The 144179-nt window shown below is 40.1% G+C and overlaps 1 protein-coding gene across 9 annotated transcripts; it reads right to left on the reverse strand.

The window, feature by feature from the left end:
• Nucleotides 1–7557: 7557 nt before the first annotated feature.
• Nucleotides 7558–120219, reverse strand: LOC140469377 (nucleus accumbens-associated protein 2-like). 9 transcript variants are annotated; one of them, XM_072565829.1, is made up of 9 exons: nucleotides 120087–120219; nucleotides 106884–106958; nucleotides 103272–103363; nucleotides 87404–87510; nucleotides 55117–56028; nucleotides 32053–32229; nucleotides 22641–22746; nucleotides 22427–22524; nucleotides 7558–18217 (listed from the first exon to the last, which is right to left on the reverse strand). In XM_072565829.1, the coding sequence occupies exons 5-9, from the start codon at nucleotides 55970–55972 to the stop codon at nucleotides 17724–17726; spliced, it is 1731 nt and encodes a 576-aa protein (XP_072421930.1). In that variant the 5' UTR covers nucleotides 55973–56028; nucleotides 87404–87510; nucleotides 103272–103363; nucleotides 106884–106958; nucleotides 120087–120219; the 3' UTR covers nucleotides 7558–17723. The 9 variants fall into 9 exon arrangements, with proteins under 9 accessions (XP_072421930.1, XP_072421934.1, XP_072421935.1 ...); XM_072565833.1 differs by having other exon boundaries at nucleotides 120162–120214; XM_072565834.1 differs by lacking the exon at nucleotides 120087–120219 and adding an exon at nucleotides 107303–107447.
• Nucleotides 120220–144179: the final 23960 nt, after the last annotated feature.

The raw sequence follows: 144179 nt of genomic DNA on the forward strand, positions 1-144179 counted from the left end.
GAATGGATTTCCATACAAATAAGATTTTGATGTTGAGGTTCCATTGGCTCCACCATGATGAAAACAGTCTTATCCAGAGCTACAATTTTAGTGCAGCTCAATTTTGATGGGAGTTAATTTCTTTCTGCCCAACAGTTCATTGATAATCTTGACCCCTTCTAACATTTACTTACAAACTAATTTGAAACTGCCTAACAAACTAATGTAAGAGTATACTTCAGCAAATTTTCTTTAGACCACCGTGATGAGACAAGTTGCATTTTAACAATTTGGGCTGGCTAGCCTCAAATTCCAGTCACTTGCTCTTTGCACATAACAGGAAGTGTACAAGTCAGTATCTGAAGTATTGATTCAGGGTTTAGCTGCTGCCACTCTGAAATGTCACACGCAAATCATTGCTCTGGCATATCCTTTTTGGGTGCAGCTCATTTTGTATCGTCAGCTTTCACAGTTTTTATTCCACAAATTTAAAGTTTGCATGTTATCTTTAAAGTTTAGTTTGCATTTTCCATCACAAACCCTTTCCCTCGTTGCCTTAACTGAAAGCAAACATTAAGAGACTTCCACTGCATGTTGTTGTCATTTTCTTCAGCTTTGCACAGGACTGCAGGCACACAGAACTCAGTGTCAAACCTGCTAACTGGTGGCTACAAGACTCTGAAAGTCACAAAACTATATAAAACATGTACCAAACAAGCAGCATCTCTTCATCCAAAGCAGATTTTGAACTCTTCCCAAAGAGCAGGGTCTTTCCTATTCCCACAAGGACTGTAGTTTGAGTGACATTTGTAGTCTGTGAATTGCAGTTTGCCTGTTGAGACTGCCCACTGGAAACTCTTGGTGCAGGCAGAGGAGTGTGTGCCTGGTCAGCCATATCAATATAGGCACTTTCAGCCAAAGCTGCTATTGTTGAAGGAAATTCAAACTCTTGAATTCTAGAATCAGGTTGAGATTCCCCACAGTCTTGTACACAATTATCTTGTTGGAAGTTTTCTTACTTACCATCTAATGGGTGGCATGGTGGCAAGCACTGCTGCCTCACAGCGCCAGAGACCCGGGTTCAATTCCCACCTCAGGCGACTGTGTGGAGTTTGCACGTTCTCGTGTCTGCGTGGGTTCCCTCCGGGTGCTCCGGTTTCCTCCCACAGTCCAAAGGTGTGCAGGTCAGTTGAATTGGCCATGTTAAATTGCCCGTAGTGTTAGGTAAGGGGTAAATGTAGGGGCTATGGGTGGGTTGCGCTTCGGCGGGGCGGTGTGGACTTATTGGACCGAAGGGCCTGTTTCCACACTAAGTAATGTAATCTGATCTAAAATGAAGGCATAGCTCGAGACAAAATGGAGGAGGTTGCATCTCAGCAGTTGCTACACACATTAATCCATTTGAAAATAATTTTATGATTGCAATGTCATTTAATTAGCAGAGTTCCAACTTCAGCCAGATTATTTCTTTGGATACTTCGTGCAGGCAAATAGATGTGACATTGTTATCAATATGGAACTGCCTATGTGGGATCCTGTTACTCAGCAATTTATGACATAAGTGGTCATTTAGACAATCATGTCCGCGCCATCCCTCAGCAGGGCAATCCAGTGGGTCCTACTCCTCTGATCAACTCCCACTCTCTTATGAGTTTATTTCCAAGTGCCCTTTCATGGTCATACTACCCTCTTCCGGTAGATTATAAGTGAAGTAATGGAAGAATGTACAGATTCATTATAGTCTACCAAGCCAAGAGGCTAATCAAGGTCACAATGAACCAAACTGATGAGATAAGCTTTAAACTTCAGAATGTATTTAGCATTGTAAATGTACAAACATCAAGTTTTCAGACATCAAAATAGGTGGGAAGGCAAGCAGTCTTCAGAGGAATATGGAAAAGTCAAGTCAATGGGCAAAGACTTGGTGGATGGAATGTAATGTGGGAGAATGCGAGGTTGTGCGCTTTGGCAGTAAGAATAGAAGGGTTGAATATTGTTTATATGGAGAAAGACTACAAAATTCTTCAACTCAGTGGGGTTTGGGAGGTCTAGTACAGTAAGCTCAAAACTAACATTCAAGTTCAGCAGGCAAGAGGGAAGGGCAATTAGAAACTTAGTCTTTATTTCAAAGGGAATGAAGTATCGAAAAAAGGAAGATCTTGCTAAAACTATACAAGGCATGAGTCAGACCACAGCTGGATACTGAGAAAAGGGAACCAAAACTGTTCAAAGAGAAAGGCATACTGGTGTTGGAAGCACTCCAAAGAAGGTTCACTAGGTCAGGGTATGGAGAGAGGTTTCTTAAGGGCAAGAGTCTAGGACCAGTAGGAATAATCTCAGAAGGAGGAGTCACACATGAAGATAGAAAGGAGGTGGATTTTTCTGAGATGGAGAAATTGTTGAATTTCCCCTCACCGGAGTGGGCTGTCAAGCTGGATCAGTAAATATAATTAAAGCTGAAATCAGACCGATTTTTAATTAGTCAGGGAATGAAGGGTCATAGGGATTAAGACTGGAAAGTGGAGTTGAGGATTACCAAATAAGGCCAGTGAATGATGAAACAGACTTGATGGGCCAATTGGCCCACTTCTGCTCCTACTTTTTATGGACACCGAGTTTCAGGAAATTATAGCACAGCACAGTGATGACTCATTAACTGTAAAACAGTTGTTGCTCAAATTGTAACTAATTACTTCGTCCTCTGGGAGAGAAGTACAGTTTGTTCACTTTCTGTTGCTTTAGGTGTTTGCAAATAAGACAGGATATTTCACATTGCCTGACAGCTTACCTGTGAGAGTTGGTTCACCATTGAACAATGATAAGATGCTGGCCTGTACTGGGCATTTAGGAAAGACGAGCAGTTAGTTACAGGGAGTTCTAAGATGCAATGAGGCTTAGGGAGTTGTGTGGCCAACAGTGATCAGAAAAACTGAATGGTATTACATACCCAAGGTGTCAACCCTGCCACCTTTATGCCATGAGCAACATGGGTTTCCTCTTACGCTGCTAGCGAAGAGCAATCCCAGGCAGCCAATACTTTTCTAGGTCTGCCCCAAGGATACCTGTCTATTGCGGGATATCCGGACAGTGATGAGTTCTTCTAGCAATAGCAAGTGGCAGAACCCAACTGGCTTCAGATGAGAAGGGCGCCAAGAGGAGTGGGATAGGTTGTTAATGAAGTGAGTCAAGATTAGAGTGGTGCTGGAAATGCACAGCAGGTCAGGCAGCATCAGAGGAGCAGGAAGATCAACGTTTCGGGCAGGAGCACTTAATCAGGAATGTTATTGAGGCGAGTTTGGAGTGAAACCTCAAAAAGATTCACCAAGCATCAGGAGAGAGGCAACTTTATGACATTTGATGAAAATGACAGGCTTTGCAAGACACAAGTTTGTCATTCTAACTGGCTTGCATCCTGACCTAGGTGGTGGTCAGGAATCTCCATTCTGATTTGAAGCTATCAGGCAAGGACAGGACAAAGCTCATCTCTGCTGTACACATTAGCTGAATATCCTATTAAAATTTGTCATCTAGTCTCAGGAACAATTAACCTCTTGTATATTTAAATACACATATACGTTTTTTTTTAAAATCCAATACTTACCAAACTAAGCCCCATGAAAAACTAGTGGTGACCTTCATATTTAGAAAAGAAAACATTCCCAGTGTACATAGACTCTTTCTTATTCCAGGTCTGCTGTTGGTATCTTAATTAGCACCAAATTTCAGTCATTTGTCACGTTTGCTGACCCAGACTGACGCCCTGTCTGAGCGCATCTATTTCAAAGTTATCATCCTAATTTCCAAATCTCTCCATGAACTCTCACCTCCCTTGCTGAAACTTCTTTCCACCTTACAACCCACCAAGATCATTGCATTTCTCCAAATCTGGCCTACTGGATGCCCCTACACCATTGGTCGTTAGCTGCCTAGGGTCAAGCAAACAAACTCTCTCCCCATCTTGCCCTGCCATTAAGAGGGCCCTTCAGACCCTCTTCATAACGAGTGTTCTGTCACTTGTCTTAATATTTCTACACATGGCTGAGTGTTAAATATGGCTTATTAACATTGTTTAAAAAAAACTACATAAACACAAAGTGTTATTGTCCGAGTAAGCATCAGTTATGACCAATTTTGAATCAACATCAAACTTCTTTGGAAGTTATTTCTATATTGTGCAGTTGTACACCTCAGTCAAATCACTGGAAGCAGGATTTTTTTCAAAAACTCAAAGCAGAAATAGAATATGCTAGGAGATCCACAACAGGTCAGTTAGCTTTTGAAAGTGATTGATGCATCAACATTTGAGAAGGACTGAAGTTCCATATAAAGCAATCTTTTATTACAGACTTACTGACCTATTTCCAGTACTCCTTTTCCTTTAAAGCTTTTCCCATTTATCCAGTAAACAAACCAGGCCAGAAAGGAAAATCTCCTATTGGTTGGGAAGGTGGTAGGAATATTGTAACGGGCCTCAGCATTTTTACACAACGGACAGAAATTCTCATCAATTATAATACGGTTTGTTTCCAAACACAAGAGGGGAAAAGAACATGCCTACAAGAATGATAGGGGCAGAAACCCTAACAGCATTTTAGTATATTTCCGATAAAAGCAAGATACTGCTAATGCTGGAGATCTGAAATAAAAACAGGGAGTACTGGAGAAACTCAGCAGGTCAAGCTGCATGGTAGAGAACCAGGATGTTGCTGGGACCTAGAGGATTTGAGAAGTCAACTTTCAGGCTATAAAATCATGAGAGGTATAGGTCCATGCTGTATGGCTCCATATTTCAATGTGCATTTGTGATGCCAAGGCATTCAAGGCTTTGGGTCCAAGGTGCTGGAAAATTGTATTAGAATCATTAGGTGTTTTTGACTGGTGTGGAGTCGATTGGCTGAAGGTCTTTTTTTGTGTGTTGTAGACCTCTATGATTGTTCTGAGGTCATGAAAGAAATCGAATGTTACATTCTAGTTCATTATTGTCATTCATCTGCTTTTATGCCTCAGTAACAATGGTTAGCCAATCCACTGGTAGCGTCATGAAATGTTTAGCTACACAGCGGTTATAACATTGAATACAGAATCATAGAATTTTACAGGAAAGTGAAAGCCATTCAGTCCATTGTCGTCTGTACTGGCTCCCAAGAGTTACCCAATTAGCCCAACCTCCGTTGCCCTCAATTACTTTAAAATCAATATCCAGAATTCTTTTGAAACCTATGAAATTCACCTCCACCACTCTCCCAGGCAGCACATTTCAAATCATAACAACTCTGAATAAAGAAATTTTTGTCATCCCACCCCTAGGTCTCATGCTGACAATCTTGAAATGGTGACCCCCGAGTGACATACCAACTAGTGGAAACAGGATATCTTTCTTTCACTATCAAAAATTATTCATAATTTTGAACACCTTAGAAAGATCACCTTAACCTTCTCTCAAAGGAGAATAAGCACCATTTATAATTTTTCCTTATGTCTAAAATCCTTCATTCCCAGTATCATTCTGGTAAATAACCTTTGAACTCTGTCCTGGCACATTACCATCCTTCCTTTAATAAGGTGCCCAGAACTGAACACAACACTCCTAATATAGTCTGACCAATGATTTGGAGGGGTGTTGCATTACTCTCTTGCTTTTACATTTTATGCCTCTATTTATAAACCCAAGAATCCTATGAGCAAGCTTTCTTAATAATTGTTGCAATTTCCTGGTCACTTTGAGAATTATACACTTGAACTTTCGAGATCCCCCTGTGCTTGGTACTCCTCTCAAAATTGTATTATTGAGCCTGTATTGTTTCGCCATGTTTCTTCTACCATAAATGCATTATCTCTTATTTCTCTGCATTGAATTTCATCTCCCAGATGTTTACCCATTTGGCCAATTTATCAATAACACTGAAGTCACTCAGCTTCCTCACAATTCTCCCTAGCTTAATATCATCTGCAAATTTGAACATTTTACCCTCAGCATCCACCTCCAAATCATTTACGCATAGAGGAAAAAGCAAAGGTTCCAACACTGACCCCTGAGGAATACCACTTTCAAATTGTTTCCAGTCTGAGAAATGCCCGTCAATACCTACCCTCTGATCCCTACCTTTGTCTGAAAGGGATAAATCTAGTTTTTAAGGCATCAACAGCCAAAAATTGAAACCCAAAGTTAAATTCTGCAACTGTTAATGACTCTATTCAATTGGAAATGTACAAATATTAACAAAGATGGGTGTCTGCAATTAAATGCATAAACCATTTGTGTTTAAGTTATTTATTCAGGTTATTGAAGATCAGGTTAGGAACAGCAACCAAATTGCAATTATTACCTACCAGTAATTACTAATGATCCATTAACTTCCTTAGGCTCCAACCAGACATATGTCAATCTCTCTCAAAAATGTTACCCCAGCACATCAAACCTGTGACCTTGGGTCTGAAAAACATCTTTCAAAAGCAACAAACCCAGCATTTATTGTCCATTACATATCATCCTTCTGAAGGATGATGCTGCGTGCCAGTTTCTTCGACCACTGCAGATCACAGGCTATAAAGGGAAGGAACTCCAAATGTTTGATCTAGTGATGGAAATGTATTACCATTTCTTCCTAAGGTCAGAGTGATACATGGGGGTGTACAAACAGGAGGTCGTTCAGACCCTCAGTCTTATGGTTGACCTGTGGCTTAATTCCACATGCCCGCCTTTCGTCCAAATCCCTTTATAGCTTTGCTTCAATAAAAAAAATCTCAGATTTAAAATTAACTGAAAAAGCATCCTCTGCCATTTGTGGAATGAAGTTCCAAAGATCTATCAGCGTAAGTAGAAGTGCTTCCTAACATTTCTCCTGAATGGTAAAAACAACAACTGCAGATGCTGGAAACCAGAGTCTAGAGTAGAGTGGTGCTGGAAAAGCACAGCAGGTCAGGCAGCATCTGAGGAGCAGGAAAATTGACGTTTCGGGCAAAAGCCCTTCATCAGGAAGAGGCAGGTGCAAAATGGAATGGTCTGGTCAATATTCTCAGACTATGCCACTTAGTTCTAGATCATTAACTAGTAGAAACAGTTTATCTTTATGTAACCTGTCTTTTCCTGTTAATATCTTTGAAATCTTCAATCAGATCACCCCTGAACCTTCTAAACTGTTGAGAAAACAGGCAAAAGTACCATACTTTCTCCTTATAACAACCTCTCAAGTCCAGGTAATATTCCTGTCACATTGTGCTGTACTCCCTCCAAGGCCAACATGCTCTTCTCAAGGTGGGATGCATGATCAGAAGGAAGTTTACAGGTGGCAATGCAGCCAAGCATCTGGTGCCCTATGCCAGAGGTTGAGAAATCACAAGGTTATCACAGAAACCTTCCAGTCGCTGCTGTGCATCTTGTCACTGGTACACACTGCACTCATAATGGGCCAGTGATAGAGTGAGTCAAAGCTTAAGGTGCTGCATGGGGTGCCAATCAAGAGGCCAGTCTTCCTGGACTGTGTCAAGTTTCTTGGGTGCAGTAATAAGAAATCCAGTAATAGAAAGTTGCACACATCGGAAAAAACACTGAACAAACTAAAAGCACGACAGCAGACATTAAACAGTACAAGTGTGTTACTTTTATTGAACACATTATATCTTGGCCAAGTCTAGAAACAGTCCCAGAATTTAACAGTCATCTTGCTGGAGGTAACAGTCCCAACAGTGCCATTTTCAGTAAGGCAGCTCTACCAATACAATCTTTCATAGAACTCAAAGGTGCAAATGTGTTGAAATGGCTCATAGACATTTTACAGCGTCATTTAAAAATAAAAACTCACATTTTTTATGAACCTGCAGAAGGTCAGGTTAATCTCAACAAATTCTCATTTTTGCATACTGACTGCCCTTTCCATCTGTAGCCTGACAGAAGGGTTCAGGAACACAAAACATTCTTTCAAATCTTGAAAAATTTGTTAAGACAAGTTCGAGGTCTTACGTTTATTTTGGTGCAGAATGGTTTCTGCAGTGGTATCACAGTTAAAGTGTGATTTTGTGTTTGGTTGCTCTGCTTTACAGACGTGAAAAAGGCAAGGGAGAACAAAAGGAAAAGAATGAGCATTAGTGCTTTGAGTACTCGACAGACAAATTTCTATCAAAATGGAATGACTTTCCTTGTACAGAGCCGACTTACTTGCAATTAAACAGTGCTTTTCATGGTTGCACGATGTCCCAAAATGCTTTACAGCCAAGTACTTTTGAACTCTAGCTGCCACAAAACAGAAAGGACTTTGGTTTAACATCTTATCCAAAAGATGGCATCCCTGCCTGGCACAGAGTATCAAAGGTGACGAGTAACTTTGGAATACAAAAGTTGGGTGCAAAGTGTTAGATTAATTTTCTGTGGTATTGCTCAGTGAGTTTGGTAGAGGAGGGGGCAGCAAGAACATGCAAAGAACACATACAAATGCTCTAAAAGCAAGTCTGTGCAAGACATTCAGAGAAGTACACTTTTAATTGATTTCTGAAAAAAATTAATTTTGTTTTTGCTGGTGTAATGAATATGCTTTCCTATAGATTCATTACTATGGACCTGTAGAGTAGTTTGTAATTACATGAAAAAAACAAGTTAATTAATTGTTGATGCTTTTCCAATTAAACACTGTTAGATTACGGAGATGGACTAAAACACAGGAATTAGAACTTATGGACTTATAATAAAATGTTCTGATTGCATATGGGGACATTTGACAGAAGTCTTTGCATTTAAAGACTTCAACTTTGCCTTAAACCAAATAATGACAAGATTGCAAATGGTCAGTTTTGCCTTTAACAATCTTTTGTGAATCTTCAAGCATTGTGAGGTAATTCAGCTCTCAAGATTTTTTTTTTTAAAGAGACAGAACATTACTTGCTTTCTGAAAATATTTATTTTACATAATGCTCTTTCTCCCATTGCTCACCCTGGGAGATCATATAGGTGAGGAAGGCTGGATGCTTGGTCTAAACCAAGTTAGGACCTCAGGAATAAAAGTTTAGTTAACGTTAGTGGTCCTGGCTTCAGGCTGTGGACGTCAACAGGCAGAGAGATAAATAAATCAGCCAGAATGCCTTCTGCAATGCATTGTCCAACAAGGCAATGGCACAAATGGCTATACTATAGGTAGGATCAAGGACTGGATTGAGGCCTTTATACCTACATTGACCAGCATTCGATGTTCAGTCTCATATTGAAAGAAGCGCTGCATGGGAAGATACATAATTGTTACAAACATGGAAAAGAATTGCACTTTGGCAGGAATAAACTGCCTGGATGATCAGGAAGAAGAGGAAGAAATAAAATAAATTTACAAGAATAAAGTGATTCAACAGCAAACCAACCAAACATTACAAAATCTTAAACTGTAATTGCATTTCACAACATTTCTTGTGCTAACCATACCAGGTCCTGTTTATTCAGCAGGTCTAGAGAGATTTCTTCACTTTGTTCCTCTCTTGCGAATTCCCCTGTTCATTTGAGAACAGGGTCTCAAGCAGATTCAGGGTTATAATTTCAAGCTTCCATACCAAGATGGTACAACTCTTGGAACAGTTTTAACAAACCCCTTCATTCCGCCACTACAGACAGGGAACACCAATTATTTTCTTACGTCTACAGTACTGACAAAATTTGCAAATCAATAACATTTGAGATTCTCATTCTAGAATTCAAAAGCATTTCTACGCTGCATTTTTAAAATAATAAAATGTTAAAATAATCACCGCACAAAAAAAATGTTCGAGAGAAGAACGTTTCACACATTAGTGATTAATGTTTGAGAGCAAAATGCAAAGACTGCTGCCTGCAAGCATCCACAGTAGGGATTCCAACAGTGAGGAACAAGGTCAAAACCAGTGAATGAAAATCAGCAGGCCAGGTTACAGATTTAAGAGAGGGAAAAAGATAATTACAAATTCTTGTAAAAACAGACTTCACCATCTTTAGAGTTCCTTAAAGTTGAGTCAATCACTAATCACAAGTTTGCATTCGCAATGTTGGCAACTATTCTTACCTGCCAGTAAGAACATAACTACCGCCAGTTGGAAAATGAAGAATGCAGGGAGGCAACAGACTCCAGATTTTACTGGTTAGCATTATCCAGAATTGCTGGTATACATAGAAGTTTTTAGAACACAATGGTTTTAAAATTAATATCTAACATGTATACAGGGGACTTCATTAACAATTAGTTATCTTAATTTTGTGATTTCAAAATAAGAAATGTACTTGATTAAACATGGGAGTATATGGCATTCATCTTGATGCTGAGCAAAAGAGAAGCCTATAAATAATGTGCACAGATTGGCACCTCTTCAGACAAAGGAGGGATCTGGTAAGTGATTAAAATCATTAGACAAGAACATAACATGTCTCACAACTGCACGCAAAAAAAGGAACTCTTTGCACACGGGAAAATTTGTCACAACCACAGAATCACCAGTTGTAAATTTGACTTAGAAATCAGAAAATAGGGGGACAGGTTGGGGATCTTACACATATTAAAACCTGCAGTTCTGTTATAACTTGTGAACATACCTTGACAACATATGCTCAATGGTCTGGTTATCTGACCATTAGATGCTTCAATAACTCAGACAATTCACACCCCATTTTCCAACCCCTGATATCCTCTAAAGTCTGCAGGAATTGTCAAAATGTTCATTTTAGCTTCTTCTGCTCAATCCTTTCATTCAGGAATTTTTTAAAGCTTTGAAGCTCATCATTTTACATTTGTCCCTGATTACTGTAATCTTTAACTAGTGCAATTCGCTCTCACACTACACTTGACTGAAGAGCATTTTGACAAATAATTATTTAAGTTCTTCTCAAAGTTTAAGGATTCAAGAGCCTTTTAAAACCCGCTTGTCAAAAGTAAAGGATGCTAAGTTTACAACTGCAGCTACCACAGTTCAAATGGTTGCTTTTCATAATCAGTATATTGATACCGTTCCTATAAATGCTTATGTGAAGGTTGACATTACAAAACTACTCCAGAACAATAGCCTGGAATATTTAAAAATCAGAAACTGTAATTTAATATTTAACCACAACTTATCATTCAAGTTTGCCAAATTCTTCTAGTTGTGTTTTTAACATTTTGAAATGATTATATATACTGATTATGTGTCAACTGACTGCACTCAACACAGAAGCACTGCTTGCCTTCAAAGTTTGTTACAGTTTTTTGGGCACGCGGTAAATTTGTTATTTTGGGTGGCATGGACTGCCATCTTTTTAACATCTCAATCAGGCCATATACTAACGATTCAACAAAACATAGGTCTGCTTGCCTTGACCAGGAGGTATTTTCATAAAGTAATCTTGTCAAGAGGTTAGTTCACAACTTAACTGAATGTTTCTCAAATGGATTCTAGGATAATTAAGCCTGAAAGGGGCAATGAGAGCGCCAAAATAATCTCAGCACAAAGGCAGCCACAACGAACTAAAAACAAGTCTCTTCTACAGCAGTTTGTCTTTTCCAGAACTCCGATTGGGGTCAATACTTTTGTTATCACTGCATTTTTCTGTAGTGAAATTCCTCAAAATAAAACTAAAATCCTTTTGAAGCAAAAAGATTAACAATCTTTTAACAAATTAGTGTCTACAAATATGAAAATCAGTTGATCCTATGGCTAGCCAATTAACATTTTACAGTGTTTAAGGTAAGGTGCTAGTCAGCCTCGTGCTCCCATGGTTAACACAGAGCTTATTAAGAAATAATTTTAATTTGTAGTTACTGGAACTTGCATTGGAGATATTTAAATGCAAATGACTTGCTCCTGCAATTGAAAGTTATCCCTTTACCATTGCATTGGATGTCATGGTTTGCAAATACCAAGCACTAAAACATCACATTTTTGTTTAAAATTCAGTTTCTGTACTTGTGGCAACTTTGAAGGGAGTATAACCATATTTTGCTTCATTTCTTCAATATTCAATTCCCAACAAATTGCAACTTCTGACAATATGGTGGTTTCAGAGGGACCAGGCTGCCCTCATCTGGTCAGCAATGCCACTGTCTGAAACATGCCTTGCTATGCTGGGATAGTGATGTGCACTGGCCTGCAGAATGCTGAAGAGAATGCATGGAAACCAAAAGAGACATTACTGGAACACTTAAATAGGACTGCAAGAGGGGTATCAGTATAGAACGGAAGGAATGTGCTATCATTTTGTTATTGTCATTACTGAATTGCTTTTTTGGGGGTTGGTGGGGAGAAAGAAGAGATCAACAAATAGAAACATAAAAATAGAGTTGAAAACATGCTAGTCAGTAAAGAAATTCAATTAGGTAAAAGCCGAACATCCTCAGCCCAGAAATTGAGTGCAGTTAATGTACACAGTTCCCTCTGGTTTATCCAATCTAAATTACTTAGTTTGGATGGAAGGTCAGTATCAATTATAATGAAGGAAGACATCTGTATTCATTCACAGACTTTTCAGCAAAATATTTTAAGGCTTATAAACAGTGCTCTTAGTACACATCCATATCACAATCGTCAAATCGAAATATTTTTGGTAGTCAGACAAAATTCTGCTGCGGTGATTCACAAGATGAACATCAAATTGCTTCAAAATCAAAGGAGAACCAAAGTACTGGACAACACAATTGAACTAGCAACATGACAAGAAATTGTCAATGCATTCCTGTTTCCTCAGCTCCCAGACTGAACACACTGGGGAAGAGAAGTGAACGCAAGGCTGCAGTAACTTCTGAAACAATAGAAGGCGGATGAAAAAACCTAGAGCCGAATTTTTAAAATCGGTGCCTATTAAGACACAAGCCCCAAGCCCCAAACCCCTGTCCACAATCTGGAAGAATAACAAATTCAGCAAGGTCTTTCTTAAGCCAAGAACAACTCGTTGTATTTTCCAAGAAAGTTCTGAGTGACGAGACAAGATTCTCACTAGGTAAATGTTAAGATGCCTATTAATGGGGAACAGAGCTTGCTTCACCATCTTTAACTATGTCCTTAATAAACAGCTCACCACCATACAACCTGCCATGAGGAAACTAAATGGCTAGGATTCTGGATAAGTTTAAGAGGGCAGCTGGTGACCAGCTCGCTGGTTGCTCCTCCATCTAACCAGTTTGGATACCTGACACCAGCATTTCAGGGTTTGCTCAATGGGCAATAGCTGCTCACATCTCACCTAGAGATATCCAATGCCTGTTACACCCAGATTTACAGTACATTTCTCCATTTTAAAGTTGCACTGTGGGGTGCACCAGCAAAGACCAGCAAAGCAAGGAAAAGCACCAAGCTCTCAGGCTGGACGAGAGGCATGAATTGAAGAGGGGACAAGGGGACAGGGTGTGTGTTCACACGTATGGGTGGAGATGTCAGAATCACTGGATGTAGACTGACAAGATTAAAAACAGCAAGATAAAACAGAACATGGAAGTTCAAAAGTGGGAGGTACCTAATGACCAGGCTGAACCCGGTAGTGAGGGCATACATCATGAGGTGACTTTGCTGCCATCACTTCCCAATTAGCAGAAATGACCTGCAACTGGAAGATGCTAAAGACAATGCCTAGGCTGGGCAGAGCCTGTGTCAACTTGATAGGCAGAGGGCAGACTTCACTAGAGCTTGGTGGAAGGCCACTGAAGGGATAATCGTATCAATTATGCTCTTGCACATTGCAGCTTCATATCATTTACAATCATATCACTGTGCATGTGATTTGCATGGATTGCACATATGTTGCAAACTCTGGTCACAAGCAATGCCCACCATATCACTGAAATGTCTGTGCCTCTTCAAGGCCCAATGAAGGAAATTGCAACTGACTTAGAGGCTGACATGGGACAATGAAAACCAACAATTCTTGTGCAACTTAAGGGAGCTGTGTGGCAGTTAATTGAATCCCTCACAACCTGCACTGAGTATCATGACATGACATAACTTCCATAGTTGATGGGGGCTGCAATAGGAAGTATTCAGAGGTCAGAGGTCTCCCAATTATATTGCTATGTATTTGTCACTCAGCCAATGGAGTTCCTCTACCAAGCAAACATCTATCTCAAAGAGCCGTGACAACTTGAAATATGGCCCTCCTCATCCATGCACTGTGTTGGTCCTTTGTTTGGAGAAATGCAGGCAGCCATCATTTGCAGGGTATGCCAGCATTAACTCTTGTCAGAGCTAAGAACCTAATTTGTTCCTTACGTTGATAACGCAGATCAGTGCCAGCAACTGATGAACTCAGCCACAGATGGTATGCTTGTCACAATGGCTATCTTGCTACGACGGCCAAAGACAGATTGGTGCAACATCCATCCCATGAGCAACAGCAAGCCACAGCAGAGGGTGATGAGCCTTCATCACAGGAAGATGTCTCAGCTGCAGGACCCTGTAAGATGCACTGGGAACACAAGAGGGCTGGTATCTTTCATCCTCAAAGCCATTTCCTTGGAATGAGTGAGTTACAGCGTCAACATAGACTGCGCGCATCCCAGGATACTGACTGAATTGTGTTACCTACTGGAACAGGACCTGAAACGTGAAGGAGTGGGTTGTGGTGGGAACTGTCCTCTCTTGGTAGCTGTGAAGAATGACAACTGCAGTGAACTTCTACGCGACTGGTTTCTTCCAAAAAGCCACAGGAGTCCGGTTTATATTTGCTCCATTGATCATTTCTGGATACATTTGTACGTGAACAAGACAATTATGCAAGATTGGTCTGGTTCATTTTCTTGCCGCCATAACAATATCAGTACTAAAGCACAGGCAGGAGCTGGCAACACAGTTGACCTACCCCATGTGCAGACACCATTGACTACACACATATTGCACTGAAAGGGCCATTTCACAACATGGTGGATTTCATCAATAGGAAGGGGTTCTATTCCATTAACCGTCAAGTGATCAGTAATCACCATTACCTGTTCTTGAAGTGCACCCAATACCCTGGGAGCAGCCATGACTGTAATAGTTTCATGTTCTTGCTGTGTTTGATAGTCCAGATAACTTACAAGCCTGATTTTTGGGTTACCCATTCAAGCATGACTAACACCACCTCAGTGGAACACCTCCAATGATGCAGAGCACAGTTAAAATCCCACCCATGCTTCAATGAGGGACATGGTGGCCAGGGCTGCTGATAACACATTTCCGCTGCTGGGACAAGCTTTAAGTTGGCCGGGGGGGGGCATGCTGCATCATCCCAGCATGCTGCACTATGCAAATTTAGAGGAAGAAATCTAGACATGTGATTAATGCTGAGGAGCTGGGAAATGGAAGCTGTTTTTTTTAAAAGGAGAATAAGGACATCGAGAAGGTGGAAGCTCACCTCATGCATGACAGAGGTCAGCTGCACCAAGCTCTATAAGCCAGATAGGATTTGACTGAGACTCCGGTTCTAGGAGTCAAGGGCTAAGTGAATCTAATAATCATTGACTAAAATAGTTGTTGGTCAATATGGAAGCAATTCATTTGTATTTTGGGGGTAAAATGCTGCCTGTTTTTTTTTCCCGTTTGATTCTGTTGATTGCAAATGCAAGATAAACTTTGGCACTGTTTGAATGATGCTGTCAATGTAATGGTCCAATACTGGACAATGAAGAGATGCTAATTTCAGTGGGCTTTTGGGGACACAGTAGCAGTGACTTTGACAGGGCAGTAAGATGGGATGTTGCTAAGAACAAGCAAGTTGTGTGGCCCGAGTCAACAAAGTAGAGTTGTATGTGCAAGTATCAGCCGGATGTCATAAACAGCATAGGTTTGCAGCTGGGCAAGGATAGCTCCATTGTGCCAATACTTGACTGGGTGTTTGGCCAGGATTGTAAGATGGCACCGTGGATGCCAGTCTATTTCAGGATATCTGGACAGTACCAAGTTCTGCTGCAACAAGTGGTGGAGCCAGCATCAGGCATGAGGCGGGATGGATAGTTAATGAGGTAGGTTTGGGACAACAGCACAAGTCAATGCATTAGAACCTGCAGACAGAAATTCTCCAGGAAACTCCATGAAGTTGACAATTGGTCATAAAAACACAAATTAGTCTTGTTATAATGGGCAGTTTTTTTTATATAAAGGAAACAATACTGACTTCATGTCGGAAAAGGTAATGAATCTACTACACAAAGTGATAGGGGAGAAAATAAATTTATACATTCTATCATTTTATTCAGTAAGCATCACATGAATTGGAAAGAGATAGGATAACCATAGGACAATTTACCAATGGCATAAGAGTCAGCATTCTGAAGGCGCATTTCAGACAATGATATCACTGTTGTTATTCACTCTAAGGAAGTGTTCCTATTTTAGTAATGCAGATAGAAGTCTAGTTACTGTTTAATCAACTTGGCAACTCCTCTTCAAAAATAAAAAGTAGGAAAATATTAACTATATTAGAGGACGCACAATTGACCAAAATGTTTTGATAACCTTCTAGCATGTACGATAAAGTGCATCGTTACAGTGTATCTCAAAATGTTCAAGTTGCAAAGGTTACATGGCCAAGCTGTCGAATGGCACTTTAGACTTCTATTTAAAAATGACTTAGATCGGTCAAGGGAATGATCAGTTTGGTCAGAAGAAAAACAAAAATATTTTCTGCAAAGTGCATTTAGCTAACAGTCTTATTAACAGCACTGTTTTTATACCAGTGCTGCTCAAACAAAGTAGGAACTATTTGGAAAATTCACATACTAGTGAACAAATCTGTATTATACATAAATACTGTTAAGTCACTTAAATACTATGGGTACTCTTTTACACATTCACAAAAATAATCAGCTCAAATAGGATGGGATTTTTCTTTCCAAACAGGGAATAAATCAAATATCTAAGGCACATGGTTTTGCGTGTTTACAATCTATGAAATATTTTATGATAATCTACATCTTAAGCATGATCAGTCTAGTCACAGCATGCAAACACCCTTGGTCACGCATTCTTCACTCAATTTAAGATTCTGATTGGACCTTTCTTCCCCCCCCCCGCCCACCACATTAAACACTTCTTACTTCATCAAACCCAGGGAGGTTTAAAGTCCAAGCTGCTTTCCTGAAATTGCTGCCCTCTGACCTGTAAAATGCCCAAAACATTCCCAGTAAACATGAGCAGAATACTTCCATGACTTCTTACCAGCTGAATAACAAATGCTTGTGTCATAATCATTTATGACATCAGTTCGTATATATATTTATATGTCTGGAAAAAAATGTCATATTATGCTAAATACCAAATTCTAGCTAGATAAGCGATCACACACTGGAGCAGTTTACTTGGCCTTGGCGATATGAGAAGAGTGTTGATGTCCAGACTGATAACGATGAGAACTTTTTTTTTCCCCTCTAAGAACTATACACTTTCCAATCTTATTTTTCACCCAGTTAGTGTGTTTTGCTATGTGTAAGTCAGTTCCATTTTAGGAGTCTGTTAATGGACCAACAGTGCTCAAATGATCTGGATACCATTTACCAGCTTGAAAGGCAACTTTCAAATTACCGCAGTTGCTCCTTGTTTGGGCCTTTCAAAGGGCAGAGAGACTGCAAATTCTGTTGTCTTTTGGTTAAGACAAAGTTGAACTGGGAAGATCTGTTTCAGTGTTATAAAGGCGTCTTCATTTCTTCACGGCATACCGTATACAGGTGGGATAAAAGTTATGTCTTCAGGCAACGGGTACAGGTCAGTGGCTTAATAACACTGCCAAATGTTGAGAGGGTTAGTATGCATGCAAGCCATTTCAAATAACAAGATGCGTTTCCTTCTGACCACAGTGGAAATCTTCACAAGGTCCCTGCATATGTTCCATCCAGTTTCCGCATGGGTGTTTCAGATCTATTATTAGAGGAAGTGTCCTCTTGGTCAAAAGTGTGGACTGTGTTGGGTGTGTCTGGGGGCAAAACATTAGTGCCAGCAGCTTCTCTTATTACTGACTCCATCATTTCATTCTGTTCACATGACTGCTCAGATTTGGGGGACTCTACGTCTATGCTTACAGGGTTTGCTCTTTCTCCGAGTACAGTCCCAGAATCATTCCTCTTCTCAGCTTGACTACTTTGCTCAAATGTTGACCCAGTTCCATAGAGCTCCGGGTCCAAGCTGCTTCCACCACTTGCATCTCCGATAACAGTGCGATATACTTCCATTCCATCAGGCAGCATGGATTTGATCTTGGGAAGCCAACGCTTGCGAACCCGTCGAGCATTAGTGCACATGTCAGCAGCAATCACATTCATCTCACTTTCTTTGAAGTTGGGAGCAAAGTTCTGACAATATACTGTAAAAACAGATTAAAGCAAAAATTAAACACTGAGCAAAATAGTAGTCTATTAGCAAATTCCACCACAGAGAATCTGTTGCATTTAACAAAACATTAAACACTAAAACTCACAGGGATCAAAAGTTATGATTAAATAATCAATGTCATCGCATGATTTACACAAGTGATGAAACTGCTTCAATTCTTGTAAAAACACAAAGAAGAATTTTAATTTGTATCATAGTTTTTGCAACCTCAAAGCATTCCAAGGTTTCCCAGTGAAGTATATTTCAAAATGCAGTTTTCAAACTGCTAAAGTGTAGGAAATGCAGCAGTCGATTTGCACACAACAGAATGCTACAAATAGAAATATTGCAAAAATCAGAATCTGTTTAAATGATGTTGGTTCATGAAAAAAATATTGTTCACGACACTGGAGAGAATATCTATGAAATAGTGGCATGTCCACCGGGAAAGGAAGATAGAAGTCTCAACTATGTCACTTGACAGATGACCACTTAAACAGTGCAGCATTCCCTCAGTATTGTTACATTACCACTTAAGATTCTGGTCAAACTTATGAAGGAGGATTTGAACTCAACCTTCTAACAGAGGAACTAATGTTATCAGCAGGTAAAATTTCAATTTAAAAACGCTTCGATAGCATACAAACATGCAAAATAGATGAAATAAAATTATTTGAGCCTTCGAGCTTGCTTCACCTTTTAGTTAGATCTTGACTTATCTGTTTGTATTTTGAATTATACATTCCCATCTGCCTTTAATAACCATTGATTTCCCTACCTAACTAGAATCCATCTACCCCTACCTTAAAAACATTTAATGGCCCTATTTCCATTGCCTTTTGTGGCACAGATTTCGAAGACCATACCATCTTTAGAGAAAAGAAGTCCCATCTCAGTCCTAAAAGGACGACACCCAAGTTTAAAACAATGCTTCCTAATTATCAACCGATTCAAAAGAAACTTCCTATCCACTTCTGCGCTATCAAGACCCATTCAGAATATTAGACACTTCAATCAAGTCAGCCTCACTCTTCTAAATTCCAGTGGAAACAAGCATAGCCTGTCCAACCTATTCTCATCAGACAACTCACTCATTCCAGATGTCAGTCTAGTAAATCTCTTGAGCCCCCTATGAATTTATATTGTTCCTGAGATAATTTCAATTCCTTTCATAACAAAAGGAAAGCATCTCAATAGCCTTCTTGAATTGTACTGTACCTGACATTTTGTGAATCACACATTAGAACATACAAATCTCTCTACACCTCAATTTTTCAGTTGCTTCCCTTTATGGAATCCTCTGCTGTTTTAGTCTCCTGCCAAAGAGAACAACTTAACATTTTCCCACATTATATTCCATCATAAAGCTAAGACCTTGCATTGATATAATACTTTTCATGAAAATCTCTTCACAGCTGACACAGTAATGTTTGAAATGCAGTCACTATTATAATATAGGAAAGGAGGCAGCTAATTTGTGCATAAGCAAACTCCCACAGTGTTGAGATAGTGATCGCGGTACAATGGTATACATGGGTCAGGACACCAGAGACAACTTGCGCTCTTCTTCAAAATATTGTCATGAGGTTTTTTGCAATCACCCAATCAGACAGACTGATACTGAATTTAATATCTCAGCTGAAAGAAGGAACCTCTAACAGTGCAATGTGCCATCACCACTTCACTGGAGCATTTGCCTTGACGTTTGTGCTCAAGCCCTAGAGTGGGATTACTGTAACACAGAACGTTGTAGCTCAGATGTGACAGTGTTAGGAATTAAGCTTCAGCTGACACACAAGATCAAAACATAGGTATTGACCAAAATGTTTCAAAGATTTCCATTCTTAGGTGCAGGCACAAAGGCACCACGTGGAGATACAGCCACAACTGTTCATTTTCCATGGGTTGGAGATAAAGGACATAAGTCTACAAATAGGGCCAAACTATTCATTAGAGAAGTTAGAAAGTACTTCTACACACAAAAGGGAGAGGGAGGTTTGGAATTCTTTTCCACAAATGGCAGTTGATGCTCAGTTGTTAATTTTAAATCAGACATTTATATCTGTTAATACCTTTGCTTAACAGAAATGAGCCAAAGGCAGGTATTTTGATTGGAGCTTGGATCAGACATGATCTCACTGAATGCTAGAACAGGTTCAAGGGGTTAAATGGCCTACTCCTGTTTCCTATCATTGTAATACACATAGCCAGATACATTAGCAAGAAGCTTCCAATTACTTTTAGGCCTGTGCATTTCCTTATCCTGCATGCTATTGTACATCTCTTTGACTCTATATAACTCTATTCCAGCTGCTTTGCAATGCAGAATTTGCCAGCTGAGCATTCTGACCTCACTGCAGCAATAGAATTAATGACAGAACTAGAAGCATTCACTACTGGCTAAATAGTTATACTATGATTCAGGAGAGTTATGATTTTGTTTAAAACAAAATCACAAATTGTGTTCATTGGGAATTGGTCCATTGCAATATTTCATTCCCAAGCTCCTTTTTAAGTGACTTTCTCCCAGTTCTCCAACTCGGTGGTTCACAGTCGTTCCTTGTTTGTTACCTTTTTTCACTTTCAAATCTGAACAATCCAGATTCAGGGACTTAGATATGAAAAGTTGAGCCTACAAATACATCATTGGCTTAAAAAAGTATACATGTGATGATGTGACAATGCACCAAGTCAGTTCTATACATTTATGTTCTGAGCGTCTGCATATTAGAATTCAACAAACCTGCAGACACCACTGTTGCAAACAGTTTTAAAAAGAAGTGGCACATACAAGGCAATCCTTAAGTAGGATTCTAAAACCCAAAAGCTAAAGCAGGGAGCTTTCTAATATTTGCCAGGAGGGAAAATAGCAATCTTGCTACTTCTCTTCTGTTTCAGAAAGCATTCAAGCCTTACTTTGGATAATTTGGTGGAAGTGACTTTGGTTTTGTTCAGCATAAAATTTGCTTTCCCATTAATAGCTCACTTAGATATTTTCGATGATAACCACAATACACATGCAAGAATTACCGCCATTTTAGTCAGCCCACTGTCCTGCCAAATTCCCATCTCTTACTCACCATAAACTCAGCTCATTCAAAAATCTGTTACCCACATCCTAACCAGATCAATCCAAAATCCTATTTTTCAATCACTATTATCAAATCCTGCCTGGCCATCATTGGATTCATGGCTCCAGTCTCTTCAAATCTAAAACCATTAGTCTAATGTTCAAAATTCTCCAAAGACTTTACCCTTCCTAGTCACTGCAATCTTTAGAGTTATAAATTGTTCTCCAAATTCTTCCATTGCGATTCTTTAATTTGTCATGGGGTGTGGACATCGCTGGCCAGGCCAGCATTCTTTGCTCACTCCTAATTACCCAGGAGGCAGCAGTGACAAACTGCCTTCATGTACTGATACAGTCTGTGGAGTGCAGGGACAGGGAGGGAGTTCCAGGATTTGGAGCCAATGACTATGAAGAAATGGTAATATATTTTATAGTCACGATGGTGTGTGGTTTGCAGAGGAACATGGAGTGGTGATGCACCCATGCATCTCTAGCACTTGCCCTTCTTGAGGTAGGGATCACTGGTTTGGAAGATGCTGTCAAGGGAGTTATTGTCAGTTACAGTTTATTACAAAAAAGGTAAGGGAAGTAATTGCTAGACTACAAATCCAGAGGCCTAGATTAATGCTCCAGAGGATAAATTCATATTCCACTACAAAAGCTGGGGGAATTTTAAGTCAACTGATAAAATCTGGAATTGAAAGCTGGTCTCAGTAATGGCCACCATGAAAAGGCTCAACCATCATTAAAACCAAATCGACTTCACTAATCTAATTTAGGAAAGGAAGTCTGCCATCCTTCTCTGGTCTGACCCACACGTGACTTCATAGCAACAGAATGGATTCTTAACTGCCCCTCTGAAATAGTCTGGCAAGCCACATGTTTAAAAGGGCAATCAGGAATGGGAAATAGTTAGCAATGCCAACATGCCTTGAAAGAACTAAAAAGAATTTAATTGTGATCGAATTGGGGTTTTCTACTGAGAAGAGGAAAGCAGAGTAACAATAATCCGTAAAAATCTTCACATCAAATATATCTGCAAAATTCTAACACAAACAGTACATACATTCTTACCAATTATTCCACAATTTCACAGTTCACCTTTGATAAGATAAATCATTTCCAACTCACATTTCACTGCATTCAAGACTCTGCTATCCAGAGGCTTTCTGCTGGGGTCACTTGTGGAGGAACGGATCCCTGTGCCGCAACTATTTGCCAAAGTGTTGCTGTAGAGTTAATGGAAGACATCATTATTCTTGGTAGATCCACAGTTCATTGATTGTACAAAACAGAAGACTTAAACCCAAGATAAACAGTACATGGTCAAGCAGTGGTCACTCACCGGTCAAAGAATGAGGCAAGCAGGCGACGGAGGAGGACCTTGTGCTTAACCCCTGCACAGAGGTGGCAGTTCATCAGCTGACCTCGTGTGATATAAACTCCTGAACCTGGACAGAAATAGCAAAATTACTCAATTTGTGCTTTACACACACTTGTGCTATATTGCCTTCAAAATGAATTATAAACATATAGTTTACCATTTAGTTGACTATCCTCAACCGCTTCAGGTGGCTACTCAAGGAAAAATTGGAACTGCCTTCATTAAAAAGGATGATAAGCCAGTGTACATTTAATAACCAAAAGCTCTGTATAATGGACTACACTACAACTTTTTTGCAGGGCCATGTGCTGTTATTATTGGATATAGTCAGAATTAAGTTAGCATACTCCGTTCAAATTAAACATCAGGTCAAGTCACGGGGTGACGATGCCAGCAATAGAAAACACTTCTTTATAAAAAGGGAAATTGCATTTACTTGTACATTCTACTTCAAACCAATACATTAGGAGAATCAGATTTTCCATGTTTTAGCTGTTTACTAGAACTTTCTTCAAAATATATCATTAGTTAATCCTAAATATGCAAGTTTTATAATTTTATAGTCATCTCTCTATTAGGACTCAAAAATCATTAATTTTATTTAAAGTGAGCTTCATGTCTACGGAAACATGCAAAATTCAATGTTATTTAGGAATTAGAATAAATGATGATTTTTTTTAAAAGGAAATGGTGTTTACGTTGTAATTTTTTGTCTGGCACAGAATTCATCACAATCACTGGCGGGACTGGTGAGACATAGAAACCAAGGTTTGAATAATTAGGGCACACAAGTCATGAATAAATTTAATTTACATAAAATGCATTATGCATTAGAAACACTTGCATTTGTTCCACTGACGAGCTTTGTATCACCACTAGTTATGCAACAGTGTTAAGGACAGATTGGAAGAATGTAGCATATTTCCAATTTTGCACATTGTTGCAGAATCCTTAATAAAAATTATTACTCAGTAGTAATTGATTTTCATGCGCAGAGTCTATGCATATTTAAGTGAATCCATGTAATGTACACTATTTAGAAAATTTGTAGTCAGAGTTTCTTTTTAAAAAGGTGGTTACATTCATAATGCTGCCTTTATATTTTACTCTCAATATCATAATAGTCCCACATCCCCTTATCTTATACAGCTCTTCAGAGCATGATCTTAAGTACAGAGTAGACATACTTTAAATTTAATCATAAAATGACAATTCTTATTCCTCTATCGGTTTTGGGTCAGTATGCTTGTAAAACGACATTCAGAATTGCTCAATATTTTAGTAAGAGCCCATTAAAAAAACTCCAGCCTCAGGATGAGGGCATAGCTGCCAGCACCAAAATCTGTTACCCTTAACTAATGGTGAATCCACTTCAGCTGCAGTTTGAGAGATGGTAGTACTCCTATTGGTGTTGTTCAGGAGTGTGTTTCAGAAAATGTTGCAACAGCAACAGTAAATACAACTCCAAGGTCAGGATAGGTGTCCGATTTGGACAGAAACTTGACAATAGTGTATGGGGGAGATCATCTGAAGCCTTCTTGACGTCAGAGTTCATGGCTTGGGAAGTGCTACCTAAGAAATCTTGGCATTTTGTAGCAGTACATTCTGCAGACAGCGTAAACTGCAGCTCTGGTACACTAATGGTGTGTAGAATGGAAGAACTGCTGATTAAGTGGGTTGACTTTTGCCCGTGATAGTGTTGAGTTTCAAGTGTTGCTGCAATTGCACCCATTCAGACTATTCTATCACATCTTCCATCCACGTTGACATAGATTTTAATTTTTCTGTAACAATCTTTGGTATTGCACATCATCAAATTACATGGGAATTAGTTAGCACAGACAGAGATGGTTGATTTGCAAAGCAGCGTGAGGCACCGGGTTCAATTTCTGTACTCCACCTTCTCCTCCCTGACCTATCACCTTCATCCCCTCCCCCACTCATCCATTGTACTCTATGCTACTTTCTCCCCACCCCCACCCTCCTCTAGCTGATCTCTCCAGGCTTCAGGCTCACTGCCTTTATTCCTGATGAAGGGCTTTTGCCCGAAACATCGATTTCGAAGCTCCTTGGATGCTGCCTGAACTGCTGTGCTGTTCCAGCACCACTAATCCAGAATCTGGTTTCCAGCATCTGCAGTCATTGTTTTTACCTCAATTTCTGTACTGGCTGAGGTGACCTTGAGGGACTCTTTCTAAACCTTCCCCAAGGCATGACGACCCTCAGATTAAACCATCAGCTGTCTCTCTCTGAAACTACAGCCCTGTAGTCCAGTGGGACTATGACAACTTTACCATTACTAAATTACTTCTGAAAATCTAATCAAAGTATATCCACCGGATTCCCTATATCCATAGCATATTACCTCCTAGAATTGGACAGTAATTAGCCAAGAGCTAAAGATTTGCATCACACCTTGAAAAAAAAGTGTGCCTCAACAGCTGAGAGAAAATTGCAGAAGCATAATTTTATTCTCAATGACAGAGCAACAATACATTTGACCACTGAGAAGCCCTCAGCTACACACATCATTGCACACCTTCATGAGCTACCCCATGGAACGAAGGATCAAGATGTACAAAAACAATGACAAGTAGGAGAGTGAATGCAAAATGAAACACAATTTGAAATTATTTCTGTACCCTGAACATCATGCTGGAAAGCAAAGAATCCCTTATGATATCCAACCATTTGTTGTGATCAACTCAAAAAGGATCTATCATTGCTAAGCCCACTTTGCAAATCATTCTTCATTGCACACAAAACATCTCAGAAAAAGAACAAAAGTTAATGACAATATCCTAATGACAAGAGAAGACATCCACCATACTTAAGTGGTTATGTTATAAAGTAAACTACTCGGCAACAAATTTTTGATCTTGTTGTATACAACTGAATGCATTGCTAAATTAATGCAAAAGTTTACATAGGAAATGCTGCTCCTGGTGAAGGTGAATGCTTAAGTATGCTTAGGTTTGTTTACATATTTGAAACCAAACCAGTGAAACACGCTATGCCTCTCCATTACTAAGAAGGGGAGGCATGTAGTGTTCTGAAAATTGTATTGTGTATTTTGTTTGCTTACGGCCACCCTACAAAAGTACCAAAAGGGAATTTTGTAGAAGAAAGAGAGCTCTATGTTTAATAGCACATGCAATAGTGATTCTGAACATTCCTTACTCTGGATTAAAAAGAAAAGCAAAAGGTATCACAGATTGGCATTACAAAATAAAGTTAAGACCACAATTAGATCAGCCACAATCTTATTGAATGGTAGAGCAGGTTCAAGGGTTCTTCCCCTAACTCATTTGGTACTGCTTCTTTCTAAGAACTTTACAAGCATTGCCACTTGAAATAACATGGTGCAGGTCCAGTTGGGAATTTAATGTTACCCAATTTTAACCGCAATAAACAATGGATGACATTTCTAAATCAAGCAAGAGGTATTAAAATCTTAAACTAATGACATTTTCAAGATATTGACCCCAAAACTACTTGATTATACTGCTTTGTACATAGTTGTCACTTTAAGAACAACATCTTGCAATTATGCTGCTCATTTAACAAGGTAATGTTGTCTTTGGTTCTTTTTCCAGAAGTGTCATAAACACAGAGTTGCCAAGAGGTCTGGCTTGGATGGGTTTTAGGTCAATTTGATTATAACTAACATTCTACCTCAGGCAAAAGGCTTTCAAGTAAAAAAAACACTTGTCCAACGAAAGGGGAGTGGCCAGTTCTCCCAGCTCAACTTTTCTCTGGTTTGGTTTTAGCAAGCAGTCAGTTATGAAGCTGCTGGACCCAAAGACGTAGGTCCATGCTGATCCTCCCTCTTTCTGACATCTCTCCTGTAAGAACCTGTGTTGGATTTTTCTTTTTTTTTGAAAAAAAAGAGGTGTTCATAGGGATTGTTGCAATTATTTGGAACAGCATCATTAAGTTGGGATTATCTATTGGGTTTTCAGATAGAATAACTTAACCTATGTTCTGTTCTCTTTTGTGTTTTATTCGGTAATCTTACAAATAAGTTCCGTTTTGTTCAAACCTAAGTGGTTGGCCAGCTGCATCACTCCTGGAATATCCATTCTCCACCTGCTTAAAATAACTAGCCAAGTTAGGGTCCGGGCTACTTTCTTGAAATGTTTTGGAGGGGGTCTGGCCTGTAACATGATCTGGATTACACAATATAATTTACCACTGGACAAATCTGAACTATAATACATCGTGTAATAACATCCAAACTCAAACACTTAAATGCAGTAATCCAAATATATTAGAGAAGCATCATGCAGTACTGTAGAAGGAAAAGGGCATAAGGAATTATAATAGTGAAGTCCGTGAGACTGCATCTGTCAAGATGTGCCAGATAAACACAATGAAAAAGGTGAGACTGGGAAGTAATAGTATATCTTTCAAACATTAATTGCACTGGAGGAATCTTTATTTAACAAGCTCTTTAGTGCTCTCATTAAAGGTTTGGCATAATCTCAAAACTGTTTCTAACTAAATTTTTGACTTTTGTTTAAAAATAAAAGATTTAATTGAGCTCAAAAGCAAAATCAAAAGAAACATATTTTAGCAACTGACAATGCAGACATACACTTTGGTGTGAATACTAAACAAGTGTATTGCACAGGTTTATAACTCAGCTCAGCCATTCACTGGAAGTAGTTACTGGAAGTTGTGTACCACCCACTTGGAGAAATGAGAAGTCTCCTGAATCATTTGCTGGCCAAAAGGTAGGGGTACAAAGAAAACTAAACTGTTTGACAATTAAAGCAAACGTTTTTAAGATTATTTATCCTTTGAAAACTTTCTATCTGCAAACGTCAGTAGTTATTTACTTTGACATAACAATCTTACATTGAAACTACAATGACAGTATGTTAAAGTGGATATCATCTTCAAAACATATTGCAGATATTTAGGAAATGTAAGTGACTGGAATCATTTATAAAGTAAATATAGAATAAATGTGCCAAGGCCGTGCATAAGAACATTAGGCAAAATCACTGAGTCACAAAAGGAGAAATAAAGGCAAAATAGTAGCTTACAATTAATGAATTTTTTAAAAAAGCCAAGACGCACAGGTGTTCAGGAAGAGAATCCAGAATTTACGGCAGGTTTTCCCAAAGTGAGGGTTGGGACTCCAAGTGAATTTTAGGGTCCCAAGTTCCAAGGCAGCAATGGTCACCACGCAATTTTGATTTAATTACAAAAGCTGCACTCTTACTCTAAACAGACACCCATTCTCACTGCCCAAAACAGGGTCATGTTGGGAAATAGATTAAACAGCATTGGCCTAGATGACCTCAGAGGCTAAATACACAGCTGTCAAGCAGAGCCATGAAATTTGGGGTACAGCAAAATGTAAGAATTGAAGCGAAAGGTGCCAGAAAACTGGAGGTTGGCTAACGTGCTGCTGTAAGGAAACGCCAGGGTAGTATAGACCGGTGAGCCTGATATCACCGGTGGGTAATTTGTTAGAGGGAATGATGAGGGACAGGATTTACATACATTTGGAAAGACAAGAACTGATTAGGATTGAGTATATGGGAAATTGTGTCTCGCTAAATTGATCAAGTTTTCTTTTGAAATAATGATGATTGATGAAGGCAGAGCAATGGACACTGCCTATATGTACTTCACACGGTAAACTAGCTAGCAAGGTTAGATCACAGTGAATACACTGACAGCTAGCCATTTGGATACAAAATTGCCTCAGAGGTAGAAGACTCAGGGTGGTAGTGGTGGTGGCGGTGGTGGCGAAGGGTTGCTTTTCAGACTGGAGGCCTGTGATTAGCAGTGTGCCACAAGGATTGATGCTGGATCCACTGTTTTTTGTCCTTTATATAAATGACTTGGATGTGAACATAGACAACATGGTCAGAAGGTTTGCAGATGACACAAAAAGTGGTGGTGAAGTGGACAGCAAAGGTGATTACTTCAAAACAATAGGATGTTGGCCAGATGGGAAAATGGGCCAAGAGTGGCAGAAAGAGTTGAATTTAGATAACTGTGAGGTACTGCATTTGGTAACGCAAATTAGGGCAGGACTTTCACAATTAATGTCAAGGCCCTGGCAAGCTTGGGGTGCAGATTCATTGTTCTTTGAAAGTGAATTTACAGGTAGACAGAACTGAAGAAAACATTTGGTATGCTTGCCTTTATTGTTCAATGCATTAAGTACGAGTTGGGAGATCATGTTGTGGTCACTTCTGGAATACGGTGTTCAATTCTGGTCTCCCTGCTATAGGAAAGATGTGAAACTTGGAAGGGTTCAGAAAAGATTTACAAAGGATATCGCCAAAGTTGGAGGGTTTGAGCTAAAGGGAGAGAATGAATTGGCTGGGGCTGTTTTCCTTGGAATGTTGGAGACAGAGGGATGACCTTATATAAGTTTATAAAATCAAGATGGCTATGAATAGGTTGAATTGTCAAGGTCTTTTCACCCAGGTGCAGAAGTCCAAAACTAGAGGGCATAGGTTTAAGGTGAGAAGAGGAAAAACTTAAAAGGGACCTAAGGGGCAACCTTTTCACAAAATGGAGGCGGCTGGTACAATTACAACATTTAAAAGGCATCTGGATGGGTACATGAATAGGAAGGGTTTAAACATATACAGCTGAAAGTTACTAAGAAGGAGCAAAAAGGGATTTGAACACTTAGGTGAGAAGGTTTTCTACTTGGAGATAAACAAATTAGAAGACATTAAATAGGCAAGCAGACAGATAATGATGGAATGCAAATGGAGAACGACCAATGTTGCAGGATTACACCATGCACAGAGACAGGCCAGTAAGTTATAGCATGAAAGGGCCAATTGTTCGAAAAACTATCAAATTCTGTTGGACACAAAAACATAACGTGAGCATTTAAAATGCCACAAATCCAATTCGTTGTTAGAATTGCTAACTGAAAAGATAATCAATCATTGTGGTTCAAAACCTGATGGATGTTCTCTTGGTCTGTTTATGCTATGAACTGCATTGGCTCCACTGACATAGTATATATACAGATTTGAACAAAAAGGTACGGAAGACAAAACAAGATTGTTCAAATGAAATGGTATTTAACGAAACATCTAATAGATTGAAGCAGTTTAAACCTACTGCTGTTGTTTAGACATTAAAAAAACATTGAGCATGTGCTTAAAAGCTACAAGCCAAAAGGTAGCAGACAGAAAAGGTGGTCAGAAAAGACTAGCTCACTAATCAAGCCTGTCCCATTTAGTTCTAATGCAATAAAGAACAATGACTCAAGACTATTCTTGTTAAATAGTTCCAAATAGTACAAAATTTAACATGCATCTTTTTCTTGGTAGTTGGTTAGCACATGAATAGCTCTATCTTTCACTGGATTTTAGAAATGTGCTCTAGTCCAGAATTTAAACTAGGTCAACCAAAGATGCAGTGCCAAATGATGAATCACCACAAGGACAGACCTGTAAACCTATAGCACAAATGCACAGTCGATCAATGAGCATTGATCAACGATTCATTCATACCCTCCATCCATTCACTGAATCTGTTTATAGGTTCAACTCTCCAACTTCATTCTCTTCTCCACTGGACTGTAAGCATTTCTGTCCAGTCCCAGTATTTCCCAGCTGCCCTTAAAAACAGAATTTGCCAGGATTTCCACTTCTCAGCCCTCTTGCTAATATAGATTATAATGAGGTTCCATCCATCATAGGCAAAGAGTAAATATATTTAAAAACAAGCACAATGAATTAAAATGAGGCATCAAAAAAGCATGCACTCGACTCAATAGTTTACTCAAAATCATTACAAAGAATTCTTCTGAAGGAATGAGTTAGGAGGCCCAATCTATTATTCCTGTTCGTTCAGACCACAAGACCTACGAAACAGGAACAAGGGTATGCAGTTTGGTCCCTTAAGCCTCCTCTGCTGTTCAATAGAATCTTGGTTGATTTGAATTTCCTTGCATCCACTTTCCTGCATTTTCCCCATAATTCAAGATTCCCTTCCTGGTCAAAAATCTATCTCAACCTTATATGTATGCACAAGAACTCTGCCTTCACAGCTCTGTGGCATGGAGACCCAAAGGCATTCAACTCAGAAGTAATTGGTCCTCACTTGTCTTAAATGGGCACCCCTTTATTCTGAGGCTATACCCACTGGTCCTCGACTCTCCCACAAGGGGAGATACCCAGTCAGCATTTAGCCTCTCAAGCCCCTTAAAGATCCTAAATATCTCAATGGGATTACCTCTCATTTTTCTAAACCCCAGCAAGCAATGTCTCAACCTACTTAGCCCTTGCTTATTAGGCTATCCCACCACATTGAGTACCATCCTCATTAAACATCTCTGAACTGCCTTCAATGAAATGATACTTTAAGTAAGCGGGTCAAATCTGCTATCAGTACACCAAATGTGGTCTCATCATTACCTTGTACATTGCAGTAAGACTTCACTACTCTTATACTCAAACCCCCCAAAGTGCCAACACTCCATTCCCTTTCCTGATTAGCTGCTGCACATATGCTAACTTTGTGGTTTGTGTACAAGTATCCCAAAATCCCCTGGCTGATGCAGCCTTCTGCAAGTTTTTTCATTTTAAATAATATTCTGTTCATTTGTTCTCCTTCCAAAATGAACTTCACATTTTCCTATATTATACTATATTTGCCAAATTTTTGTCCACTTACTTAACCTATCAATACTCTCTGTAAGCCACGTGCACCCCCCTCACAACCTGTCCTTCCACCTATCTTAGTGTCATCTGCAAATTTGGTGACAGCACATTCACTTCATTCCACCAAGTGAATATTATCTATTGTAAACAGTTGTATTCCCTGTGGAACCCCACTGGTCACAGGTCGCCCACCTGATAAAGTACCCTAATCCCCACTCACTGTTTCCTACCCATTAGCAATTCTCTAGCCATGCCAAAAGAAACTTCCAACACTGAGGGCTCTTATCTTATGACAACCTTCTGTGAGGTACCTTGGTGAATGCCTTCTGGAAGTCAAACAAAAAATCTACTTGTTTCACTCTATTCACTCAGACTTCCTCAAAACAAAAACTTGTAAGCTAGTTAGACATGAATTTCCTTTCATGAAAGCATGCTGACTCTGCTTAAGTTATGATTTTCTAAATGTTTTGCAAATACTTCTTTAACAATGGATTCTAATACGTTTCTACAATAATGTTAGGCTTATTGTAATATAGTCACCCACTTTTTGCCTTCACCCTTTTTGAATGGGATGGGGTGTCAAATCAGTAGTTTTCCAATCTTTTGGTACTTCTGCAGAAACTGATGGTTTTTTGGAAAATTATAACAAATGCTTCAGTAATTCACTGAGCCATGGACCTTTCACAAGTAATTAATCAAGATTATTAAATTATGTTTACCTGAGACAAGTTCAAGCTTCTCACCAGGATCACCCTCAGAGTATAGCTTCGGGTGACACCTGTAGCCAATCTGACTGATGAGACTAGCAGGGAGTGCAACCAAATCACGGCGAACAAGCACACAGGAGCGATTCTCTACGGTCATGTGATTTGCCAACTGCCCAACCTTCTCTTGAGCTAAGACAAAAAAAATTTTTAGAAAGATTAATTGTTAATTTTAATTACAGTTGATGTATCATAACACAGATGTGGCAATCAATTTAACAAAATTGGAGTAATTGAAGAGAAAGAAACATAGGTTAGTGTGCTGCCACCTTACAATGCAAAACAAGGATAGATTTTAAACAGCTCAATAAAAACAAGCAGCTGTTTCTTCTCAACAAAATGCTTTAACTGGAAATATATAGTCAAATCTGTGTATAAATATGACTAATGTTCAGTCAAAGGTTTGTCATCTTAGTATGATGTTAGCAATCATTAAGCAGCTTCAAATCATTCATCACCTCCTGTGATTCACAAGGAACTTCTTTATGATAAAGCTGAAAGTCTAACCAGCAATTGCTCTGAAGTACTTCAAAACTTGTTAAAACTGACTCTTTTAACCCCTGTTCAAATAATTAAAAATAAATCTGTCAAAAGCAATTAGTTAGTTTCAGTAAAAAACCTGAATATTCATAGTCCAGGGATTTACTAAAGACTATATTGTGCTGCTTTTTCATGAAATTATTCTGTATGAAATATTTTCAAAACTTGCAAATACATATAATTCTATAATGCAGCAACAGACAATACATCTGGCTCATCAGGTTTCACCAACTCTTGGAAAACATACAAATCAGTCCTACTCCCTCCTCACCCCCACTCTTGTCCCATATCCTATCAACTTTTTCTTCTGATTCAATTCCTCCCCAACTGCTACTATTGCAATTAACCCATCACCTCATCAGGCAGAGTGTACTACTGTAAAATAAGGATAACAGAGTAGTCATAGAGATGAACAGCACAGAAACATGTTTCAGTCCAACCCGTCCATGCCGACCAAATATCCCAACTTGATCCAGTCCCACCTGCCAGCACCTGGCCCATATCCCTCCAAACCCTTCCCATTCATATACCCATCCAGATGCCTTTTAAATGTTGCAATTGTGCCAGCCTCCACTACTTCCTCTGGCAGCCTATATTCAGCTTCACGCACCATCCTCTGTGGGAAAAAGTTGCCCCTTAGGTCTCTTTTATATCTTTCCCTCTCATCCTAAACCCAAGCCCTCTAGTTCTGGACTCCCCCATCCCAGGGAAAAGACCTTGTCTATTTATCCTATCCATGTCCCTCATTATTTTATAAACCTCTATAAAAGGTCACCCCATAGCTTCCAACTCTCCAGGGAAAACAGCCCCAGCCTATTCAACCTCTCCCTATAGCTCAAATCCTCCAAGCCTGGCAGTATCCTTTTAAATCCTTTCTGAACCCTTTCAAGTTTCACAACATCCTTCTGATAGGAAAGGGACCAGAATTGTACGCAATATTCCAAAAGTGGCCTAACAACATGACCTCCCAACTCCTGTACTCAATACTCTGACCAATAAAAGGACGCATACCAAACGCCTTCTTCACTATCCTATCTACCTGCGACTCCACTTTCAAGGAGCTATGAACCTGCACTCCAAGGTCTCTTTGTTCAGCAACACTCCCTAGGACCTTACCATTAAATCCTGCTCTGATTTGCTTTCCCAAAACGCACCACCTTGCATTTATCCAAATTAAACTCCACCTGTCACTCCTCAGCCCATCCTGTTGTAATCAGAGGTAACCCATCTTCGCTGTCCACTACACTTTCAATTTTGGTGTCATCTGCAAACTTACTAACTATACCTCTTAAGCTCACATCCAAATCATTTATATAAATGATGAAAAGTAGTGGACCCAGCACTGATCCTTGTGGCACTCCACTGGTCACAGGCCTCCAGGCTGAGAAACAACCCTCTTGTCTTCCTTTGAGCCAGTTCTGTATCCAAATGGCTAGTTCTTCCTGTATTCCGTGAGATCTAACCTTGCTAACTCGTCTCCCATCGGGAACCTTGTTGAATGCCTTACTGAAATCTACACAGATCACATCCACTGCTCTGCACTCATCAATCCTCTTTGTCCTTCAAAAAAACTTGGGAAGCAGGAACCATTGATTTGTATACTGTCATTTATCAAACAATATCGCAAACTCAATTACCTGGCAGATTTTAAAAGACCATTGGCTGATGTGTTAAACTACCTGATAATAAAGAGATTTTCACAGGATAAGAGGTCGCTTGTCCAAACGTTTCTGTGAAAGCTCGACAGCAGAGTAATTCAAACCCAATTCGACCAGGTTATGCGCGCTCCATAGCCTATATCTTCCTGTTTCAAAAGCATTCCTTGCAAGATGTCACAGTCACTCACTCATACTCCTTGAAAAACATTCCATGCTTCAGCAATCAATTGCTTAAGGAAAGTCATCTCATCACTGACTCCTCAGAAAATTTCACTAATAAATTTGCACGTATAGAATAATTTTACTGCATTAAATATACTAAGCTATTTTACAAACATTTTATCCAACAGAAGGATCGAGCCACACAGGGAGATACAAGGACAAGGAACAAAAAAAAACTTAACTCTGACTAATCCTTGAGGAATATCTTAAGATGAAAAAGGGAAGGTAGGAACGGATGCAAAGAAAAGAACTCCAGAGCTTATGGCTAGATAGCTGAAGGCCACCAATGTGGAATGCAAGAATCCAGGATGCACAAGAGGTCAGATTTGAAGGAGTCAGATACCTCAGAAGTTTGCTTGCCTGCAAGGATTTACAAAAAAGACAGACAGGAAAGAGGAACACCACTGAGGGATCTGAAGTCATGGCTGAGAATTATAAATTTGAGGTAATGCTAGATTGGCAGCCTATGCAGATCAGGAAAGACAAGGATGAAGCATGTACAAGAGAGTGAGTTAGAATATGGACAGCAGAAGCTTGGATGACCTGAAGTTTAAGAATGAAAAATGGGAGATTAGCTAAAGAGAGCATTAGACTGGTCAGGTCTGTTGATAAAAGCACATGCGATGGCTTCAGCAGCAGAAACAGGTAATAACACAGATTTACCAGGTGACAAATAGTTGAAAGCTCAGCTCAAGTCAAATAGAACTTTAAGGCTGCAAACAGGAGAATCTAAAGTTCCCCCTGACATGGTCTAGCAAACCATTCAGAGAGGGCAACGAGAGATGGGACTTGAACACCAGGCTTGGCAGTGAAACCCAAAACAAGGGAATAAATTTAATTGAACTGATTGGATGATACTGAGTGAACATTTTTGCCCTAATATCTCTCCAAGTCTTCATAATGCTAGAATCTGAAACAAACCAAAGAATGTTATCCTTATTTTTCTCAATAGAGTAATGATAAACGGCTCCATTTCGGAATGGCAGGCAGTGACCAGTGGGGTACCGCAGGGATCGGTGTTGGGATCGCAGCTTTTTACAATATATATTAATGATATAGAAGATGGTATTAGTAATAACATTAGCAAATTTGCTGATGATACGAAGCTGGGTGGCAGGGTGAAATGTGAGAAGGATGTTAGGAGATTACAAGGTGACCTGGACAGGTTAGGTGAGTGGTCAGATGCATGGCAGATGCAGTTTAATGTGGATAAATGTATGGTTATCCACTTTGGTGGCAAGAACAGGAAGGCAGATTACTACCTAAATGGAATCAATTTAGGTAAAGGGGCAGTACAAAGAGATCTGGGTGTTCATGTACACCAGTCAATGAAGGCAAGCATGCAGGTACAGCAGGTGGTGAAGGCGGCTAATAGCATGCTGGCCTTTAAAACAAGAGGGATTGAGTATAGAAGCAAAGAGGCTCTTCTGCAGCTGTACAGGGCCCTGGTGAGACCACACCTGGAGTACTGTGTGCAGTTCTGGTCTCCAAATTTGAGGAAAGACATTCTGGCTATTGAGGGAGTGCAGCGTAGGTTTACGAGGTCAATTCCTGGAATGGCGGGACTACCTTACACTGAAAGACTGGAACGACTGGGCTTGTATATCCTGGAGTTTAGAAGACCGAGAGGGAATCTGATGGAGGGGATCTGGAGGCAGGAAACATGTTTCCTCTGATGGGTGAGTGCCAAACCAGAGGACACAGCTTAAAAATATGGGGTAGACCATTTAGGACAGAGATGAGGAGAAACTTCTTCACCCAGAGAACGGTGGCCGTGTGGAATGCAGAGATGACTCGCAACTGAAACGTCACTCCCCTGAGGGCAGTGGAGGCCCAGTCTCTGGATTCATTTAAGAAAGAGTTGGATAGAGCTCTCAAGGATAGTGGAATCAAGGTTTATAGAGATGAGGCAGGAACAGGATACTGATTAAGGATGATCAGCCATGATCATATTGAATGGTGGTGCAGACTTGAAGGGCAGAATGGCCTACTTCTGTACCTATTGTCTAATAATAGCAAGAGCTCAAGTAATATGCTTAAACCACCAGTTTTGCACACCACTTCATATGATCACCTAAAGCTCTTCAAAACGATTATTTCCCATTAATGACCAATTTGGACTATTCTTCCTTGTCACAGCAAACTACACAAATACTTTTTGAGTCAACTGTAAGAGTCATGGACAAGCAGAGATGACTCGCAACTGAAACGTCACAAAAGATAGAGTGGAAACACTTGGAGGAACACAAATCTGGCACTTGATGGCACAGCATTTAATACACTAGTGTAAAACAAAAAAGATTCCCAGTGCCACAACATCCTCATTAATAGGTAGATCATTGACGGACAAGGTTAACAGTGGTGAATACTTTCCTGAGAAGGAACACTCTCCACAACTGGTGTATACCTTCTGAAGTCTAGTGTGAGACACCAAAAGATATCAGAGAGAATGAAGAATTAGAAATCAATTGGAAAACTCTGAGATATATAAAATGCTTAGCAAATATAAAACAGAAAATAGAAATAAGTATCATGCTGAATATAAGACTGATTTCCATTATTAAAGTGATGATCAAGTCTATTTAGCCAAGTGATTTCCCTTGCTTATGTAAAGCTTTTTATTTTCAGCACTTAAGTTAAATATTCTGATCAATTTTGTAATTTATTTTTGTATTAAAATCAACAAAATTAAAACTGATGAAACAATCCTACACTTATTGTGCTGAGATTTCTTTTGCAATACTGATGAATGCCTATGATTTGAAACAGGAAGTATGCCATACCAAAACTATAGTCTCTGAATAACCTGACCAACCAAGATACTTTTGAGTATGTTTAATTTAGCTTTCATTTTCAGTTGATGGCTCTTTTATCTAAATACAGCTAGGGTGAGCTATTGGAGGTATTTAAATTTATGATGCAGTTCGATAGGGTAGACAGAGAAAACAACAAGGGGATATAAAAAGGAGAAACGCCATCACCCATGGAGCAGTTAGAATGTGAAATTTGTTGCATGGAGAAGCTTTGTCAAATAGCACAGATGCATTTAAGAGGAAGCTGTATATGAATGGAAGGTTATGTTGATCGGGTTAGAATAAATAGAGTGGGAACAGGTTCATATGGAGCCTAAATACTAATACAATCTACTTGTGTCAAATGGCCCGTTTCCATGCAGTAAAATATAAGCAACTGCAATGGAGTGTCACTTTAAAAAAACAGAGGAACTTTCACCCAAAATCTCGAGTGATAATTTAAAAATAACTATCAGTTAGAAGCTTTCAATGGAAGAATTTGAATACAGATTACATGTTCCCTCTATGCCATGGCATTTGTTTTTTGGCTAGGTCACATAACAGCAGTTTTAAACAGGAGGTTTTAATATCTAGTCATGGTATTTGAATTAAAATGTTATCAGGTAGCTGTTCTTTAATGCCTCTCAAAGATTTAGGTCACTTTTTGTTTTTTTCCATTCAAGGCTAAAAACAGGAACTTCATCCAAATAATGTTATTCTGGACTTACGCACAAGAGGAAGATCCTTTTCATGGCCACCTTGTCAAAACCATTCTGGATCCATTTCAAACAAGTCAGGTCTCACTCTTCTAAACTCCAGTGGAAATGATCTCAGTCTGTTCAATCTTTCCTCACAAGACAAACAATTCATTCCAGGTATCAATCTAGGAAACCTCCCATCCACTGCATCCAGCACATTTCTATCCTTCCTTAAATAAGGAAACTAAAATTGCATGCAGCATTAGAGATATAGTCTCATCAACATCCTGTATAACTGAAGCATAACACCATTACTTTTATATTCAACACAGTCTCTAGTAATAAAAGAGACACCCCGTTTGCCTTCTGTATTGCACCTGCATATCAATGTTTAGTGACTTATGCCAGAGCACACACATACCTCTGAAATCTGCAATTAGAGTCAGAGAGCGGTACAGCTTAAAACAGACCCTTCTTCCAACTCGTCCATGCCAACCAGATATTCTAAATAAAATCTACTGCAACTTGCCAGCATTTGGCCCATACCCCTTTAAATCCTTCCTATTCATATACCCATCCAGATGCCTTTTAAACATTGCTGACCATTTTTACTCTCCCACATGGTCACTGCTTTGTCTCTCCTCTTCCTTTTTAAAGTGTTGTTGTTTTGATCTTTACTTTTCCAAAGTTCCAAACAATGCAACAGCTTATAAAACAGAAATTACTGCTCTTAGAATGAGAAATTAGCTCCAGCACTAAAATACCTAAAAAAAAACCCAGCTCTGACAGCCACAACTTTTTCCTGTTCTCCATCTGGGATTACCCAGAATCCTGCTGTTTTCCATTTAAATTATACCCTTTTTCATTCCTTTCTGCCAAAGAGAACAACTTCACGTTTTCTCATAATATTTCAGCTGAGATTTCTCTAGTCACTTAACCTGCCTATATCTATCTGCAACTTGCTTATGGCTTCTTCACAAGAGATTTGCAAACCCATCTTGGTCCATGCAAATTTAGCTTCTATGCCTTCCCTCCCTTGATCCAAGTCAAACCATTCTGTCAAGACAATTTCATTTTCACTTTCACCCAATGCAGAACAATTAAGCAGGAATTTTAAATCTTTCAAAAATACTCAAGCTCCAAATATCACATTTATCAATTGTGGTCTCCATCAAATAATTAGCCAATACATTTCCATTCTACAAGTCAAACTGATGATTGTAGACAATTACTATTATTTGATTATTGGTGTATTTTGGGGTTAAAATAGCTATACCGTCCCCACTACCCTCTGTCTCAAGTATGTTACGAAGGTGTGGGCGTACTGTACATTTAAGAAAGTTAAAGCTAGCAGACTACCTGACAGCACCAATTGTTCTGAACAAAATATAATGTAACCTTTTGGTCCAGCAGCTGGTTGCCTGAAGACAAAAACAACAAATTCGAATTAGGCCAATCAGTTTAATTTATATCCCGAAAAAAAAAGTAGCAAACTCCAAACAAGTTTGAATTGCGTATACTGACAATATTAAAAGCCAATGACACAATCCGATGCTTTGGGGGTATAAGACCAGGAAAAACTGAACAGTTGGGAGAGAACTGCCAAGCCAACAGCATGTACAGACTGCCCGAAAAATAGCTCTCGTAAAAGGTACCTTTATCGATCAGTGACCTGTGAAACAGAAATCCCAAAAAGGAGAAAAGAAAACAGAGGAAGGTTATAAAGAGAAAATTCGACAGCAAGCTAGTTTTGAAAGTTGAATTTTGGTAAATCTTAATCAAGGATTTTATTGGACTAGTGTCATAGAAGCGCAAGATAAAAGATAGGTTAGAGAAAGGAGTTGTAAATAGTTGCTAATTATTCTCTGTTATACTTTGAGAAAAAAAGCGACCTTTAAGCCTTGGGCAATAGTTATTAGCCTCTCAAATTTTCATAGATTACCATACGGGGTAAATCTGGTGTGTTGCTGGTTTAAATTAGTAGGGGGAGGTGATTTAACCCAGTGTTGTAACAAGTACATTTGCATTAGGCTTTGAGTGGAACTAACCAGGAGTTATTGGTGTTAAAATATCATCTCTGGCATTGAGGATTTTACACTAAGTGCAACATTGCTGCTTACAAAATGCAAGTACTTTCTCGTAACACAATCTGAGAATATTTGAGAATAGCCTAATGTACGGAAGCACTAATCATTCTGAAATATATTCCTTTCAGCACAGATATCAATAACAAATTCTTAGGCATGGAAAGCAAACTTCTTGATTTCTTCCTGTTGCAAAGATCAAGGTGATCTACATTAAAGCAGACTACAGTACCAAAACAAATTGGGCAAGACAGGGGTTTTCAAACTATAGCTCTGCAGATTCTGCAAATCTCAATTTAAGTTCATGATTCATTCAAATTGTATGATAGAAAAACTATTGGCATATAAATGAGCTTCTTGAACAGTTGTACCGAATGATAGGGGTTCATCATTAATTACAGTACAATGAGGTTAAGTGAATTTAAGATCACTAAATTGCTTCAATCAAGAATCTGAGGCCTGCAGTTTGACACTCCTATAAAATACACCAGGCATGGATTTGAAAAGATGCAGCAAAATGTAAACAATTCTTTTTTCAAATTTCAATAACATTATTCTTTTGCCTGAAGTTAAGTTCTTCAAATATTAACTCATGACTTTGCATATTCTTGTGTCTACTAAAATCAACAGGAACTAATTTCATACAACAATTGTACATCAAAATTTGATTAGCTTAAATCTTAAAACCGTGATATTAAGGCAACTTGTGAATTCTTAGAAATCACATTTTATTTTATTTAGTGCAGAGACCTGAGCAACCCTCAAACTATGTATAAGCAGATTCCACATTTTTCTTTAAGTGGAACATTCTGAAGAAACCTTCTCAGATTACTTTTATACAATGCAAAAACAAATTGAGATTTTATCACTCTATTAGTCCATTTAAAATGGCTAATAGTGCAGAGGGTATCTATGATAATATTTCAAAACTCGAATCCCCCAACACAAAAAAAAGGTCTTACATTCTGATAACTAAAGTTTCTAACCTGCCCTGGTTGTGCAGTTTTGCAATCTCTTAAGTGACCAAGTTCAAAATCTTCCCTGTATAACATAAGTTAAAACTAAAACTACCATTTTTAAACTCTAAAATAAAGTTAACATTTTAAATCTCAAATGAGTTTCTTTTAAAGGACACAGGGGTGGGGGTGGGCACTGGGGAATTGAACCATCACTATAAAGTGAATGGAAATGGTTTGGCAAGCTTCTTTGCTGTGTAAAAGAAACCGAATCTTCGCATTGATTTTCAGTTTTTAAAGTTACTCTCTATTCCATGCAGTTACTTTTATGCAATTATAAACCAACATACAACTTTTATGCAAATCAATCAATACTGAGTAAGTGGCTTATTAATGTTTTGAAGGAATGCTGAGGTTCATTAGAACTCTCCCAGAGTGAATAAATCAATTAACAACTTGCATATACACTATATATAAAATTTATTTTATTTATTTTATATATAAATAAAATTGGTTTTATATAAAACAAATTAAATTATATATGTAATTTCTTTTATATATTTTTTTCATGTAACAAAGTTTAGTCAAAAAAGTTTCAAAAGGAAGAGGGTGTCGGAGAGACTTAGAGGTCTACCAACTGAAGAACAGCTGCGAATACTGCAGTGGTTAAAAGTTAGGGCACAAGAGGCGTATACCAATAGTTGGATGAGTTTTGACAAAATATACTCTTTTTGCTCGGGTCGAATATCTAAATGTAGTGGCAAGAGAACAAGCACCACCCAAAAATAAAAAAATTAGACTGTCCAACGGGATGACTACTAATACAGGGCCTTTTGTTGTGCAATAATCGTTCTGGCAATTAACTCAGAACACAAAATATTTGCAATGTGAATAATGGTAATTCTACAAAATAACACCACAGTTCTTGTGGTGCTGTGGTAGTACTCCCATCTCTGGTAGGATTTCTGGGATGAAGTCCCACCTTCCCTAGATGTTATAACATATTGAACAGGCTATTAAAATAACTACAAAATTACTCTAAATCCTTAAAAATAAGGCAAAATTTTCTTAGTCATGGCATGGTTGTTAAACTGGTTATGAAGTATAATGCAATGCTAAAGCAGCTGATTGGCTCCAATGAGTTGTCAAGTAGTAAGCAAAGCAGGTGGTTTATCAATGCGATTCACAAGAGGAAATCCCATCAAGATGAACCGCGTGACATTTAAAGAGACTTGTGGCATAAACAGAGATTTAACTAGCTCTATGAAACAAAGTTAAATAGATCAGAACATTTCATTTAGTGGATCATTGGGCGCACAAAGGAATAAAAACAGAGGTCAAGTAGAAACATCAGCTTTGACCTTTAAATGGAGCAATTGACCTGCAGTTAGTTCTAATTCAGAAAAGACAGTTACCTATGCTCACACTAAAAACACAGCATGAAAGAATGAAGCACAAAATAACTTCAAGATTAAGTACAGATTTATTCAAAACTGTTTTAGAATCCAGATACTAAAGTCTATTCAATTTAAAAAACATTTGGATTGATGGTAGTGTCCAGTCACCCAGTTAATGAGGCAATATCTATGCAGAACTATGATATTAATTGCTTGAAAGCACGTAAAACAAATGGTCTCACTAATACATCTAATGAAATAAAGTGGGGATGTGACAGTTAGAATCGTAATCATTTACAGCATTCGTAGAGGCCTTTCAGCCCATCAAACTAATGCCAGTAATTTGAAATACTATCTTGCTGTCCCAATTTCTCCATTCATTCCCACAGCCTGGCAAGCTTATTTCCTTCAAACACCTGATTTCCTTTAAAAAGATTTTTGATTTCTGCTTCTACCATCCTTGTGGACAGCAAGTACCATTCAAACTCATTGCATAAAAAAGTTCTCCTTCACACTTCCCCTGCATGACTTGCCCAAAGTATTAAATCTGTGTCACCCGTACTCTACCATAAGCTAATGGGAAGAGATTTTCCATTTACTTGGGTGCAAAAGTGTCTAGCTGGAACTTAATCAGAGGTTTATGTAGGTTGAGCATAACTGCCTTATTTTTGTACTCCACAATCAGGAATATGAAGCACAGGATTCAGTATGCTTTACTGTGTTCGGGCTCACTTTAAAACTGAGCTATTGTACTTTATCTCCCAAATTTTTCTGCCAAGATACATTACTTCACCTGATGAAGGAGCAGCACTCTGAAAGCTTATGATTTCAAATAAACCTGTCAGATTATAACCTAGCGTTGTGTGGCTTCTGACTTTGTCCACTCCAGTCCAACACTGGCACCTCCACAAAAGATACATCACCACTGTACATATCTTATTAATTAAACTGCTCACACACTGACATCAGTAGCAAGCAAGTTGTTGGAAGGAATCCTGAGGGACAGGATTGCATGTATTTGGAAAGGCAAAAACTGATTAGGGATAATCAAAATGGTTTTATGCATGGGAAAAACTCACTAAAGTTGATTGAGTTTTTTGAAGTAATGAGGGGGATTGATGAGGACAGAGTGGTAGACATGACCTATATGGACTTCAGTAAGGTATTCAACAAGGTTCCTCATGGTAGACTGGTGAGGAAGCCTTCACTGTTTAACTCTATTCCAAATTTGGTATCATCTGCAAATTTTGAACTTTTGGCTGCCAAAATCCAAGTCATTCATATACAAGTATAGCAAAAGAAAATACTGACACACACAAATCCTAAGGGAACACTACTAATGAAGTCTGAAAAACATTCTGCCATTAGGCCTATTTTTCATCCAGTTGGATAATGATTCTTCCATTCTATAAGCCTCAACTTTGTTCACCAATCTTGCATGTGGTTTTTACTCATACTTACTTGAATTCCACACTGACAGTACCCACCACGTGCCTTTCATCAGCCTTTGTGAATTTATCAGCAAAATGACCACTTCCATCCAGAAGTTAAGGGAAAGAGATACATGAAAACACTGCTCCAAATTCCTATCGAAGTCACTCATTAATCCGATTTGGAAATATCACTCGGTCAAAGTTCTGGAACTCCCTCTCTAACAGCATTATGGGTGTACCTACAGAACATGAACCACAGCATTTCAAGGTGGCAGCTCACTGCCACCTTCTCATGAGGCAACTCGGCATGGTCAATAAATAAATAATGGGCCGAGCCAGCGATGTCAGCATCCCTTGAATTTAGAAGAAACAAAATCTGCCCTTTTCAAACTCTCTTAATTAACTGAAGCCTCGTAAGTATATAACGAATTCTTTTATCTGAAACTCCCTCCGTCAAACACATCCTGATTATGGATTTCAAAAACTTACCCAATAATGATGTTAAATTTACCAGTTTATTACGTGGAACAAACTTAAACAACAAAGTGGTACAGCAGCAGAAAGCATGATTCAATAACAAATCTTGTGTTTCAAAAAAGACAAACTAGAGACCAGCAAATATTGTTAACACAGAAATTCAGGTTGTGGTAATTCCAAACACAATTTTTAATACAGAACTGCTCCATCACCTTTATAATGTAAATGCCTTGATAATACAACCTTGAAGTTTATCACAACCCACCTTTTAATTGATGAAAAGTCTGGTGAGCCCACTGTATTAACAAGGGCCCAGAATTAGCTGGGAAAATCATATTACTGGACCATGTGAGAAATAGAAACTTCTCATCGAACCCCCCTGCAATACAAGGTTACTGCATTTTTTTGCCACAATTATGAAGTAAATTCATTCCAATAGGTTAGAGCTCCTAACTCATTGCATAAAGACCCTGATACTGGCAGTGAGTTTTATAACTCTTGTCAAACCTGGCAGTCCAGAGAGGGGACAAATGAGATTGTGCTGTCCATCTCCTGCACGTGAACTGCTCGGAGAATTTCTCTTATTTTGAAAACTGTTATTTCCTTTCCTTTTTGCTTTCTTCTTCTCAATCCAATCTTTATATGCATCCCCAATTCTCTTTCCATATCAAATTGGAATTGAATTGACCCTACCTCCTCTGTCATTTATTTCTAAAGCCTCAAATCCCATTGTTGAGATGAACAGAGCGCCTGCCGTTTTGGCCTCTCCTAATGCATTTCTAATCATTTGTGGTGCAAACAGAAGACTAAAGTTGATTCTTGAGGATGCCGGTCTCAAGTAAATTCTCATCAGTATATAAACATTTTTAAAATAGGCTGTCAGGAGAGTATAAAAATGTTCTTTTGGTTTCTAAGAAACTACTGAATTATTTTTTCACAATCATATTGGAGATTGACTTTAATTCAGATAGGATTATACAATGGTGCTGGGATTACAACACTGCACTATCCTATTGAAAGATTATGACCAACACATTCACATCCAATACTCTATTCTCAGCAGTAAGTCTTGCATCCAGCATATCTTTCTACAATTCAAGCAGCAGGAATGTACTGTCATGCATCTGAGGCAGAAAGCACCAACACAGGAGGTGGGCACACCACACCTTGGAGTTATGCAGACAAATGAGGAATGGGATTTAAGAGATGCAGGAAAATAATACAGGAGTACACCAATGAATTATGGGGAGGACAACTGTTCCTCACAGGAACGCAGTCAGAGTCACGTCAACCGCAGCTGAATAAAAGAGCAGTACGAATAGGGGACTTCTTTGGAAAACTGGTGGAGAAGGAAATATATCAGATTTTTGAGGCATTGGGACCTGTACGAGATGGATACACCATTTTTTTAGTTGGACAAGAGTTAACATCCTTGCAAGGAGGTTTGCAAGCTTTGTTGGGGAAAGGTTGAAACTGGATTGGCAGGGGACGAGAATCTAAGATGAGCTCAGATTCAAGGGAAGCTAAATTTGTAAAAGGAGGTGTAGTAAGGAAATAAACTATAGGGCTATTTTGAATTTAATCATCTTGTGCAAGTAGAAAGGGAAAACGAATAACTTAGACGTAAAGGAGCCTTTGGGAAATAGCGACCAAAATAAAATACAATTTCACATTGTTGAATGAACGAACTATGCATTCAAACAAAGGAAACCACAAGTGTTGAGGAGCACATTAGCTACAATGGATCAGGAAAAACACACTAAAAGATTTAATGGTAGATAGGTAATGGCAAGTATTTAAAAATAAACTACAAGGTCTACAACACATACATTCCACTAAGGCACAAACACCCAAGAGAAAGGCAAAACAATTGTAGTTAACAAAGTATGATAAATATTGCATGAGATCAAAGGAAGTGGCTTACAAGAATGTCAGACTGAGGGAGGTTTGGGAGCAACTTAAGACCCAGCAAAGGAAGATCAAAAAACCTGGTAAAGGAAAAAATAAAAGAATTTGAATGCAAACTAATAAGGTGGTCTCCAAAAGCTAACAACATGAAAGGCAAAGATTACCATGAACAAATGCGGGCCCATTACAGGAGAATTTATATCGGAGAAATGAAACAAATCACTTTGAAGGAATCCTTTCCTTCAAAGAGACGTGCTCCAAAGTTTCAAAGTTTAAAAAAAAGGTCAGACTATGTTCAAATAATATTGAATTAAACGCTACCTTTTTGAAACGGAAGAGATTTATTTTGTTGAAAAAGAATTGTGGGGCTATGGAACGCATGCATTAAGTTACGATTAAAAACAACTCCTTGTCATTTTTTGAGATTAAGTTAAAGGAAGTGGTTGAAGCTAAAGGGGCAGTGAGATGGGAAGGTATGGTAAGGAGCACTAATTGCTGAGAGAATAAGTATCAACTGATTGGGCTGAACAACAGATTTCATGTATAATCTCCATGCAATTTTCATGCAACCAAAGGGATGAAAGCTTAAATATATTTATAGATTGTGTTGGGCAAATTGTATTTTAGCCAAGAACTTAATCCAAACAAAGAAACTGCATTTTAAGGTGCAGAACATGTATTTAGCTAGGAAATCCCACAGATGGCTTGTGAATATTACAATATTCAGAAGAAACTTCTCTTTCACTGATTTATTATAAAAGTCAGCATTAGAGGTTTACCAATAGCTTTACATTAATGACTGATTACAGAACTAGCAACAGTGTACTACCACAAAGGAAACTAAAAACTGTATCTATTTCATGCTTAATGTGTGTTGAACGGTCTTGGTATTATTATTTAATAAAGTTTGGGAATAAATGGCAAATTGACTTTTGGGTATGAAGTCACAAGTACTTTGACAGGTGCAATACTGAAGTTGTATGGGGGACTGAATGGAACAATACAGAGAAAGCATTTGAAATCTTTAACATTTCTCATTTACAATACAACTTTGGGCACAGAAGCTTTGTACAGATCCACCAGATTGACAGACAACACCAACTATAAGCGAGGCTTGTGAGATCTGCATCCAATATGGCTTTGACAGACTAACACACTAAGTCAAATGAATTAGTAGGGACTAGAGAAGCCAATTATTTAATACAAATATAGATTATAGCACACTGAATAAAACGTGAACGCTATCATCTTTGAATACCAAGGATAAAACAGATCTGAATTGAACATGCCTAATCACTGAAACAACCAAAGAAAGCTATGCTTACACATACAGAAGCTCTACACAGAGCACAATTGGGTACTGTCTATTCTGCTCACAGATATAAGAATGACTACTGAATCCTGGAAATGGTACAGAACAGAGTCATAGCATTCACCCCAATTTATAAGGAAGCTGAACATCTAAGGATTATATTAAAAATTTAAGCTTCTAGTCTCAAATCAGTTGACAGGATTTTAAAGATCAAGTAGAGAAAAGGCGAAAGCAGTAACACAATTTTGAATGAACACACAACAGGTTCAAAAGTATTGAAAGGTAAACTTTAAGACTGATAACAGAAGGGCTCATCCGGTGCAGTGTCAGTATCCTTAACACTGGATCAGGAGACCCAGGTTCAAGTCCAACCTATTATAAGTGTGCAATAATATCTCTGAACAGGTTGATTAGAAAATAAAGAAAAAAAACTTAACAGCTGGAATAGATAATCAACATTGAACAGAAAAGACAAAACAATTAAATTATTCCAAAAAAATGCTACTGATTCTGCAACGGCAATTAGGGATAGTCAATATATGCTGATTGAGCTAGCAGTGACACCCAAATCTGATGAACAAATGAAAAGCTGGAAACATTATCTATACAGTAGATTAACCTTCAGTGAAGATAATATCAACCTGGAGAATTTCAAGCAACCTATAAGCCATTAAAAGGGTGCCTATTCTGATTAGATCACAGAGTATGGTGAGCAGTTCTAGATACATCTCAGCAAAAATATATAGGTCTTGGAATGTACAGCATAGATTTAACAGAATGAGCCCTGGGCTCCAAGGGTTGATTTGGATGGGAAGCTATATACAAACCAGGAATGTATTTACCAAGTTTTGGAAACTTAAGTGGTGATTTGATTTAAGTGGAACAGATAGAGAGTAGGCACAGAGACTAAATGTGCTGGTTGAGGAGTCTAGGCCTGAGTTGTGAGACATCTTCACAGCAAGACTTTTAGAATACACTCCTGCAAACAAAAGCTGGTGAAAACTTAGAATTCTCTTTAGATAATGCAAGTTGATACTAGATAACATGTCAAATGGGATATTAATAGATTTCTATTATCCAAAAGACATTAAGGAACATGGAGCAATGGCAGGAAATGGCATTTGATTGTTGATTAGTCATGACCTCATTGAATACTGGTACAGAAGCAAGGGCTGAACTGGTCTATTCCTAGTCCTGTTCCTTGGTTTGCAAACATTTTTCCTCTAATGCTTGAGGTACTCAGTCACAATATCCCTTAAAACCTGACACTTTCGACTGCAGAACTTACTTTTCTAAATGTTTTTCAATTCATTTCTTTACTTTAGAGATCAATCTTAAGCTTCTAGACCCTTTTTTGCAACCCAGATCTTACATTTTCGTTATGGTCAAAGTTGAAAACATTCGATGTATTGTCTGCTCAGTGCATTATACAGTTCAGAAAAACTTCTGTGGGGTAACTATGACTGTCAATAAATCCATCTTCTCCAAGACAATTGGGTTTGGCCAATAAATGCTAGCCTCGTCATCAATGCCAACATCCAGAGGAAGAATTAATATAATTTGACCATTGTTTTGGTCTAAAGAATGAACATTAATAGTAATCTGTTAATCCTAGATTCCTTTCCAAATCTCCTTTGGCAAATTTAACACTTTTTTAAAAAGCATTGACCAATGTTACATTTAATTTTGTTCAATAATATAGTACACAGAATTTACAACATAACAGACAAACCGGCCTAACTGGTTGATGCCGGTGCACCTGCTCCAAGTCTTCTCCCACCCTACTTTAGCAAATCCAAACAACATTTTGTCATCATTCATTTGAAGCATATGGACTTCACTGGTGGGGCCAGCATTTATTGCCGATCCTTAAAGATTCAAGGGTGGAGGAGCTGCCTTCTTGAACCGTTGTAGTTACTCCAACAAAAGCTGCTAAGGATAAATTTCAGGAATTTGATCCAGCAACACTGGAAGAATGGCAATATACAGTGTTTTCAAGGCAACATGATGGATGGCATAGGGAAGAACCTGGGAGGTGTGGTGTTCTCTTACCTGCTGCCTTAGATGTTTTTTCCAGGTAAATATTTAGCTACATTCTTGATTTCCTTTGCCCATGCTCAGTATGGCTATCAAATTTAACTGAATAGTTAATTTAGAAAAGCTCATAAAATACAAAACACTACAGTTAAAAAACACCAAATCCTTGTTTGCGATTGTTGAGGAGATGTTTAGCTCAGGTTGTAAGTTTGCTCACTGAGTCCGCAGGTTTGTTTTCAGACACTTTGTCACCATGCGAGGTAATATCATCATCAGTGAGCCACCGGTGAAGCGCTGGTGTTCTGTTCCGCTTTCTATTTGTGTGCCTTGGTCTCTTAAGGCAGGTGATGTCATTTCTGCTTTTTTTTCCCTCAGAAGTTGGTAAATGGGGTCCAAGTCGATGTGTTTATTGGTGAAGTTCTGGTTTGAATATCAGGCCTCTAGGAATTCCCATGTGTGTCTCTGTTTGGCCTGACTTAGTATAAATGTGTTGTCCCAGTCGAAGCGATGTAAGTAAGGATACTAATGACAGTGGTCATGTCTTCTGGTGGCTAGTTGGTGTTTGTGTATCCTGGTGGCTAGTTTTCTGCCTGTTTGTCCGACAGTGTTTGTTACAGTCCTTGCGGGATATTTTGTAAATGACATTCATTTTGCTGGTTGTTGGTATGGGGTCCTTTAAGTTCATCAATTGCTGTTTCAGTGGGTTGGTAGGTTTGTGGGCTACCACGATGCCAAGAGGTCAGAGTAGTTTGGTAGTCATTTCCGAGAGGTCTTTGATGTATGGTAGTGTGGCTGGAGTTTCTGGACATGTTGTCTACTTGTTTGGGTTTGTTGTTTAAGAAATCGGTGGATTATGTTTCAGGTACCCATTCTTCTCAAATACGCTGTATACATATTTTTCTTCTGCCGCTCATTGTTCCTGGGTGCTGCAGTGTGCTGTGACTCGATTAAATAATGTCCTGATACAGCTCAGTTTGTGGGTGTTGAGATGATTGCTTCTAAGTATCTGGTCTGTGTGTTGCTTTTCTGTAGACCCTGGCCTGCAGTTCTCCATTAACTTTTCGTTCCACTGGTGATATCTAAGAAGGGGAGTCTGTTATTTCTCTCTTCCTCTTGTGAAATATATGCCAGTAAGGATTTTGTTAATGATATTGTAGGTTTCAACCAATTTGTTCCGTTGTGTGATGGCAAAAGTGTCATCCACGTAGCGATCCATCGGGTTGGATCATGGGGAGGGCTGTTCTTTAGAGTCTCTGCATTACTGCTTCTGCTAAAAAACAGATGTTCTGTTGATTTGTTTGTAGATTTTGTCATTGAAGGTGAAGTGGGAAGTGAGGCACAGGCCTACTAACTTGAAGATGTTGGCCAATTTGATGAAGTTGGTGCTGTCTGGTGTGTGTCCTTGGTTTGTCTAGTAGTGCGGTCAGTGTTTCTTTGGCCAGACTGATGTTGATTAATGTGAATAAGGTTGTTAAGTCAAAGGAGATCATTATTTTGTCCTCTATCTTGATGGATGTGATGATATTCTTGGGTGGAGTGGATGGAGTGGCATGAGTCTTCTACTAGGTTAGCGATTTTTGAGAAGATTTCTAACTCGAGTTGATGATAAGTATATAAGTTAGCTCGCTGAACTGGAAGGTTTATTTTCAGACTTTGTTACCATACAAGGTAATGTCATCAGTGAGAGTCTCTGGTGAAGTGCTGGTGACATGTCCGCCTCTCTATTTATAGGTCTTGGTTTCTTAAGGTGGGTGATGTCATTTCCAGTTCCCCCCCCCCCCCCCCCCCCCAAGGAAAAGTAGCTGGGATCTAAATCCACGTGTTTATTGTTGGAGTGCTGGTTAGAATGCCATGCCTCTAAGAATTCTCGTGCGTGTCTTTGTTTCGCCTGTCCTAGGATATGTATGCTGTCCCAGTCAAAGTGGTGTCCGTTGTATGTGTAGAAACTAGTGATAGTGGGTCATGTCTTTTAGTGGCTAGTTGGTGTTCATATATCCTGGTGGCAAGTTTCCTGGTAGTTCGTCCAATGTAGCTTTTTTCTTAAACAGTTCTTAGGTATCGTGTAAATGACATTAGTTTTACTGGAAGTATCTTATGGATCCTTTAGATTCATTAGTCACCATGAGGTCAAAGGGTCTGAGAAATCTAGAAGTCATTTCTGATACGTCTTTGATGTAACATAATGCGGCAATAGTTTTCGCTTGCGTTGTCTCCTTGTTTGGGTCAGTTTGAGGAATTGGCGGATTGGATACCCATTTTTCTTGAAAACATCGTACTAGGTATTTCAATTTTCGGTGGAGTTCCTTTGCTAGTCTCTAAGTCAATGTGCTGAGGACTGAGACTTTAGGTCTCAGGGAGGCCTCTGGTTTGTTTGCCTTAGGTACTCCATAGAAGCAGGGTGTGTTAGATCCATCAGGTTTAATTTTTTGGAGATCTATCATGTTAATTTCACCGGACTTATGAAGCTCCTTCAACCAAGCTGTGATACGGTTTTCTAGCTGTGGAGTCTGGTCTATCGCCATCTTTTGGTAAGTGTCAGTATCTGCAAGCAGTGAGTGCACCTTTTCAATGTATTGTGTTCGGTTTAGGATGACAGTCATGCACCCTTTGTCTGCAGGTAGGATTAGAAGCTTTGTCTTTTGAGTCCTTCTTGGGCTTTCCTCTCCTGTGTGTTGAAGGCATTCCCTTCCTTCTTCCAGCTGGGTATTGGTGCAACTGTCTGTCTTATGGTCTGCTGGGTTTCTTCTGCGAGTCCATTATCTTTCAGGATTGATTCTAATGCTGCTAAGTCCTTTTTGTCCACATCTCTAACTGTAGTTTATCCCTCTTACTCGGATAGCTTTTTCCATGTCGGTTAGTGGTCAGTCGATATGTTTTTAATACAAGCTTCTGAATTGTCTGTGTTGTTCTTTTGTGAGCTTGTTCAGTTCTTCTTGTAGGGATAGTTTTTTTTCTTTTTCTTGGTCTGCCATTGTTTGATGCTGACGCTTCGTTCATTCATGGGTGTATAAAGTTTTTTGGCAGCAATTTCCAGATTGTATTTGTGGAGTCGGTTGTGGGTATCGTTAATCATTTCTCTCAGCATTCTGCAGCTGTTCTATTCTGATATTCTTCTGGCTTGTGGGGTGTTGAGCCGGGGTTTGTACTGGAGACATTTTGGTAATACTGGTTTCCTGAGGCATTCATGTAAGAAATGCAGTTGTTCACAGGTGGTGCTCAGTCGGATGACGTAACCTCTGTCTCCTTTGATGTAACGGCCCTATTCACATCAATTAACATCAGCCTGACCAAAGACGAAGCAAGGACACAAATACCAGACATCATCAACTTTATCAGCAAGGACAACATCCTCAAGCTAGTAGACCTGTGCCTCACTACCCACTTCACCTTCAACGACAAGATCGACAAACAAATCAAATCAACAGAACATCCATGGGATCACCAAGATCAAGCTTCTGAGCAAAAGCAGTAATGCAGAGACTTGAGCGAACAGCCCTCCCCACGATCCAATTCAAACTTTTGGTCTACTAAGTGGATGACACCTCACAAAATGGAACAAATTAAAAGGAAACCTACAATATCATTAACATCCTTACTGGCATAAAGTTCACAAAAGAGAAGACGACTCCCCATCAGAGATGTCACACTGGAACAGTTAATGGAGAACTGCAGACTTGCATCTACAAGAAAGCAACACACATAGACCAGATACTTAACTTCAGAAGCAGAAGAAACGGAGCTGCATCAGTACATTATTTAAACAGGCCACTACACACTGCAGCACCCAGGAAGTACAAGAAAAAGAAAAATACCTATACAGTGCATTTGAGAAGAACAGGTATCCAATAAACACAGTCTGCTGATTTATGAACAAACCCAAACAAATAGACAACAACCCAGAAACTCTAGCCATACTACCAAAAAAAAAGACCTCTCGGAGATGACTACCAGACTACTTAGAACCCTTGGCATCATGGAAGCCCTACTAATACACTGAAACAGCTTCTGATGAACATAAAAAAGGACCCTATACTAACAACCAGCAAAACAGATGTAATTTACAAATTACCATGCAAGGACTGTGACAAACACAACATCAGATAGATGGGCAGAATGCACTAGCCACCAGGGTACATGAACTCTAACCAGCCACCAAAAGATATGACCCACTATCACTAGCATCCTTACATCCAGATTGAGGAGGACACCACTTCGACTGGGACAACACATCCATCCTAGGACAGGCTAAACAGAGACATGCACGGAAATTCCTAGAGGCCTGGCATTCAAACCGGAACCCCATTAATAAACACATCGAATTGGACCCCATTTACCAACGTCTGAGGGAAAAACAAAGCAGAAATGATATCACCCACCTTAAGAGACCAAGACACACACAAACAGAAAGCAAGACAGAATACCAGTGCTTCACCAGAGGTTCACTGAAGTTACCTAGCACGGTAACGAAACGTCTGAAAAAAAAAACCTGCCAGCTCAGCGAGCAAACTTACAACCCGAACCAAATCTTAATCAATACTTCTTCCCATAGTCTTTTTATTTCCTGGCTACATTTTAACTAATGCAAAATAAATATACTGCAGACACTAGAAATCAAAAACAAAAGATACTGGAAATACTTGGTCTGGCAACATCTGTCAAGAGAGATACATAGTTAACACTGCATGTTGATGACTTTTTGCCAGTTCTGATTAAAGGTTATGAGTCTAAAAACCTAACTGCTTTTCTCATTTGTTGCTGACTGCATTTTCTGTTTCTGCTTTTGTCTCTTAGACTAGCTTCTTGTTTGGTTGTACGCTTTATCCTAGATTTGTAGTGTTTTCAATATAACAACTGCATCTTTCATGTCATGATTTTTGAAAATAATTAGAAAATATTACACTATGTATGTGCCATTGCATCTGCCTATAAAAATCACAAATTGAGGTGAATAATTCTCTTACACTCTTACAAAACTCTTAAAAATCCATGTTTAAGTAATAACATGTATCGTGCTCTTGCTACTGTGCAAGTCCTTAATTGATTTAATTATTTCCATATACTGTTATTGAAATAATGGAAATATGGATGTTTGGGTCAGATATGATATCCATTTTAAAGAGCAGATTCCATACTTCTCTGCTTCCTGACATATAAACTGTTCTATAGTAAATCTGGGAGCTTCCCCGATCATAATAAAACACAGCCTAATTTGGAGAAGATCATATTCTTTACACAATCATCCTTTTAAATGAGCAATTACTGAAGGAGTAGTATACATACTATGACCCAAAGATCACTTGCAGCTCTTTTTCCTCTCACCTGTATCCCTCAGATCTGCAGCTGTCTCTGCTGCTAGCACTCCATTCTCAACATTTCAGTTCTATGAAGTGGCTGAAACCAAATTCAGGGAAGGAAGGCTGAAGATACAGAGAATGTACCAATAGCCAAAAGAAAATAAAAAGTGTCAATTAGCAATAGATAGGCACACAAGTCAGGATCTCTTACCAGGATATCCTGTTGATGCCTTGATGTACATCTGCCCATACTGATCTTCTCCCATTGTCTCATATGCTTCATCATCATCATCCTCTTCCTCATTATGGTAGGAGGTTGGACTGTCTGTGGTCTGATTGCTGCTTCCACCTGGGCTTGTGCGCTCTGCTTGAACATAGGTTACCGGCTGCACATAAGATGTGGTTCCCCAGGATCCAGAATAGGAAACTCTGGGCAACTTCAAAGGTGTCGCACAGTTTAGGTGACTGGCACTCTCACGCAGGTTGGCATCCAGTGAGCGCTTTGTTGCAAGAGTATGAATGCCAGGCGCTGTCAGATCTTGCTCACAGTGTTCACTCTTCACTCGAGAAAGCAACGGAATGGGCAAAGCTGGAGACACAACTGTTGGAGTGGCAGGTGGCTGTAGGGGACAAGGACTCTGTGGTTCAGAGCCAGTGTCTTCAATGGAGGTGGTCTGAGAGTCACAGTGTGGGGAGCTCACTTTGAACATCAGTTCAGTTCCTTTCTCAACGATGCGTTGTATTTGCAGGAAGCCTGCTGTATACATCACCACCAGCTGCTCACTAGCTGCCATGGTGAGCTTGCCAGTGTAACAAAAGGAAAGGATCTGCTGAAAGCAGGCAGGTGGCACCATGGCGGGCAACTCAAATGCACTTTTGCTGTTGCCACTGAACAAGTCCCGGAAATAAAGGCTATTGGCAGCCAGCACAGCACGGTGCGCCTTGAAGGATTGACCTTTGACAACGATAGAGACATCGCAAAACAACCCCATTAACCGCTGTTCGTTCAGGCATCCCAGGACATTGTTCCCAAAATTTGGAATCTCGAGATGGAGGATCTGAGCCATGGTTAAGATGAAGTGCTGGTCCTTGCAAGAATTAGAGTGACAACATCGAAGCACAGCTGAAAGCAAAATATAAAAGGGTTGGGGAGGAAGAAACAAAAAGAAAATCAACAGGTCAGAGCTCGTTCTGTTTCCACATCCCAAAGAAAAGCAACCAGAATCACAAGCAAAAACTTAAAAATTCTGCACATTTGTTTTCAAACTATAGCCACTGAAGAATGTCAGCACAAATTACCTGATTTTTAAAAACAGGATCAAATCACTGCTTTAGACAGCTCAGACTATCCAAGTCAGCTCACTGTAGTGCTGTGCACTGAATGTAAATTAACAGGAGGGACAGCGATTAACATTCAGGCTACACACTTGAATGAATGGAGCTTTTGACTGACGGCCCTAAATGCCCGCCAGCTTAGAAACGAGACTTCCAAACACAGTACTGTTATCTTGTTGCTAAAGTGAAGTTTTGCTTTGGTACAAGCTTTGATGACTCATTGCAAAGATGGCAGTAAGCAGTATGCTTTGTCTCACCGTTGAGCAATGCCTGGGAAACAGAGATCGTTTTGAATTATGTATGTACCCAAGAGCTCCCACTGCAGTTTAGTCAATAGAGCCATTCACAATGCTAAAACATTTCAATCATTTCAAGTATTCAGCCCATTAAAACTACAGGTCGTTACATTAAACCTTGTTAAAACTTACAGCCGTCACAGTAGCCAATGTACCCACCTATCAACGAGGATTAATGCCACTGAGCCTTTTCTCTATTAATGCAAATACCGTATGTGGTCTGACTAAATATTCCAACACACGCAAGTCTACAGCAGTCATGTGTCATGTTAGACAGCAAGCTCAGTGCAGGAAATGTGCCAATAATTTGAACTATTCAGTGACAAAGCAGTACTGTAACATTAATGAAATCATTTACACTATTTTAAAGATGGAAACACAGTATTAAATTGGGGGGTTAAAAACATCTTAATTTTACTTTTAAACACAATTATTCAAATCTTACAGGGCAGCAGCATTCTTTTGATCAACATGCTTGTACTCAGGGTTATCCAATTAGTCCTACTTCTCACTCATTTCCTACTTCTCACTCATTTCCCATAACCCTGCAAATATTTCCTCTGCAAGTATATATCCAAAATGCCACTAAATCAGCTTCCATCGTCATTTCAAGTAGTGCATTCCAGATTCAAACAAATTTGCAGCATTTAAAGTAACATCTCATTTCCCCTGTGGTTCATTTTCCAATTATCTCAAGTCTTTGTTGTCTGGTTTCAGAACATTGAAAACAGCTTCTCCTTATCTACTCTATCAAGCCCTTGTTAATCTTAAATATCTTCACTGGCAAAAGGTGTAAACATTAACTCTGTTTCTTTCTCCAAAGTTACTGCCGGAATGACTACCATTCCACGACTGCACCCGCAATATTTTGTTTTTGGAATTGGGCAAACCATCTTGTCAATGTGAAGGAGAGGAGTTGATTTAGAAGTATTTACTGCATCAGTTCACAACACAAAAAAAAAGTTATTCCAAAGATGGAGGGTCTAAAGGATGGTTTGCAACTCTTACATTATCAGGTTCAAATTCCACATTAGATAGTTAAAAATCACAATACCAGGTTATAGTCCAACAGGTTTAATTGGAAGCACTAGCTTTCGGAGCACCACTCCATCAGGTGGTTGTCCAACCACCTGAAGGAGCAGCACTCTAAAAGCTAGCGCTTCCAATTAAACCTGTTGGACTATAACCTGGTATTGTCTGATTTTTAACTTTGTACACCCCAGTCCAACACTGGCATCTCCAAAATCACATTAAATAAGGTAGTTTAAATTTAAAATCCTACAAAAAAAGCATTTATTTGAATCCTTACAAATTATCAACATAACATTGCAAAAATTAGTTTTGGACAAAGCACATGTAATGTTTGAGTGTGTATCTTTAAATTATCACAATCAGCAAAAATATTAAAACAGTAAATAATTTCTATGTCATGCTGTTTGCAGATTCAATAGAAGGTATAAGAGAACATGAGATTGGAGACAAGAAGAAATCAAACTGGAAATGTCCAAGAAAACAGGGCATCAGAGCATAGTGACAATGATATGGTTAATATGGTGCTACTATTTAACGAAGGTGGTTTGGACAAGTCTGGGAACTACAGGCGTGTGACCCTGACGTCGGTGCTAGACAAGTTGTTGGAGGGAACCCTGAGCGACAGGATTTGTACGTATTTGAAAAAGCAAGGACTGATTAGTGTTGGTCAGATTAGGTATAGGACAGATGTTAGGGGTAGATTCTTTACTCAGCGAGTCGTGAGTTCATGGAATGCCCTGCCAGTAGCAGTGGTGGACTCTCCCTCTTTCTGGGCATTTAAACGGGCATTGGATAGGCATATGTAGGTTAGGTGGGCTTGGATCGGCGCAACATCGTGGGCCTAAGGGCCTGTACTGCGCTGTATTTTTCTATGTTCTATATAGGACTCAGAACTCATGCAAGGAGTTCAAACCCCACTTCAGTAAGTTGTAAGTTTGAAATTCAACATGTTTGACCACATATGAGCTTGCAACTGGAAAATAATTATGAACACTGCCCAGCTTCCCTGAACTATCTAGCTCTCTACTGTCCAACACGGACATTTTTAGCCTTTTTAGCCTTGTCTGGTCCATGCAACTCCAGTTCAACATTAGGTGATTAACTAAAACCCATCAAGTAGCTGACTAAGTTGCTCAAATCACAAATAATCCTAACAATAGAATCATTCTAGGGAAAGAAAGGGCAGAGATTCACAATGGTTGACATGGAACACAAACAGTAATTTATTGAGTACCATTAAAATTGTGAGATAAAAATCAAATAAAACACAAGGCAAAGCAGAGATCTAGCAATTTCACGCAAATAGTCATGGAAAATAAAGTAACACTTAGCTTTCTGACAATGGTTCCATGCAGAAGCAATTTCAATTATGAAGACAGATCAAGAAGTTAGGACTGTTTTCCCTAGAGAGCAGAAAGCCAAGACTAAATGTGATTGAAGTTTTCAAAAAGAGTTCTGAACAGAGTGTATTGGGAGAAACTGTTTCCACTTGTAGAAAGTTTAAATCTATGCTGTCTCAATTTTGATGTAACTGCAAAAGCAGAAAATGGGATGTGAAAAAAATCTTTTCCACTCACGGATTATTTAGGATCTGGAATACCCTGACTGGAATTGTAATTGTAATGAAGGTAGGTTGAAATCAAGGTATTCAAGAGGCCATTAGATGATCATTTGAACAGAAACAATGAGCAAGGTTATGTGCATAAAGCGTGAGAATGCCACTAGGTCTAAATGCTGATTTGGAGAACTGCTGCAAGCACAGTTGACTGAATGACCTCCTCTGCATCCTAACAATTCTGGGTTTCTACAATTACTCTCATAAATGCAATATCATCATCTTGGCACCATATCTTGCAGCAAAGACAGATTAGTCTCCTCGGAAGAGATTAAATCACTCGACACCAGGTTGCAGTCCAACACATTTATTTGAAACCACAAGCTTTCAGAGTATAGCCCGTTCGTCAGGTTTATGCTCCGAAAACTTGAGATTTCAAATAAACCTACCAAACTGTAACCTGGTGCCATGTGACTTCTGATTTCATCCACCCCAATCCAACACTGGCACCTCCACATCATCAGGAAGACTGCAGATGAGGTACATTTTCTTTTGACGATTCAAAATGTTGACTTGCATCATTTATTGTAGCATTCTTGCCTGGAGTCAAAATACTAAAGTGGAGTTTAAACCTATTCACAGGACTTGGGCACAAAATAAGCAGATTCTCTTTCCAGTGCAGTTAAGAGAGTGCTGCAGTGCAGTCTTTCAAATGGGAAGTTAAACTGAGTCCCCACTGCCTATTTGGACGAATGTAAAAGAGCCCTCAGCAGCATATCTAACAGCAGGGGAGTTATCCCTCAATCAACATCACAAACAGGGATTATCTGGCCCTTCTTACACTGCTTTTAGAGAGAGCTTGCTGGGCACAAATTGCATGCTTCATTTTTCACATCATAAAAGCAACTTCTTTTCAGAAGTACTTCATTGGCTGCGAAGCCCTTTGGGACGTGTGTAGATTACGAAAGGTGTTTTATAAATACTAAGTCACTCTTCCTGCCTGTTCAGCTAAAACAAATACCACTCAGTCCAAAAACATGAGAGTTTTACAAGCATAATTCTGTACTAATTCAGGAGAGATATGCAATTGCTCTGCACATCTTAATTCAGCTTACCTTTATATAATCTTTAGCTTTCTTTTACATCCAAATTGCCAGCTCAAGATTTAACCAGAAACAAGATGTGCCACCTCATCTTAACACACCAAAACAGGTCTGTATTATGTTATAGTTAATTTTTAATTGGATTGAAACCAGTAATACTTGTCAACATGAATAATCAAGAGATGAAAATAACAGGGCCACATGACGACTTCAGATACAAATTTAGCTTCAATAAAACCAAATCTGTGAAGCATTTGCAGTTAGCTATTTTGATCTCACTAATTAATGATTTCTGCCTTTATCACAAGAATCCAGCAAAAAAAAGTCTTCACACATTTTAGTGAACATTGCAAAGAAAGTATTGCCTACATTCAGTAAAAATAACTAGAAAATTCTTCATTCTGAATGTTTCTAGCAAGAGAATTACCACAGCATATAGTCATACTCATTTACTTAACAGCAACCAAAGCCAGCTCTCCATTTTACTTAGAGGTCAATGAACTTCTCAGTGAACATCATGTCCGCACACCTTTCCTTGCTTGTCATATCATTTTGCTTCACGGTTCCTTTTTCCTGCACCCTGCCCCTTGTTCATGTAATATTTTGCATTCATACTATCAGTGTGGCATGAAATTTGCAGAAAACAATCCCAACATTGCTGGCTCACATATACATAAAAAAAAATCAATGCTTTCTCAACCTAATACAGTACATCTTATATGACTCATGAGACTGGTTTCCTAAAGTTAGCTTTAAAATGAGTCAATACCATAAAAAGTCAATTAGTGACTAGCTTCAATGAATCAGATTCTGTCACTTTCATTGCTTCATTACCATTTATGGTGGCACAGTTTGGAACTTTATTAGCAAATCAGCTCCTGAGTCAGCATTACTCGACATGAGAACATCAGGACAGAATGCCCATTTATTTTGCATTGAATTTTGTGAAAACAGAGTTTAAGTGGGACCTGTGCCATGTACTTATTTCCCCCTTTGTGCTCCATTACAGATTACTGCTTCTGCCAGTTTACAAATTTACAGCCGAGGATGAGTTCATTTCCCATTTGGTGCTCTTTTCTCTGTTTCTCCCTCAACATCCGCCCCCCCCCCCCACCCGAAACTATGCAACAGTCAGCAATACTGGCGAGAAAAAAAACACTTATTTGCAGCTGGTGAACTAATATTTTATAGCAATCTACAATGCAAGTATCACCAAACTGACTCAGATCCATGCTGAATTTCTTTTTAAATTACAAATATGGCAACTAATTATACATTGTTTTCAAAACAGAGATTTTTAACAAGGTATTACTGATTAGTGGCTTATGAATAGTTGCCATAAATTATACAATTATTTACAAAAGCAGTGATGCACAAGAGTAGAAGCTATCGCTCTTTGCTTGCTTCACTAGATTTTAACTTGCCAGTTTGCCAGACCCGCAGCTCTGTAAATGAAAAACAAAACTGCTGCAGGTATTCGTGCAAAAGACTCATTTCTTTTGTCAGAAAGTAGGGTGCCCACATTTACATAATCGTAGAGGTTGAAATTCACCTTCTCCCTTTGCCTCACTATCACGGAGCAGCCAGAACAGAGACGGTTTTGCCAACCCCATCCCTAAATTTGGCACTGAAGTAGCAGGAAGTATTTGACATCACATATTGATACATGCAGGCATGATTCAAATACCAAGAAGAATTTGACTTGACTGATATGGGCACAATTAGAAGAGTTTGGACTTATTAGCAAAACTCGGTCAACTTATTGCTCAGGTACATGAGAAATAAATGACTTTGGCCAAATATTGGGGATCAACTTTTTCAAGAGGTGGACCATTACTCAATTGATACGACAGACAAGTGTTGAATTATTCACACCACGTTTGAACTCAACAGGTAAATAGTAATCAGTGATCGCAAATCTATTTTACTAAAACTGTGGATTAACCCAAACCTCTTCCAGCTGAAATAACAGAAGGTCAAAACTCAGGTGAAAGATCACAGATTTGAAGTTAGGACTCCGTTTCTCTCTCCATAGATGTTATCAAGACATGATGATTGTTTCAAGTAATTTCTAATTTTTCTCAAGATTTCTAGCATCAGAAGAGTATTTTGCTTTTAAAAATAAACAGGACTAGGCAACTGCAAAGATTTCTGTTTCTCAGCGGCAGCAGCAACTCGAAGGACATGAGCTTGGACCAGGGGCCTGCTGGGAGCGGTGAGTCACTGATTTGAAATCAGAGAGCAGAGGTTTCTGGGAAAGGAGGGACTTCTTTTTATTTTCATCCAGCTATATAAGTCAGTGTTTTCTTTGGGGTCCTGAAGGGAGAGGGTGACCAGCCTCAAGTCGTGGTCCATGCAGGTATCAACAACATAGGTAGAAAGAGGGATAAGGATGTAAGGCAGGATTTCAGGGAGCTCAGGTGGAAGCTGAGCTCGAAACAAACAGAGCTGCTATCTCTAGTTTGTTAGCTGTGCCACGTGATAGTGAGGCAAGGAATAGGGACAGATATCAGCTGAACACGTGGCTGCAAGGATGGTGCAGGAGGGAGGGTTTCAGATACTTGGATAATTGGGGCTCATTCTGGGGAAGATGGGACCTCTACAAGCAGGACAGTCTTCACTTGAACCAGAGGGGTACTAATATCCTGAGTGGGAAATTTGGTGGTGCTATTCAGGTGGGTTTAAACTAGCTTAGCAGGGGGACGGGAACCTGAGGCGTAGTTGCAGTGCACAGAAGAGGAGAGTAGAGAGGACAGAGACAGGATTTCACGGTCACAGGAATGCGCTGGCAGAAAGCAAGCTGGTTTGAAGTGTGTGTACTTCAAGGCCAGAAGTATCCAAAATAAGGTAGGTGAGCTTGCAGCATGGATAGGTACCTGGGACTTCAATGTTGTGGCCATTTTGGAGACATGGATAGAGCAGGGTGAGGAATGGATGTTGCAGGTTCCAGGGTTTAGATCTTTCATTAAGAGCAGGCAAGGTGGTGAAAGAGGGGGAGGTGTGGCCTTGTTAGTCAAGGATAGTATAACAGCGGCTGAAAGAACTTTTGATGAGGCCTCGTCTACTGAGGTAGTGTGGGCTGAGGTAGAAACAGGAGAGGAGAGGCCACACTGCTTGGAGATTTTTTATAGGCCTCCGCGGAGTTCCAGAGAGGTGGGAGAAGGGATTGGCAAAATTATTCTGGGTAGGAGTGAAAGGAACAGGGTGGTCATTATGGGGGACTTTAACTTCCCCAACATTGATTGGAAATGCTATAACTCTAGTATGTCAGTTTTTGCCCAATGTGTACAGGAGGGTTTCCTGACACAGTATGTCAAAGGGCCGACAAGAGGGGATGCCATACTGGATCTGGTGCTTGGTAATGAACAGGCCAGGTGTTTGATTTAGTGGTAGGTGATCACTTTGGAGAAAGTGACCATAATTCAGTTACGTTTAGTTTAGCGATGGAAAGGGATAGGTACATGCCACAGATCAAGTTATCGATGGGGCAAGGGCAATTATAACACGATTAGGCAAGAATTAGGATGCATAGAATGGGGTAGCAATATGCAGGGGATGCAGAAAATGGAAATATGGGGCTGGTTTAAGGAACAGATATTGCATGTCCTTGATAGGTATGTCCCTGTCAGGCAGGGAAGTAGTGATAAAGCAAGGGAACTGTGGTTTACTACAGAAATTGCATCTCTTGTTAAGCAGAAGAGGGAGGCTTATGTGTTGATGAGGCAAGATGGTTCAGATGAGGCGATGGAGAGTTACAGACCAGCTAGGAAGGATTTAAAGAAAGAGTTAAGAAGAGCAAAGAGAAGACATGAGCAGTCTTTAGCAAACAGAATAAAGGAGAACCCTAAAGCTTTCTATAGGTTCAAAGTTTGGGAGAAGATTTGTAGCTCGGGTGCTTGTTGTTGTGGTTCTGTTCGCCGAGCTAGGAATATGTGTTGAAAACGTTTTGTCCCCTATCTAGGTGACATTCTCAGTGCTTGGGAGCCTCCTGTGAAGCGCTTCTGTGATGTTTCCTCCAGCATTTATAGTGGCTTGTCTCGGTCAGTTCCAGCTTGTCCGCTGCAGTGGCCGGTATATTGGGTCCATGTCGATGTGTTTGTTGATGGCACTCATCCACAGATTCTATCAACAAACAGATCGACCTGGACTTAATATACCGGCCACTGCAGCGGACAGCTGGAACTGACAACCGGAAGCGGCAGAGACAAGCCACTATAAATGCCGGAGGAAACATCACAGAAGCGCTTCACAGGAGGCTCCCAAGCACTGAGGATGTCACCTAGACAGGGATGAAACCGTTTGCAACACAAATTCCCAGCTCGGCGAACAGAACCACAGCAACTTTCTATAGGTATGTGAGGAGTAAAAAGATGACTAGGGTAGGAATAGGGCAGGTCAAAGACAGAAATGGGAAGTGGAGTGTGGACCCTGTGGAGATCGGAGAGGTGCTAAATGAACATTTCTCATCAGTTTTCACTCAGGAAAAGGAGAATATTGTAGAGGAGAAGAATGATAAGAGATATCAGACTAGAAAAGATCGAGGTTAGTTACGAACATGTCTTATCAATTCTAGAAGGAGTGAAAGTAGACATGTCCCCTGGGCCGGATGGGATTTATCTGAGGATTCTCTGGAAAGCTAGGGAGGAGATAGCAGAGTCTTTGGCTTTGGTATTCGAGTCGTCATTATCTATAGGTTTAGTACCAGAGGACTGGAGGATTACAAAATATTGTGCCCTTGTTCAAGAAGGGCAGTAGAGATGACCCATGTAATTATAGACCAGTGAACCTTACTTCTGTTGTAAGATAGGTTTATAAGAGATAAGATTTATAATCACCTAGCAAGCAACAATTTGATTTCAGGTAGTCAACATGGTTTCGTCAAGGGCAGGTAGTGTCTCACAAAACTCATTTGAGTTTTTTTTTTAAGGTGAGCAAGCATGTAGATAAGGGTAGGGCAGTTGACGTGGTATACATGGACTTCAGTAAAGCCTTTGATAAGGTTCCAGATGGTAGTCTGTTGGAGAAAATGCAGAGGCATGGGATTAAGGGTGATTTAGCAGTTTGGATTAGAAACTGACTTTCTGAAAAATATTCAGCCTGGAGTGCGGTCACTAGTGCTGTGCCACAAGGATCTGTTTTGGAACCACTGCTGTTTGTCATTTTTATAAATGATTTAGGTGCAGGCATAGGTGGATGGATTAGTAAATTTGCAGATGATACTAAAGTTGGTGGAGTAGTAGACAGTTTAGAAGAATGTTACAGGTTGCAGGGAGAACTTGGATAAACTGCAGAGTTGGGCCAAGAGGTGGCAAATGGAGTTCAATGCGGCTAAACGTGAGGTGATGCACTTTGGGAAGAATAACAGGAAGGCAGAGTACTAGGTCAATGGAAAGATTCTTGGTAGTATAGATGTGCACAGGGATCTTAGAGTCCATGTACATAGATCCCGGAAAGTTGCCATCCAGGTTGATAGTGCTATTAAGCAGGCATACAGTGTGTTAGGTTTCACTGGTAGAGAGATTGAGTTCCGGAGCCGCAATATCATGCTGCAACTAAACAAAATACTAGTGCAGCCACACTTGGAATATTGTGTACAGTTCTGGTCGCCATATTTCAGGAAGGAATATGGCGACCAGAAAAATGTGCAGGGGAGATTTACTGGGATGTTGCCTGGTCTGGAGGGAAGGTCTTACGAGGAAAGGCTGAGAGACCTGTGTCTGTTTGCATTGGAAAAGAAGGCTAACAGAGGATTTGATAGAGACATACAAGATGATCAGAGGATTAGATAGGGTAGACAGTGAAAGTCTTTTTCCTAGGATGATGACGTTAGATTTATGCCCGCTTGTACAAGCTATCACCACTCAATTTGTAGTTAAGACAGATGTCAGATGCAGCACGTGGATGATGGGATAGTGTAGGGGGATGAGCTGAGAATAGTTCACAGGTCGGCGCAACATAGAGGGCCAAAGGGCCTGTTCCGCGTTGTATTGTTCTATGTTCTATATGAGTGAAGGACTGGCCAGAATTGATTGGAAGGGGAGCCTAGCAGGAAAGGCAGTGGATTAGCAATGGTAGGAATTCTGGGAATAATTCAGGAGTTTTAGCAGTAATTCATGCCAAAGAAACATACTAAGGGAAAGATGAGGCAAACATAATTGATAAGGGAAGTTAGGGACAGCATAAAGGAGAAGAAAAAGCATATGATTAGTCAAGACTAGTGGAAGCCAGAGGCCTGGGAAGCCTTTAAAAACCAGAGGATAATTAAAAACAATCCTTGGCAAGATGAAATGAGAGTAGGCTAGCTCGAAGCGTAAAAGATGACTGCAAGAGTTTTTTTTTTTAAAAAAGATACCTAAAACGTGAAAGAGGGGTATGAGTGGACATTAGACCACTGGAAAAGAAGGCTGGAGAAGTAATGGGGGACAAAGATGGTGGAGGAATAGAATAAAGTACTCTGCATTAGTTTTCACAATGGAAGACACTAGCGGCATATCGCGTGTGTCAGGGGCAGAGGCGAGTGCAGTGGTCATCATGAAGGTGGTGGTGTTGGGGAAGTTGGAAGGTCTGAAGATGGATGAAATCACCTGAAACGCATGGGCTACACCCTGGAGATGTGAAGGAGAAAAACGATGGGATTGTGGAGGCATTGGTGGTTATGTTTCAGGAATCACTAGACTCAAGGGAGGCTCCCAGAGGACTGGACAATGGTTAATAGAACACTTCTGTTTAAGAGAGGGAGGCAAAAGACAGGAAACCATAGGTCAGTTAACCTGACCTCAGTCAGTGATAAAGATTTTAGATATTAAGGATGATATTGCAGAGTACTTGGAAGTCAATCTTGGGGACGAGACTCCCCAAACAGGTGCTGTACTCCCAGTTTGAAATGGCAGGAGAGTCCCAGATGGACAGAGGGAAGTGCTGCAGTGATACCTGCAAGGCCTCGCTGGCAAGGTGCAACATTCCCGCAGACACCTGGGAATCACTGGCCCAAGACTATCCTACAGAGATGGTGGCTGAGAAGCGACTGAGGAGGATTCTGGGAGGCGTTGTCTCAGTCACGGGTCACCCCAGGAGTGAATAAAAGGGAGACAAGCTATAGCAGACCAGCTATCTTGAGAAGTGCTGTATTCCGATTGAAGTGCTGCTAGAGGTTGAAGTGCAAGTTCAAGTGAAGACTGGGCTTCAGGGAGGGCAATCAGAAGCAAGGTAAGGCAACCAGAGGAGAAGCAAACCACTACAGTTGCTGAAGACATGTGGGTAAAGGCAAAGTAGATGAAAATGGAACTGTGAAGTCACAGCCAACAGACAGGCAGGCGACTTCATTGGTCGCTGGAGTGTGGCAGTGCTGGTGAGCCTGGAGTGGGACCCTGACAGATAGTGGCGAGGCAGCTGGTGGAGGGGTGAACAGCAGAGCCTGGCATCAGCTGCTACAATTGGTGGAGGCAACGTTAACTAGGAAGGTGCAGCAGTGAAAGATGGCGCCTGAGGAATGGGGACTTCAGTGCTGATTGGGTCTGGCACTGGTGATAGTGATGCAGTAGTGGTAGAGTTAAGGACAGTCTTTAAGCTTTTTTTTTAAATTACTCAAGCTATTCAAAATGGTGCTGGAATGATGGCGACAGTGGAAGCTTTTCACCGTATTTTTCCCTGTAAAATACACGTAACAAAATCAAAAGTGGAGTAGGAACATCCAGAAATGGGTTGAGCACCTCAAGACTTGTCATTGGGAAAAAATGGAAGCCAAGCAAAAACAGTGAAAAGAACACTCTGCCACAACAATGCCCCAACCATCCCTTCCTGGAATCACCATTTGCCCCAAATGTAACAGCCTGCGGTAGCCATTTTGATGTGTATAGCCTTATCTTATGAACTTACAGACACACCCAGAGAGCAAAAGAGAGTCATACTTGCCTGGGAGGGACCATTGATAATGATAACTTGGAAGTACATGGTAAAATCGGAGAAAGTGAGGAGTGTAGATGCTGGAGAATCACAGTTGAGAAGTGTAGCACTGGAAAAGCACAGCCAATCAAGCAGCATCCGAGGAGTAGGACAGACCTTCATAAGCAGGGGAGGGAGACTGGCTGGGGAGGCAAGGGGAGAAGCGGGGTGCTGACAGATATCATAGGGGGTAGGGATAGGGTGGGGGTAGAGGTGGAAGGTAGCTGAGAAGCTCATAAGTGGATGCAGGCAGGAGTGATTACAATAGGTCAGTGCGGAGGGTGTAGCGGATAGGTAGGAAGGAAGATGGACAGGTGGGGCAAGTCAAGAGTGCGGTGCCAAATGGTGGGGGGGTGTAGTTCAGGTAGCTGTGAGAAGTGGTGGGTTTGAAATAGATATCAGTGTTGAGTCGGTGGCCGGAGGTGGAGACAGAGATGGTCCAGGAAGGGGAGGGAGATGTCAGAGATGGTCCAGGTGAACTTAAGGTCAGGGTGGAAGGTGTTAGTCAAGTTAATGCACTGTTCCACATCCTTATGGGAACACAAGGTGGTGCCAATACAGTCAACCACGGTAAAATAAGATCAAGTAAGCACAGCTGTGTCATGGGGAGGCTGTGCCTGATGAATCTGTTAAGAGTTTAGAACTCTGGTAATGTAGTCAATGGAGTTTAAAGGATAAAATGGGGGAAGAGGGTGGATCTCAGCGAAACTTTCAGAATTAGTAGTCTAGTAGAAAAGGAGGACTGCTTCCATGATGAAGGGCTTATGCCTGAAACATCGATTCTCCTGCTCCTTGGATGCTGCTTGACCTGCTGTGCTTTTCCAGCAACACACACTCGACCTAGAGTTAGATGTCTGGAGAGAGTGGACCTGGAGAAGGTGTTTTACTAGTAGGAGAGATGAGGACCTGAGGAGACAGCCTCAAAAGGGAAGGGGTGACCATTTAGAATTGAGATGAGAATTTCTTCAGCCAAAGGGTGATGAATCTGTGGAACTCATTTCCACAAAGGGCTGTGGAGAGCAGGTATGGAGTGTATTTAAGACAGAGAAAAAAGGTTCTTGATTGGTAAGGATAGCAAGGATTCCAGAGAGAATGCAGGAGAATGAGAAACATATCAGCTATCATCTAAATCATGAAGCAGACTCAAATGGTTGAATGGCCTAATTTTGCTCTTACAAGTTATCGTCACATCCGATCTGCATGAAAACAATGCTCATTCTTTGTGCCTTACTATTGGTCCAGCACTGTAGGAAGCCACTAAAGGATTAAAAATAAAATCAATGAGAAAAGATGTACTGATTCATTAAGATAATACCACAGCTAAGGAGTCATAGTCATGAACAATTGTGAAGAAAGTGAATTGACAAGTTAGAGATATTTTTCACTCCAATTTGAAAAGAAAAATGAATGGTCAGAGGTTTCAAGATTATGAAAGATTTGATAAGTTTATAAATATTAGATTATTCTCTTTAGTGGATGAGCTAGAATCTCACAGCTCCAATCTAAGAATTATACAAGCATAAAAATGGAAGACAGGTTTTCGGATTTTTTTTTGTCATTTCCCAGAGATCTTGGAAACATGAGTAACCATTAAAACTCGATGTTTAAAAAAAGAGTTCATTCACAAAATCAGAAAATGAAAAATATATTGCAAGTACGTTTGTTTTTGAGAAGAAATATAGTCAGTAAAGTTTGCTAGACTGCCTTGGTAATTAGGTAAAAACTGACTGCAGATGCTAGAAACCAGATTCTGGATTAGTGGTGCTGGAAGAGCACAGCAGTTCAGGCAGCATCCGTGGAGCAGCAATATCGACGTTTCGGGCAAAAGCCCTTCATCAGGAATAAAGGCAGTGAGCCTGAAGCGTCCACCCTCCTCTAGCTTATCTCTCCACGCTTCAGGCTCACTACCTTTATTCCTGATGAAGGGCTTTTGCCCGAAACGCTGATTTTGCTACTCCTTGGATGCTGTCTGAACTGCTGTGTTCTTCCAGCACCACTAATCCAGAATCTGCCTTGGAAATTAAATGAACATTTCACGCCTATACAAATCCTGCCCTGGCTTGCCAGAAGTCTTTAGTCAACCAATGAACTGGAGAGTTTAAAAAGAAAAGACAGACAAGGTCAATCAGCTACACCTAGGTCAGTGATGTAAAATACATGAGGCTTTTGACAGAAGCACAGCATATTAATATTTTTGGGATTATAACAAAAATAGCACTTATTAAATCCACCAAAATTATTTTGTTCCATGCATTTATCTGTGAAGAAACATAACTTCATTTCTTATATGTAGAGTCATACAATCAGTCATACAGCAAGGAAATAGAACTGTTGGTCAAATTCGTCCACCATGACCAAACATCCCAATCTAGTCAAAACCCATGTGCCAGCATTTGGCCCATATTGCTCCAAACCTTTCCTATTCATATACCCATCCATATGCCTTTGAAATCTTGCAACTGGATCTACCTCCACCACTTCCTCTAGTAGCTTGTTGCATATAGGTACCACCCTCTACATGAGAAAATTATCCAGTCCCAGCAACATCCTTGAAAATCTTTTCTGCACCCTCTCAAGTTTAGCATCATCCTTCCTATGAAAGGATGAACAAAATTGTATGTGGTATTCTAAAAGTGGCTTCACCAATGTCCTGTATACCCACAACATGACATTTCAACTCCTATACTCCTATGTTCTGACCAATGAAAGCAAGCATGCTAAATACCTCCTTCACCACCCTTCCTACCTGCGACTCCACTTTCAAGCAACTGTGCACTTGCACACCTAAGTCTCCGTTTGTCAACACTTCCCGGGGCTCTACCATTAACTGTACAAATCCTGCTCTAGCTTGTCTTACCAAAATGCAACAGCTCACATTTACCTAAACTAAAGTCCATCAGCCATCCCTCAGTCCTTACTTCAGCAAGTATTCCTTAATTTTATATTCTAAACGTTTGGAGACCTCTCAAGGACATATGTCAAAGCCACAAATATCTGATTCCAATCACATTTGGGAGGTGATAGCCCAGTTGACATCCTGGGGACCTGGTTCAAATCAATAGATCCAGGTGATGTTCTGGGGAGCCAGTTCAAACCCTGCCATGGCAGACGGTAGAATTTGAATTCAATAGAAATCTGGGATGAAGAAACCATCACACATTGCCAAGAAAAACCCCATCTAGTTCACTGAAATGCTTTATGGAAAGAAATATGGCATTCTTGCCTGGTCTGTCCAATATGTGAATCCAAACCCACAGCAACGTGGCTGACTCTCAACAATTAGGGATAGATAATAAATATTGGCCCAGCCAACAACATCCACATTCCATGAAGGGAAAAAAAATGATTGCAACGCCAAGGGTTAAGCTGATTTTACAGCAGCAATCAGGCAGTAGAGATGCTCAGACTATTATGGGAGGGTCCAATAGAATGCCTACAATGAGATAACATGCATTAGAAAAATACATTCTCAGATATTGTTGAAGTGCAGAATCCTCGACCATAAAACATTAAAGCAGAGTTCAGAAATAGCCTTCAAAACAGAATTAGTTGCTCAAGTTATTCCAATTGAATGATGGGAAGATAGAAATCATCGGAGTTTGGACAAAAACCAAAACTATTCCCTACCTGTTATCGCCCCCCACTTCCTGGCAGGTCAGAAATTAAACCAGACCCTCAGAAACTTTCCCACTATTTCTGACACCACCTATACACACCATCACAAAAGGCCATCTCCATATAATCATCTGACCTGGCTCCTGCCTCAGATTATCAGCTCTTGAAACCCACAATCATGCCTTCATTTCCTCTAGTTTTGACTATTTCAATGTACTCCGAGTGTCCTACATTGGATGTCCTAAAGTTTGAAGAAAACAAAGTTCTGGAGTCCATGTCTTAACTTGCAGCAAATCTCATTCCTTTATCACCCCAGCGCTCAACTGATCTACAATGGATTCTTTATTTTATTTCATCCAGATTTTCAAATGCTTCCATGGTGTCATACCTGCTTATACCTGTAACGGACTTAAATTTACAAATTGCGATATCTGTGCTCCTCTGCCTCGAGCATCCCCTATTTTCATTGCTCCATGGTTTGTGGGCAGATGTTCAATGCCTGAAGCCCAAGCTCTCAGGTGCTCTCCTCACATCTCTTTACCTCAAGCATTGCATGTAACCTGCGTCTTTGACCAAAATGTCAGATATTTCACCAAATAACATCTTCCTATGGTGGTGCTGATGTCATATTTTTAATTTATTAGGCTTCCATGAAGCACCATGGGGCATTTTATCACTTATAAGGTGCTAAAGTACAAGTTATTGCTGCTGTTGAGAAAAAGGAATATCAAAGAGTTCAGGGATTGACCAGCTAAGTGGGAGTAGACTAGTTAACATGGAGAAAAATAAATGTTACTGTGTTGGAACATTCAGATTCTGTTACTGTTTGCCATCTGCTCTTCGATCAATGTTTTAGAATCTTTCACTATACTAAAGACAGCTTTTATTGTAGTGGTTCTTATACACAATATGGCACAACTTTGGAAAAGGATTTTTACTGTGAAAGTACAAAACTAAAGAATTCCTTGCAAATATGGAATCTGAACTTTATCAAAAAGGCATTAAAAAATAAAGAGCTTTCCCAACCACCAAAACGACTGTTGACAATTTCTTGATATATCAATAACAGGCATGACAGATTGAATTGTTTGACATCTACTGTTCTTTCACTGCTGGGGCTTGGACTGAATCCAACTAGAGATGAAATGTTCATTTCTCTAATAATTCTGAACAAACATTTTAAACTTACTTCCTATTGGGTGCTATTCAAAAGCATTTGGTTGATAACAAATCAGTTCAGGACAAAATTGCAGGATGGGGAAAATGCAGCGATCCAGTGTCACAGCTCACTTCAGAAAATGGAGGCATTTTGACGCAATAAAATACAGGTAGCTCTTTCCTTCAGTCAGGATATCCCTGAATCTTGAAAGAATTTATGCTGAGTCAGAGTAGGAAAAAAAGCACTAATGTTTCAGCTCAGAGCACAACATTCATCTCAATGCTCAATTCTACTCGTAAACAAAATTTTAAAAAAATTAAAACCCAAGGGTTTATCAGCTCAGACCATGCAAGTTGAAGATCCAAAGAAATGCTCATCAGGAAGCAGGTAGAAAAAATGTTAACAGAATTACAGAGAAGTTTAACCTTCACACCACAGCATTGAACATGTTTAATGGGATCATTAACAAGTCAGAAACGATTGCTGAATAATTTACTTTCAGCTGTCACAAGACTAACTGTTTGAAGCACCACAAGAGTACATTTGTAAATATGCCAATGCTCATTTAAAGTTTGCTGCATCTCTGCACAAGCTTAGTTTTCCCACAGACAATTCAACTAAAATGTTTTTTTTGGCAGAATAAGTATTCGTTGACCATTTACCCTTGGTAAGCATAAGCCAAAAAGGAAAATAGCTTCACAATTCAAGATTTGCTTAAAATCTGCTGTTAATTTATCCATTCTGCAAAATTGCCCTTCAAAAGATAAAGTAATAATCCTCCCACCCCCAAAAGTGCCAAGCTTGAGGAGGTTTTTTTTAAGTTGCCGCCATAAAGTCATGGGTTTCAGGGTAAAAACAAATGTCATTGGTCTGGTAGGAATAAATCTTCCCTAGAAGCACAATGGGAATTTGATTCAAGCTTTTTAAAAATGCTAGCAGGAAAGACTGATATAAGTTTTCAAATTAAATACACTAGCTGGTCAACTCAATTTCCTTTAAAAAGCACTATAATATTTAATATGTGCAATGAAATGCATTTTAGACATTACTACTGTATGTTCGATGAGAGACAGGATTTGCTGTTGGTCTAACAAAGGCAGTATTTAATCAACATTGGCATAACATTCATTTACAGGGACTGCAAAAGCGGAATCCCAATTTTATTAAATTGTAGGTGTGGATTATTTTTATAGTGCTTTGGGGACTGCATTCCACATCGGTCCATTATTTCAATGAAATTGTTGTTCTATTTTGCATATATTTCTTTATTTACATATTTTATCCCCTAGTTATTTTAAAGCTAATGAATAATTTGGTTTTGAGCAATAATTTGGACAAAAAAATATTTAGCTGTCCTAGTCAGCAGTGCACTACCTGGGAGTAATCCTCAGATTTCACAGAAGTCAGATGTAACTTTTTGGGGTTGATTTACCACAGCATGCCTAGAGGTATTTGACAGCAAACCAGAGATATGGTATAAATGGATACTGAATGAGAGGTTTGGTGTAATGATATTGCTTGTGCTTGTTGGCAGGGAACAGATCACTGTCTGGGGGGTGAAAACATTTGGCACTTGATCAAGGAATTTCCATAAATACTGATGATTAAAGCTTTCAAAATTCAATGCTTTGGTACAAATTGATGATTAGCATGCTTACATTACGTCTCTCAGCTACAGGACAGACATACATATGCACAGAAAATAAAAAAAATGAAAATAGTGAATTCTAGAAACCTGAAATAAAAACAAGTAGTACTCAAAATACTCAACAGGAAAGACAATAGTTTGGAGGGAAAAGCAGAACTATTGCTTCAGATCGATGACCTTTCAGCAGGACTAATCATCAGTTTCCATTAATTCTAATGTAAGGGCATCAACATGAAACATCAAGTTAGTTTCTTTTCCACAGAGGTTGTCTTAACTGATAATTACTTCCAGCACCTTTAATTTAGTTTTGACAAATTTGTTAGCATAAATAAAATACAAGTTCAGATTAGATACAACTGAGTGTTGAGGGAGATGTATACAAAAATCAATTCCATCAGTTGACTGAAGGGTGTGAATATACACCATATGGTAATTTAGGTACATCACATGCTCACACGAACAATATAACTCAGTTTTTGGCATCACACAGATTTGGACAAAAATAAATCCTAAAGCTAGACTTTATATAGAGACTCAAATAAATTTCATTTCCTAAGAGAGATAGAATGAGGTTTCAGACTGAACATTTTTTAAATTACTGTATCGTAATTTGAAGTCGGTCCGTACTACTATACAGGCCACATTTGGCCTTATCATGTCCCAACCGATTTTATAGGAAGTTCTTCAAGTACCCAATTTCCTCTTGAAATCACTGACCCTGCCTTCTTCACCCTCATGGGAAGAGTTTCAGGTCATTGCCTCTTGCTGCATAAAATTCTCCTTCACATTCACCCTCTTTTGCTTACCCATGAAAAAACACATGGTACAGGGTCTACAGGTGCACAACCAGTCATTATGAACAGCTTTTCTTTTCTTAATTCATGTGGGATGTAGGTGTCGCTAGCTGACTGATATTTATTGTTTGTCCCTGGTTGCTCTTACGAAGGTGTGGGTGAACTGTCTTCTTGAATCTCTGCTGTGGCTTGACCCACAATGCCGATAGGGATGGAACTCCAGGATTTGGACCCAGCAACAGTGAAGGAACAGTGATACATTTCTAAGTCAGGACAGTGAGTGGCTTGGAGGAGAACTTGAAGATGGTGGCGTTCCCATCTATCTGGTGCCCTTGTCCTTCGAGATGGAAGTGGCTGTGGATTTGGAACATGCTGAGTACCTTTGGTGAATTGCTGCAGTGCATCTTGTAGATAGTACATACTGTGGGGACTGAGGGTCCATGGTGTAGGGATGGATGCTTGTGGATGTAGTGTCAATCAAGTGGGCTCTTTGGTCCTGGATGCTATCAACATTCTTGAGTGTTATTGAAGCTGCACCCATCCAGGCCAGTGGGGAGTACTCCATCACACTCCTGACTTGTGCCTATTGGACAGGTTTTGAAGAGTCAGGGGGCGAGTTACTCAGCACAATATTCTTAGCTTCTGACCTGCTCGTAGCTATTGTGTTTCTGTGGCAAGTCCAGCTGAGTTTCTGGTCAATTGTCAGACCCAGGATATTGATATTAAGGGATTCAGTGAAGGTAACACCATTGAATATGAAGGGGCAATGGTTACACTGTCTCTTATTGGAGATGTCATAGCCTGACATTTGTGTGGCATGAATGTTACTTGCCCCTTATTAGCCTATGCCTGAATATTGTCCAGATCTCGATACATTTGAACATGGACTGCTTTCATATGAGGAATTGCAAATGGTGCTGAACGCTATGCAATCATTGGCAAACAACCCCACTTCTGACCTTGAGGTAAGGAAAGCCACTGATGAAGCAGCTGAAGATGCTGGGACTGATGACACTATCAAGGAACTCCGACAGAGATGTCATGGAGCTGAGATGACTGGCATTCAACAACCATGACTATCTTCATGAGCAAAGAGCATTTTACCCTGATAATCTACGATTCAAGTTTTGCTAGGGCTCCTTGATACCACACTCTGTCAAATGCAGTCACTCTCACCTCTGGAATGCAGCTCTTTTGTCCATGTTTGAACACAGGCTGTAATGAGGTCTGAAGCTGACTAGCCTTGTCAGAACCCAAATTGGGCAGTGAGGTGGTGCTTCTTAATAGCATTGTCGACACCTTCCATCACTTTACTGATTAACAAGAGCAAAGACTAGATTAGAGTGGTGCTGGAAAAGCACAGCAGTTCAGGCAGCATCCGAGGAGCAGTAAAACCGATGTTTTGGATAAAAGCCCTTCATCAGGAATATAGGCAGAGAGCCTGAAGGGTGGAGAGATAAGTGAGAGGAGAGTGGGGATGGGGAGAAAGCAGCATAGAGTACAATAGGTGAGTGGAGGAGGGGATGAAGGTGATAGGCGGAAAAGATGATAGGCGGAAAAGATGATAGGCAGGTAGGTCAAGTCATGGGGACAGTTACTGAGCTGGAAGTTTGGAACTGGGGTAAGGTGGGGGAAGGGGAAAATGAGGAAACTATTGAAGTCCACATTGATGCCCTGGGGTTGAAGTGTTCCAAGACGGAAGATGAGGCGTTCTTCCTCCAGGCCCAGGACCTCCAACTCCTCAGCAGAGTGGAAGGGGGAGTTGAAATGTTGGGCCACTGGGCGGTGTGGTTGATTGGTGTGGGTGTCCCAGAGATGTTCCCTAAAGCGCTCCGCTAGGTGGTGTCCAGTCTCCCCAATGTAGAGGAGACTGCATCGGGAGCAATGGATACAATAAAAGGTATTGGTGGATGTGCAGGTAAACCTTTGATGGATGTGGAAGGCTCCTTAAGGGCCTTGGTTGGAGGTGAGGCAGAAAGCGTGGGCGCAGGTTTTGCAATTCCTATGGTGGCAGGGGAAGGATGGAAGAGTGTGTTGTGGGGGGGGGGGGGGCGTGGACCTGACCAGGTAGTCACGGAGGGAACGGTTTTTGTGGAAAGCGGAAAGAGGTGGGGAGGGAAATATATCCCTGGTGGTGGGGTCCGTTTGGGGGTAGCGGAAACACCCCCCATCACCAAACCATCATCTCCCAGACCTCTTCCTACCGCCCCCTTGACCATGACCCCACCCCCATCACCAAACCATCATCTCCTAGACCATAAAGAACCTCATCACCTCAAAAGATCCCCCACCCACAGCTTCCAACCTCATAGTCCAGGAACCCCACACTGCCCGGTTCTACCTCCTTCCCATGATCCATAAGCCTGACCACCCTGGCCGACCCATTGCCTCAGCATGCTCCTGCCCCACTGAACTCATCTCTACCTACCTCGACACTGTCCTATCCCCCCTAGTCCAGGAACTCACCACATACGTTCGAGACACCACCCACGCCCTCCACCTCCTTCAAGACTTCCGTTTCACTGGCCCCTAATGCCTCATCTTCACCATGGATATCCAATCCCTCTACACCTTCATCCGCCATGACCAGGGCCTCCAAGCCCTCCGTTTCTTCCTCTCCCAACGTCCCCAACAGTACCCTTCCACCGACACACTCATTCATCTGGCCGAACTGGTCCTCACCCTTAACAATTTCTCCTTCAAATCCTCCCACTTCCTCCAGACCAAAGTGCCCAGACCATGGGCACCCATACGGGCCCCAGCTATGCCGGTCTCTTTGTTGGCTACGTAGAACAGTCCATCTTCCGTAATTACACTGGCACCACTTCCCACCTCTTCCTCCGCTACATTGATGACTGCATTGGCGCCACCTCGTGCTCCGCGAGGTTGAGCAATTCATCAACTTCACCAACACATTCCACCCTGACCTTAAATTTACCTGGACCATCTCTGACACCTCCCTCCCCTTCCTGGACCTCTCCATCTCCATCAATGATGACCGACTTGACACTGACATTTTTTACAACATTTCAACTCCCCCTCCCCCTCCCACTCTGCCGAGGACATGGAGATCTTGGGCCGCCTTCACTGCCGCTCCCTCACCACCAGACGCTTGGAGGAAGAACGCCTCATCTTCCGCCTCGGAACACTTTGACCCCAGGGCATCAATGTGGACTTCAACAGTTTCCTCATTTCCCCTTCCCCCACCTCACTCCAGTTCCAAACTTCCAGCTCAGCACTGTCCCCATGACTTGTCCTACCTGCCTATCTTTTTTTCCCACCTATCACCTTCACCCCTCCCCCACTCACTTATTGTACTCTATACTACTTTCTCCCCACCCCCACACTCCTCTCACTTATCTCTCCACCTTTCAGGCTCTCTGCCTGTATTCCTGATGAAGGGCTTTTGCCCGAAACGTCGATTTTACTGCTCCTCAGATGCTGCCTGAACTGCTGTGCTTTTCCAGCACCACTCTAATCTAGACTCTGGTTTCCAGCATCTGCAGTCATTGTTTTTACTTGATTAGCAAGAGCAGACTGATGGGGTGGTAATTCAGCAGATTGAATTTGTCTTGCTGCGTGCAGAAGGCAAAAATAGACAAGATGCCTATTTTGTAGCTGTGCTGGAACAGCCTGGCTATGGGTGCAAGTTCTGGAGCACCAGTCTTCAGTACTATTGCCAGAATATTGTTAGGGGCTATAGTCTTTTCAGCATCCAGTGCAACCATTCTTAATATCACATGCGGTGAACTGAATTGGTTGAAGACCAGCATCTGAGATACTGGGGACCTGTGGAGGAGACAGATGGATCTGTCACTTCTGTTTGAAGATTGTAGCATATGCTTCAGGCTTATCTTTTGCACTGATGCGCTATGCTCGATCATAGAGAATAGAGATAAGTCTTGCGCCTCTTTACTGAAGTTGCTTAAATGGCCACCACCATTCAAGACTGAATGTGGCAGCACTGCCAAACTTAAATCTGATCATTGATTGCTGTTTTGCAGCTTTATGACACTATTTTTAGGTGCGCCATCCTTCACTCTTCATTGAACCAAGGAAGACACCCTGATGGTAACAGTAGACTGGGGGAATGCCAGCCACAAGGCTACAGATGGAGTCGGAACATAATTCAGCTTCTGCCGATAGCTTAAAGCATCTCATGAAAGGTCAGTCTCAAGTTATTAGATCTGTCTGAAGTCTCCCCCATTTAGTACAATGAATGTGCCATTTCACAGTGCAAGTGTTATCAATGTGATGATAAGACTTTGTCACCACAAAGACTGGGCAGTGGTCACTCATCCATGGACAGATACATCTGCCGCAGGAAGATGGGTGAATACACAATGTCAAGTATGTTTTCCCCTCACCACCTGCTACAGACCGGTGTGGCAGCAATGCCTTTTAGGGACATGACCAGCTCAACCAGTAGTGCTGTTGCTGAGCCTCTCGGTGGTCAATTACTGAAATAGAACATAGAACATAGAACAATACAGCACAGAACAGGCCCTTCGGCCCACGATGTTGTGCCGAACTTCTATCCTAGATTAAGCCATTCAGAGTACATTCTGTGCTCTTGCTATCTTCAGTGCTTCCACCCAGCACTCTTCAACATTGACCATTCATTCATTAGCCAAGGGAGGACGGTGCACAATACGAAGCTCAAAACTTTATTCATGTTTGACCTAATGCCATGAGACTTCATGGCATCCAGAGTCAGAGTCAATGACTAAAACACCCTTCTGACTGTATATCACTGTGCTGCCACCTCTGCTGGGCCTATCCTGTTGGTGGAAGTGTACACAACCAGGGATAGTGATGGCAGCATCTGTATGGACACTTTCTGTAAGATAATGATGCCAGGCTTTGCTTGACTAGTCTGTGAGGCAGATCTTCCAATTTTGACACCAGCCCCAGATGTTGAGGAAAACTTTGAAGATTTGAAAAGGTTGTTTTCTTTATGTCAATGCAGTGTCTGGTGCCTAAATCGATACCAGGTGATATTCTTTCTCAACACTTTATAGCGATTGTTACAATTGAATGGGTTGCTAGGCCATTTCAAAGACCAGTACGCAGTCAATCACAATGGGTGGGTCCGGAGTCACATATAATCCAGACCAGGTAAGGATGGCAGATTTTCTGTGCTAAAGGATAGGTTTTCTGAAAATTGTCAGTGGTTTCAGTCATCATTAGACTCTTAATTCCAGATACTTAAATGAATTCAAACTCCATTGTGTGTCACGATTCAAATCCAAGTCCTCCAGTCACTACCCGAATTTCTGGATTAATAATCCAATGGCAATACCACTAGGCTTGGCCATTCCTAGATGTAAACATTATAACTTTTTAGTTTTCTGTATTTTTGATTGCAGACTGAAATGGATAAAGGACTGGTTTAAAATCCAAAAGATCATTGAAGGGTCACAGTACATTTTTTTTAAAAAAAGTAACGAAACACTCATTGCACATTTTGTTTACACAGCTATTTGCTCAAGTAGTAGTGGAAGAAAAGCTGGACACAGAATCAAATATGAATTCAGCTGGCTACAAGTAACTGATTGGTCTGTAGACTAGTGACCAGTTATTAATGGCAAAGGACTCCTGCCTACCAAAAACTCTGACTGGCTCCCAGGTAGCTGAGCAGCTTGGCTATGTGAATGTGTGGCAGACCTCTAGAAAGAAGTGGGTTTTTTTGCCTCTGCAGTGTAAAAGCATCTCAAGTTTGAAGATAGTTTTGTTTTCCCTCAGCAGATGATGCAAGCTTAAAGTAGGCCAAAGCAAGTGGAAAGATCTGGAGAAGGAGAATCAAACAGCAGCATGCTTTGCTAAACCAAAAAAGCAATCTGTGAGCAGGGCCCATTGAATTGCCTTCCCATCATACCCATGTTAGCTTGTCTAAATGCATGCGTAGGGTGATGTTTATAAAAGGGGTTAGACTTTTCACTAGTCAGTCATCGATCTATGTGGTTCATCCGTAACTATACTACATATTTGGGATAAAATCTTAAGAATAAAACACGGTTTGTACTTTTGTCAACCTGGGTCTAAAAGGCAGATGTTTGGAGCATTTTACAGACTTTTATGACATCTTTTATGACAACTTCAGGAATAGTAGGGCTTGATTTCCAGCCGTGTACCCCAGTGAAGCATAATGACAATAAAATGACCACTGAGACTGACACCAAGTTTGATGTGCACCACCACCCACTGAGAATCTTAAAATAAATAAACTAATTGAAAAATTATGACTTCTAGTCATTATTTGGTTTTGTTACAGATAATATGTCTGGATTTTCTATTGGTTTTTTTGGCACAATATGTCAGAAATCCAGCTCAACACAGTATAGTAGTTGGGATGACATGTTGAGGCTGTACAGGACATTGGTGAGGCCACTTTTAGAATTCTGTACATCCTTCTAGAGGGAAGGATGTTGTTAAACTTAGAGGGTGTGGAAAAGATTTACAAGGACATTGCCGGGGCTGGAGGATGAGTTTTTGGAGAGACTGAATACCTGAGCAGAGACAAAGAAGTGACCTTAGAGGTTTCTAAAATCATGAGGGGCATGGATAGGATGAATAACCAAGGTTTTTCCTAGAGTGGGGAAGTCCAAAACTACACAGAGGGGATAGATTTTTTTTAAAAAATGACCGTACAGATAACTCTGTCACGCAGAGGGTGGTGCATGTATGGAATGAATTTCTAGAAGAAATGATGGAGGTGGGTGCAATTACAACATTTATAAGGCATCTGGATGGGTATATGATTAGAAAGTGCCTGAAGGGATACAGGCCAAATGCTGGCAAATGGGTATAGGTCAGATTGGGATGGCTTAATGCTGCAGACGTGTTGAACCATAGGATCTGTTACCATGCTGTATGACTTTGTAAAACCACAACTTATACTGGAATCTTAAGTACAGATCATGCTCAGCACAATTAAAGTGGCTGTGAATTTCTACAAAAAGATGTCATAATACTAGAAGTTACCAATAAAAACTGGCCAAGTCAAAGATCAACTTTTTGTCACCACATGACGCACTTGCTTCCAGGTTTTCCAAAGCAATTGAGGTTTTTGTTTAAATAAACCATTTTAAAATTTACATAATGTAAACCACGAACTGGTGCATTCAACAAAATGCAAATGAGCACAGTATTCTTGGGTCTCCTTGTGCTGCTAACAAATACTTGAAGTGTGAGGCAAGGGGAATATTTTTAAGCATCATCTTACTGTGGCTTTATCTTGCCATGAGGCTGCAAGAAATAGCAAGGTCATGTTACAATGCATCACTTCCTGTGATGCACGTGTCTTTTAGCTCAATCACAGACTTAAGTCAAACAACAAAAGCAAGCTCATTTTTATATTACAATGTGTAACTAGATGGTCAATTACACGCAAAGCAGAAACCTCCCCAAATATTTTTCATCCGACTGTACAAGACCTAGATATGTGCACAATACAGCCTTCTGAGTCAGAGAAGCTGGACTCTCAGAACTAATTTCTCAGAAAAGAAAATGTGTATGCCAAAAAGTATAAACCTCCCAGTGTATCTTTGCTTTTTAATTCTTTAGTTAAGTAATATTGATGCTTCACTGAGGGCAGCATATTTTCTACCAGCATCATTAATCATTTGCTCTCTGCCTGCACCCTTACCTTGAAACTCAATCCCTGAACAAAACACATCGATGAATCCTGGTTTTAGAGGCCAACTCAAAAATACAAGCATGGTGCAATTAAGTTGTAAATTAATTGTTCAAAGTCAGGCAGCTCAGGTACCAGGTGAAGACAATTTAAAAATTCTCACCATTCATCGCTCAGAATACAAATAGCTCAACATGCAAAATATACTGTAACACTTCATTTGGGGAGATTTTTCAATGTAAGCAAACTGCTGAACTCAGTTACATTTACCTATGCTGTGTAAATGAACTCCATTGCACAGCATCACTTCACTACACCAAACACTAGCCAGAAACAGAGAGGAACATATTAATGCAGCCCATATATGCACTAGGAGTTTGAAAAAAAGTATTCCGACAACCAAAGAGCACAGCAAAAGTAACCTGGTTGCATATGTACACTATGAAGCTAGGATACAGCTTTACAAAGGCAAATAGCATACAGTTAAGGTTTTACAGATTGGAAACAGATTCGTATTTGCAGTCATGAGTATCTATCTACTTTAGTTATTATTCAACACTTGGCCTAGAACCTTCTTTGGTTTGGCATTTCATGTCTTAGGCTAAGTACTACATAAATATTTGGGGTGAGAATTCTCAGATCAACACCCTTTCAAGCAGAGAGTCTCAGATACACACCACCTTAAAAACTCATTTAAACCTCATGCTCCTTACCTTAAATCTATGCCCAGTTATTAATCTCTTGACTGAGGAGAAAAGTGCTTTCCCATTTGAGAATATTAAATTGGAGATGGTTTAGAAAAGATTTACCAGAATGCTGCTGGGACAGGACAGTTTGAGTTGTAGAGAGAGGCTGTGACTTTTTTCACTGGAGTAGTTAGTATGCAGCAATGGAAGTAATCCAGAGATTACAACACTCAAGCTCCTGCTTCTACCCAGTTCCTTAAATTCTTGCTGTAGAATCTCATCCCATGTTATTGAGACCAATGTGAACCATGACCTCTGACTGTGCCTTCCCTCTCAGTGCCCCGCTGTAGTTCATTCTGTACATTCCTTGTCTGTATATCCCTGTCTGTACTCCCCACTATCAAATTGCCCGCCACTATTGCTTTTCCTGGTTTTCTCCTCTTGCCTTGTGCAGCTGGCCATTGCTCCTTTGTGGAGTGCAGACAGTCATTCCTATCATTTTCCAACACAAAAATTTTGAGATGCATACTTGGGCTTTCCTGACTATCCGCCTGTGTTCTGACTGTTGGTCACAGATTTCTTAATCCGACAGGTGACCACATCTAAAGACATGCTATTCATCTAGATTTCGGCTTTGTGGATGCATTGCAGTGTCTCCAGCTAGGGCTCAAACTTGTCAAACCAGCTGCTGCCTGCAGAATTGTCAAGACAGCAGAAATATCCAAAATTTCCTACATACTGCTGGTTGTGCAACACACTGCAAAATGCACCAATGGTTCTCTCCCATTTCGAGATTCTATTCTCCATTAATAGAAAAACCTCTTCAGGCACCTCTAAAAGCTGCACAGGCAAAGGAGAATGCAATTCAGCTGGTTTCACATTGAATTGGCACTACCACACACAAATCTGGCATGGAAAATTATAGGATTAAAAATCAATTCAATCTTCATCCTATCAGTGGAGTGATATTTTTCAATGAAGTTTATTCTCACCAACACACCCCAGCCTGGTCAGGGCACAATACTGTTTTTTCTCACCTCATTTTTACAGATTGGATTTATTGTTGTTACATGTATTGAGAATGTGAAAAGTATTGCTTCCAAGGACCATACAAACTGCACAGGTAACAGAACAGAGTGCAGAATATAGTGTTACAAATGTAGAGAAGGTACAGAGAGATCAATATTAACATTTGAGAGGGCCATTCAAAAGCCTAATAACAGCTAAGAAGCTATTCTTGAATTTGTTTGTACGCATATTCAAACTATTATATCTTCTGCGTGATGGAAGAGGATGGAAAATATAGCCTGGTTGGGAGAAATTTTTGATTATGTGGCTACTTTCCAGAGGCAATGTGAAGTAAAGGTGGAATCAATGGATGGAAGGCTGGTTTACTTGATGCACTGGGCTGTGCTCATGACTCACTAGGTTCTTGCAGTCTTGTGAACAGCAGTTGATGCGACTAACCTCTGGAAGCACTTCATAATTATAGAGGCCAGAGCCACTGGGCAGTACTCATTGAGGCAAGCAACATGAGTTTTTTTTGGCAGTGGAATGATTGACACAGGTGGGGAGTTTTACCACAACAACCTGGTTTTCTTTGAGCAGTAGCGTCAACGAGACAGCATGTGTCATTCATGCCCACGTGAAGTTAAACAAGACTACCCTAGTTCATCTAGGTGGATCCCTAAAACAACAGGAACTAGATCACAGCAGAATCAGAAGGAGTCCAGGTGTAAAGAACCTTGTGATAACTATTGTAGCACTCTGGATATAACATTCAGCTAATCAGACTCAAACAGTGGAAACAACACACATTCAGTCATCTATTTGGTGTGTTGTTAATGGGTTACAAAACACGTTCTACACCAAAAAAAAATTCTTTTTCACACATACACTGTAATAGTTCAATTGTGTTAAGTCCCTGCTGATAAAATGATTTAGATTGCGATGATTTGACAGTTCTGTTGCAAAACAACTCTGATGGTTTTGGTGGCGAGGGCAAGGTGGGAGAAAAAAGAATAAAAAAAAGCTTCTCTAGATACCAGATAACAAATTTCTAAGTAGAAAATATTTACACCTACACCAACGCAACAATGAGATTTAACCAGAGTTTACAGTAGGAAATTCAGTGATGCAAGAGAGAAAAAAACTTTTCACGTTCAGGCATTCAGCTATTCAACACAAAATGGTTCAACAATTTCCTTCAATATTTATAGCAGCACTTTTTTTTTTAAAAAAATGTACTGTAAATCCTGCTGATTCAGAAGAGAAAAATCACAATCATTCATGAAGCAAAAGAGGCTCCAAATTTAGCATGCAGTATTAAACAGGCACAGTTTTATTTGCTCAGAGCAAATGTCACATTTGGACGGTTTTAGTCAAGGATGAAATTAAGCTCAATAATCCTTCCCTGCCTCTAAGTGCTCCATATTTCTTAAGAGGGAAAGGCTTGATTCAGTGGGTGAGACTATTAAATTTCAGTGGATGTCAGGTTAATATTTCTAATAGGTGACAGTCCAAGTACTATAACTCTTGTATGTGAATCAATTAATAATCAGTATTGACAGTGCAAAATGATCCCAAATTCATTTCGATGTGTCAGGTCCTAACAACACTTGCACATACACTGCCACAAACAACAGAACCTGGGTTTTAGGTCAGCCCAAACTGATATGATGATAGCTTCACATGCCTGCAAAGATTTTACATAAAAATTAATGTGGATAAGATTTGTGGGCTATAACATAAAAAATAGCAGCCTCATTGAGAGAGCATTGCCTCAGCCTTAAGCAGATGTCTAGATTCCAACCAGAAGATATGATTTCATTACAATTATTCTACTGTTCAGTCCCAATGTCTATTAAAGGCCTTAAATTCCACCCATTAAAATGTGTAAGATCACCATAACTCAGCCACCAAATGAGATGAGCTGTAGAACTGAACTGTGAACTGCTATTAAGACTGGCAAAGAATTGACTGTAGTACATATTTTGTAGTGTCAGCTGTGACTCAATTGGTAGCATTTTTGCCTTTAAGCCAATAAGGCCCAGGCCCAGTCTTCCTATTTTGATCGCTATAAGCGATCCCATGGCATTTCTTTTGAAAAAGAGCACAAGAGTTATCCACTGTATCCTAACCAATATTCATCTCTCAATCTACATCACAAAAAACAGATTATTGGTCATTATCACACTACTCTCCTTTGATGTATGCTGTCCAGACATTGGGTATACATTTCCCACAATACAAGCATGAGTATATTTCAAACATACTTACCTAGGTATGAAGTGCTTAGAGACGTCCAATGATTGCAAAAAACTCTACATTAATGCAGTTTAGGTAACTCCTTGAATTTAGGCAAACAGCACAATATGTGTACATGACTTGCATATTAATTTCCTTTGACGTGAATTATTAATTCTTATCTCCAATGTTTCCACCCATGACACACCAAACCCAAAGGAACCAAATACAAATTGCGTTGATAGCCTTCCATGCGATATAACAATTTGTGCCATGGTGATCAAATTAGCATTCATTAAGAGAAAAACACATAGATTGGCCTCAGTATATAAGCAGGCACACTAATCCAGATTAAATAATTATATATTTCAGTTTCAAAAATTAACATTAATTGGTTTTAAAACAAGGACATAGAAACATTTACTTATCCCATGATAAGAACTCGAACTTACCGGAGAACACAGCCACACGGTCAAAAGGGGCATTTACTGCTTGATATATTCTGCAGCAAATCCAGCTGGATCAGCAAAAATATTGCTCAATATTTTCTTAGCCAGAGCTGTGCACAAGCAGAGAGAAGAGAGAGAGGAAAGTTTTTTTAAAAAAGTGATTCCTGTTCAGAACAGCTACTCTGTAATAAGAGAAGTCAATTTGCACATGTACAAGATGATGATTAAACGGAGTTCTGCTGTGATATCCCATGGCCTGATGGTAAATACGTACCCTAGTACATCACTTGGCCAAGATATTTATGAAAATCAACAATCCATCAATGAGTGTAAGCAACTTCAGGGTTGGAAATGTGCATTTCTATTTAAGAGAACTTAGAGAGGAATCTTTTTTCTGGATTTGAACCCAAGGCACAACAGCAAACAAACTGAAGTTACAAGTTTAACCACAGCTAATGCAGAAACAACCAGGTAAGTTTCGTTCAAGACAGACACTCCAGATCTCCCAATTTTCTGCAATCTGGAGCAAAGCAGCAAAGTCTGCTGTCATTTGTAATATATTGGTTGATTAATGATGGTCAAAAAATATGTTTTTAAATAGGCCAGTCAACAGATGTATACTCCTGCTACAAAAGGATTTATACAGTTTAATTTCATTAAACAATTGTCCGCAATACATTGCTCATGTATCCTTCGTTATACATGGATACAGTACCTAAAACTATCAATTTCACAGCACTAAAATGAGATCTCTTTTTTTTCCCAAAAAAGCTTTCAAGTGACAGTGGATTTATCAGTTTGACAGAAGAGTGATCATTTCAGTGCTCCAACCTTCAGTAACACTGTACATAACAATTTTTTTTTACCCAGAAGGAACTATGGAAATTTCTGCAAGTGTTCTGGAGGAATGCCAACTTTATAATGATAGCATTGAACTCCATCAGCGTAAAATGAAGGGAAAGGGAGCAAACAATCAGATACAATTTGCAGCAAATTGCAACTAACATTTGTTAATACAATGCAAATGACTGGAAATTAAAACAGAAGTAAGAAACCTGAACAGTTAGTTATTTTTAAAAATTGTTTCAGTGTGCGCATCAACTGAAACCATGAAGAACAAAACGGCATCAGCAAACAGGTCTTCTGCGAGAGAATAAAAATGGGATTAACAAATTCGATGTTTGTTGATCATAGAAATACTCAGCCGAATGACCTCTTTTTATGCTGATGACACAACGACTCTAATAGATGTTGAATAATAGTTTGTTCAAGACAGGATGGAAAAAAATGAAAAACTGAGACAGAAAAATTGTAACCGAGAAAAGGATTTATTGTCTATGTTGGTCTTTAGCTTGCAATCAATTCCACTTATCCACCATCCTTTCCTTCTATTACTTCAATTCCACTTTTCTTCAACTGCAATTTTTAACTTGCCTATCCCAACACCTCATGGGGAGAGATGGTGGTACGTGATGGTTACATCACAAGACAAGTAATCCAAGCTAATGTCCCAAGGGTGTGGATTCAAATCACCACAGCAGTTTAAATTCAAATGAATAAAATCTGGAATTGATAACTAGCTGCCATCTTTAGCTGTGACTCTAAAGCCCTAAAAATGTGCTTGGACTCTCATCTGCCCCCACTAGGAAGCTTTAAAATTAAAGTTAAAAGGGCAATTTGGGACAGCAGCAAGTGCTAGTTATGCTCGTTAGAAAACACCCACCCAATGAACAAAAGAAAACATAACCAGCCTATCCCCCAACGTTTACACGTCCCCATTTCAATTAACTTCAAGTGTGCATTCCACAGCCTAATTTTTCTGATACTGTTTCTCTCACTGGTTTCTCTCAATAGTCTGTCTAATTCCCTCAAATTTTAAACTTCTGTGCTAAAATCACCCTAATTGCCTATTCCAATAACAGTCACGGTAGCAGGGTCTTGAGTTTTTTTTGCTACGTGATTGTGGAAAAAAACTAAAAAGTGAGCTTGGGAACTATAGCAAAATGATTGCATCAGGATTTCACATTCTGTCCTTATTTGTGTGAGAAAAATGCTTCCAATTATGACTGTGCTGACACACTGATAAATTTCGATTCCCCAATCACCATTGTATCCCAAAGTAAATCCTGCAAATTAGCCCTCAAGTATACATCCAATTAACTTTGAGAAGTTCCTATAGAATTTGAACCCATAATCCATTCAGGCTGCCAATTGCATACTTTAACAATCCAATGTGGCAGAAGTTCTAATTTCCCCTCATAGCTCTTTTGACCAATACTGGAAACCCAAGACATTCAGTTACTGACTCGCTTGTTGGAGGAAAGAAATTCCCCCACTGTTGCTTATTAAACACTCTTGCAATTATATACACCTTTTAGTGGAACAGGACAATATTAATTAACACCTCTGCTCCCAAAATAGTTTTCCCTATTGAGCAAAGTGGAAGCTGGCAACAGCACAAAAGAATTTGAAAACTTGCAAATCCAAATTACTGGTAGATTTCTTGAGGTTGCTAGTTTTATACTGGAGTGCAATATTGGCAGTGGAACAACAATGCACCTCCTAAAGGCAGTGTTCAAGTACAGGTAAAGTAGAAGCACAGTACATTAGTCATTATTTTGCTAGCCTAATAATCCAAAAGGCCTAGACTAATAATTCAGATATGTGTATCACAGCAATTTGGGAATTTAAATTCAGTTAATGGAATAAATCAAGAATTACAAGCTTGAATTATTGAGTGTTAACATGGAACTACCGAATTTTATATAAACCCACTTGGTTCACTAAATACCATCTTTAAACTAGCCCAAATGTGAATCCAGTTGATTCTCAACAGCCCACTAAAATTAGGCAAAAACAATGACTGCAGATGCTGGAAACCAGATTTTGGATTTGTGGTGCTGGAAGAGCACAGCAGTTCAGGTAGCATCTGAGGAGCAGCAAAATCACCAAGCAAACAATGGAATAGGATCAGGCAATAAATATTGGTATTACCCACATCCTGAAATGAATTAAAAATTACAATACATCCAGAATAAAACAGAAATTCTCGTGCTATTGTACAGTTCTCAATTAAACAATTCAAGTTCTCAACTTCCATTGGCCCCAAGTCCATAGCACAGAAGTGCACATGAATTTCCAGTTTGAGAGTTTGTAAAGCCAGCTTCTAGGGAAAAAAAAACACAGGATGTTGATATACAGAAGGAGCTATCCTCAGAGGCTGGGGAGTGGGAAAAGGAGCAAATTGCCTTCCTTTTGTACTTCATGTAGGTAATCGGAATTTTCCAGGTATTTAAAATAAAAACACTCATGGGATGTGGATGTAACTGGCTACACCAGCATTTATTGCCAGTCAGCAATAGCGCTGGAGGCTGTAGTGGGCCATCATCTTGAACTGTTGCAGTTAATGGGCAGAGGAAACAGGATTCAAGTACAGGAACAGTGATGGAATGGTGACGTGGTCAGGATGTATATGACTTGAAAGGAAACATGCAAGTGATGGTGTTCCCATCCTTTTGCTGACCTTGTCCTTTGAGATGGCAGAGGTCACAGGTTTGGAAGGTGCTGTCAAAGGAGCCTTGATGAGGTGATGCCATGTGTTTTGTAGATGAGATACCACTACCACTACAGTGCGTCAGTGGAGGAGGGAGTAAATGTTTAAAAAGGTGGGGTGCTAATCAAGTGAGTTCCTTTGTCTTGGATGATGTTGAAACCACATTCAACCAGTCAAGTGGGGAATAATTCATAACACTCCTGACTCTGCCATTCACAAGGCACAAATGATTTGGGGAGACACATTGAAAAATGCAATGTTCTGCATAAGTATCAGTAAGGTCATCATAAACTATGCAATTAAATCTCAGATCTGTTTACTGCTTTCCAAGAATCCCAAACCTTCCAGTTGAAGGTTTACTTTATAAAAGTAGAGCAAGCTAATGATGTAATAAAGCACTAAAAAAATTATAAACTGCAATTAATCTAGGCCAAACCAATGGTCATTAACTAGTTGAAAACTTGAAAAAGTGATCCACACTAAAGGATATTGTAATTAATTATTATTACTACATTCAAATCACTCACAGCAACAGTTGAGCAACTCAAAAAGTTTCCTTGCAGAAAGCAAGAGTTATAAAAACAATTAATATATCACTGGCTTCCTTCAAGTTCTGTACATTTGGGTAAAATTTAATTTCTAAAAGCTCATTATCATGTGTCAAACAATATGTCATAATGTATGCACTTAAAGTGCAATTACCATCATGTAGCACCAATTTCATGCTTACACCACATGATAAACATCAAGTGGCATACTTCTATTAGAATCATTTCAGACAATTTTGAATGGCCAGTGCACCATCAACCTTTTTGCTGCTTTTCAAATAACACACAGGATTTTTGTTTTATATACAAGACATTCATCTCAAGTAGTGGAACGTGGAGAAAAATTCTAAATTCATTGAACACCACCTCAGCCAACAACCCTCTCTTTTTTTTAAGCATTTCACAGTATATCAGCCCAGAGCCCGTGTTCAGTTCCTCAGTTAAGGGTTAATTTGGGTTGATCAAAGAAAATCTTATTTAAGCCAGTTCCAAACAAACAAAGTAACAGCAGTACAATTCTTGGGCCATCATTTTGTACTAGCAGTAAGAAATGTCCTTCTGTCACAAGCTGAAATAAGACATTTTTTGGTCCTTGTTAACCACAGTTAAATCACTGCAACAGTTTCCTACCAACAACCACAGAAATTGCATTTAAACTACTCAAGCAGAATTTGGACAAGATACAATCTCCAATAAGACACACCAACATGTGTTTAAAGGCATCCAATATTCTTCAAGTAATTTTCAATATGTTCTGTTCTAAGAACAAATGTTTTCTCAGGAATTTTACATTGGTGGATTTCACATTCCAAATTTTAGTAATGCAGTAACAAGATGATGATGATCCTGTGATTTTTCCTAATCGTATACAAGCTTGTTCTGCATGAATTTTACAGGCTTGTACTTTGGCAAAGCCTACGATTCATTGCCCCTTCAGTGGTGCACAGTGAAAATCCTGCTCCACTCACACTCAAGGATTCACTAATCCTTTGCATTTACTCACTTCTTTATCTCTTGATCACTAATCTTTAAAATCCTATTTTATTGTACATTCTATCCAAAACCTAACTTTTTAAAAAAATTCATGGAATGTAGACAGCCCGTTCGCTGCCAAGGACATTAAAACAACTGTTGCATCGGACTGGGTCTAGGTTTGGCCGTCAGATGAACATTAACGAACCAGCCCACAAATTCAGATTTATTGTACTGCTGGTCCAGGATAAACACTCCAGTATACTTGATGTAAAAACAAATCAAAACAATTACAAAAGAGAGGAACAAGATAGTGAACAAAATAAATTTTAATGATTTCCAGAATAAAAGAAAAAGACCTGCATTGCCTGGAGCTTCATGATTTACAACTTTCCCTCCAAGTTACTCACAACCCTGACTCGGCAATATGTCACAGTCACTGGGTCAAAATCCTGGAATTCCTTCCAACAGCATTGGGGATCTACCTACAGCACATGGACTGTAGCAGTTCAAATGCAGCAGCTCACCAACAGTTTCTCAAGGGCAATGGGCAATAAATGCTACCCCAGCCAGTAACACTCAGATCCAACAGATGATTTTTTTTTACAAATTAAATAAGAGGAGATTTAATTCAAGTTCAGACTTAAGAGGGTTTGCTACATCTCAGCAAGCAAAGGAAACAGATTTAAAGCTAACTGATCAGAGAATCAGAGAGAAGACAAAAGGTTTGCTTACATATGCAGCAAGTTATGACCTGGAGTGCACTACCTGTAGGGGAAGCAGATTAAATAAGTAACTGCAGGCAATCCCCAAGTTGCAAACATGTTCAGCTCCTGAGTCGAGAGAGTGTAGAGCTGGAAAACCACAGGGATTGCAGCATCCGAGGAGCAGGAGAATCAACGTTACAACATAAGCCCTTCATCATCCAGTAACATTGATTCTCCTGCTCCTTGGATGCTGCCCGACCTGCGCTTTTCCAGCACCACACTCTTGACTCTGATCTCCGAATCTGTAGTCCACACTTTGTGTTTAGCTCCTGAGTCTGTTTGCAAGTCCTTTGTACACAAGACAGAACACAATGCAGGAGGTCATAAAAGCAACCAATTGTAAACTCAGGAAATATTTGTACGCCTGATATTTAAAAATTGCATCCCTGCATGGGAATGCATCCATAAGTACGAATGTTCCTAAGTCAGACATTTCTAAATAGGAGATCCCCTGTATTTTCAACAATTTAGATAAACACCTAGAAAAGATAAAAACTGCAGGGCTATGGGGATGAGCAGTGGAGTGAAACTAAAATCCAAAAAAATCATAAATAAGCTTAAAGTGCAAAGGCTATTTCAATGATTGATATTCAATCGCATGAAATTACAAAAGCCACCAGCAAAGCAAAAAAAAAAGCTGTTTTGTTAATTTGGTTTGAAAAAAAAACAAAGCGTATTTGAGGAACCTCAGTACTGAGTGCTCTTACTGAATGTCTGGCTACTTTCACCCTGAAACACCATAAGAGGCAGGTCACAAGATATGCAAACTTTGAATCTAATATAAATAGAGAGCCATCAACTTCAGATGTATTTTAAAATTAATGGAAGATACTGCACCAAAAGCAGAAAGGTTGCATCCTTTATACCCACAACCTTACCACCCTAGCAACCATCTTAAACTAAACGTGGCAACTTTCCAATTATAAAGGGAAATAAAGAGTAGCAAGCTGGCAGAACTGAAAAGGGCGACAGGAACAGCCAATCATTTTACTACTTCCAACGAATGGACTCTCCTAGTTGAACATCTGTCTCGTAATTTGTTTGAGTCAGACATTCAAGAAGCAATTGTGCATAGGTTAATAAAACCAGAAAAATGCTAGAAGATTAGGCAGGAGCAACGAAAGTTGAACTTAGACAGCAGGAATATAGTCAACAGATTGGTCAAATTGGCAGCGAAGTGACAAATGAAATTATATTCAAAGAAATGCATTATAATACATTGAAAGAGAGCAAACAAAGGGGATACACAAATGATTGATTAGAAAAAACTGGAAACTGTAACACAGCAGAGGACTTTGAAATGCAGACTCAGATCTTTGAAGGCAGCGTATGGGAAACTTATCAGCTGAAGGTATCGCAAATACGAGAATGAATATAGTGAGAGAACTATTTATACAGTTAGGTCATAGCTAGAATGTTGCAAAAGGACAGAGCATGAAAGGATATGATTGCACTAAAGAGGATCTAGAGATTCACCAGGATATTGTCAGAAATGGAGATTTTTCATTATAAATAGATTAAATAGGCTACAGCATTTACTTTATATCAAAGTAGGTCAAGTGGACATTTAATTGTGATGAAGGGCCTTGGCCCGAAACATCGATTTTCCTGCTCCTCAGATGCTGCCTGACCTGGTGTGCTTTTCCAGCACCACTCGAATCTAGACTCTGATCTCGAGCATCTGCAGTCCTCACTTTTGCCTATTTAATTGAGGTGTATAAAACTGGAAAATGCAGTGATGCAGTGGGTAAGAAGGATCTGTTTCTTTTATCTGAGATAAATAATGATGAGGTATAGATTTGAAGTAAACTGGTAAAACAATTAGAGGGGAGTTGAATAGAACATTTCTCACCCAGATGATAGGAGTCTGGACCTCACTGCCTAGGGTAGTAAAGGCAGAAATTCTGAACCTAAAACAAACTAGGATATGGCTAACTCATTTGAAGTGCCCTCATCTACAGAGTTACAAATCAAGAGGTGGAAAATGGAATTAGCCTGGAAAACTCATGAGCTGAATAATCTTCACTTTGCCATAGATTATCTTGAAAGTTGGTGGTGGATCCAAAGTACAAAATTTGTTTTGGAAAAGGTTTGTCCTGGTCACCCACGATCATTCAAGACCAAGTCAGATGATGATACAACGATGAGCCCTTGCTATCTTTCACTATAAACCATGCAAGCAGAAATAAGACTAGACTACATGAATACTAATGTGGGGGTGCGGAGAAAAAGGAGAGAGAGATCACCAAGCCCTTAGAGGTTCAAGTAAGCCAACAGATTTGGAAAAGATCTTGCTTGACTCATTTAATTTGAAGTAACAGACTGAAAAGCAATGTCGTAATCATGACTATGTTAATTTTACAGAAGTGTTTGACAAGGTTGAGGTATTAGACCCTTTTCGTGCTCTATGTAAATAGTTTGAATCTTGGAGTATAATGTAAAACTTTAAGATTTGCCAATTATACTGGATTTAGTGGCCAGTGTGAATTAACAAGCTTTCAATTTCAGTTACAAAGTTTGGTAGGACAAGCTGGAGATAATCTCTCTAGCTCTCAAGAGAACAAGGAAAGAATTAGAGATTTTACATGATTGTGACAGGCTTAGATAAAGGGGCAAAGAAAAGCACTTACCATCAGGTGATAACATAAGGACTACACAAAGAGAGGTGGAAAGGCAAGTTGCGAAGGGGATACAGATTACACAGATACTAATAGGTTATGTGAGTTAGCAAAATGTTGGAAAATGGAGTATAATAATGGGAGAATGTAAAGTTGTTCATATGAAAAGGAGAATAAAAGAACATTATTTAAAGAGAGAAAAACTGCAGAAAAGGCATTTGGGAGTACTTGTGCATGAAGTACAAAAAAAGTTAGCGCACAAATGCAGCAGGTAAGCTAGTGGAAAACTAATGGAATGCTGGTTCAAGGGCTTTAGAGTGTAAGAGTGGGGAAGTCACATTGCTACTGTACAAAGTGCTGGTGAGACCACACCTGGAGTTCTGACAGCAGAGTTGATCTCCTGATTTAAGAGATCATTTTACTGGACGCAGTTCAGATGATTCATCTGGGTGATCCTCAGTATGGACAGATCATCTTATGAGCAAAGGCTAAACAAGTTGGGACTCTACTCAGTAGGGTTTAAAAGAATGAGGGGTGACCGTATTGAAACATATAGAATTCTTAAGGGGCTTAACAGGGTAAATACTGAAGGAACGATTTCCCTCATGAGAGGGACTAGGACCAGAGGGCAAGCCTTAGAATTTAGGGACGCCAATTTAAGATCAAGATGAGGAGGAATTTTTCTCTCAGAGTTAAGTACTTTTGGATCTACTTGCGACAGAGAACTTGAGGGACAGAATCCTTGTGTATTTTAAGCCGGAAACAGATTCTTGATCAACAGGGGAATCAAGGATTACAAGGAAACTGCAGGAAAGTAGATCTGAGGAATGTCAGATCGACCATGATCCTCTTGAATGCTGGGGCAGGGTTGACGGGGCAAATAGTCTACTCTGTTCCTATTTCTTATGGACCAACTGTGCACAGATTTTAAGGTTTTGTGCAAGCAATACTGGAGTTGTGTAAAACAACTTATTTTCTGCAGTAAACATCACTGACCTGGAATTTGCTGCTCACAAGGGTACTGCAAAAAGAAAACAGGAGTTTGAAAGGAAACTGGATGGGCACTTGAAGAAAATAAATTTGCAAGGTTAGAGGCATTGAGCAAGGAAGTAGGAAAGACAAGATTGGTCAATGGGGATCCAGCACGTACCCTATTTTCTTCACTCCACCAAAGTTACAAAGATTTTACCCATAACCCTTTCTCCTTAAACCTTTCTGCCTCTTTCCTTCTTCCTTTATGATACTCCTTAATTTTTCTCAAATTCTGCGCAGTGTACCAACGTGGATGAAGAACCGATTGGCACGGAGATGATGAAGTAGGAATACATGGGTTTTTTCAGAGTGGAAGGCAGTAACTTGTGGGGTATACCAGGGATCATTGCTTAGGCCCCAGCTATTGACAATAGATTCAAATGATTTTGACAAGAGAACTAAATGCAACTTCTCCAAGTTTGCAGACAACACAAAGTAGATTGGGAGAGTGAACTGTCAGAAGGGTGCAGAAATGCTTTAGTGCGATTGCGCAAGTTGAGTGAGTGGGCAAATGCACAGTTATGAAGAATAAATGTAGATAAATGAGAGGTTATCCACTTTTGTAGATCATCTGAATGGTTTTTTTTCCTGGGCAGAGGGGGCCTTGGACATTAGTCACTGAAAGTAAGTAGGGGATCCAAAACCATGGGGTCACAGATTACAGACACAAGGTAGGCCATTTAGGACTAAGATGAGGAGAAATTTCTTTACCTAGAGAGTCGTGAGCCTGTAGAATTCTGCCACAAACAGCAACTGAGGCCAAAACATTCCATATTTTAAGAGACACGGTTAGATATAGTTCTTAGGGCTGAACAGATCAAAAAAAGTATGGAGGGGAAGTAGGATCACTGTATGGAGTTCAAAAATCAGCCACTATCATATTGAATGGCAGAAAAGACTCAGAAGGGCCAAATAGCCTATTCCTGGTCCAACTGTCTAGGCTTCTTTGGCGTACCTTTCACTTATCTGCATTGACATCTCCTTTGGCGGCCCAATATCACAAAATTTCACAATACTGGTGTGAAGTTCCTTAGGATGTTTTATCCCATTAAAGGGAATGGCACGGACTGGTATGGACTAACCAGCATGTCTAACAGACAGAAAGAGAGAGTTGAAATAAATAGATCATTCTCACATTGGCAGACTGTGACTGGTGGGGCTCCACGGGGATCAATGCCTAGACCCAGCAACATTACCACTGGATTGCCACCATTTCCTCCTATAACATAATAAAGCTATGCAGGAACACGTATTTTGAAGATGATGCAAACCATTTCCAGAAGGATTTGGATAGGCTCAGCAAATGGACAAAAACATGGCTGATGGGATTATGACATGGAAATATGCATTTTGGAAAGAATAGATATACAGAGCATTTTGTAAATAATGAAAGTTTGGAAAGTACAGCTATGCAATGAAACTTGGGTGCCCTTTACACAGCCTCAGAATAAGTAATTGGCTATTTAGGACAGAGGTGAAAGGAGTTGGCTTTCACCCAGAAGATTGCAATTATCCCAAAGGGCTGTGGAGGGTCATTGAGTATAGGCAGCAGGAGGTACTGCAGATGCTGGAGATTAGAGTGGTCCTGGAAAAGCACAGCAGATCAGGCAACATCCGAGGAGCAGGAAAGTCGACATTTCGGGCAAAAGCCCTTCATCAGGAATGAGGCTGAGAGCCTCGGAGGTGGAGAGATAAGGGGGGGGGGGGCGGGGCTGGGGTGAAGGTAGTTGAGTGTGCAATAGGTGGATGGAGAGGAGGGTAAAAAGGTGATAGGTCAGAGAGGAGGGTGGAGCAGATAGGTGGGAAGGAAGATTGACAGGTGGGACAGGTCATGAGTATTGTACTGAGCTGGAAGGTTGGAGCTGGGGTAAGGTGGGGGAGGGGAAATGAGGCATTCTTCCTCCAGGCGTCTGGTGGTGAGGGAGTGGTGATGGAAGCGGCCCAGGACCTGTATGTCCTCTGCATGAAGATAGGGAGGGGGAGTTGAAATGTTCAGCCACTAGACAGTGGGGGTGATTGGTATGGGTATCCCGGAGATGTTCTCTGAAGCATTCTGCAAGGCGGCATCCAGTCTCCCCAATGTAGAGGAGACCGCATCGGAAGGAACAGATACAATAAATGATGTGTCGAAGAGCAGGTGAAACTTTGATGGATGCGAAAGGCTCCTTTGGGACCTTGGATGGAGGTGAGGGTGCAGGTTTTGCAATTCCTGCGGTGGCAGGGGAGGGTGCGGTGGTGGTGGGGGGTGGACCCGAATCTGAACCTGACTAGGTAGTCAGAGGGAAAAAGGTCTTTATGGTCATTGAGTTTCGTCAAGAAAGGAGTTTATTGATTTCTAAATAGTAAAGACATCAGGGATAGTGCAGCAAAATGGCATGAGGTAGATCAGCTATAATCTAGCGCAGCAGGTCAGGCAGCATCAAACGGAGGAGGAGAAGAATCAACATTTCGGGCATAAGCCCTTCTTCAGGAATGAAGAGGGTGTGCCAAGCAGGCTAAGATAAAAAGGTAGGGAGGAGCACTGGGAATGCGATAGGTGGAAGGAGCTTAAGGTGAGGGTGATAGGCCGGAGAGGTCAGGAAGAAGATTGCAGGTCAAGAAGGCGGTGCTGAGTCTGAGGGGTGGGACTGAGAAAAATGTGGGGGGGGGATAAATGAGGAAGCCTCCAGGCATTGTGTTGCCATGGTCTGGCGATGGAGGCGGCCAAGGACCTGCATATCCTTGGCGGAGTGGGAGGGGGAATTAAAGTGTTCAGCCACGGGGCGGTTGGGTTGGTTGGTGCGGGTGTCCCAGAGGTGTTCTCTGGAACCCTCCAACCACAAGGGATGAATGCAGATTTCTCCAGCTTCCTCATTTCCCCTCCCCCCACTTTGTCTCAGTCCCAACCCTCAGACTCCGCACCGCCTTCTTGACCTGCAATCTTCTTCCTGACCTCTCCGCCCCCACCCCCTTTCCAGCCTATCACCCTCACCTTAACCTCCTTCCACCTATCGCATTCCCAACACCCCTCCAAGTCCCTCCTCCCTACTTTTATCTTAGCCTGCTTGGCACACCCTTTTCATTCCTGAAAAAAGGGCTTATGCCCGAAACGTCGATTCTCCTTCTCCTTTGATGCTGCCTGACCTGCTGCGCTTTTCCAGCAACACACTTTTAAGTTCTGATCCCCAGCACCTGCAGTCCTCACTTTCTCCCAGCTATAATCTAGTCAAATGGATGAACAGGCTTGAGGGGCTCAAGGAGCATTGCTTTCTCCTGCAACTCTCCAACAATATCCACCCAATTCTCCACACTTCATTCTGGGATAGAGGGGACTGGGCACCTTCCAGCCACTAGCCTCTATATGGAGCAATTAACCTGTCTTTTTAATTACCTCCAGTACAACACACGCACCAAAATATCACTTCCCTTCCCGTATTCCGGAACTCCTTTGTGACAGTCTATTCCACACTATTCCTTGAAACAATTCCAACCCTGCCATAATCACTCCTTGAATGAAAGAATGTACATCTTTCAACTCTGCATACTGCATCACTGTACATATTACAGCTTCCTCTACATTCAGTAGGCCAAACAAAGTCTGAATGATCACTTTGCTGAACACTTCCTTTCAGTTTGGAAACATGGCTCTCAGACTCCAGTTCTTACACTTTCAATTCTCAATTCCATTCAGATCTCACAGCTGTTTATTATAATATTCCAATGAAACACAATGAAAGCTCGAGGAACAAGGCCTTACATGTGAATTATGTGTGAAGATCTCAGTCTCCAGGTTGAATCTGGTTACTTGAAGCATGATGCACTGGTGGAAGCCTGCTCCTTGTCACTGAAAGGTCTCATGTTAGTTCAGACATGCCTCTTGGATCTTTCAATACTACATAACCTACGTCCCAAATTGTGTCATGAGGAATAACAAGTATTTCCACAGCAGGTAAAGACATGATGCTGAAACCAAACATTACATTAGAACCACTGTTGTCATTTTTCCAAGCGTAGGTGACAATAGGATATTGCTGATCAATAAATTAATTCTGCTTTCCATCCAATCCCAGGCCTCTCTTTCATTCTCTCCCCATTATCTCTCCTCTCATCTAGATTTGCTCAAAACCTGCTACATTATACAGTTCTGACAAAAGATCGCACACCTTAACTGTTGTGTTTCTCTCTTCACAGATGCCGTTTCCAGCATTTTTGTTTAAATTTCAGATTAGTAGCATTTGCAGAGTAATATTTAATCTTTTAGAAAATGAAAAGTCATTGAAACAAATCCATGAGATTCAAAGATTCATACCAATATCAAGTAAGAAAATCTTAAACTTTTGTGATAGGAGCATATTGCCATAACATTGCTTGTTAGTTTAAGATACAGACACCTGGCCAATTGAACAAAATCTCAAATCATTTTAAATTACTATTCACCTCTCTACTTCTGCATTAGGTTGGCCACCATATAATTGGGATTATTTAACTGAAACCATACCATGAAATCTATAACCCAAAGCAGTATTTTTCAATCCCCATTATGCTCCACCTGGCAGAGCCTGCTGTTTTAGCAGGAAGAAAGTAAATCAAATGGAAAAATTGGCATAATAAAGGGATTTTCTTATTCATAGCCAATTTCACACAGGGAAAATTTATACTTTATTCAGCAGTCACTATGCCAAGCAAAAAGCTTCCACTTTATGCAATTAGCCTTGTAATTTCCATCTTATTCAAAATTAATAAGCCTCAACACATTGAAATGTTTGCAGGCACTGCAATCATGAGTCATAAAGCTCCTAGATCTGGGGGAAAAAAACCTTCTGTTCTGAAAGACCAGATTAGTGGGCTCGAAGGAACTGCACTGCTATGTTAATAACCTGGCAATGGAATTTTAAGTTCTCTATATATCCATAGACGTGTATCAACTGTAATATTCAACACATTAACAGACATCCTAGTGGTGTTCCAAGTGCACACTGTTTTAGAACAAAGGGGACATTGTGGTGCAGTGCAACTTTCGGATAGCACAGAAATTAAACAGAATGATCCAGATAGTTCAGGCTGGTGTGGTAGACATCATTTAATATGGACAAACATGATGTGATAAGACTAACTAGATATGCAGAAAGAATACAGAAAATACCACAGAGAAAAGTAATTTACATGCAATACTGAACAGTGCAACCATCTGACTCAAAGAGGTACAGAAACCAACTGAAAAGGTTTAGTTGTCCAAGCAATGAGCAGAGTTTAAATTGAGAGGATTTTCATTTTGAGAAAGGACAAAAATTCTAAAGTTTATAAAGTGAGTGGAAATAATTATCAACGCTCATAAGGAACATGGATTAAACTGTGGAAGGAGAAAAGTCAGCTGGTCAGATTCAACTAGCCTACTCTTTGACAATGCTAGAAACATAGGTCCCAAGTGTAAACCAGGATAGTTTCCGAGTCAGTTCAAAGTAGGTGAAGCTCATTGAAGTAATGGGTGTTTTGGGAGTGGGTACCAGAAGAATTGGGCTCTTATAGTGCCGCGGTAACATTCCCACCTCGGAGTCAGAAGGCCGGAGTGCAAATCCTACCTTTTCCAGAGAGTTGACATAACATATCTGAATAGCTTTATTAAAAAAAACAGCTGAAGCATTGTCTATGGATAGGGATAGGGAGAGGATCAAGAAATGAATGGTGGAAGTTGGTACTTGTGCAGAGTTTAGATTAGGAATAACAGTTTTAGATCACAATGCCTAATTCAGTAAACTGATAGCTGTTAAGCACTCCTAACAGTAACTTTTCATGCTTAAATTTTGATTAGCCAGTAACTTGAATCAACCAAATGCAAAGAACATTGCATAGTGAAATTTTGTGCTAAATGTTCAGTGCATTTTGTACAAAATACTTCTGAAATAAGGGCATGGTGTATTTCTGGCAGCTTGGTGAATATGTCAAACTGACAGCCAAGCAGACAGTCCTGGAAAATTCAAGAGACAGCTGGAGTTATTTTTGGAGAAAGAAATAATTAAAGGGGTACAAGAGATTGAGAGATATATGGATGCTTAGAATACACTGAACTTTAAGTTAACAAAATGGATTGAATAGTCTGAATAGTTACTTTTAGGTATTGTTCCTCAGTCATCCAGGTCTCATTGGAAACAATGAAATACATAAAAATGCCACTGACAGGATGTATTAAATACATTTCAAGTGTGAAGATAACGTGTTATGAAAGATTAACAAAGTTTTAGGTTCTACAGAGAACAATGGATACATAGAAGCAGCATTCAAAAAGATTAATGGTAAAAGGCATTTTGCTCCAAATATTTACTTTATAGGATCAGACTCTTGCAATGCAGAAGTAAATCTCCCTGTGATCCAGGAGGACTGGATTCAAGTTGCCCGAACACGTACCATAACATGTCCAAACAGGTTGATTAAAATGACTATACTTTGCAGGATTTCAGACCATGTGGAGACCAGGACGGAGATGGATTAGATCAAATCTGGGAGCAAGAAGGGCACGAATTTAAAATGCAGACACAAAAGCATTGTTTTGCAACAGTTACACTTAAAGTACTTCACTGATAATGTCAAAAAGACCAATATAAATCTAAAGTTTATTTTCCTTAATTGATAGAGCTAAAGATTATCAAGAGTACCAACAATGTAACAGAGTATGAGTAATCAAGTCTAATGACACACATGCAATATAATATTGGGTTTAACAAGGAGAAGCATCTCACTAAACTTAAAAGTACCAAATAAAAGTTGCTATTATAACAATGAAATCTGGTCAGTAAAGCAACAAAAAAAACCCTGTAACAAATGCAATTGATGTGTTGTGTCTGTGAGACAGAGTAGATCAAACATGAAATTAGAAAAATAAAAGTAATGTCAGCGCAGCAAACTTGGGTTTTGAGAGTGGTGCAACAAAACCAGCCTGGCACTCAGGTCTAAGGAAAACCTCTAGACTCTACAGGTGGGATTTTAAACAAAGAAACACTATTGCGGGTAAGCTTATTCAATCAGGATTAAAGTTGAATCCGCTCGCTATAAGTACTACTTAGATGGGTATGCAATTCACTGGGTGAGACACTAAAGCTGGCTCCTGAAATAACCTGAAGAATTTATTTTGATAGATTGTTTGCCCAAATTGCAAATGAAACATACCTCCACCTAAATATTCCAAAATGTTAACTGAATCTAGAACGTTATTGTTTTCTCTTCAGTTTCTGCCAAACCTAATAAGTTTCTCCAGCTGTTTTATACCAGACTAGTGGTTTGTTTTTTGACATCGATTGAAGTTTCTCAATCTGTCTCTACTTGAGGGTGGAGAAGTGAGCATTCATTTCCTTAGTCAATTCTGCCTCCATAAAAGTGTGCAATGTTGTTTTATTAGCAACCCACGTGTAGCGATAGAGGGGCATACTACATACATTTCTTATGTAAAACCCTACAGATGCACTCTATACAAAGGCTTTAATTAGATTTTAAATATCATAGTTACAGGGTTAGCAGGTTTGCCTACAGAAGATTAGGTGCAACAGCTGGCACCGTGCCATCAAACTCGATGCTCAGTTATGGTCTATTCATTGCCTGCAAGAAAAGACTCAAAACACATTACAAAAATTATTCATGAACTAAGCACATTTCCCAAACTATAAAATTATGCAAAAGTCCAAAGGACTACCACAGCTAAAAAGGGAGAGGAGTATAACAGATAAAGTAGCAGTATTTAGATGACACTATGGAGTTTTTAAAAAGACTGTAGTTTGGACAAGGGAGAAAATATTGAGATGGCAAGAAACTACTTCACTATAGAGATTCTGACAAAAGCAAGTGTGCCAAGGTTTGAATTCAACATTATTTTTTAATAAAAAACATTTTCATTAAAGTTACAAACTTTCATTCACAACTTTCATTTCGTCATGCCATTTATATGCTTATATTTGGTATTAAATATTACCCTCAGTATTATGGTGTAGCTGCCAATGCATTCGTAATGAAATGGAATGTACTTCACAGGCCTAAGTTGTACTGAAGATTTCCAGATGACTCACGGAACTCCTCCAGAAACTATGCAGACTTACAACCTTGAAATGCAAACTCAAGTACTGCTGACAAAAGACACATCCTGACAAAGCTTTTCAGCTTGCAATTCATTAGGACAATCCACAAGAATACTACAGAAAAGGGGAAAATCAACACAAATTGCTGGAGAGAAAGTGCAGTGATGGATAGAGGAGCTGTTATGGAGAAATGCACCAGTTAATAAAAGACTGACAGTTAACTGACAAGAATCAAGTTTTAAACGAGGCAGGTTGACTGACTGGTCAAGGCGCTGCCTTTAGAAATGAAGCTGATAACGGCTGTCACCTACTCTGCGTTGAAACAGGAGTGTTTGCATGCGTCTGTCTGCAATGTATATGTTCAGCATGTCTCATGAATTGTCATGATGAGTGCTAGATGGAAAATTTCAACAAAATGTTTTTTTTTCCCAATAATGCTCAGATTCAAACTGCTCCTCACCTTAAATGGAAGGCAGGAAATAGATTATTTTGCTATCAGCACTGGCTAGATCAATGCTGAACTACAAAGAGGAAGCCACTTGCATTACCCAAGACCTCAAGTTTTCAAATTTGTACTGAGGCAAAAGGGGCATATATTACAATGGTCAAAACTTATGATTTCATTGTGATTAAGTTCAGATAGGGACAAACTCTGGCTGTGGCAAAGTTATCGGCATTCACATAGCCAAAACAGGATATTGAAGTGAGGGATGCACGTAAATTAAAGCTCTGGACTGTAGCTTCAGATTAACCAAACTTGTGCACATTTGTTATATGACAATGCTAACCAATTGGAGCGAAGTTAGGCCACAGAGTGTGAAATCACAGGCAAGTCATCATTCAATACTGGGATCCCTCTGTGAAAAGAGGCTCAAATCCTGCACGTACGTCTGAACCAGAGAGAGTTAAAATGGCTGTCAACTGGAGAGAAGGTGAAGCTGATACATCATGTGAAAAACAATGCTGTAAGGCAGAAGAAACTTTCTTGCATCCCAACTCTGCCAAGCACTAGCAACCTTTGACTGCAGTGCTGACATGGCAGACACTATTGCACTCATCTGAGGATAGCACAACAGACAGAAAAAGATGACAGCTTTTCCATAGTAACTCAACATTTTTCAATATCTTTTACTGTACAAAGTCAGGCCATTGTAAAGATGTTGAGAAATTGAAAAAAATGTAAAAGATTTTCAAATATTTATTGCAACAAATCCTCCTTTTTTTTGAAACTACATGTTTGTACCCAAATCAGGTTCCCTCAGCTATTGCAAAGCTCTGTTGAACAGAGATGTGTGGGCAAGCTCCCTGCGTTTCAATGCAATTTTCTTTATTACTATTATTATCACAACAATTGGAGTACTGAGGAACATGAAATATCCAAACTGGGGGAACAGTGGTCCAGCGAGATAGTCAAGGAATAGAATATCATTTGCCACCCATTTAGTAAATTGTTTGGAAAACCGAAGCAGGTAGTTGAACTTTCTTTCTTTGAATTTTTTTTATTATACAGCCCATGATTAACATTCCACATTTGTGCAAATTATATTTCAATATAAGAAATAACATTTCTTAAGCTGCAGGTTTCCCTGCGTCTCTATTGTAATCTACAAGATAAAAAAAATATCCAAATACTTAAGTGGGCACTTAGCAGAGCAAATCACACTGCCACTCAGCATTAACTCACTAATATTTTATTTACACACCTCTTCCTTGCAGCTTTTCTCTACCTGGATGATGCTCTGAAAAATCTGTTTACTTTATTTTCGTTAAACAGCTGTGACAAATTTGAAAGGAGTGAAGAGATTCCAAGTTGCTATAACCAATCCTTCCAAAACAATTCAAGATCCAGATCTCTAATGAGCTCAACCTTGGACTACTTTACATTTTATTGAAATTCATCCATGCAATTCAGGCAAAATTGTTTACAGGCAGACTAAAAGAATGGAAACATTACCTCTGCCCTCCTTCAGAGACTTGAGCAATAATCAAATTGGAAAACACTGCAAATCCCCAGCAAGTCCATCAGCACCTGAAGTGAACAAAAACAGATTTACATTTCAGTCATATTTCTACATTTAATTCCAATCACAGTTTAAGGAGGGAGGAAGAACAAGGTAAATATCAAGTTCCTGAATTTGGTTACAGATAAAATTGGCATTTGGATCACACACAAAGATAGGCAAAATATTTCCTCATTCACACATACTTACTCATCACAAAATAAGGCTCTATTTCAATTACTGTACAAAGGGTAAATTAAATCTTAAACTTTGACTACTGCAGGAAAAATTGTGAACCAGCATTGAAAGGAATCAGTAAAAAAAGTTTTTATGTGCTACAGCATTGACTTTTTCTGATATAAATGGCAATCACCCCAATGATTTTGGCTGAAGCTCGGTATTCAACATCTCAAATTGTTCTTATGGTCACCATCAGAAGGGATAACTACCAGGCTATCCTGCCGACTGACAGCTCAAAATACTGTCTCCAAATGCATCCTAAAGTGAAAGTGAAAAACTATAATTTAGTTGCACAGCTAGAAGTTTCTCAGTACTCAAATAGATGCCTGCTTAGTATAATGTTTCACTCTAATCCTGATAATACACACAATTTCCACAACTAGTAACTACTGCCCAACTCACTACCATTCCTTGCAATTCCAGATTGATTCAGTGTAAAACATTCAAAGCAAGCAATAGAACAGTAGAAAACATTTTTTTTTTTTAAAAAAATGATCAGCTACCATGAAAGAAAGAGATTTGAATTCAGAGTGGACATCACTTAGTTGTCCAGTGAGGCAAGCTAAATACTGCTTGGCAGTGTAGAGTTTAAATATGACTAAGAGGAGACAAGATGTAGCAGCTTTTCATCTACCACTCACTGGACCAGGAGGCAAGAAATAGTCCTGAAAAAAGAACTCCAGCACAAGAAGTGGATGCTGACTTTATACCAAGAATGGTCCATTCAATGAACTTGAGAAAGAAAGAGAGAAAAAAAAAGTAGTACATTGTTTGGATTCTAAATGCATGGCAAATGCAGTATAAAATGTGAGGTTGGCAAAAGCAGGAAGGCAGATTATTACCTAAATGGCCATAAATTGAGAGAGGGTAATGAATATGCAACAAAACCGAGGTATCCTTATACATTTATGCAGGTTTAGCAGCAAGTAAAGATGACAAATAGCATATTGGCCCGTTGTGGTTCTGTTCACCGAGCTGGGAATTTGTGTTGCAAACGTTTCGCCGTCTGTCTAGGTGACATCCTCAGTGCTTGGGAGCCTCTTGTGAAGCGCTTCTGTGATGTTTCCTCCAGCATTTATAGTGGCTTGTCTCTGTCAGTTCCAGCTTGTCCGCTGCAGTGGCCGGTATATTGGGTCCAGGTCGATGTGTTTGTTGATAGAATCTGTGGATGAATGCCATGCCTCTAGGAATTCCCTGGCTGTTCTCGGTTTGGCTTGCCCTATAATAGTCGTGTTGTCCCAGTCGAATTCATGTTGCTTGTCACCTGTGTGTGTGGCTACTAAGGATAGCTGGTTGTGTCGTTTCGTGGCTAGTTGGATGCGGATCGTTAGCGGTCTTCCTGTTTGTCCTATGTAGTGTTTTGTGCAGTCCTTGCATGGGATTTTGTACACTACATTGGTTTTGCTCATGCTGGGTATCGGGTCCTTCGTTCTGGTGAGTTGTTGTCTGAGAGTGGCTGTTGGTTTGTGTGCTGTTATGAGTCCTGGTGGTCGCAGTAGTCTGGCTCTCAGTTCGGAAATGCTCTTGATGTATGGTAGTGTGGCTAGTCCTTTGGGTTGTGGCATTTCCTCCTTCCGTTGTCTTTCCCTTAGGCATCTGTTGATGAAATTGCGCGGGTATCCGTTTTTGGCGAATACCTTGTATCGGTGTTCTTCTTCCTCTTTTTGCAGTTCTGGTGTGCTGCAGTGTGTTGTGGCCCTTTTGAATAGTGTCTTGATGCAACTTCGTTTGTGTGTTGGGGTGGTTGCTTTCGTAGTTCAGGACTTGGTCTGTGTGTGTGGCTTTCCTGTATACCTTTGTGGTGAATTCTCCGTTCGGTGTTCTCTATACCATCACGTCTAGGAATACACCTACAGGGGACGAAACGTTTGCAACAAAAATTCCCAGCTCAGCGAACAGAACCACAACAACGAGCACCCGAGCTACAAATCTTCTCCCAAACTTTGAGCATATTGGCCTCCATAACAACAGTATGAGAAGCAAGGATGCCTTGCTGCAATTTTACACAGCCTTGATGAGAGCACAACTGGAAAACTGTGCAAGTTTTGGACTCTATCAGAGGAAGGATCTTCTTACAATTCATGGAGTGCAGTGAAGGTTTACCACAGGATGGGTAGAATCAGTCAGGATATATGCTGGAGTTCAGAAGAATGGAGGGGGATCTCAGAAACCTATAAAATTCTAAAAGAACTAGATAGCATTGATCCCAATAGCAGGGGAGTCCAGAAACAGGTGCCACACTCCAAGGATACACAGTTTGCCATTTAACACAGATGAGGATAAATTTCTTCACCCAAATTGCATATTGGTCAGGCAAAGCAGGACAGAACTTCTACAGTTAAGTGGTAGGGCCCCAGGGAGTGCTACCAAACAAAGACCGTGGAGTCATAGGTAGACAGGATGGTAAAGGCACTGTTCAATGGTCAGAACACTGAGTACAGGAGTTAGGATGTCATGCTGCAGCTGTGCAGGACATTAGTGAGGTCACTTATACAATACTGTATGCAATTCTAGTTGCCCTTCTATCGGAAAGATATTGTTGAACTTGAGATGGTGCAGAAAAGATTTACAAGGATGTTGCCAGGACTACAGGGTTTGAGTTACAGGGAGAGGTTGAATGGGCTAGGGCTTTTTTCTCCCTGGAGCGTTGGAGGCTAAGGGATGACCGTACACATGGATAAAGGGGAAATAGTCAAGATCTTTTTCCCAGGGTTGGGGAGTCCAAAACTAGAGGGCATAGATTAAAGAAGAGAAGGGAAAGATTTAACTTTATCACACAAAGGGTGGTGCACATTTGGAACAAGTTGCCAAAGTGGTGGAGGTAGGTACAATTACAACATTTATAAGGCAGCTGGATAGGTATATGAATAGGAAGGGTTTAAGAGGGATATGGACCAAATCTTGGCAAATGGGACTAAGTCAGATTGGAACGTCTGGTTGGCACAGATGAGTTGGACCGAAGGCAAAACAGAAAATGCTGGAAAGTCTCAGCAGGTCTGGCAGCATCTGTAAGGAGAGAAAAGAGCTGACATCGAGTTCAACTGACCCTTTGTCAAAGCTTTCAGATTCCAGCATCGGCAGCAATTTGATTTTATTTAGTTGGACTGAAGGGTCTGTTTCCATATTGTAAAGCTCTGGAATCCATATGGTAAGCCTGTGGAATCCACTGCCACAGAAAGCAGACAAGGCCAAAACATCATATGCTTTCAAGGAGGAATCGGATATCGCACTTGGAGCCAAAAGGATCAAAAAGAATATGGGAGAAAAGTATGAACATGCTATTGAGTTGGCTGCTCAATCGTGATCACAATGATTGGAAATGCAGGCTTGAAGGGCTGAATCCCTACTCCTATTATTTTCTATGCTTCTAAAAGCAGGTTGCATGTTTGACCTTCAAATATATGCATTTAATATTGTACATTAAAGATATAAAGATGTGATGTGATGCTAAATATGCAAATGTGCTATAAACATATAGAAGAAAAGTATTCTAATCAAGCACAATTTTAATTGTGCAAATACATGACCAGAGTTTTCTACAAAGTTACCTCATGATTCCAAACATAACCAATAGCATTTTTGAAGTTACTTTTTGGGTTTTATTAATGGATAAACATAGAACAGATGTGAAAATTAACAACTGATTTGGCCAAAACCAGTAGTTTATCATAAATCAATTAAGTCCAAGGCAATGAATTTTGGATTACAACAGCAACAACATTTCAGAAGCAATTTTGTTGGCTTTAGAGCACATTTTGGAAAACAGATGTCAAGAAAGGTGCTACATAAATGCAAGCTTTTCCTTCCTGCTCTTTAGGTTTCAGCTCCAATACCTGGAATGCAACATAATACCAATAATTTTCCATCATGCCTTTTATATGCATGGGACATAATATTCTGAGCAATGCTACATTTTCTCAAATCACTACGTATCTAAAATAAGACAACCACAACAATGGTTAGAAAAACATGCTGTGTTGTACAGTCTTCCTATAGTCATTATATAAAAGTTTGTGAAGTACATGACTCTTTTACCAAAATTGACAAAAAATTTGAAATGAACGTGGCATGTGTAAAATAGCAACATAGCAAAATTTCTTGAAAACTGCTTATGCAAAATTTACAGGATTAAAAAACAGAAACGAAACTCTGTCATAGAAACACTAGCACGATAGAGCCTTCTGAGATTGGCACACACCAACACATTTTCCTGAATGAAGAAGTGTCCAGCATATAAATTGCAAAATCTTCCAACTGCACTGTGCAAAAAAAAAGTTTAAGACCACAGAAAATACTATTTGCCATTCTAGCCTATAAAGTTTTTAAGAAATATATTTTAAATAAATACAAACATATCAAAAAAGTGAACCCTCAAAACTGAGTCAATACCATAATTTGCTTATCACAAAATATCACACTTCCTTGAACCCACATTTAATCATCAAGTGGTCAGCAACATTTGAAATTCATTAGCTTTCAAAGATAGTCTCCTGTCAGCATAAATAATTGACTCTCAAAAATACAAGTCCCTAAGCCATAAAGAAGAATCTGTAATTGTTAATTTTTTGTCTTTATCATCCTTTATCCAGAATTCTCATTTCTACAGGATCAGATTACAATACAACACACATTGCAGCTCAATTTTTATGATGCAAATATGGCTACTCCAGTTCACTTTCTGGTCAATGGTAACCTCCAGGTTATGATTGTGGAGAATTCAGATCGTAATGCCACTGAACGTCATGAGTGATTTTAAAAAATTTTCTTGTCTACTTCGCTTCTTTCTAGCACTTGTGTGTCAAACCAGAATGCTGTCCAGGTCATGCTGCACGTGGTTACAGATTGCTTCAGCATCTGAATCGTCACAGATGTTGCTGAACAAAACAAACAACATGACCATTATGCAAAATGAATATCACACTTCTGACTTCCTGATGCAGAGACGATCATTGATGAAGCAGTTGCAGGGTTTGACCTAGAAATGATTGACCTCTAAGAATCTCAAGAACATTTTGTGCAAGGTTCGACTCCAATCAATGGAGAGTTCTCTCCCTTTAAATTTCCAGCGATACCAACTTTGCTCTGGCTCCTTAAATTCACAATTAGTGAAATATTACCTCAATGTTTCAACAGCAGTCACTCACCTCAGTTTAAGCATTCAGCTAATTTACCCATGCTTGGTCAAAGCTAGATATCAGATGCCAAGCAACTCTGGAAGAGTCAAAACTCAGCATCAACAAGCAGGTTATGGCTTTGTAAGAACCACTTGATAACACTGTTGATGACATCTTCCTTCACTCTGCCAATGGCCAGGCTGCACTGTAAGTTCTATTAATTAAATTTTCTGGGAAAAACAATCACAATCTGGAAATAAGCTTCTGTTGTGGGTCTTCAGCCATTTCACTTAATGGGAGGGATCCTAACATAAATCAACAACTCCAATACACATATAATCAATGTGAAAAGTTGCTTTCCTGTGATCCCTCCCAACATTCAGTTTAAATGCAATCAGCAAGTCATTTTAAAAACCAGATTTTAAAAAATCACACTTCCAGTCCATCTCTACCAAATTTGTTCTCAGTGCCGTCCCTGCCAGCCACACCATCTCTGCTCAGATTCAATTGCCTGGGAGATGAAAATAGCGACCAAATTTAATTAATAACTGAAAAGACAAGAGAATAAAACGGGATGTCAAGAATTGGAATAAAAGAACAAATTATGGGAGAAATAGGAAAACTAAAATCTTACACACATTCCCTGTTTAATGAATAGCCAATTATGAATTGTTGCTCCACTGTGCACAATGCTGCAAGTTAAACTGCTTGCAGTAGTTAAGACTTGGAAGGATCATTCTGCCATACTGTGTGTTAAAACATTTAATTAACAGTATGAACAGCAAATGGTATTTTCAGCCCACATACTGAAACCATGCTGTTACCTTACATCAATTTAGGAAGTTGTGAAATGACTTGAAGGCACATATTGGGCTCTTTAGATAGCGTAGCCACTGCCTAGGCCGGCACATTTTATTTAACCTTCTATTCTAGGTCATGCAAATAAAAGACTGAACTGTTAGCTTAATCAGAAGTGAAACAGCTGTCACAGAAATCACCACTTTATTGTCAGCAAACTCAGATGACTCCAACTGCTTGAAAGAGGCAAGACCATTTAAAATCACTGCATGAGACAAAAGATGTTACTTCCAAACCATCTGATTCACATTGTGCCCTGTGATAATATCACATTTGAACTCTTGCTAAAAACAGTTTCATGATTATGAAAGCATTTACTATGCAAAAGCTCTGAAGAGTTTTATTAGCAATGGAACTTTGCCAACTTAACTTTTACCTAAAACCCAAAAGACTCCAGTAACTGGATCCTTCTTCACTAACTCCAAGAGTTGCTATCAATCATGTGGTTCAGAAGCTCAGTTCCACCTTTAAAATACCATGCCAATAGCCTTTTAAGTCACAACATACTGTTTTCTGTTGATGTTGACACTTGACATTAACATTCAAATTTAGTACAATATTCTTTTAAATTTTGTCAGCATTCATATAAAGTGAAAGTAAAATGTCAAAGTTCATGCAAGTAATACTGACTGATGGATAATTAATGGCTTGGACACCAGGGAGATTGCCCTTACTCTGCTTCAAAATAATACATGGAATCGGATACATCCGCCCAAGATCACAAACAGGCTTAAACGGTTCACCCAAAAGATGGCACTGCTGACACCAGACAGTACAAAAATCAGTGAGTGATTCCCACAGTGTAATATTGTTAGAAAAAGGAACAACTGAGTGAGGATAATGCTGTATTTGCTGTAATGGCCTCCATGGACAAGTAGCTAATACATAGTGATGGAAATAAATGAAGTGTTGGCATTCCCAGCAGGAACTTTCCAACATGATTTCAGCAAAAAGAAAAACAAAAGTATGGTGAGGGATAATAGAGTCAGAGTCTTGCTGCAGAGGAAAATGTAAGGAAAAAAAAAGGGGCACCCTGACAGCAATAAGATCACAGAGCTAAACTTAATGACAGATATCATAAGCAAGTAGTCAGGATACAGATAGTCTCAGTTAATACCACTCAAGGACATATCCACTACAGGAAAATTGAAACTGCTAATCCATCAGGCTCAATCACATATGAACATTAGATCTGGTTCTACTAAAAATACACAGACTAAAATCAATACTGCATAATATTCCCACATCTCAAAGCAAGATTTGCACTTTTTAGAAACCCACAATCAGTGCAGCATGCTCCTACTGTAAAGTATTTTAAGTCTTAATGAACCCATCAGCAATTCTTTTCACAGACACTATGACACTAACTTAAAATATATTTTATTTCTTTGTAGAAGGCACAAGACTACATTTTGGAGTTTGCATGTTATTAAATGCTTTGCACAAAAAACAGTGGGCAAGGGAACCAGTGCTTGCTAGTTACTTACCAGTCTGCTGTATGAATTATGCTGTATGAGAACATGAGCAAATTCACAAAGGAAACCACTTTCAAATCTCTAACAACCGGAGGCTTTAGAAGCTCAGCAAAATTCCACATACCAAAACATGTTAAATGGTTTACCGATGGATTTAGAAAATTCAATAAAGTTACAGTATTTAAAGACTAAGCAACAAAACTAGTAAGAATTCATAGCATGTCACCTTAGCTCACTAAAATTGGAATATTAGAGTGATACATTTGCATTTCAACAACTCACCAAATCATTTTATTGAACAATTTTTAATTACAAATTCAAAAAGGCTTTACCGTTAGACAGTTTGGTCTACTAACCAGCGTCTACAGGAGAATAACATACAGACTAAATACTGAATGACAGAAGCAAATCATCCTAACACCCACAAACAGAGCTGCATTAGAACATTATTTCAACGAGCTACCACACAATGCAGCACCGAGGAACTATGAAGAGCAGAAGAAAACCACCTGGATAGTGTGTGCAAAAAGAACGGGAACCCAATGAACACAGTCCATCGATTTCTCAGCAACAAACCCAAAGCAGCATACAAAACTTGCCCAGAATCACTAGCCACTCTTCCCTAGAAAGACATCTCAAATGACTGCCAGACTACTCAGACCTCATGGCATCACGGTAGACCTCAAACCCACTAGCATACTAAAACAGCAGCTAATGAACTTGAAAGACCGTATACAGACAACAAGCAAAATAAATGTCATTTACAAAATACCTTGCAAGAACTGTAACAAACACTACATTGGACCAACAGGCAGAAGACAAGCCACCATGATAAATGCACATCAATTAGCCACAAAAAGACATGACCCATCGTATCCTTACATACAGATGAGGAAGGACACCACTTTGACTGGAACAACACATCCATCCTAGGACAAGCCAACAGAGAGCTTGTCTGTTCCTAGAAGATAATTCCTAGAAGCATGGCATTCCAACTGGAAGGCTATGAACAAAAACATTGACTTGGATCCCACCTATCACCCTCTGAGAAAAAGAACAGGAAAGTGAAGGTACTACAGGAAACGACATAACCAACCTAAGGAAACCTGAACACAAATAGAAAGCGGGCCATAACACCAGTGTTTCACCAGAGTCTCACTGATGATATTATCTAGTAGGGCGACAAAATGTCTGAAAACAAACCTTTCAGCTCAGTGTGCAAACTTACACTCAGGCTTTACCATTATTCCATGCTAAGGGTATACAACAGTGTGTCTCCTCTCAGTTATCTGTACCTATGCACACTTCACTAACTGCTGTCTTTAGGTTTTTAAAAACAACAGACAAAGTTGGGTAAGCATTTGGGACATGTAATAAGAGCTCAGAAAATATTAAAATGTTGAATAACCAAGAGCTTTTTTTTTAAATATAGAATCCCTACAGTGCAGAAGAGGCCATTGAATCCATCGACTGCATTATCCCTCCAAACAGCATTCCGACAGAGACGCTCCTCAACAGCCCTACATTTACCCTAAATTGCCTAATCTGCACATCCCTGGCTACTATGTGGCAATTTAGCTTGGCCAAGGTACTTAAACTAGAAATCTTTGGACTGTGGGAAGAAACCTGTGCACCCAGAGATACCCACACAGACACAGGGTGAATATGCAAACTCCACACAGACAGACAGTCACCCAAGCCTGGAAATGAAACTGGGTCGTTGGTGCTGAGGTAGCAGTGCTGACTGCCATACACCACCCAGCAAACCTTGCTGGGCTGAGAAACAACAGATCGCCCTTTAAATTGTTCTGCCTGATCTAGAAATGAAAATACATTCCTAAACAGTCATGTCACCTTCTAGCCCTTAAGATGGTCTAACCAAGATACGCAAAATGCCTAATGAGACTTTTGCACAGGGGATGCTGAGGAAGAACAAGGGAATATTGGAGTTCAGAATTACACCTTAAGTTTATTGGTCAAATGCCTTTGCAATATAGTTAATATACTGCTCGATTATCTTTGTGAACAGTTTTGAATTGATTGTGTAAATTATGGTATTTTCCAATGCTGAGCTAGAAAGGCTCTACAATTGGAATTAGAGGAATTATAGTGGCAAAAACACTCAGCATTAAAGAACTAAATCAACTCAAAATGCTTTTCAAAACGTGCTTGAAATTGAGTTTTGCAAATGAAAAACTCTAAGATGATGGTTAATGAACACAGGAATTCTTAAGTGAAAAAAAATTCCAGTCTATCTAACTCACTGAAACAGAATCTGTCACCAACTATTTGATAGAAGATTCACATCAGTTGAACAGACAAATATGAAGAGAAATAATACCACAAAAGGAACTGAAATAGCACTAAGAAAGTACTGAGAAAGGGACCAACAAGCAACAGTAGACTTAGTATGCCCATAACTGAGACAAAGTTATGAAAGCATTATTGAAACAGCAAAAAGATGCTAAACACTCAGCTGAAAAAGATTTAGAACACTGAGCAGAACACATTCTGGAGTTAAGTAATTTTGGTTACTATGCATTCAAAATCCAACCATTGATGAAAATCAAAACAAGAATAACCTCAAACACAGGTGGGAGGTATTTCTGGAGGTGTAGGCATCCTTGAAAAGGCCGATACTTATTACTCATTCCTAAGTGCATTTGAGAAAGGTGGTAGTGTGCCATCTTGAAAACCCTAGTTTATTTAGCATCAGTACTTTCAGTGCTTCAGTGGTAGTATCCCTGCTCCTGGGTCAAAAGGCCAGGTTCAATGTCCACCTGCTTCAGATATGTGTCATACCTGTCTGAACAGGTTGATTAAAATAACCTTACAATATTCAGAACTGAGAGAGTGTAATCATGCACACAGCCCACAAATCTGATTCCATGCCAGCATTTTATGTAAATATTTATAATGGAAAAATCCCACAGAAACACAGCAGCATTTAGAATGGAAAGGAAAATTGCAGAGGAAATTGAGAATATTTCATAACTGAAAAACATATTGCCTCTCTTTGATTTATTCAGTTAGTGTCTAAACAAATTTCCATTTGAAAAGTTTTTTTTAGTTGCATCTTCAGGAACTGAAATTTGTAACATACTCATAAGATGATTTAAAACTTTTAAAACTTCGGCAAATTTCTAATGGCTTGGCCTTTAATAGAATTTTAACTTTTGAATAATTCAGAGCATTTTAGGCTGGATTCCTCAATACATATTTTGAAGCCTTTACTTCAGGCAAGTGAAAACAAATTAAAAATGTTGTAAACTGCTTACTCAGATAACACTTGCCATCAGCACCATTTAGCCCTGCAGTTTGTCTCAAATGTTGATTAAAACAAATAACAAAATGCACCCAAACCTATTTTAAGACCTAAGTTTTATTAACAAGTTGATTACAAACTAATGTTTTTAGGCCATCTATATTTATGGAAATCAGCTTTTTAAAGAGCATTTATGTTAATTTAAAGAAAGAGAACAGCCAGACCTGAGCAGCATTCAAAGTGTAAATGGATTCAAGATTGCACAAGATTCAGCATATGAACAATAATGTTTGATAGGCCAAGTGGCCTTTTCTCATTTCAACTGATTACATATGTGCTTTAATATGATTTTAAAATCAGATTATTTATAGCCAGATACATTCACTTTCCCGACCGTTTTCAAAAACTAGAAGGCTGATGACTGAACATATCTACACAACTGCTTTTCTGTTGCAGAATTTCCAGCTTCATACATGAACAAAATTGATGACCCAGTCAATACACTGTCAAGGAAGATTCACTTCTGTAACCTCAAATTGTACTTTTTCCTTCCACTAGAAACATTAAACTTAAACCCACGGCACTATGCCCAGAGACATTATATTCAAAGTGAGATAATATCAGTAGATTGAAACTAACATGACTCTCAAGCAAATTTTGATACCATGTCACAGTAGGCTTATCCAAGTTTTGTTCTTTGTCACACATGTAAGGTTTTGTAAAAGTCTTGGAGGTCACAGCTAAGGATGAAATGGCAGATCCATTCGTTTTTACACTTCAAACTCCTGATACCAATAAAAGCAAATTACTGCAGATGCTGGAATCTGAAACCAAAAGAGAAAATGCTGGAAAATCTCAGCAGGTCTCGCAGCATCTGTAAGGAGAGAAAAGAGCTGACATTTTGAGTCTAACTGACCCTTTGTCAGTTCTTTTCTCTCCTTACAGATACTGCCAGACCTGCTGAAACTTTCCTGATACCAATAGCGCACTGCTCTGATTCATAATATACCCAAAGGGAAATCCACATGACTATTCTATTCCAGTGTACCATCATTATTGAACAACTCAGAAAATTCACATTAGATCCTGGTGCACAGTTAGGACTGAGACATTTATCCACTATACTCATTTTAAATTGATGGAAATAATCTACCAGAGTATAAACGCCCAGTCAATGTATTGTGCCACATGCAAACCCCATATCAAATAGTAAATACCTCAGTAATCTACTGGTGAAGGGTAGAAAGTAAAATCAGAATACGGTCCATTTTACATTAGCAGTACAACTCTGAAATAATTTAAGTTCACTGCAATCATAAGTCACATGTTGCACTAATCTATACTGTATAACAAACCCTGCGTTGGTGTCATTTCTTAAAATCACCTCAGCATTTTCAGATTGCAAAAAAAAAGTAGTTAAACTACGTGCACAGAAACACACAGATGATTTCAGCCAGACCTGCAAAACCATGAATCATTTCTAGCCCAATAAATCTCAACAAACACACACGAGTACAGTTCTCGTACTGTATCTGAAATTCTTAACAAGAGTCAGTTCCTCGTAGGGAAAAAAGTAACTACTGTATTAGGCAAATATGCATGGATATACATGCATGTGTGTCAAGACGTGTGTCAACGAAGGCTTCCAAAAATGGATTAAAGATTACGAACAAACAGACGACTACACTAACAAACGTTTAACAGGATATAATATAAAACAATTAAAAACTGCACTGATGGGATGATTAAACATCTGCTCATGCATAGCATCCTGAATTAGCCTATTCCAATGGAGCAGAAAGCCATGGTGGAGGGAAAAAGAGGCAGTTTCTAAAAGTGGGCAGCAACCAAAAAGGGCATTCAGAGCAATTGCGAATTCCACTACCCCCCTTGTGGGGGGGGGGGGGGGCGGTTGGTAGAGGGGAACGCTGAAACAACTTCTAAAAAGGAAGGAAGTCCTGAAGTTTTCTATTCCCACCCTCCCGGGTTGGGAAAACTTCGCGCTTCAGGCGCCCACCCGCTCCGAGAGTAGCTGCCAACGGCGCGCGTGCGCAGTCGCGCGCCTCGTCCCGTCCCCGGCCGTCGCTAAGGGGAATGCTTGAAAACTCCGGGCCCTCACTCTGCCCTTTCCGACCCCCTGCCCCAGGAAGGCGGAGGGGAAGAAAGTGAACAAAACAACATTTAAATACATCGGCATTCCTCTACCTGCCCGTTAGCTCCGCAGAGCGACGGCGTCCTCCGGTTCCTTTCCCCGCCCCTCTCTCTCCCTCCCTCACTCACTCAGAGCCCGAGCGCAAGCGAGATCGAGCGCAGCTTTCGACCGCACCGGAAACCAGCCCTCTTAGCAACGGAAGTGACGTTACCCGCACGCAGCCGGCCACGCGGTATCCCAGCAACAAGCCGAGCCCGTCTGTAAACATCTCCTACCCCCTCACTCCCCCGGAAACCGCCTTTCTTCCCTGGCTCATGCAATCATGCAGCATGTAGATCAGACCCTTTGGCTCAACCGGTCCACGCCGACCGCGTTCCCGAACTAAACCCGAGAAAATAGGTGCAGGAGTAGACCATTCGGCCCTTCAACACAATGATGGCTGATCATGCAATCACAGTATCCCGTTCCCCCCCCCCCCCCTCTCTTCATCCCCCTTGATCCCTTTAGCTGCAAGGGCCATCTCCAGCTCCCTCACGATTATATCTCACTAATCAGCCCCAACAGTTTCCTGTGGGAGAAAATTACACAGGTTCTCAACGCTCTGCGTGAAGAAATTCTTCTTCATCTCAGTCCTGAATGGTTTGTTCTTAGACTGTCCCGAGTTCTGGACTTACCCGACATCGGGATCATTCTTCCCACATCTAGCCTGCCAGTCCCATCAGGATTTTATTTGTCTCTATGCGATCCCTCCCTCATTCTTCAACAATTCCAGTGATTACAAGCCTACTTGATCCAATCTTTAGCCCAGTTGATCCAGTCTTAGCTCATAGATTATAGAATCCCTGCAGTGTGGAAGCAGGTCATGTGGCCCAACAAGTTCACACTGACCCTCCAAAAAGGCCCACCCTATACCTGTAACTCCACATTCCCCATGGTTGACCCACCTAGCCTACATATCCCTGGCTAATTCAGCATGGCCAAGTCACCCATGATTTACTCGGTGAGTAGAAGCATTCCCCTGCAGATTCTGGCCAAGGAACACATTTTACATGGAAAATAATTAAACAGGTATGTGCCCTTTTAGGTATTAAACAGAAATTCCAAATCCCCTACCATCCTCAAAGTTCAGGTATGGTAGAGCAAATGAATCGGACGCTGAAATCTAGTTTGACTAACGCCCTGACAGAGACAGGGCAGCGATGGGTTAGTGTACTCCCCACCACCGTAATGAAACTGAGGTCAACACCAGCAAAGGGAACGGGGCGAACCTCCTTTGAATTAGTGATTGAATGGGTTATGCTGCTGCTAGAGGACATGGTAATGAGAGGACCAGCGATGTGCAAATTTAAGGATAGGGCTAAACAATTTGTGAAAGAACTGGCAAAGCAGCTGCATGAGCTGAGAGAGGAAGTTATAGAGTCATAGAGATGTACAGCATGGAAACAGACCCTTCGGTCCAATCCGTCCATGCCGACCAGATATCCCAACCCAATCTAGTCCCACCTGCCAGCACCTGGCCCATATCCCTCCAAAGCCTTCCTATTCATATACTCATCCAAATGCCTCTTAAATGTTGCAATTGTACCAGCCTCCACCACTTCCTCTGGCAGCTCATTCCATACACGTACCACCCTCCATGTGAAAAAGTTGCCCCTTAGATCTCTTTTATATCTTTCCCCTCTCACCCTAAACCTATACCCTCTAGTTCTGGACTCCCTGACCCCAGGGAAAAGACTTTGCATATTTATCCTATCCAGGCCTCTCATAATTTTGTAAACCTCTATAAGGTCACCCCTCAGTCTCCAACGCTCCAGGGAAAACAGCCCCAGCCTGTTCAGCCTCTCCCTGTAGCTCAGATCCTCCAACCCTGGCAACATCCTTGTAAATCTTTTCTGAACCCTTTCAAGTTTCACAACATCTTTCCAATAGGAAGGAGACCAGAATTGCACGCAATATTCCAACAGTGGCCTAACCAATGTCCTGTACAGCCGCAACATGACCTCCCAACTCCTGTACTCAATCCTCTGATGAATAAAGGAAAGCATACCAAACACCTTCTTCACTATCCTATCTACCTGCGACTCCACTTTCAAGGAGCTATGAACTTGCACTCCAAGGTCTCTTGTTCAGCAACACTCCCTAGGACTTTACCATTAAGTGTATAAGTCCTACTAAGATTTGCTTTCCCAAAATGCAGCATCTCGCATTTATCTGAATTAAACTCCATCTGCCACTTCTCAGCCCATTGGTCCATCTGGTCCAGATCCTGTTGTAATCTGAGGTAACTCTCTTCGCTGTCCACTACACCTCCAATTTTGGTGTCATCTGCAAACTTACTAACTGTACCTATTATGCTCGCATCCAAATCATTGATGTAACTGACAAAAAGTAGAGGGCCCAGCACCGATCCTTGTGGCACTCGACTGGTCACAGGCCTCCTGTCTGAAAAACAACCCTTCACCACCACCCTCTGTCTTCTACCTTTGAGCCAGTTCTGTATCCAAATGGCTAGTTCTCCCTGTATTCCATGAGATCTAACCTTGCTAATCAGTCTCCCATGGGGAACCTTGTCGAACGCCTTACTGAAGTCCATATAGATCACATCTACTGCTCTGTCCTCATCAATCTTCTTTGTTACTTCTTCAAAAAACTCAATCAAGTTTGTGAGACATGATTTCCCATGCACAAAGCCATGTTGACTATCCCGAATCAGTCCTTGCCTTTCCAAATACATGTACATCCTGTCCCTCAGGATTCCCTCCAACAACTTGCCCACCACCGAGGTCAGGCTCACTGGTCTATAGTTCCCTAGCTTGTCCTTACCACCCTTCTAAAACAGTGGCACCACATTAGCCAATCTCCAGTCTTCCGGCACCTCACCTGTGACTGTCGATGATACAAATATCTCAGCAAGAGGCCCAGCAATCACTTCTCTAACTTCCCACAGAGTTCTTAGGTACACCTGATCAGGTCCTGGGGACTTATTCACCTTTAACCGTTTCAAGACATCCAGCACTTCCTCCTCTGTAATCTGGACATTTTGCAAGTTGCAAACAGACAGAGAATCAGAGTATGGGAAATGGAGCACAGCAACATCCAAGCTGACAATCCTAACCCTGGAGATCAAGTCAGAGTGACAATATTACCAGAATGTTTGTGACTGCGATGGCAATGGGTCAGGCCCTACGAGGTAATTATTACAGGTAGTACATGTGCTCTAGTGAATATTAAAGGAGAGAGCTGAAGTTGAAGAACTGGTCCCAACTGAAGTTACATGAAGCTTAAGCATGATCATTAACCCTTCAGGCAAGTTGTATTGGATCCTTGTTCCTTACCAGCTGCTGGCTGCCACTGTCACCCACTTTGGGAATAGACAATATTACATTATATGTAATATTTCTTGGGGTCCATATTAATCAACTGGCTTTCTTCCTTAATTCAATTCTCTGTGCAGCTGGACAGGGCAGGGCTGCCATAGCCAGCATCACCCCTTCCTGTTCCATACCGCCATAATACCCATTTTCATTGTCACTGCTCCCAATGGCATACCCTACTCTGAAAGCAACAGAACCAGAGAAAGAGAACTCTGATTGCACGTATGACATTGTAATCGGAAAATTAAATTGCGAATCGTGAGTAGGACATGACATCGGGATTAGTGGCTATGGAAATGTGTATAATGGCGGTATGGAACGGGAAGGGGCATGGCAGTCCTGCCCTGTATAGCCACGCAGAGAATTGACATAAGAAAGAAAACCAGTTGATTAATATGGACCCCAAGAAATATTACACATAATCAAACCTGAATTAGGGGTTTGGAGCAAAGGCCATTGAAGTTTGTGCATGAAGAAAAGGGAAAGGCAATATCCTCCATGTGCCAGGAGTCTTCCATGTTACCTGCAAATTGTATCTCCATGTGTCATTATAGATTTGATGTAGTGAAAAAGGAAACATTGAAATTATTAAAGTGTAAAGTCACCAAAGGGCATCCCAGCCAGACCTACCCCCCATTTTACCATGGATAATCCACCTAGCTTACATATCTTTTGATTGCAAGAATAGAACAGAGCACCCAGAGGAAACTCACATAGGCATGTGAGAATGTGCAAACTCCACACCGACAGTTGCCCAACACTGGAATCAAACCCAGGTCCCTAGCGCTATGCAGCAGCAGCAGCACTAACTACTGTGCCACTCAGGGGCCCTGAACATCATCACCTCCAGTTTGTTGATTTAAACCAGTTTCTGTTGAAAGTGTACAACTGAAAAGGGACAGGTTAATATGTCAGGTATTTGTGACTGAGAGCTATTGTGCTGGGATGGGGCAAGTCCAATTACAGAAATCACTGAAAACTCAGCAGATCTGGCTGCATCTGTGGAGAAAGAAACAAAACTAACCTTTTAAATTCTAAACTTCTTCTTTGGAACAGCTCAGAAGAAGAGCCAAGTAAGAGCGAAATACTTCTAATGCTGGAAATCTGAAACAGACATAGAGAATGCTAGAGAAACTCAGCAGGTTTGGCAGCATCGGAGGGAAACAGTTATCGTTTCCAGTCTGGTATTCCATCCTGAAGAGTCATACTTGAGTCATAACATTACCTCTGGTCCTCTCTCCACAGATGCTGCCAGACCTGCTGAGTTTCTCCAGCATATTCTGTTTTCACTCCAGGTCTCTAACATCTACACTTTTTTCTTTCATTTTCTTGATGAGCAATGTGGTGACAGGTTGGTAGGGCAGTGTAGGCAGGATGGAGTAATTAGAAGAAACATGATCTTCTTGAATGGTAGACTAAGCTTAAGGGACTAAGAGGTCTACCCCTGCTCCTAATTCATATATTTATACTGTGACTCTTAGAATTTACCAATACAGGTACATGTGTTGAAAGTATGTGGTTGAGGAAAGACAACTTAATATGTCAGGTCTTTATGATTGAGCAGTGAAATTTGAGATCTGGGTGGGGAGGTCCAGTTATACAAAGACACTAAAACAAAAGGACAACTTCATTAAAGAATGAGATAGACAGAATTTTAATCAGTGAAGGAATCAAGGGTGATAGGGAAAAGCAGGAAATTAGAGTTGAGTATTATCAAATCAGCCCTGATCTCATTAAAAGGTGGAGCAGACTCGATGGGCTGAAGAGATATCTTCTGCTCCTGTATCTTATGATCTTATGGTCTTTGAATTTATGAAGCAACACGGGCAGCACAGTGGTTAGCACTGCTGTCTCACAGCACCAGAGACCCGGGTTCAATGCCCGCCTCAGGTGAATGTCTGTGTGGAGTTTGCACGTTCTCCCCGTGTCTGCGTGGGTTTGCTCCGGTTTCCTCCCACAGTCCAAAAATGTGCAGGTTAGGTGAATTGGCCTTGTTAAATTGTCCGTAGTGTTCGGTGAAGGGGTAAATGTAGGGGTGTGGGTTGCGCTGCGGCGGGCTGGTGTGGACTTGTTGGGCCGAAGGGCCAGTTTCCATACTGTAAGTAATCTAATCAACATTGTATAAACCAGTTTTGTATTTCTTTCAGAAGACTAAGGATTGATCTAATAAAGGTGTTTAAATTCATCACAGAAATTGATAGGGCAAATGAAGAAAAACTACTTCTTCTGAGGGAGGCGAGAACAAAGGGATGTTGACTTTCGCGTTAGATTATTCAAAGGTGATATCAAGAAGGATTTATTCACACAAAGTAGATTAGAGACTGAAACTTTCTCCTCAAAGAAAGTTGTTGACACGATGGAAGATTTCAAAATTGTGATTGATATAAGCTTTTATTAGCTAATGATATCAAAAGTTATGGAGTCAGAGTGGGAAAATGAGCTTGCAAATATCATTCAACATGGTCTGACTGAATGGCAAAACAGACTTGTCATGCTGAATGATCTCCTCATTCCTATGTGAATATTTTCCACTCTATCTGTTGGGCAATATTATTACACACCTCTGGAGCAGATGAGACATGAACCTGGGCCACCTGAACACTACCATGTGCTGCAAGCACCCTCCTGACCAGGTCATATGCTTGGAGCCTGTTAGAGTCATAGAGATGTACAGGATGGACACAGAACCTTTGGCCTAACTTGTTCCATGCCGACCAGATCTCCTAAATTAATCTAGTCCCACTTGCCAGCATCTGGCCCATATCCCTCTAAACCCTTCCTATTCATATACCCACCCAAATGCCTTTTAAATGTTGCAATTGTACCAACCTCCACCATTTCCTCTGACAGCTCATTCCATACACACATCACCTTCTGCGTGTAAAAGCTGCCCCTTAGGTCCCTGTTAACTTTTTCCCCTCTCACCCTAAACCTATGTCCTCTAATTCTGGGCTTCTCCACTCCAGAGAAAAGATCTTGTCTATTTACCCTATCCATGTCCTTCATGATTATATAAACCTCTGATGCTCCAAGGAAACAAGCCCCAGCCTATTCAGCCTCTCCCTATAGCTCAAACCCTCCAACCCTGGCAACATCCTTGTAAATCTTTTCTGAACCCTTTCAATGTTCAGGTTTCTCCCTCCTTCCTACAGGTGGGAGATCAGAAATGCACATAATATTCCAAAAGTGGCCTCACCAATGTTCTTTTTTTTAATCCACTAATCAATGTTAACTACCTAACTTCTTCAATAATATTTGGTGACACACCCCCAGGCCCAATGCAAAACTTTGTGCAAGTGGGAGAGAGGAATGGAGGCAACACATTCCAAAAATAGTGTCCCCGAACTAGAAATGACATCTAGAATACACCACAAATAGTTAACATTTGCTAGTCTTGTAAACATTAGCAAAACAATAAATCCATTTGCAATAAAAATGTTAACTCATCTGGAATTATTAAAAATATATTTCTGTTATTACACAGGCATGAATTTCATGTTATATACTATCACATAGTATTGACTCATTGAGGAAAGTAAAACAAATGAAACTGAAAATGGTTATAACCTTTTAATTGTATGGAAATGGTGCTAATTGTAAACCAGAGCATTTTATGCTACCCGCACATAAAGGACTGTGTATATGGAAATATTCAACCTTAGGTAACTTTTTAGTGGCATGATTTATGGTATACATAAATACAAGTTGTTGTATGTGAAGTTAGTCAGTGATCTGTTCTACAACATCTGCCAGTATCAGCTCAACCCTAACATAGATTATGAATTAAAATAGAGATATCAAGCAACATTCCTTTGTTATAATTAGAGACGTCACATTCAAAATTTACTTCCAGTAAACTTAAATGGCTCCTGTACTGTGAAGTTGATTAGTAGGCAAGAAAACCCAAGAAGCAAAGTGAGGTACGATGTGATTGGAAAACATAGCACTTCAGTACTGCTTTGAGAAGTCTGAACATTGCATTGTCCAATGTTACGCCTCAAAGCTGAGCATTTATAAGGCTTGGCAGGTCGAAGGATAGGCATATGCTGATCTCCTATTTCACAAGAATTCAACTTTAGGCAACTTATTTGTTTTAGGTCAGTTAATTGAGTAAAACAAGAGGAAATGCATTTGTGAGCAGCTACTGTCAGAACATTACTTTTTCGCACATTCCTGAGGAAATTGTGAGTGGGAAGTGGGAATTTTATTTATACATGATTTGCAAATTGTATTTGAAAACACATTTTCTCTTAATTTAGAAAAACATGTAAATATATTAATTCAAAGCACCTTTTAGTTTAGAAAAAAGTGAATTAATTAATTCAAACATTTAATCAATTCAGCAACCATGCAAGTTTTATTTATTTAATCACTGCAAGCCTGGATGAGTAATTCAAAGGCTATAACTCTGGCAACATGAATCCAAATGCTACCATGGCACTGGTGAGATTTAAATCAAATTAATAAATTTGGAACTGAAAGCAGATCTCAATAATAGTGACTATGACCATCATGGTCAGTTGCATTGTATTGAATTGCCATAGTCTTAACCAGACTATACAACAGCTCTCTCATTAGAAAGAGACAACTGGATGTGATTTAACCTGAGGTCCACCATACCTCAGTCAAGGAGAGAGTTTGAGATGGGGAGTCTTTCATGGTAACCCCACCTGATGATGAGAATTGAACCCATGCTGTTGGCATCATATTGCTTTGCAAACCAGCCAACCAAGTTAAACCAATCCCCCACGACTATTATGAATTGCCATTGGACCACAAGACCATAAGAAATTGGAACAAGAGTAGAGTATTCAGCCCCTCAAGCCAAGTCTGCCATTCAAAAGGCTGATCAAAAACATTCCCCATATCCACGTTTCTGCCCTTTCCCCGTAACCCTTGGTACCCCTACTGATCAAAACATTATAAAAATCCATATGGTTCAGTAATGTCCTTTAAGGAAGGAAATCTGCAGCCATTACCCAGTGTTTCCAGACCCGCAGGAACATTGATGACTCTTAACCGCACCCTGAAATGACTCGAGTAAAACACTCAGTTCAGGCCAATCCCAGATATGCAACAAATGCTGTCTTTATCAGTGATACTGACATCCCATGAAAGATTAACTAAACACAAAAAATAGCTGCGAGGTGTTCAGTTGATCAATGCTGCTCAATATTGGCTATGTCAAGATAGCAAGGGAACAGATGTACTTTGTACGGAATTTTCTTCCTTTGTCCCACTTGCAGTGATGCCAAGGTATAAAGTGCTCCTTGTAAGAATAAACTACCATATTCTAACATTCATTTAACCATTACTTGGACGGAAATTATTTGGAAAAAAATTCAGTTTTCAAAGCAAAATAGTTTCTATTTTTTTAGAAAGGCTCGTGGATAAAGGATGGTTAATGTATAATAATACATAAACACTAAGTCATTTGTTACTTTGCTCACAAATAAATATCTCTGACATATTGGCAATCTCCCATCCATCTGCGTAGTTGGCTGGACAGCTAGTTTGCAATGCAGTGTGATGACAACAGTTTAAATTCAATTCCTGCACTGATTGAAATTACTATGAAGGACTGTCCTTCTCAACCTCTCCACTTGCCTGAGGCATGGTGACTCTCGGGTTAAACCACCACCAGTCAACTCTTTCGCCTAATGAGAGAGCAGCCCAATGATCCAGTAGGACAACTGCAACTTTACCATTACCTTACATTTCCCACCCACAGGCGATATTTGAAAATGCATCATAGCACTAGAAATAGTTTTCTTTCAGCCAAGACACTGTTGTGAGGAAATATGGCCTCTTCTTCAGTAAAATGTTTTATATTTTACGTGAGGAAAAATGCAGTGATTCAACTCATCAGCGTTGATAATTTCCAGGGAAATTGAAGAGGGGAGTTGGAGGGTGGTGGGCAGTTTAGTGGAAACCCTCGGGTAAAATGAACAGCAGGACCTGATTACTGCTTTGGAATCTTTTATCCGGCCACAGGGAGGGAGCACAGAGGAAGAGGGAAGGCTGGGAGAGTTCATGTGTGGAGGACATTGATGGAGGGGCTGGGACAGTAATTATCTTATAGTCCAGAAGAGGCCCTTTTGTCCATCGACTATGTACCAATAAAATGAAGTGGAGGTGGAGGGTTGAGGAGGAATTGATTAGTTGGGAATGGAGGCGGGTGGGGGTGTTGTGGGGTATGGGTGGGTTGTCACCAGTGGTTGGAGTGTTGCAATGACCTGAAATGTTAACTCAATTTCACTCTCCAGAGATGCTGCCAGACCTGCTGAGTTTCCCCAGCATTCTCTGCATTTGTTACATTAAATGATTGAGAAGATGGTGAGTGGGAGGCATTGGGGTTGAGAGTGTGGTGCTGGAAAAAGACAGCAGGTCAGGCATCATCCGAGGAGCAGGAGAATTGACATTTTGGGCATAAGCCCTCATTCCTGATGAAGGGCTTCTGTCTGAAACGACGATTCTCCTGTTCCCCGGATGCTGCCTGACCTACTGTGCTTTTCCAGTGTCACGCTTTCGACTCTGATCTCCAACATCTGCAGTCGTCACTTGCTCCTAATGGGAGGCATTTGGCCAAGCGTCAGATTGCAGTGTCATCAGGGTTGGCTTATCACTTGGAGGAAACTATTGAGGAGGAAAGAGGCAATACATTATCCTGTTCCATATGGCTGCTCAAGCATACCTGTGATTTTGAGTGCAGCAGGAACTCCATCAGCCAATGCAAAAATTCTAAAACACACTGAAAGATGAGAAAGTCTGAGTCAATAAAAAACAGTGGGCACTATTGTCACAAGGTGATGTTGCACATTTCTGCCTTTAGGTACGTGACATTGTGAACAATCTCCCCTAAAATTATGACGTTTGGAAGACATTTATAAGCCTTGCTGAATCCAAAAAGGTCTCTATGACAGGTCTTAAACTTGCACTGGTAACTTAAGATATAGTTACTCTATGACTTATCGATGAAATACTTTTTGAACATTGATCACTGTTAGCAGAGCTTGAAAATTGCAGCAATGAGGAAAAGCTGGATAGGTTAGGGATGTTTTACTTAGAACAGAGGAGGCTGAGGGATGACAATTGAGACAATATCATGAGGGGCTTAGGTAGATTTGTCAGGGAAGACGTAGTGGAGTGGCCAATTACTAGAAGGGACAGATTTATGATGATTGGTATAGTTTCCTCTCACAGTCCAAAAATGTGCAGGAAAGGTGGATTGGCCATGCTAAATTGCCTGTTGTTTCCAGGGTTGTGCAGGTTAGGTGGGTCAGCCATGCTAAATTACCCATAATGTCCCGGGATGTGTAGGTTAGGTGGGAAATACAGGGTTACAAGGATAGGCTGGGGGGAGGGGGTTGGGTCTGGGTGGGATGCTCTTCGGAGGGTTGGCATGGACTTGATGGACCAAATGGCCTGCTTCCACACTGTAGGGATTCTAATGGTTCCATATGATTCTATGATTAGAGGGGACTTTAGGAAAATCTTTTTCACCCAGAGGATGGTGATGTCTGGAACTTGCTGACCATTGCAGTGCTTGAGGCAGAAACAGATCTAAACATGAAGCACTGGGACCTGCATGGTTACAGAACAGGTGCTGGAAAGTGGGATTATTATGGGTGGCTCATTTTACTTTTGCAGCTACTGACAAGATGAGCTGAATAGCCTCTTTCTGCGCTGTAACGTTTCCATGGGTCTGATGAGAGGTAGCAGTAGGACACTACCAGCATACTAAAGCTATGACACGTGAGTCCACAATGTCCATTAAAACACCAAAATTAAGATTGCCAGTATCAATGCAAATATCTTCCTTTTACACCAGTCAAGAACACATAGGAGTACAGAAGAATATGAGGCCTGAGTGTCCACACTTATTTTACAGAATTCCCTTTAACTAATATACTGTTTGAATCTCAACAGTGGTAGGTGCAAGGCTTCAAGGATCCTTTCATATCCATTTCATTTTTAAGCTAAGAAGCAGTTTGGTTCAAAGATATAAGTGTTTACATTGATTTTCTAAAGGCCAGTCTTATTCAATGTGTCTTCATCGCTGCAGACAGAAATGTATTTCAACACCTCAGACATCCTTTAGAAACTTGGTTTCACAATCAGCTGAGGATTCTATTTCTGCTCTGAGACATAGTCGTAGAATAAGGCAGCAGGAAGGAAATCACTCAGTCCCCTGTGCTTCTGCAGAACTTTTGAAAGAGCTGTCAATTAATTCCATTCATTTCCCCCAACAGTACTCCCCACACATTTCCCCCAATCCTACCACTCTTTCCCCATTTCCCTGTAGTTTTTCCATTCAAGTAATTATCCAATTCCATAACCCCCCCAAGCATGCATTTCAAAGTCATAGTAACTTCTTGATTAACTTTCCTCGTCTTTTCTCTGATTCCTTCACCATTACTTTAAATCAGTGTACCCTTGTTACTGCTTCTTTGCCAATGCAACCAAGCTCTCCTCATCCACCCTCTCAAAACACCACAATGTTATGAAATATTGATTCTGTAAATAGAAAAATGAAACCTGTGTGTCATCTTACAAAATTATAATTCTTCAAAATTCATAGAGAGTGACCAGTTCATTACAGCATTTTCTGTTACATGATATTCAGATACATAGTACTTTATTATTAACCAAATACCTATGCTGTTCGTTATTATCTTATTGTATTTTAATTCTTTCAGTTAACTATAAAGCATGTCTCATTCATAGAGTCATACAGCACAGACACAGACCCTTTGGTCTAACTAGTCCATGCCAAACATAATCCGAAACTAGGCGAGTACTGCAGATGCTGGAGATTAAAGTCAAGTGGTGCTGGAAAAGCACAGCAGGTCAGGCAGCATCTGAGGAGCAGGAAAATTTTCCTGCTCCTCGGATGCTGCCTGATCTGCTGTGATAATCCCAAACTAAACTAGTCTCACCTGCCTGCTCCTGGCCCATATCCCTCCAAACCTTTTCAGTAGTCATTATTATTCTTAAGTGAACCCCAGTTCAGGATAGATGATCATGATGAATGTTGATACTGGATCACAGGGGACAATGTTGGCTTAGGGGGTCCATGGGGAAAGAAAACACTATAAAAACTTAAATTATAACATAAATTTATACCTACATCTAGAATAATTGTACTGTACAGAAATGTAATCTTCAGTACACATTATAAGTCAGTTGATGGGTACCTTGTTAACTGAAATACTTGATTAAGAAAGATATTTGATGAAGCAAATTTATTCCCTGCAAGTGTTAATGGAAAATGCTTTTTTATAGTTTATAGTTTGAGATTATTGCCTTCTCAGCAGTAGTTTAGGCAACACCATAACTGATCCATTTCTACACTGATTGATTTAAATAGGAGATGCATTGGAGCGCGAGTCATACTGTTATAAATTTTGATTTTATACAACGGTTCATTCACTTTTTCAGTGATTTCTCTGTGTTTCCCCTGAACAGACATCTTTCCCTGCAAATCCTGCAATTTGTATATTCTGCTATTGCAAAATGCTGCTACTAAAGAATTTAGCAATTTTATTTATTCATTGCAATCTGTTAAATGGGTTAATTGCTTCATATTACACTATTGTACCTGGTAAAATTACAATGACATATGCAGATAACATTATTTATTACATTTATTTATAAATTAAATAGAAACAAATCACAAAACATTCAACCAAGTGCTCGTAAATACAACCTAAACAATAACAATTCATATTTATATAGCACCTTAAATATAATGAGCCATCCCAAGGATTTTCAGTAACATTGTCAAGTAAAATTGACCATATATCTAAATAAGGAGATATTAAGGTAGTGAAAGAAAACTTGGTCAAACAGTTAAGTTTTAAGAGTTCAGAGGAGCATCTTAAAGGAAAGCCAGTTAAAAACATGAAGAGTTGACAAAGGAGAGTTCTGGAGCTTAGAGTCTTGACAGCTGAAGGCATAGCCACCAATGGTGAAGTGGTTACAAGCAGGGAACACTCAAGAGCCCATGATTGGAGAAGCTCAGTTACTTCAGAGGGCTTTGTGCCTACGTTTGATGTTAGAATAAGGGGGTAGGGGGTAGGTGCGGGAACATTGGAAGGGTGTGAAAACAGGGATGATGGACTCAATGGAATTGGTGTGAATTAAGATACAGAGGGCAGAATTTTACTGACTTTAAGATTATAGTAAACAGAACATAAGAGACTGATTAGGGTTGCATTGGAACATGGGATAGAGTGGAAAGAAGTCATTGAGATAGAAGGTCAGCTGTGATTTAACTGAGTGGTTCAGCAGGCCCAAGGGATGAATGGCCTCTACTTCCTTTGCTCCTAATCAGATCTGGAGGTTAAAAAAGACATCAATGGAGTTTCACCATTGATGAGTTGAAGCAGTGCTGCTGTGCGGTGCACTTACAATAATGAAAATAGCAGTCTTAATGATGACACAGCTATGTTGTTAAAAGCTCACTTCATGGCAAATCGGATACCACATTTGTGAACTGTCTAGTTCCGGTCAGATAGTCTTCAAGGAGAAGGGATAGAGTTATGATCTAAAGCAAAAATGGAAAGTCTATTTGGGTTACCTAACCTACATTGGGAATACTTCTGCTGAACTAAACTAATCTTAAAAATAAAATGCTGATTAATATGGGAACCAAAGGCCTGGCTTCTTGTACCACCATTAGAATAGGTCTAACACATATTAAAAGGTTTTCTTTGAGTAGAGAATGGATTTTTATTTACTCCAAGAACCAAAATGGTCAGAAATAAAATAAAATGGGATGCTGTGAATGCTGGAAACCTGAAATAAGAACAAAAAATGTTGAAAATACATTTAAACTAGGCTGCATAATTTCAACCGCTTTAATCTTAACACCAAAAAGCCACATCACTTTAGCAGCTGCTGTGATTTTAACATCACTGTAAAGTGGTCAAATCCACACGCTTGTAGAATTTAATCATCAAAGCTTCTTGCAAGAGTATATCCCAAAATAGAATCATGATTGATTGCTAAATTCTTCCATCTTGCTTCTAAATCTACCACTTTAAATCAAGTAATGATAACATCACTGGACAGTCAGTTGGAAAGATTTACTGGGTCTGAAGAATATATTGGCCTTGGAGGGTGTGCACTGTGGATTCACTAGAACCATACCTGGACTCCAAGATTAATTTATGTGGAGAGGTTAAACAAACTAAGGTTGTAGTTCCTGAAGATATTTTATATCAAACTATTCAGAGATGCCACAGTCTGGAGGAAATGGGATTTGATTCCTGGGCCTTCTGGTCCAAAGGTAGGGACAATACTACAGTGCCACAAGGGTCGCTCAAAGCACATTTCAGTTCTTTTTAATCAACCTGTTTAGGCTTACAGAATGGAGTCATAGAGTCATACAGCACAGAAACAGACCCTTGGTCTAACTTGTCCATGTTGACCAAGTTTGCCAAACAAAACCAGTCCCACTTGCCTATATCTGGTCCATATGCCTCTGAACCTTTCCTACTCAAGTAACTGTCCAAATGTCTTTCAAATGTTGTAACTGCATCTGCATCCACAACTTTCTCTGGCAGTTCATTCTGCACATGAACCACTCCCTGTGTGAAAAAGTTGCCCCTCTAGTCTTTATTAAATCTTTCTCCAATAAACTTAAAAATATGCCCCCACTTTTGAACCTCCCCATCCTAAGGAAAAGACCTTTACTGTCCATCCCCTCATGATTTTATAAACCTGCATGAGGTCACCATCAACCTCTTACACTCTAGTGGAAAAAGTCCCAGCCTATCCAGACTTTCCCTGTAACTCAAAACCTCCAGTTCTGGTAAATCTTTTCTGAATCCTCTTCAATTTAATAATATTCTTCCTATAGCAGGGCTAACAAGAGTCCAGATCCAGTATATCCCTGTTCGAGTGAAAGGAAAGGCTGGTAGGTATAGGGAATGCTGGAAAACTGGAGAAATTGAGGTTTTGGTTAAGAAAACAAAGGAAGCATATGTCAGGTATAGACAGGATAGATCGAGTGCGTCCTTGGAGGAGTATAAAGGCAGTAGGAGTATACATACGAGGAAATTCAGAAGGGCAAAAAGGGGACATGAGATAGCTTTGGCAAATTGGGTTAAGGAGAATCCAAAGGGATTTTATAAATTCATTAAAGACAAAAGGGTAACTAGGGATAGAATAGGGCTGATCAAGACAGCCTATGTGTGGAGCCACAGGAGATGGGGGAGATACTACACGAGTATTTTGCATCAGTGTTTACTGTAGAGAAGGACATGGAAGACATAGAATGTGGGGAAATAGATGGTGACATCTTGAAAAATGTTCATATTACAGAAGAGGAGGTGCTGGACGTCTTGAAATGCATAAAAGTGGATTAATCCCCAGGACTTGATCAAGTATACCCCAGAACTCTGTGGGAAGCTAGGGAAGTGATTGCTGGGCCTCTTGCTGAGATATTTGTAACATCGATAGTCACAGGAAAGGTGCCAGAAGAATGGTAGTTGGCTAACGTGGTGCCACTATTTAAAAAAGGTGGTAAAGAAAAGCCAGGTAACTGTAGACCAGTGAGCCTGACATCGGTGGTGGGCAAGTTGTTGGAGGGAATCCTGAGGGACAGGATGTACATGAATTTGGAAAGGCAAGGACTGATTAAGGATAGTCAGCGTGGCTTTGTGCATGGGAAATCATGTCACGTACTTGATTGAGATTTTTAAAGAAGTAACAAAGAGGATTGATGATCTATATGGACTTCAGTAAGGCATTTGGCAAGGTTCGTCTTGGGAGATTGGTTAGCAAAGTTAGATCTCGTGGAATACAGGGAGATTTAGCCATTTGGAGATAGAACTGGCACAAAGGTAGAATACAGAGGGTGGTGGTGGATGGTTGTCTTTCAGACTGGAGTCCTATGACCAGTGGCATGCCACAAGGATCAATGCTGGGTCCACTGTTTTCATTATTTACATAAATGATTTGGATGTGAACATAAGAGGTACAGTTAGTAAGTTTGTTGATGACACCAAAATTGGAAGTGTAGCGGACAGCGAAGAAGGTTACAATGGGAACTTGATCAGATGGGCCAATGAGCTGAGGAGAGGCAAACGGAATTTAATTTATATAAATGTGAGGTGCTGCATTTTTGAAAATCAAATCAGGACAGGACATATACACTTAATGGGGAGGTCCTGGGGAGTGTTGCTGAACAAAGAGACCTAGGAGTGCAGGTTCATAGTTCCTTGAAAGTAGAGTTGCAGGTAGGACAGTGACAAAGGTGTTTGGTGTGCTTTCCTTTATTGGTCAGACTATTGAGTCGAAGAGTTGGGACGTCATGTTGCGGCTGTACAGGACATTGGTTAGGCCACTTTTGGACTATAGAGTGCAATTCTAGTCTGCTGCTTTTGGAAAGGATGTTGTGAAACTTGAAAGGGTCCAGAAAAGATTTACAAGGATGTTGCCAGGGTTGGAGGATTTGAGCTATAGGGAGAGGCTGAATTGGCTGGGGCTGTTTTCCCTGGAATGTCGGAGGCTTTTATAGAGGTTTATAAAATCATGAGAGGCATGGATAGGATAAATAGACAAGATCTTTTCCCTGGGGTGGGGGAGTCCAGAACTAGTGGGCATAGGTTTAGGGTGAGAGGAGAAAATTTAAAAGGGACCTAAGGGGCAATGTTTTCACACAGAGGGTGGTGCATGTATGGAATGCGCAGCCAGAGGAAGTGGTAGAAGCTGCTACAAATACAGCATTTTAAAGGCAATCGGATGGGTATATGAGTAGGAAGGGTTTAGAGGGATATGGGCCAAGTGCTGGCAAATGGGACTGGATTAGGCTATGATGTCTGGTCGGCATGGACGAGTTGGACTAAAGGGTCTGTTTCCATGCTATACATCTCCACCTCTCTGTGACTCTATGACCAGAACTGTACACAGTGTTCCAAGTGGCCTCACCAACACGCAATACAACCTCAATATGACATCCCAACTCCTATACTCAATGGTCTGATGAATGAAGACAAGCATGCAAAATGTTTTCTTTCTTTTTGTAAATATTTTTATTGAGACAAACATTGCAAATTTTTTTTTACAGAATTATAAAATTACGACAAAATAGTATAACAATCTTCCATATAACTAACAGTAAACAAACTACTACTGTACGCCATGAACAATTGAGAAGAAAAAAAAGAATAAAGAGAAAAAAACCTACGCAAACTACAATTCAATAAATAACTAAGTCAAAAAAAACTAAATTAAACCAAGTTGAACCAAGGCAAATTAAATTAAATTAAGTTACCACATTCAGCACAACCACACCAAAGCTCCCCATCACCGGAAGCATCAGTTGATGTACCTGTATTTATTTGGAATTCTTCTCCCCAGGGTCCCGGCCTACCAGACACTGCAGTCATGACTACACAAAGGCTCTGACCAATATAGTCGATAAGTCAGCGTCTATTTGGTTCAAAAATGATGACCATGTCTTATAAAAAACTTTTGTTTTTTGATGCATCATAATCGTGAGGAAGTCTGGGGGACATGCTCCCTAAGTAACCTACGTCACCCCAAGAATCCTGGAAGATTTTCCAACAACCAGTTCATCAGAATGTTCTTCCTCACACAAAATGAAAAAATATTAAACAATTTCCTCCCATGCATGTCCTAAGAGGGGAAATTCAGCAAACCCAAGAGGAAGGTCACCAGATCTACCTTGAACTTGGTTCTCAAGACCCCTTCCAAAACACTCGCTATAGCACCCCAATACCTACAAAGCTTGTGGCATGATGAAAAGCAAAGAAGACGAGTGTCAATATCTGTTTTAAATTTTGGGCATATTGGGGACGCTCCTGTCTTAAATTTCACAAGCCACTCCAGTGCCAAATAAGTCCTGTGGAGTACCTTCAGTTGCTTAGCCTGCATCCTGTTGGAAATTGAAATCTTCCTTATGTTATCCCAAATATACTCACACACCTCTGACGAGATCTCCACCCCCAATTCTTGAGTCCAGATTCTGCACAGTCATTCAATGTCCTTCAAGACATTACCTCCTAATAAATGATAGAGGGTGCTGACCCAGAGAGTGCCCATGGACCGAAGTACTCTCCTTTCCATATCTGACTTATACAGACTAACCATTAATGTAGACTTTTACTATATAAAGTCCCTAATCTGAAAATAACCAAAGAGGTCCCTCCTGGATAGTTCATATTTCTGGCTCAGCTGCACGAAAGACATCATGTCCTCCCTGTCAAATAAATCTCCCAAACAGAAAACCCTCTAGACTCCCAGAGCCTAAAGCCAGAATCCATCAGTCCCGGCCAGAACCCTAATGTTCTTACTAAGGGAGTAAAAGAGAAGTTTTTTGTAAATTGTCCTCACTTTGCCGCATCATTCTCCATGCTTTACCCATGTTAAGGACAATCGGATTTCTGCAATGGTCCATAACAGTCCTCATCTTGTCCATGAACCACAGATTAATGAGGGGGCGTTATGCCTGGGAGGCCTCAATGTCCAGCCAGATTGACCACGGGTCCTGGCAAGCATGATCAGCCCCATAGGATAGTAGGGAACTTAGTTGATATTTCTTAAAGTTTGGGAAATCCACACGCCCCCATCCCCTGTGGAAGCTACAATTTGGCAAGCTTAATAACAGGCCACCTAAATGAAAGAACCAAGCCAACTGTTAAGCCTATGTAACGTCTGCCTGGGCAGCATCGAAGGGAGCATTCGCATGGGATGTAATAAGCGAGGAAGAACATTCATTTTGACTAGAGCTATTCTACTCAACCAGGATATTGGCAGGTCCTCCCATTGCCAAAGATCCTGTCTTTATCTTTCCTAGCAACTGCACAAAGTTAGCTTGATATAATTGATCGAAGGCCGGGGTGATAAAACTGCCTAAATACAGGAAACCTCCCTGTGGGTAAATGTCTTCTTAACCATTTTGTCTACGTGTGACTCAACTTTCAAAGAACAAAGTACTGGAACCAATAGATCTCTCTGTTCAACAACACACCCAGGGCCCTGCCATTAAATGTATAAGTCCTGCCCTTGTTAACTTTACCAAAATGTAATACCTCATATTTATCCAAATTAAACTCCGTCTGCCACTCCTCAGCCCATTGGCCCAATTGATCAAGATTCCTTTATAACTTCTTCACTGTCAATTATACCACCAATTTTGCTGTCATCCAAAAACTTACTAACCATTCCTCCTAAACTCTCATCCAAATTGTTTATATAAATGACAAATGACAGTGGATGGTGGAACCAGCACCGACCCCCAGAGAACACCGTTGGTCACAAGCCTCCAATCCAAAAAACAACACCTACCACCACCCTCTGTCTCCTACTGTCAAGCTAATTTTGTATCCAATTGATAAGCTCTCCCTGAATCCCATGTGATCTAAGTTGACTAATCAGTCTATAATGCAGAACTTTGTCAAAGGCCATGTAGACAACTTCTACCAATCTACCCTCATCACTCTTTTTGGTTACGTCCTCAAAAACCTGAATCAAGTTTGTGGGACATCATTCCCATGTGCAAAGTCATGCTGATTTTCCCTAAACAGTTCCTGCCTTTCCAAATGCAGATAAATCCTATCTCCCAGAATCGCCTCCAACAACTTACTGTCAGATGTCAGATTCACCAGTCTATAGTTTGCTATGACACATACGGAAGATGGAGCTTGAACACATGTCTTCTAGCCCAGAGGTAGAGATATTACAACTGTACCAGTTTATAGTAAATTTTAATCAACCTGTTCAGACGTTATAGATTTCTGGAGCAGGTGGGACTTGAACCTGGATCTTTTGGCTGAAGGGTAGTGTACACCACTAATGTGCCTCAAGAGCTTGCAACTTATCTTCCACCAGCAGTCTTTTGAACCAGTGTCCCCAAAGAATGATCCTTTGCCTCTGGTTTTCTAGCACACTAGCGTTCGTAAGCCACATTACCAATGCATCACTGCCTTCCGACAATGACGTCTGCAGATATTCTGAGATTGTCTTCCACCCAAGTGCTAACCAGGCCTGAGTCTGCTTAGCTTCCGAGATCAGATGACATAAGGCGTTTTTGCTATAGTATGAAACTATGTTAGTAGTCAAGAATTTATAACTTGAATTTTTAAATTCCTTGACAGGAATTGAACCCTCAATCCAAGGCTAGCCACGAGCAATACAGTGATATTGCCCTCACACCACCATTTTACCCTTGAATTTTTAAATTCCTTGACAGGATTTGAACCCTCAATCCAAGGCTAGCCACGAGCAATACAGTGATATTGCCCTCACACCACCATTTTACCCTCAACAGTCCCTGGAAAGGTGAGGGATGATTTGACTGAAGCTTTCAAGAGATTAAGGAAAACAGAAATGGCAGTTTAGAAGAAACAAGTTTCTCTATGGTTTCCAAATGTATGACTAGGAGGCACAAAACTTAAATCCCTCTGTATCTGGAATGAAACCAAGAAACATTGCTTCACACAATGATAATAATAAGTGATTCAAAGAATCTATTCTGAAGGAGATTCATTTTGGTCGCTTAGTAGATTTGTTCTGCATATCTAAGATGTGTAACACACATAAGGAAGCCATGATTGTTTTTGGTCAGCGATATTTGTTTTGAAAAGCATTGTTATCTAATATAAATTGCGAACCAGCTATAGGTATGATTGCAGAAACACCATGTTACTCACGTCAACTAAATTTAGTAGAAAATAACACACTTACACCCACACAAATCCAGGTAATTATAAGTCACAGGTGTTTATTTACTTAGCAAACAACTACCACCATTTAGCAACCAAGGAAGTGAAGCACTCACCATGATCACAAGAATGGGTACAGCATGCAGGAAAGCCATTCAGTCCATCGTGTCCGTACTTGCTCTCTGCACGAACAAACCAGCTAGTGCCATGCCCCAGCCCTTTCCCCACAGCCTGCAAGCCTTTCTTCTTCAAATAATAACCCATTCCTTTTTGAAAGCCAGAATTGAACTTGTCTCCAATGCACCCGAAGGGAGTGCCTTACTACATGATCCATTTAAAAAAAACCTATGTATGTCAATTAATAATTATTTCGTTCAGAGCAAGGGAAAAAAGCCATTCAACCCATCGAGTTCATACTGGTTGTTTGTAGAGGAAGCCACTTTGGGACCATTCCCTGCACTCTTGCCTAGGACTTTACTTTCTTCAAATTCACATTCAACTTTGAAATTATTTATCGTCTCCGCTTCCACTACCTCAAGGGCAATGAGTTCCAATTCATTACCACTTGCTGCATAAAGACGTTCCACCGCACATCCACCCTTCATCACTTTCCTACATTACAACAGCAACTACACTCAGAAACACTTAGAGATGGCACAGTGGCTCAATGGTTAGCACTGCTGTCTCAAAGCACCAGGTTCAATTCCACCCTTGCATTTCCTCTGGCTGCTCTGGTTTCCTCCTGCAGTCCAAAGATGCTTAGGTTAGGTGTATTGGCTGTGCTGAATTGCCCATAGTGTCCAAGGATGTGCAGGCTAGGTGGATTAGCCATGGGAAATGCAGGTTTAAAGGGATGGGTATGGGTAATGTGCTCTTCAGATGGTCAGTGTGGACTCAATAGGCAAAATGGCCTGCTTGCTAATTTTAGTGATTTTAGTTAATTAGCTTTAAAGTTCCCTAAGAAAGCGATAGTTATGAATGGTGCTATTTAAATGCAAGTCTTTCTTTAACAAGGAACACTATTACTGATCCCAATATTGCTTAGCCATATTTATTACCTTGCTCTGTATTGAGAATCTCTCATCAGATGCAGACTGGGAACGAATATGTTATATCACAATTCTCCCCTCATGTAATCTGAAGACACCAGAGAGATTCTGATTGGGAACATTGGGCTAAGGGTTCATCTGATAATGTATCATTGGAGAAGGACACTGAAGCATTTGTTCCAAGTCACTTCAAATGATATTCAACTTAATAACAAGACTAAAGCCACCACATGTGTTAAACCTCTCTAAATCTGTGTGACTAGAGGATTACGAAGTGATACAGTAGAATATACAATACAGGATCAGAAAATTCTGACAAAACTCAGCAGATCAAGCAACATTTAAGTAGGGAGAATCTGAATTAAAATATCTAATCATTGACCTTCCATCAGAGCTTACTTGCTCATCAGTGCATCCAATATATTTAGTACAGAAGGTCGATTTTGTAATGCAGATCTACTTTTGTGAATTTCTGCACAGTGAGTATACTTTTCATTTAATCCTTGTTGGGTTATTGATTTCAATGTTTCAAATGCAGTTGTAAATCTTTGTATTTCATAATGTTGGAATGAAATTAGTCTGTTTCCTCTAATGATATGAAAAATCAGTGCCATTGAATCTTTTATAAAAAACAATGCAGAGGAGAAGACCCTACTGTCTTATATTGTCTCTGACTATCGTTGGAATGCTCAGCTGTTGCCACAGTTACAAATATTAATGCATCAAAGTAATGAAGCCTTATTGCAATTATACGGGGCCTTGTTGATATCACATCTCAAATGTTATGTACAGCTCTGGTTTCCCTACATGACGATGGATAGGATTTCCTTGGATGGAATGCAACAATGATTCACTAGACAGCATGGTGACACAGTGGCTCGCATTGCTGCTCCAGGGACCCAGGTTCGATTCTAGCCACTCTGTGTCTGTTTACACATTCTCCCCATGTCTACATGGGTTTCCTCCCACAGTACAAAGATGTGCAGGTTAGATGGGTTGGCCATGCTAAATTGCCCGTAGTGTCCAGTTTTTTATGATTCTATGTCTAATTTCTGTGTTACGATGTTTGTCCTTGAGGATATATTTGGAGGATCAGGCCCATATTCCCCAGAATTTAAAGATGAGAGGTGATTTAGTTAAAACATATAAGATTCAGAAGTGGCCTGGATGGATAGAAAGTGGTAGGAGGTTTCCCTTCACTGGAAAGTCTAGGTCAGTGTTTCAAATAAGTGATTCCAGATTGAGATAAGGAGTACTTTCGTCACTGTAAGAATTAAGAATCTTTGAAATTCTCTACCCTAGAAAGCTGTGAATGTTCATCCCTTGACCATTCTCAAGACAGAGTTTGACAGATTTTTGGATATAAGGAGAATTAAGTAAAATAGGATGGTGTAGGAAGGTCGAATTGAGGTAGAAGAACAGGCATGCTCTTATTTAATGATGGAACTGATTTGAAACCCACATAAAGTGAGAGGAGAAAGACTTAAAAGGGACCTAAGGAACAGCTTTTTCACACAGAGGGTGGTGTGTGTATGGAATGAGCTGCCACAGGAAGCAGTGGAGGCTGGTACAATTACAGCATTTAAAAGGCATCTGGATGGGTACATAAATTGGAAAGATTTAGAGGGAAATTGAACAAATGCTGGCAAATGGAACTAGATTAATTTAGGATATTTGGTCGACATGGATGCGTTGGACTGAAGGGTGTATTTCCATGCTGATTCTCTATGACTCTTTCTCAACTTCTTTTCACACTCAACAATCAGCCATTAGCATTTGCAGTTTGGATTTTCCCTCCCAGTTCCTTCCTCTTTGTTTTAGAAAATGGCTGCATTTCACTTTGTTTCGGTGATCTGACAGACATTAGTAACTATTGTGCAGAAATTCACAAAGGCAGATCTGGATTCTAAAATCTATGAGCAGTATGATCTCCATCATGCTGAGCCATTACTCTGCTCTAGGGAAACATTACCTCCTGATACTCGTGAATTATAGAAAGCATTATCATTGCAGGAGATTTTTTTCTT

Source organism: Chiloscyllium punctatum, chromosome 49 (assembly GCF_047496795.1).
Source record: "Chiloscyllium punctatum isolate Juve2018m chromosome 49, sChiPun1.3, whole genome shotgun sequence".
NCBI classification, from domain to species: domain Eukaryota; kingdom Metazoa; phylum Chordata; class Chondrichthyes; order Orectolobiformes; family Hemiscylliidae; genus Chiloscyllium; species Chiloscyllium punctatum.

Coding starts and splice junctions, on each gene's coding strand:
- LOC140469377 (XM_072565831.1), bottom strand. CDS start 55,972: ATGGCTCAGATCCTCCATCTCGAGATTCCAAATTTTGGGAACAATGTC. Junction 32,230..55,116: donor GGCATCAACAGGATATCCTG/GTAAGAGATCCT, acceptor TTTTTGTCTTAG/CTCAAGAGAAGGTTGGGCAG. Junction 18,218..22,426: donor AGTCTTGAATGCAGTGAAAT/GTGAGTTGGAAA, acceptor CTGTTTTTACAG/TATATTGTCAGAACTTTGCT.